Source organism: Camellia sinensis, chromosome 14 (genome assembly GCF_055761805.1).
Source record: "Camellia sinensis isolate YWXY chromosome 14, ASM5576180v1, whole genome shotgun sequence".
NCBI lineage: Eukaryota > Viridiplantae > Streptophyta > Magnoliopsida > Ericales > Theaceae > Camellia > Camellia sinensis.
The window spans coordinates 28,991,576-29,135,754 of record NC_138974.1 but is presented as its reverse complement, the minus strand read 5'-3'; the positions used below and the strand labels follow the sequence as shown (position 1 = coordinate 29,135,754).

The 144,179-nt window shown below is 38.1% G+C and overlaps 2 protein-coding genes and 1 pseudogene across 14 annotated transcripts; 1 reads left to right on the top strand and 2 right to left on the bottom strand.

Moving 5' to 3' along the window:
• Nucleotides 1-10,231: 10,231 nt before the first annotated feature.
• LOC114314030 (magnesium-chelatase subunit ChlD, chloroplastic-like) lies at nt 10,232-14,186 on the bottom strand (annotated as a pseudogene). The gene is made up of 10 exons (XR_014350266.1): nt 14,147-14,186; nt 13,995-14,035; nt 13,746-13,883; nt 13,407-13,607; nt 12,933-13,106; nt 12,170-12,275; nt 11,405-11,541; nt 10,875-11,036; nt 10,462-10,582; nt 10,232-10,380 (listed from the first exon to the last, which is right to left on the bottom strand). The product of XR_014350266.1 is annotated as a magnesium-chelatase subunit ChlD, chloroplastic-like (transcript).
• Nucleotides 14,187-93,468: 79,282 nt separating this feature from the next.
• On the bottom strand, nt 93,469-141,599 carry LOC145807733 (uncharacterized). 12 transcript variants are annotated; one of them, XM_082906473.1, is made up of 11 exons: nt 141,182-141,595; nt 140,325-140,463; nt 140,123-140,239; nt 138,862-138,944; nt 130,028-130,083; nt 115,481-115,709; nt 112,087-112,165; nt 111,898-112,007; nt 99,346-99,436; nt 94,257-94,487; nt 93,469-94,208 (listed from the first exon to the last, which is right to left on the bottom strand). In XM_082906473.1, exons 8-10 carry the CDS (start codon nt 111,957-111,959, stop codon nt 94,308-94,310), a joined length of 333 nt encoding a protein of 110 aa, XP_082762599.1. In that variant the 5' UTR covers nt 111,960-112,007; nt 112,087-112,165; nt 115,481-115,709; nt 130,028-130,083; nt 138,862-138,944; nt 140,123-140,239; nt 140,325-140,463; nt 141,182-141,595; the 3' UTR covers nt 93,469-94,208; nt 94,257-94,307. The 12 variants fall into 12 exon arrangements, 7 of the variants coding, with proteins under 7 accessions (XP_082762599.1, XP_082762596.1, XP_082762598.1 ...); XR_014351089.1 differs by lacking the exons at nt 99,346-99,436; nt 138,862-138,944 and adding an exon at nt 101,691-102,283 and having other exon boundaries at nt 141,182-141,591; XM_082906470.1 differs by lacking the exon at nt 99,346-99,436.
• Nucleotides 97,210-98,947, top strand: LOC114314029 (uncharacterized). Its single transcript, XM_082906455.1, has 2 exons — nt 97,210-98,054; nt 98,152-98,947. Exons 1-2 carry the CDS (start codon nt 97,310-97,312, stop codon nt 98,280-98,282), a joined length of 876 nt encoding a protein of 291 aa, XP_082762581.1. The 5' UTR covers nt 97,210-97,309; the 3' UTR covers nt 98,283-98,947.
• Nucleotides 141,600-144,179: the final 2,580 nt, after the last annotated feature.

Here is a 144,179-nt window from a genome sequence, read left to right as displayed (position 1 = left end):
AGAAGTTCAGTCAAATATTTTGAAACGACAATGCTACGTAGCTCAAATTTTGTGGCTCAAAAGTGGCTCAAATGGCCAAAACGACGTCGTTTTGAGTACAGAACAACATAAAAATGGCCAAAACGACGTCGTTTTGAGTACAGAACAACATAAAAATGGCCAAAACGACGTCGTTTTGGCCATTTGAGCCACTTTTGAGCCACAAAATTTGAGTTACGAGACATTTTTCATTTTGAAATAAGTTCTATATATATATATATATATTTTATGTTAGGAGTTGCGGATATGTTAAGAGCTGCTAGCGAGAGGGCTTAGCTTCTGCCTTTTTCTTCGACAATACTACGTAACTCAAATTTTGTGGCTCAAAAGTGGCTTAAATGGCCAAAACGACGTCGTTTTGGCCATTTGAGCCACTTTTGAGCCACAAAATTTGAGCTACAAGACATTTTCCCTTTTTCTTTGTATTTTGATGTATCGAAAAAAAGTCCATTTTTTAATTTATTTTTTTGTTTTTAATGATTTTTTTTTTAAATTATGTCAAAAAAATCCAAAAATAATAAATAAAAAAGCTAAAAACTTCACTATTTTTGTTTAGAAAAATGCCCCAGACCTCCACCACGCCTACTGTTTTTTGATTGGTCCATAACTTTTTTTTTTTGATTGGTCCATAACTTTTTTTTCTTCCCACTGGGGGTCCTCAGCATTGTTGTTTTGTTTATTTTCGTCTTTTTTGAAATCTTTTAAATTTTTTAAATTTTCTTGTTCTCCTTGTCAAATAGAATCTAAATTTCTAAATTTTTGAATTTTTTTTTAAAGTTAACTAAAAACAAAAATAAATCAACAAAAATGTCAAAAAAAAGCAAATCTTTAGGGGTGGTTTGGCAAATCGCATGTTTTAGTTAAAAAGTCATTAAAAATATGAAAAACTAATAAAATTCTAACTCGTACAAAAGAAGTTAAAAGATTCTTTCTCATTCACTCTATTTTTTTACATTTTTTTCGTAAAAAGTCAAAAAATATTTTTATACATATTATTATTTTTTTCACCTCATATTTTAATAAAAAAGTTACTAAAAAACAATTTTCCAAACGAGCTCTTACTTCACCGTTAAACTATTACCATTCAATATTACGAGTGTTTCCAATAAAAAAAAGAAAAATTACTCATAAATACCATTTGGAGAAAAGTTATTCCATTTAGTCTTAAAAGTTTTCTTTCAAACCAATTAGTTTTTTTTATTTTGGATATGTTGTATTTCCATGATTTGGGGGTTTGAAAGTTTACTTGTTTGTCTTTATGTGTGATTTTGTTTGAATTTTTTTCCTAATGTTGGGTGTGCGTGGGTAAGGTAAGTTTTTACGTTTCTATTTATTTATTATTATTATTATTATTTTTGTGGGGATTTAGTAGAGTGATTTATAGGTGGATGATGTTACCTCATTTGTGGTATTATTGGTGTGGTGTTCGTTCTTTTTTATGGTGTTCGTCCTTATTGTAACATTGACATTAATTAACATTCAAGCATAATACTAATGTAACACATAAAAGAACTCATTATTGTACTTTCCCAAACGTAACATTCTAATATAATACTAAAAAAAAAATTTCTTAGTATAACACTCTAAAGTAACACACAAAAAATTTCTTATTATTGCACTCTAATGAAAAACACAAAAAAATTCTTACTGTATTTTTTCCAAATGTAATACTTTAATATAACACACAAGAAAACTCCTTAATGTAACACTCTAAGCCTCCGTTTGGGAAATAGGTTGGCTTTTTGACTTTTTAACTTTTTTGACTATTTTAGCATGGGGCTAAAAAACCTAGTTTAGAAATGACTTTTTGACTTTTTTGACTTGTTGAATTTTTGGTGATGTGTCTTACTGTTAAATTACCAAACTACCCTTCATGTTCAACTTTTACCTGTGAGGCAATGAAAGTGGTCCTCCACCTCAAACTCCGTGGAGGACCGAATTTGGATAATTTTTTTTTTCTTTTTTTTATTTTGGGTTTGGATTTGGCCGATTTTGATTTTTTTTTTTTAAGAAATTTATGTTTTTGTTATTTTTATTTTTTTATACATTAATTAGTTCTTGTTATTTAATTTACGTTTTTTCCATCATTTATTTTTATTGGTATACAATAATTTCTTTTATTTTTCAAAAATGAGTTTTCATGTGTTTTATTTATTTGTAAATTACGTGGCGAATGGTAATTTAAGTTTTTATTTTTTATTTTTTGAAATGCTTTTGAATGAGGCATATTTTTGGATGAGTTTTTTTTTTTTTAATTTACGTTTTTGTCATTTTTTTATTTGTACACATTTATTTATTTATTTATTTATACATTAATTTATTACGTGGCAAATGCTAATTTCTTTTTTTTGGGTTTTTTTTTTCTTTTTTTTTGGATGAGACGTATTTTTGTCGTTCTTTTTTTTTTAATTTACGTTTCTGTAAAAAAAATTTATTTGTATACATTAATTTGTTTGACATTTTTTTTTTGTTTTTTTGTTTTTTTTGTGTGATGAGACTTTTTTTTGTTTTTTTTTTGGTGTGATGTGACTTATTTTTGTGGTTCTTTTTTTTTTCATTTACGCTTTACAAATTTTTTTTATTTGTATACATTAATTTATTTTTTGTTTTCAAAAATGGTTTTTCATGTGTTTTCATTATTTTTAAATTATGTGGCAACTGCTATTTTATGTTTTAAATTTTTTATTCTTTATTTTTTACTTTGTTTGGTTTTTTGGAAAAACGTTTTTTCATGTCATTTATTTAAAATGATGTCAAAAATCATATATTGCCGTGGCACATGATAAAAAAATGATATCTATTTTTTCATGCGTTTTTCTATTTTGATTTTTAAAATTAATTTTTTTTTTCATTTTCTGTGAAAGACGTGATAAAAAGTGAGCTTTTATTTTATTGTCCTGTGTACTTTAAATAATTTAATTTTAATTTAATTTTAAATTTACTTTTAATTTTATTTTAAATATTTAAATAATTTAAATAATCTAAAAAATTTAATAAGTAAAAAATTAAAATAAATTAAATCGTAAAAATTTAAATAATTTAAATATTCAAAAAATTATTTTAACAAAAAAATTTAAATAATTTAAATATTCAAAAAATTTAAATAATTTAAAATGTTAATATTTTAAATTTAAAAACAATTCTACACTCAAATCGTAACCAAACACATAAAATAAAACTGAATTAATAAATTATTTTTAAAACTCATAACCAAACACATAACTTGAAACTCCATACTACTTTCAGAACTCTACACTTCATAACCAAATACATAACAGAAAAATTAAAATATTTAAAACTATTTTTATAAAATAGAGTTTGAATTTATTTTTACAAAATATTTTAACAAAAAACAAAAAAAAAAAGTTAATTTTTTTCTTTCCAACTTTCTTTGTTTTTTCTGGGAGAAGGTGTTTTTTGGGAAAATGTTTTTTTTTTTAAAACTTTTTTGTGGGTGCTGACGCATGCCCTTCTTTCATGGGGGTAGTTTCGTAAATCTACTTTGGCATTGGCTATTGCCAAGACCATTTTCAGTTTTTGTCTGCATGTGGCTAGAAAAGCCTCTTTTGTCCACATGTGGCTAATTTAGCCTGAGATCTCCTTCCCAAACATGCTCTAATATAACACACAAAAAGTCCTTAGTGTAACACTCTAATGTAACATATAAAAAAAATTTCTTGATGTACTTTTTTCAAACATAACACTCTAATATAATTGTAGACACACCATTTTTTACCGACCTTAAGACTCAGACGTCACCAACCGAGCGCTCGGTGATGTTACATATTGTGCTCGTTCTGAGGTTGCGGAGTCTCGGCTGCGAGCCTTGCCTCCGGACTTTAGAGCTCTTTTGTGCTTTGCCTCGATTTGCGAACCAGGTTATGTTTTCTCTGTTTTCTCTTCCCGAAGGAAGGGAGAGGTCTCGTAGACCATCTCTCAGTGGCCGTAGGCTACGTTTCGTGGTCGTAGGCCATTTTTCCCGTTTGGAGCCCAGTTTTCGATTTTCGGAGCCGTCGGCCGTGTGCCTCGGTTCGGGATCGGTTAATTACCTCCGATTGCTCTGGTTTTTGGCACACCCCTTATTTCCTCCCTTTAGAGGGACACTGTGGCCCAGGAGACCATCTTCGTGGTCATACGCCACTTCCGGTGCCTAACAGCCTGTTTTCAGGGCCCCAGACTATGCGTTTTGGCCCCCGAACCTTCGTTTTGCATCCGTTTTGGTCCATTTTTGGTAGGAACCCTATTTTCATTGCTAGGGAGGTGGTAGGATGGTGGGAGGCCACCTTTTCCCCTGAAAAATCAGTTTTCTCATTTTCTCTCTCCAAAAGTCGATTTTTCTGACAAAAAGTTGGTTTTTCTCACTTTTGAGCCACAATTTCTGATTTTTCACACCATCATTGTGTTGTGCTCATCTGGGAGGCCACCAATATGGGTAGGCCGACCAGTAATTCTTCTTGACCCTTTTGAACCCCTCTAAAAAGTTGGTTTTTCTCTCTCCTAGGTCACATTTTCTGGTTTTTCACCACACAGCTGTATTCTACTCATCTGGGAGGCCACCTTCCTGGGGAGGCTGACCAGCTTTTTTGCTTGACCCTTTTGACCCCTGGTCGGCCGACCAGTTGGAGTGGCCGGCCGGCCACCCTAGCTGGTCAGCCAGCTTTCTGCTTTTTGCTCTTCTCAAGTGTGTTCCAGCTATGCCAGCTGTTTTGCACTTGACCCACTGTCCGAGGGTTTTGTCCTTGTTTTGGTCCTTAAAAGGGGGTTTTGACCCCTTTGCTTAGTTGGTAGAAGGAGTTTGACCCTTTTGGTCAAGCTTCTTTTAGAAGCTTTAAACCTCTCTCTTGGCTTCTCCAAGAAGCCTTACTTCTCTCCCTCTATATAACCAACCCTCCATCTCATTTTGCAAGGGTTAGACATTTTGGTTAAAGCATACCCACTCCATCCTCCATAGCCTTCTTCTCCAAGCTCCAAACCCTAATATTCTTGGCCATTTTACACTACACCTCATAGCCTACCACCCCCACCATCCATTCCAGCATCTTGGAGGTCATTTGCAGAGCTTGAAGAGTCACATTCTTGGCCCAGAAGCTGTTGGAGGTCGGCTCTACAAGGGTAAGTCTTCATTTCCCCCTTTTTAGCCTTATTTTGCTTCATTACTTAGCCCTATTTGCAAGCATTTCTGGGCCTCGACCTAAATTGTAAAGTGTCTTATTTCGAGCTCCTCTTCAACTTTGTTTAAGGGCACTTTACTGTTTGAGGTCATCTACTTCCCCTTACCCTCTATCTCTCTTTTAGGGCTTTTTTTGCATCATATTTTAGCCTTACTTGTGAACATTTTCGAGATTTGTCAGAAACTGAAAAAGATCTTGTTTTAATCTCCTCTTCAAGTTTGTTTAAGGTCTCTTTTCTATTTGGGGTCATCTTCCCCCTGTGCATGCTTCATCTCTTCATGATTAGGGCTATGCATTAGAGCACTTGCATTGGCCATGGTTTGGCCTCTTAGCCACTGAAATCCAGTGGATTTTCAGTGGCTTAGATGCATTTTTGAGAGCTAAAATCAGAGGGGAGTGACCCCCTCTCTCCTTGTCTTGTTTGGTGGTCTTGTTGGCCTTCCAAAGGGACCCCTTTTTGCATGCATTGAAGTCATGTTTCAGGCCTCATTCTGAGGGTTTTAAGGTCTGCCTAAGCTCTGTTAAGAGTCCATTTTTCCATATTTTATGTCTATGATGCATGTATAGAGCAATCCCATTCAAGGCCTTTCAAAGGGGCCTTTCAAAGGCATGTTTCCGAGACTGATTTCAGGGCCTATTTGATGGGTTTTAGGGCTGTCATAACTCATTTCCAGAGGTGGTTTTGCCATGTTACATATCTATCTTGTATGTGCTTAATAACCCCTTGTATGGCCCTCTAAAGGAGCTCATCATTTTTGCATGCATTGGTTGCATTTCAGTGGCTATTTGGGCATATTTTGACATATTTTATTCACTGTTTTTGGCTGGTTTGATGAGTTCTCATACGCTTCATATACATGCCATGTAAACCATGCTTGCTAGCCAATGTTGCATGCTATTTTAGTCCATCATGTTAGCACTTTTTGGCCATGCTTTAAACTAGAAATGTGCATGTTTTGGGACTGCCTTGGCTCTGTCTTTGTACTTCATGGCCAAATAATGCTTGCTTTGCATAGCTATAATTCAATACACGTGCATAGCTTTGAGTTTCGGGGCATATTTCATGCATCGGGTGCCATATTTCCATGTTTCGGGATCATTTAGCATCATGTTTCAGTGCTGGAGATTACATGTTTGTATGCCATCTTTCATCTCTTGCCATGTTTTGGTAGAGTGGCATTTTATGCCTTAGGTTCGGTCCTCGGTATACATGCACGTGTACACGCATTTCAGTTGTCTCTTTTTCATCTAATGGCCACTGATGTGAGTGTGGCTGAGGTCCATTCGTGTTGGTGTAAGTCCATCGTGCATTGTGTATGTCATTTCGGTCCATAGCATTGCGTATGCTAGATTGCATGTTAGAGCATCGTGTATGCCATGTCACATTGAGCATTGTGTATGCCATTTCATAGCATTGCGTATGCTAGGTTGTATGTTAATCGCATTGTGTATGCCATCTCATTTGCATCATGTTTGGGATAGGAGTTAGCCCAAGCACGGGAAACGAGGGACGTTTCGTACTCCGAGTGACGGAACGTGTCTCAATTCCCGGTCGCCGACACTCCGGATTACCCATGATGGAGTTTAGGTCTTTTCACATCGAGTCGTGCAATTCGACTCCTCGGCCATCATGCATTGAGATGCGTGATTGGTGGCACGAGAATCGAGGACTACACTCCCTGAAGAGTAGTCATGCATACATATGTGAAAATACTTTGCCATGCCCCTTTGTTGCTCTCTGTTGTAGTAAATCAGAAATCAACTGCCTTCTGGAGCGTTGCGCAATATTCCAAGAACAATTGCAAACAGAGGCAAACTGGGGCATCGTAATGGATTTCTGCGCAAGGCAACTCAAGCATGCATCATTCATCATTTGGAACAAAGCTGAGGCGGTCCATGGATTTGCGTGCTAATTTATCTGCTTTCCTAGATTAATTTGTTAATTAATTAGGATTTTGTATTTATTCGTACTGTACTATTTATTCGGACTGTATATTATTTATTTGGACCCTCCGAGCGAGGGCACAACTGTAATAAGTGTGCGTGCGTGTGATGTATGTCTTCCAACCCTACGTCTTTCTCCCTTTTATTTACCAGCTTATGATGGTTAGATTTGGGCATGTTTCAATTAACATACAGCATGATAGCATGTTTGCATTCATTTATCTGTTTTGCATGCACCGGGCTCGGCGCATCATACTAACTGCATTTGTATTTCAATTCCGAGTTGAATACTTGTTAGTTGTAGCATTTCACATGCCATCTTTAGAATAGCCGAGCCTATCTTAGTTGCATTTTGCATGTGTCGCATTAGGCATTTCTGTATAGTTAGGACCATGCATGGATTTCTAATTAGTTTCTGTTTTGGCTTGGAGTACTCGGTAAGTGGTTATGCTTTAGCATTCTTGCACGCGTGTGAGTGACTGCCATGATAGCATGCTTTACCATGAGGCTATTTACTTATATGATATAACTGCCCGAATGCCTGTGGGTGAAGGTTGGGTTATTTGAATTGGAATAATACATTGATTGTGAGTTTTAAGAACACGAGATAGTGGCAAAACCATCTTTTCTAAGCCCACCCGAGGGTGGCAAAATCTGCATTTCAAGCCTACTTGCGAGTAGCAAACCGCTTTCAAAAACCAAAATGAAATGTTTTGTTCCAATTTAGGCGATCCAGTCTATACTTGTATGCTGTGCGCATCACATAGTAAATCTAGGCTAATAACCGGAATAAGAACGCATATGTTTTCAAAACTAGATATCATGGTTAGTAGAGGCCGATCTTTGATCGGGCGAGCGGGGGTGCTCATGAAGTGACCTTTCCCAATCGTACCCAAGTTTCCGAGTCGAGGCAACTTTGGTGATGACGGACACGTGACCTTAGGCAACGAGTCAGGGTTTCCTAAATTCCTCCAAAATAAATATTTAGGTGGCGACTCTGTATCTGGCAAAGCAGTCCATGTTTGACAATTCTTTCTAAAAAAATCTGTTTTCCAAAACGATTTGCCGGATTTGGACTCTTTGATGAGTCATCGGTCTTGCATTGCACTCTGCGAGATTAGATACAGGACCGTGACACAAATTGAGTCCAAACTGTAGTGAGGCCGAGGGCGCGTCTATAATAATACTATAAAAAAATTCCTTAATGTAACACACAAAAACTTCTTAGTTTAACATTCTAATGTAACACACAAAAAAAAAAAAAAAACACTCATTAATGTACTTTTTCCAAACGTAACACTTCAATATAACATTTCAAAAAAAAAAAAAATCCTAGTGTAACAGTTTGATGTAATACACACAAAAAAAAAATTTTGGTGTAGTTTTCCCAAACGTAACGCTCCAATGTAACACTAAAAAAAAACTTCTTAGTATACTTTTCCTAAACGTAACACTCCAATGCAACACTAAAAAAAAATGTGAGATTCTTCAAACCATTCCGAAAAGAGTATAAATATTCCTTAGTAAGTTTTGAACAAATGTATAATTTCAAACTGTGAGTATTACGTTTGAAAAAAATACACTAAGGATTTTTTTTTAATTTTTTTGTGTTACATTGGAGTGTTACGTTTGGGATTACACTAAGTGAAGTATTACGTTTGGAAAAGTACACTAAGTATTTATTTATTTATTTTTATTTATTTTTACATTGGAGAGTTACGTTTAGGAAAAGTACACCAAATAAATTTTTTTTTTTTGAGTATTACGTTGTTACGTTTGGGAAAAGTACACCAAAGAGTTTTTTAGTATGTTACATTGAAGTTTTACATTATTGGAGTGTTACATTAGAGTTTAGGTTTCTGTTCGTAATGTGTGAAAATCTAAAACTTCTATAATACAAATTGCCCAAATGTGTAATTTTACATTTTGAGAAAATCACTTTTATCCCTAAAAAATTAAACTCAAACATGTAAGTGACTACTCTTTTATGTAATTTCCACTTTAATGAGGCTTTTGGTTTATAAGAAAAAAAGGAGGACTAAACCGTTCATAATATCATATTTTGAAATTTATTGGTGCTTCACCCATAAAAAAAAATAGGATTGTTTTAGTTTTAAAGTAAATCAAAAATTAAATCAATTTGTTATTAATTAAAAAAATTTAAAACTATAACTAAATCGTTAAATTTATGTAATTGGACTAAAATTGAATCATAAAATTCGATTCGATTCCAAGTTTTAAAAATTTTATATAACACGAAATATGGTAGATACTTTATAGGGTAAATTATAAACACCCCTTGAACTTTGTTTAAAATACAGATTACCCCTTGTGATTTGTGAAATTACAAATACCCCATTGTTAAAATTTTCTATATAACATAATTAACAGTAAAAATAAAATTTATAATTACTCTCCTATACAACAATAAAATTATCTGAATTGTCAATTGAAATATATTTTAATAAAATGGGCAATCCATAATTTATTATTTGAATTGCTGATTGAAATATATAAAAGTAACTACTCTTCTATACATTATTAAAAATTATTAATTGACTTGATAATTTATTAATAAATGGGTCATTTGTTATGCAATTATGAACTTAAAAAGGCCAAATATAATTTTTAAAATTACAAGGAACAATTCATATTTTAAATAAATCTCTGAAAATATATTTGAAATTTATCCCTATCATTTTTTTCTCCCTCATTTCAACTATAATGTTTTAGTATTTTTTTTTAGATATAATTTTTGAGTTTACACTTGAAAATTTGATCCATTCTATATGTACAGAATTAAAACATGACTCACACAACACTTAAAATAGATTCAATCACATATTATATTTTTTGTATTTTAGTTATGTTCAATTTTCATTTCTCGAAAAAATATCGACCATGTAAGGTAATTGAAAGATATATGAACCAATTAACTAGAACATATGTTAATGCAAGAAAATAGACACTGGAAACTAGAACTATCATTATTAATTACAAAGTTGAAGATACACATTTGTGAATTATACATTTACCACCCCCCCCCCCCCAAAAAAAAAAGGTACACAAAATGAACAATACACATAATTTTAGCCGCTTAGTTTCTCTCAAATTTTGGAGCTAACTATTAAAATTCAAAATCAAGAGTTCTTCAAAGCTGACTAAGCATCCTTTGTCGTAGTAGATATAACAGCATCTGAAGCATTTGGCAAATAGTAATATTTTCCTAAAAAACAATTTTGCAAAAAAATAGTTAGACATGAGAAACTCGTAATAGAAAATCAAAGGGCATTCCAAGCAATCAAACCTTGAGCAACTCTTGCAATCTCTTTGGCAAAGCCTGTGGAGACGAACTTATTTTCCGTGTCAATGACAAGAAGAGACATCCCTGCTTTGTATATTTTCCCAGCAACTTCAAGAATCTCATCCTTCAAAAGACAATACAACCGAAATAAAAAAAACAACGCCCAATTAATACACCTTAATGTGTGTTTGGGAGGGAAAAGATCCATTAATTATCGTGACATTCACACTTCAAATTTTTACCCTATTTCTTTGATGGTGAAATTTATGTGAAAAGGCATGTAATACCATCTGATTGTGATATTATTTAGCATTTAGCATTTGTACCTAAAGAAGCCCGCATATTATCAGGTCCTGCAATACTGTGATTGTGCTGCTTTTTATTTTTTATTTTTATTTCTTGATGCATAAATTTACCTTCAATTCTTGAGTAGAAGGTCTAGGAGCATCAGAAGCAGCAGTAGCTTCAGGATCAGTGGATCTTTTCGATGATATGTTGGCTCGACCATCAGTTATTGCAACAATCATTATGTGTCCAACATCACCACTTTTCCCCGCATTTAGCCCAACCCTGACAGCCTAAGGAGTTCAGGTTAATACAAATGTTAGAGACAATGTCAACAATCATAGTTACAAATTTCAGGTTTGTTTGTTTGTTTAAGAGCTGAGAATCATGATGCAGATGGAAGTGGTTCAAATAGAAATCCAACAAAGTAAAGGAGAGGAAAGAAAGCAATGCATACATACTAAAAACTAGAAAACAATTATTATTTTCAAATAGCTCAGGCAAAGATATACATATCTTCATGAAATACACGAATCAAATATTACACAACAGATCAGTCAATACAAATTAAAAAACTCTCACGTATTTCAGGTAATTTATATGCTTCTGACATTTTTAGCCAAGACCCTAGCAATTATAAGATTTAGATGAACTTGCATACTGTGGTACGACCGTGAGCTAGGGGGGAACCTCCTCCACAAGGAAGTCTCTCAAGACGTTTTCTTGCCATTGCAATTGACCTGGAAGGTGGCAACAGAACTTCTGCTGAATCTCCACGAAAAGAAATGATCGAAACCTATTTTAGGTTAACAGTAAACTAAATCAGATAGGTAGTCATAAAGGAATAAAAGACTTAACAAAAATTAATAAATGTGACCTTAAACAGTATATTTAAAAACGATACTCAGTAACTATTACAATAAAATAAGCTTAACAGAAATGAAAGTGACAAATGAGTAATATGTGGGCTTGGACAAAAGGCCTGCAAATCATGCCTTCCGTTTCCAACAATGAAACTTCCACCATATGATCTTTTCAATAGAAAGAGGCATGCTCCAGGTCATCAGCATATGATCAAGAATGACTTATACAAATTTTGACAATTTCGACAAATGAGCAGTACAAATGGGATTTCATTTAAACCCATCTTCAGAATAAACAAGCACGGCAATTGCACCTCAAGACCATTGTTTGTCATAAGAAATAACCTCTTATGTGAGACATTCATGCATAATTCCTCCATAAGCTTATCATTTAACTGGAATGCTGAAAACAGAATGCAATTGGGAGGAAAAATGAAAAGGATAGGAGTACTATACCGAAATTTAAATTTACCATTGAATTAATGATAGAAGTAACCAGAGAAATAGTAAAACGATATTTTCAGCTTGAACAGTCAATGTTATTAATGTCTTTAAACGCAACTGATCTCTGCTTGTATAACTCTCTGCCAGTAATTTAAGAGCAGTGCCTTTTACATTCTGCATACGGTTCAATGCCATGCTTCCACTAGCATCGACCACAAATATTACCTGCCATGGAAAAAATCCCAGAAATAAAATTAATCCTAAAGTTCACTAGTTGTTTTCTCACAACTCGGACACAAGTCCTGTGAGCCCACCAACATCCCCAAGTTAAACTGTTAAACTGGACATTCTAGGGTGAACCCCTCTGAAGTTGGATCAGAGGAATCCATGATCAACCCAAGTTAAACTGGATATTCTAGGGGGAAATCAACCATCAACAAAAGCAGTTTCAGGGTTTTGGAAAAAATTTAAAGCGATTGCACTCCATTTTGAATTTAGGAAATTTCCAAGAAGTTAAATGGATTTCACTTGTAATTTATGAAATTGTCAGATAATCATTGACATATTCCCATTACATTTCACAAACCCACCCCCAACCCCACCCCCACCCTCACCTCTCGGACGGTTTTCGGATAAGCAAGTGACTACGCTAAACAGAAAAATCAAAATCAAAAAGTCTTTCCTAGTGTGGTAATTAGTAGCAAATCCCATAGCTTTTTTTTTTTTTTTAAAAAAAAAAATTGTTAAAAAGATTTTAAAAAAATCCATCTAAGATCTACTACAGGGGAAAAAAAATACAAAATAGAACTGTGAAAACACTCCACAAATTTGATAACATAATGAACAGGAAAATTTGAAAAAGAAATTTGAGTGCTATGGTACCAGTGCTCCTGCTTTTCGTGCCATTCTTTTAGCCCTCTTGTCCATTTTCTCTACATACACTTTCCTATTCTTTTGAGTATCCTTCTCCCTTTGCAACTTCTGATATGGTGTAGCTGCCCTAAGAGTTGCATCAACAGCTAATCTCTTTACAGGACCCCGATTAAGATTGTGCAACTTGGTCAAGACAGAGAAAGTGCGGAAATAAACTTTTCCAAAGAAAACACAGTTCTAGATTCTTGAAATTCTCAAAAAAATCCATCAATTAACTTGACAGGTTCAAGAATGGCCAACTGAGAATGAAACCATGCATTTCTTTTAATTTCTATGCTATTTCTTTCGGTTTCTGAAAGTATCAGCAAAACACAAGTTCATAAAGGGCAGACGATCCATATCAAAGATTTTCTCTTCTTTTTTTCCCCTCTGAATTTCCATTTTCTTCTCTAACGTTGAGAGAAGCGAAGATGGGGAACTTACCTTCGGAAGCATTGGTTTAATATATCAGCCTCTATCCTCTGAAAGTATAACATTCTTTGCCCTCCCAGCCTTTCCTCGGCATCTCTGGGCTTCTTGTGCAAAGAAGAGAAGTTTCTCATCCACTAGACCCCCTTCTGCATTAAAGATAAACTCCTCAGGTAGTTGATCCTGTTGTTGCTCATTCTCTTCATCATTTTCATCCTGCTTACAAAGTGAACCTTCCATAATAAGCTCACAAGATTCACCAGAGAATTTTTTTTTTAATAGAAGATGACAGCTAAGAAATCAATCAAGGAGTATGACAAGAGGAAGTTGATAAGTTTTGAGCAATCAATAAACCTCTTGATCTTCCTCTTCATTCTGCTCCTCAGCAGAATCTTGATTTTGTTGAGGGGGCGGTGGAGGTGGAGGCTGCTGGTTTTGCTGTTCAGGGGGATTTTCATTGACGATTGAACGAGGAAGGATAACAAGTTCAACCTATATCAAATAAAATTTTCAGAAGAGGAATATTATGTTTGACTGCTCAAAAGAAGCCATTTATGATTTATAAGTCTCAAACTAAACTCATTACAACAAAAATACAAGTACTATCTTTGAATCAACGAACGGTAGATAACTCATTGAAAGAGCTGTAGAAGTTCACCAGTATTAACAAGAGCTCTTGTTCATTTTATGGATATGCTTGGAGATTATTCCATTTTGGGAACTCATAGCACACTCCCATAAAAAGGTTAATAAACTTGGGATTTCAGCTTCAAAATTTCCGTGGACAAATTCCATTTACAGTCTTACAGATGACCAAATTTAACCAGAGGTTAAACTTCAAACTTTGCATCATGTCCACTAAAATGCATTGCTGTTCAAAGAAATCACATCTACTTCAATTTGTTTATCATCATAATGATAAGATGACATGGGAGATTTATTGGCCGAAACAAGTTTTGGACAAATCTAAAGGATTGAAGGAATTACACCTATCTAACTGTGTGAGTGATTTTCCGATCACACTGCCCAACTCAGTATTCAGCTAGAGAACACTGGCAGAATAGATGACACCTGGCTAACCTGTAACAGAAAGAGAAGATTCCAGCGGTGGTTCGTCCACCCGGGGGCACTCCGACGATCAAGTCAGTATATCTCTCAAAGATAATCAAAAGTGCTTAACTCACTAGACAAAATATAAATTGCGTACCTTAGACCCATGGGGGTGCCTCTATTTTATAGTTATCTCAATGCTAATCCCAATAGAAGCCTGACTTCTATGGATTCCTGTTCAGTATTTACTTTGGACTCCTCAAGAGATAAAGATAAACTCCCTAAGAGCTTTATTCTTATCTTGGCTAAGTCTCTTCTTTATTCTAGGACTCTTGTTCCTTATCCCTTATCCGCTTACCTTAGATTCCGATATCTTCGAATATAACCTCGGCTTAACCGAGATGACCTCTACATAACGACCAGGACACGTGGCACCTCGGCTGACACGTCGGCGTCAACTTGCCACGTGTTGGTACTCAAAAATATATCCCCACAACTGCCCCTTAGATTCTATTACCTCGGTATTTTGAGGTGATGGAACCTATATCAGTACCTCATGGTAGTATATCGGTTTAATCCGAGATCATTTATCGTAGGCCGACATGTCTTCTTAGAGATTGAAAATTCCAATGAACTCCTTCACGCGTATGAGCTGTCATACACCACAATTCAATCGTTTCGGCTACGTGTCCTTTTCTTATTGGATCATACTTGGCACGTGCTTCATAATCGTCTCGCACATACGTGCGCCGTCTGACGCTCACGTTGTCCCAGGCGCATTAATTGCCCTCTTTTGCCGCCGTTTCAAGTTTTTGACAAAACTTGTTTCCCTCTTTTGTTTTTTTTTTTTTCACTTTTCATTCGATTCCATTGCTTCTTCTCTCTCTAGCCCTTGAATGCGCCATTGTTCCAGACCTCAAGCTCTGCAACTGCCTTCATTCCTCCTTCTGGTGAAGCTTCTGTCGTTCTGTTACTTCTGTAACCAGTGTCTGACTTCGGCGATCCTTACACCGGCTTCTTTTCTGCGGTGAGTTTACTGTTCCTTTCGTTTTCAATTCTTTGATGCTTTCTGTTACTTGCTGCCATTACTGCATTTGTTTAAACTTTTAACTTGTGAATCATATATTTGAATGTGTTTTTTCCACGATTTTGCCCTTGCCCATATCTTGAACACACGCACTGTTTCACCACTTCCCTGTACTTTTGCCACTGTTCTTGGCCTTATACTTCTTGTATTCTTTATGCTCTTGGTAGACCATCTCTGTTCTTGATTTTGAAACTCCGTTCTTGTTTTTTATTTTTTGTGTCTTTTCCAGATCTGTGCCTTCAATCTTTATTTTCATAGATTTAGGTTTGGGATTTGTCTGCAGAATCCATCCACTCTTAGGAAGAACTGAAACATCTCTTACAAATTTCTGCACCAGCTCAAACCTAGGTTTTTTGCCGAGGTCCCAATAACCCTTTTTGAAACATCTTCTTTCTGAAATCCAATACCTTTAGTTATCCCGATATTATGGGTATGTGAAAACATTGGGTAGACACCCCCTCTAAGCTAGAATTTTTTAGGCAAGAGTTTGAAATCCCAGCCGATGTCAATCTGAGGTTGGCTGGTTACGATGACTCCATCATGCCTACAGATAACTCCATGCCTTTCCCTGTGGTTGCCTTTATTGAGTGTGGACTCCAGTTTCCACTTGACCATTTTTTCCGTCAAATCCTTCACTTCTATAAGTTGAACCCAATGCAACTCGCCATCAATTCTTACCGAGTTATTACTGGTACCATAGCTTTTGTCAAACAAGAGAATGCCAGGATTACGCCTGCCGATTTCCAGTACTATTATACCATGTGTCGCCTTAGAAAAGACACGGACTATGTTTACTACCTCAAGCCGAGATCCACTGAATATAAAATCGTAGCCGACCTCTCAGACTCCAACAAGGGGGCTGGAGACGATTACTTCATCGTCTCGGGCAATTAGGAGTTTCAGCCAAACGATGATCTCCATCTTTATCCCTTAAGCCGAACAGTTTTCGGGGAAGGAGCTGGTAAGGGCCACCCTTCATAAGTTTTCTTATCTTCTTGCACAAAGTTTTCAATATTTTGTTCTAATGTCTGTGTTGTTCTATCTCTGCAGTTCTTCCTCAGCCTCCAAAGAACTTTTGCCAATCCTTCCTCCCCAGCAAGGATTTGAAGATGCTACTGAACCTTCCGGTTCACAAACGGAAGGCGCCTTTGCTTCTCAACTGTATCCCAACCTATAAGTCAGCTCTGCCCGACGTCCCTAAGAGGAAGAAAAAAAGCCTTTGTCCACTTTCTGCTACAACTCCACAGACTGTGTCCACATCTCGGACAGATCAAGGGTCAACTTCCGATCTAGCTGATCAGCCATCAACCTCGGCTCCATACTTGATTCCAATATCACAACGCCGCCGTCGACGCCGAACAATTTCTACTGCCGAGATGGGTCACCCAAAACCAATTGCAAAAGATCTTTTGGCCAGCATCCCTTCTAATGTTGATACACAACCAACACAAACCCTGCCTCTTCCAAAGCCAAAACGAATCAAGAAGGCTCAACCAAAGGCTAAGGTAACTCAGACTGAATCTGTGGATACTTTGCCGATCTCCAAGTTGGCTGAGATTGACAAATCTCAACCCTCTGCTGAGAAGAGGTGCTCTGAAGCCCAGCCATCAGAATCCCCAAAATCAAAAAAGCCGAGGTCATCTTCTGCAACCACCTCGGGGTCTAAAAAGAATGATGCCCCTTGGGCTTCAAAAATTACTCTGGAAGATAAGCCAGTCATGGCTAATGATAGTGCTGATGACATCAACATTGGCGTAGCCCTCAGTACTGCTCTGCTCCTCCCCGGCGATCTTAATTGAAATGCCGAGATGAGTGAGTACGAAAACTACGCTTTGATGCTTCAACGTTCTGTTCAAGTAAGTGTCTTTCATCTGGTACTTTTTTCCTTCTTTCTTATACTTAGAAAATTTCTTAGTAACTTTTGTTTTGTGTTTTTTTCAAGCTATCCAGCATGCCCATTCTTTCTCTATTCAATCTTTTGAAAATCGAGAGAATTTGGCCGAGATTAAGAGGGAGTTCTCTACTCTTCAAAAAGCCAACAAGAGTTTACAATCAAAGATGAAAAAGTTGGAGGACCAAGCTGAGGCTACAATCAAAGCCCAAACTGACGCCGAAGAGAAGGCTGAATCTGCCGAAGCCATCAGAAAGGTTTCTGAGTCCCAAAGAAAAGAGGTCGAGGAGAAGATGGCCCAAGCCAAAAAAGAGCTTTAAGAAGCCTTGGCCACCAAAGAGGCTGAAATTAAGGACGCCGATGAGAAGGCATATGCTCAAGGTATGGCCGACGTTACAGAGGCTTATGGAATTCAAGTGACGCAGGCATGCAACAAGGGTTTCACCCTTTGTTGGATGTCTCTTCTAAAGAAGCTTGAGGTCCCCGTGGACTTGCCACTTCGGAAAGCCGACGCCATTCCTCTTTCGTTCCCTCCAACTCCTCCACCAACTCAATCTGATGACGAATCTGAATCTGAAGACGAGACCCTGGTGAGAAGACCCAAGGAAGCAATTGGGGCCAAGTCTCCTCCTCAAAATGAGCAAGTCCTAGACTTGACTCAAGATGAGGAGGATGAGGAGGTTCGCAAAGAAGCTGCTCCTGAGAAAGCTTTATTCGATGTCCCCCTCGCCGACAAGAGTATTGATGAAACCTTGCAAGAGATTGATACTGAGCTTGTGGCGGAGAAGGTGGCCGAGGTGGCTTCTCAACAGTCTTCCGAGGTCCCAACCCAGCTTACTGCTGATGCTGAGGAATCTTAATTTTCATGTCTTTTTTCTTCTGTCTTTTGTACGTTTGTTTTCCTTCGTTTTCGAAACAATGTAAGCCCTCCGTATGGCCGATGTGCCCTCTTTTTGTTGAATGCTAATACAACTTTCCTTTACCGAGTGCTTGTACCTTTGTCTTCTTTTGACTATTTTCGCGTGATTCTATACTTAGAATATTATGCATGTCTTTAACATACTCTTCCTTTTTTGTGCAATCTTCTCGGGGTGACACACCTCGGATAGACAAACTTCTCGGTTTAACTTAACTTGTAAACTTTTAACGAGTGTTGGACATCATACTGGTTTAACTCAACTTGTAAATTGCTATAAATTTCAACAAGTGTTTAAACAATAATCTGGGTTTAACTTCGGCTTGTAAATTGCTATGAATTTCAACAAGTGTTAAACAATGATCTCGGTTTAATTTCAAATTGCAAATTGTCCACAAATTTCAACAAGTGTTCAACAATGATTTCGATTTAACTTAACTTGTAAATTGTCCACAAATTTCAACAAGTGTTAAACAATGATTTCGGTTTAACTTAACTTGTAAATTGTCCACAAATTTCAACAAGTGTTAAACAATGATTTCGGTTTAACTTCAACTTGTAAATTGTCTACAAATTTCAACAAGTGTTAAACAATGATTTCTGTTTAACTTAACTTGTAAATTGTCCACAAATTTCAACAAGTGTTAAACAATGATTTCGGTTTAACTTCAACTTGTAAATTGTCCACAAATTTCAACAAGTGTTAAACAATGATTTCGGTTTAATTTTAACTTGTAAATTGTCCACAAATTTCAACAAGTGTTAAACAATGATTTCGATTTAACTTCAACTTGTAAATTGTCCACAAATTTCAACAAGTGTTAAACAATGATTTCGATTTAATTTCAACTTGTAAATTGTCCACAAATTTCAACAAGTGTTAAACATCTTCGTCTTCTTTCTGTCCTCTAATGTGAACCTGAGTTCCACTTGGGTTCTCATTATTTATGCATTCTAGAAACAACATTATGTATCTTTATCAGTCACAAGTGTTGAAGAATCTTGCTAAAATTTTATTTATGACGTCGGCAAAAAATAAGTCAAATCTCAATGATAGAAAAGTTTCAGGTTACAAGTGTTCCAGGGTCTTGGCAACTCTTTGCCCTCATTATCTTCAAGCCGATATGCCCTATTGCCCAGCACCGAGATGATTTTGTAGGGTCCTTCCCAATTTGGGCCAAGTTTTCCCTCTCTGGGATCCTTCTTGTCGCCGACGACTTTTCTTAAGACGAGGTCACCAATCTGAAATTTCCTTAGGTTAACCTTTTTGTTATAAACTCTAGCAAGCTGTTGCAGGTATGCTGCGAGCTGAATTGCAGCTTTCTCTTTTTTTTTCTTCTAGAAGATCTAGATCTCAGGCTAAGAGTACATCATTAGTCCCGTTCTCTACCCCCTGGGTTCTGATCCCAAGGATGCCGACCTCCAGTGGAATGACTGCTTCTGTGCCATAAGCCATGGCAAAGGGGGATTCCCCTATTGATCTTCTCGGCGTAGTTCGATATGCCCAGAGTACATTGGGTAGTTCGTCTACCCACTTTCCTTTTGCTGCCTGCAGTCTCTTTTTTATTCTATCCAAAATTACTTTGTTGGATGCTTCTACTTGTCCATTGCTTTGTGGAAAGCTTCGGGTTGAAAGCAGTTCTTGATCTTGAACTTTGTACAGAAGTTCTTGATTAGTTTACTGTCAAATTAAGTTCCATTGTCTGCAATAATTGCTCTTAGAATCCCAAACCTGGTGATAATGTTTTTCCAAATGATGTTTTTCACGTCCACATCTCGGATCTTGGCAAGAGGTTCAGCTTCTATCCATTTTGTGAAGTAGTCCGTTGCTACCAGAAAGTACTTTCTTTGTCCAGTTACTTGGGGTAATTGCCCAATGAGATCCATGCCCCATTGGGCAAATGGCCAAGGACTGGATACATGGTTCAGGTCAGCAGCTGGCTGGTGTATCAAAGGTGCAAACCTTTGGCATTGTTCACACTTCTTCACGTAGGCTTCTGCATCTTTTTGCATGTAAGGCCACCAATACCCCTGGGTAATAGCCCTATGGGCGAGTGATCTGCCCCGACGTGGCTTCCACAAATTCCTTCATGAATTTCATATAAAAAATCTTCAACTTGTAAAGGATGTACGCACCTTAAAAGGGGTCCAGTGAGGAACCTTCTGTACAGATGTCCTTCTGTTGTCAGATTGAATCTTGCCGACTTCAATCTGATCTTGTGTGCCTCCTTGCGGTCATCTGGCAGCTTTCCTTCTTTTAGGAACGCAACAATTGCGTCCATCCAGCTTGGTCTCATGTCTATGCACATTGTTTCATGCTCTGTGGTTACTGGTTCAATGCTCGGGCCCGACAGGTAGTCAATCATTATTGTCCTTGCTTTTCCAGGCTGTACTGCACTAGCTAGGTTGGCCAATACATCGGCGTGGCTATTATCATCTCGGCTTACCTGAAGTAGTCGGCAGTTCTGAAACAAGGCTGACAGCCTGATGACCTCCTTTGCGTAGGCTGACATTCGTTCATCTCGAGCTGTAAACTCGCCTGTTGTCTGGTTAACTATTAGTTGTGAATCGCAAAAAACTATTACCTCATCTGCTTGCACTGCTGCTGCCAGCTTTAGTCCTGCAATGAGTGCTTCATACTCTGCTTCATTGTTTGAGGCCTTGAACCCCAAACGAATTGATTGTTCTAGTACCTGCCCATCTGGGGATATAAGCACTACTCCTGCCCCCGCTCCCTGTCGGTTTGAACTCCCATCAACGAACAGTCGAAAGGAGTCGCCGATGTAAATGCTGCAGGGTCTGAGTTTTTCTTTTTTTCTTTGTTCTTTCGCCTTTGATTGAGCTTCTTCTTGTTTGGTTGGACATCGTTCATCTTGGCTCAACGGAGCCCAATGTTTGATGGATTCTGGCGTGAACTCGGCCACGAAGTCGGCCAGAACCTGGCCTTTAATTGCTGTCCTTGGCCTGTACTCCAGGTCATACTAGCCTAGGGTGATTGCCCACCTGGCTATTCTTCCTGTCAGGTCTCCTTGTTGCAGTAAGGACTTCAAGGGGTGCTCTGTTAGCACCACAATTTTATGGGCTTGGAAGTAGTGATTCAACTTCTTTGAAGCCATTACTAAAGCTAGTGTCAATTTCTTTAAGGGTAGATACCTTATTTCTGCATCAGCTAGGGTTTTGCTTACATAGTAAACAGCCCTTTGCTCCATTTTTTCTTCTCGAATTAGTACTGCACTTATCGCATATTCTGAAACGGCTAAGTACAAGAACAACTCCACCCCAAGTTCTAGATTTGAAAGAACTGGAGCTGTGGTCAGGTATTTCTTCAGGTCGGCCAAAGCGACTTCACATTCTTCGGTCCACAAGAAGTCTGTGGCTTTTTTCACCAAGTTGAAGAAAGGTCTGCACTTATCTAAGCTTCTACTGATGAATCTATTCAGGGCTGCGGCCCTTCCAGTTAACATCTGCACCTGTTTTGCCGACGTCGGGCTCTTCAACTCTAGGATGGCGTTGATCTGGTTTGGTGTAGACACCCCATTTTTGACCGACCTTAAGACTCAGACGTCACTAACTGAGCGCTCGGTGATGTTGCATATTGTGCTCGTTCGGAGGTTGCGGAGTCTCGACTGCGAGCCTTGCCTCCGAATTTTGGAGCTCTTTTGTGCTTTGTCTCGGTTTGCGAATCAGGTCTTGTTTTCTCTGTTTTCTCTTCCCGAAGGGAGGGAGAGGTCTTGTAGACCATCTCTCAGTGGTTGTAGGCTACGTTTCGTGGTCGTAGGCCATTTTTCTCGTTTGGAGCCCAGTTTCCAGTTTTCGGAGCCGTCGGCCGTGTGCCTCGGTTTGGGACCGCTTAACTACCTCTGTTTGCTCCGGTTTTTGGCACACACCTTGCTTCCTCCCTTTTGAGGGACACTGTGGCCCAGGAGACCACCTTCGTGGTCATACGCCACTTCCAGTGCCTAACAGCCTATTTTCGGGGCCCCAAACCGCGTGTTTTGGCCCCCGAACCTTCGTTTTGCATCCGTTTTGGTCCATTTTTGGTAAAGATCCTATTTTCATTGTTAGGAAGATGGTAGGATGGTGGGAGGCCACCTTTTCCCCTGAAAAACCAGTTTTCTCATTTTCTCTCTCCAAAAGCCGGTTTTTCTGACAGAAGCTGGTTTTTCTCACTTTTGAGCCACAATTTCTGGCTTTTCACACCATCATTGTGTTGTGCTCATCTAGGAGGCCACCAATATGGGTAGGCCGACCAGTAATTCTTCTTGACCCTTTTGAACCCCTCTAAAAAGCTGGTTTTTCTCTCTCCTAGGTCACATTTTCTGGTTTTTCACCACACAGCTGTATTCTACTCATCTGGGAGGCCACATTTCTAGGGAGGCCGACCAGCTTTTTTGCTTGACCTTTTTGACCCCTGGTCGGCCAACCAGGGGGAGTGGCCGGCCGGCCACCTTAGCTGGTCGGCCAGCTTTCTGCTTTTTGCTCCTCTCAAGTGTGTTCCAGCTATGACAGTTGTTTTGCACTTGACCCACTATCCGAGGGTTTTGTCCTTGTTTTGGTCCTTAAAAGGGGGTTTTGACCCCTTTGCTTGGTTGGTAAGAGAAGTTTGACCCTTTTGGTCAAGCTTCTTGTAGAAGACTTGACCCTTTTGGTCTAACTTCCTCAAGAAGCTTGACCCCTTTAGTCAAGCTTCTTTTAGAAGCTTTGAACCTCTCTCTTGGCTTCTCCAAGAAGCCTTACTTCTCTCCCTCTATATAACCAACCCTCCATCTCATTTTTCAAGGGTTAGAAAATTTTGGTTAAGGCTTATACATTCCATCCTCCATAGCTCTCTTCTCCAAAGCTCAAAAGGCCATTATCCTTGGTCATTTACACTACAACTCATAGCCTACCACCTCCACCATCTATTCCAGCCCCTTGAAGCTGATTTTCAGAGGTTGAGAGCTCACAATCTTAGACCAAAAGTCGCTGCATTGCTATGCTACAAGGGTAAGTCTCAATTTCCCCTTTTCTCGCATTCTTTGCTCCATACCTTAGCGCCTTTTGCTTGCATTTTTGGACTTCAAGCTAAACTGGAAAAGATCTCATTTTGAGCCCCTCTTCAACTTTGTTTGAGAACACTATGTTGTTTGAGGTCATCTACTTCCTTGTTTGCTTAATCTCTCTTTTAAGGCTATTTTTGCATCATGTTTTAGCCTTACTTGTAAGAATTTTAGAGCTTCATCATAAACTGAAAAAGATCTTTTTTTGAGTTCCTCTTCATGTTTGTTTAAGAGTACTTTTCTGTTTAAGGTCTCCTACATCCTTGTTTGCTCAATCTCTCTTTTAAGGCTTATTTTGCTTCAAATCTTAGCCTTATTTGTGAGCATTTTTGGACTTCGACATAAACTAGAAAAAGTCTTGTTTTGATCTTCTAAAAATGTTTGTTTAAGGACTCTTTTCTGTTTGGAATCATCTTCTTCCTTGCATGCTTCATTTCTTCATGCTTTGAGCCATGCATGTGAGCATTTGCGTTGGCCTTGTTTTGGCCTCTTAGCCACTGAAATCCAGTGGATTTTCAGTGGTCTTGATGTGTCTTTGAGCTCCAAAATCATAGAGGGATGACCCTCTCACCCCTCATTCTCTTTACTAGCATTGCTAGCCTTCCAAAGGGACCCTATTTTGCATGCATTAAAGTCATGTTTCAGGCCTCATTCTGAGGGTTTTAAGGTCTTCCTAAGCTCTTTCAAGAGCCCATTTTTTCATATTTTATGTCTATGATGCATGTATAGAGCAATCCCATTCAAGGCCTTTCAAAGGGGCCTTTCTCTGCATGTTTTCGAGACTGATTTCAGGGCCTATTTGGTGGGTTTTAGGGCTGTCATCCAAAGGTGGTTTTTCCATGTTACATGTCTATCTTGTATGTGCTTAATAACCCCTTGTATGGCCCTCTAAAAGAGCTCATCATTTTTGCATGCATTGGTTGCATTTCAGTGGTTATTTGGGCATATTTTGACATGTTTTATTCATTGTTTTTGGCTGGTTTGATGAGTTCTCATACGTTTCATATACATGCCATGTAAACCATGCTTGCTAGCCGAATTCGCATGCTATTTTTGTTCATCATGTTAGCACTTTTTGGCCATGCTTTAAACTAGAAATGTGCATGTTTTGGGACTACCTTGGCTCTGTCTTATACTTCATGGCCAAATAATGCTTTCTTTGCATAGTTATAATTCAATACATGTGCCTAGCTTTGAGTTTCGGGGCTTATTTCATGCATCGGGTGCCATATTTCCATGTTTCGGGACCGTTTAGCATCATGTTTCAGTGCTGGAAATTACATGTTTGTAGGTCATCTTTCATCCCTTGCCATGCTTTGGTAGAGTGGCATTTTATATCTTAGGTTCGGTACTTGGAATTCGTGCATGTGTGCATGCATTTCGATTCTCTCATTTTCATCGTATGGCCACTGATGTGAGTGTGATTGAGGTCCACTCATGTTGGTGTAAGTCCGTCGTGCATTGTGTATGCCATTTCAATCCATAGCATTGCGTATGCTAGGTTGCATTTTAGAGCATTGTGTATGCCATGCTACATCACGCGCATTGTGTATGCCATTTTAGTACAGAGCATTGCGTATGCTAGGTTGCATGTTAGTCGCATTGTGCATGCTATTCCATTTGCATGGTGCTTGGAATAGGGTTTAGTCCAAGCACGGGAAGCGAGGGGCGTTTCGTACTCCAAGTGACGAAATGTGCCTCGATTCTCGGTCCCCGACGTTCTTGATTATCTATGATAGAATTGTTGGCTTCATATGTTCATACCTGCATTCATGTCATATTAAAACGTGCAATTCGGTCTCTCGGCCATCATGCATCGAGATGCGTGATTGGTGGCTCGAGAACCGAGGGCCACACTCCCTAGAGCTTGTGCAAGGATGGGGAGGAGTGGTCGCGCACACATATGTTGAAAATACATTGCTTTCTCTCTTTCTTGCCTTTGTTGTAGAAAAACCAGAGTCCAGGGGCAGAAAGTGGTCGGCCGACCAGGTTTTCTGGTAGGCCGACCACCTTTTTTGGTTTTCACCATGAGGGGTGGTCGGCAGGGGGTTTCCAAGCCAATACCTGGTCGGTGGCTTTCCCAAGGTGGAGTTTCAGCCTCCTGGAGCTTTGTGTAAGTTTCTGAAATCAGTTGCAAACAATGGCAAGACAAGGCATTGCGATGGAATTTACCGGCAAAGCGCATCGAGCATGCATGCATCCATTATCATCCAAAATAGAGCCGGGGCAGTCCATTTGCATGCCAGTTTATAGCTTACTTAGCTAATTTGTTAATTAGTTAGTGGTTGTGTAATAATTAGCTGTAATTCGTTATTCATTTTGGACTGTATATTATTTATTCGGACCCTCTGAGCGAGGGCGCAATTGTAATAAGTGTGTGTGCGTGTGATGTATGTCTTCCAACCCCACGTCTTTCTCCCTTTTATTTACCAGCTTATGATGGTTAGATTAGGGCATGTTTCAATTAGCATACTTATGCTTGCATGTTTGCATCATTCATCTGTCTTGCATGCACCAGGGCTCGGCGCATCATACTAACTGCATTTGTATTTCAATTCCAAATTGAATACGTGTTAGCTGTAGCATCATCATATGCCATCTTAGAATAGCCGAGCCTATTATAGTTGCATTTCTGCATGTGTTGCATTAGGCATTTCTGTATAGTTAGGATCATGCATTGATTTCTAACTAGTTTCTGTTTTATCTTGGAGTACTCAGTAAGTGTTTATGCTTTAGCATCCCCGCATGTGTGTGAGTGACTGCCATGATAGCATGCTTACCATGAGGCTAATTACTTATGTGATATACCTGCTTGAATGCCTGTGGGTGAAGGTTGGGTTATTTGATTGGAACAATTCATCAATTGTGAGTTTTAAGCCCACTTGAGAGTGGCAAATCATCATGTTTTCTAAGCCCACCTGAGGGTGGCAAATCCACATTTTAGCCTACTTGCAAGTAGCAAACCGTTTTCAAAACAAACATGAGATGTTTCGTTCCAATTCAGGTGACCCAGTCTATACTTGTATGCTGTGCGCATCACGTAGTAAATCTGGGCTAATAACCGGAATAAGAGCACATAATGTTTTCAAAACTAGATATCATGGTTAGTAGAGGCCAATCTTTGATCGGGCGAGCGGAGGTGCTCACGAAGTGACCTTCCCCAATCGTACCCAAGTTCCCGAGCTGAGGCAACTTTGGTGATGACGGACACGTGGCCTTAGGCAACGAGTCAGGGTTTCCTAAATTTCCCAAAATAAAATATTTAGGTGGCGACTCTGTATCTGGCAAAGCAGTCCATGTTTGGCACTTCTTTAAAAAAAAAAAAAATCTATTTTCAAAAATGATTTGCCGGATTTGGACTCTTTGATGATTCATCGGTCATGCATTGCACTCTGCGAGATTAGATACAGGACCGTGACTTTGAGTCCTGAACTGTAGTGAGCCCAATGAACAAAACGGGGGATTTCCCTCCCGGGGCGTTCGGGGACGTCTACAGTTTCTGGCGACTCTGCTGGGGACATTAGAGAACTTAACTCGAACTCATGATATCTGGTTTTGATTACGCTTATGTGTTTCTTTGCATTACATTTGCATTGGTGCGCCTAGGACACCGTGTTTGCCGTATGCTATTCCTGAACGGTTTGCCAAAGGCTCGCTTCGAGAAGCGTGCCATAAGGCTGACCGGTTACGGGCTTTGCCAGTACGGGAACAGAAACCCCGGTTTTACCGGGACACCTTTTTTGGCCATTCGACCTAGTGTATATTTGGAATCCATAGTGATCATTCCGAGCTAGGACAGGTTGCTTACCCGATCGTAGGTTGTTTGAAACCGCTGCGTGCGTAGTGAAACCCTAGTTCCTAACAAAATAAGATAGGGAAACCCTACCCCAACATAGGGGTGTTTTGGCTTTCACTTGTTTGATATATGCTTTTAGAGTACGTCTCTACAGGAATGCATGCATCAGTTTACAAATTTGGGCATCAGGCCTGCGGGCACCAGTTCAGTATTTTGGGAATCAGTTATATCTGCGGGTATCAGATTCAGTTTTAGGGGCACGTCTAATCCGTCAGTCACCAGTCACATCACCTCCGATCAGTTCAGCGAAGTGGTGACACTGAATTTAGACGAAATAGTGGTTATGGCAGCCATATTAAACCAGGGAATCACCATGTAGGGTGAGACCGATGTTGACATGCCACACCCGCCCAGGTCACCTGCCGCACATCCGATCTGGGAACCCCAACTATTTCCGGCCCGTGAGCCCACCACTTTTGAGTTGATGGGAATGATTGGCGATCTTCAGAGATCTATGGCTGATCTAGCCTACGGAATGTTGGCTCCGCCACTAACCACATCGTATGCCGGGAACTTCATGCCGGAAGAGCCCCCGTTACTGGGGCAAATTGTAATTGAGCTCAGCCAACCTAAAGCCATCCCAAATTCTGGCAGTGGCATGTCGACAACAACGGGGCTCCGCTCTGATGTAGCAACTCAAACCTTCTACCAAGCTGAGGTGAGTGGTAAGAACAAGGTGAAGGTGGACACCGATCCTTACGAACAACTCTTGTGGGCTGTTGAGGCTTTGAAAGCCGGAGGACTGAATAAACAGCAGGTGCTCGCTGTTGCTGTAAAAACTGTGGATGACACTTTCCCCACTCAGAGTGAGAGCAGTTCAAGCCAAGGGGAAAACCGAGGGAAGGGTCGTCGTACCAGAAACGATCCTTTGAGCTCTAATCCTGCGCTCGGAAGAGATCGGCAAACCAAGCCAGCACCTACTAACCCTTTCGTTAGTGCACCCAGCAAAAATCTACAAACCTCGAAGTACCCACCCTGAGGTCGCAGGGTCTTCCATGCCCTCTATATGCCTTTGTCTAAGACTCTTCAAATCCTTGTTGAGAAAGGCCACCTCAAACCTCTTGAGCCTCGCCCCCTCCCGAATCCCCTTCCAGCTAAGCATGATACTACCCAGTACTGTGCGTACCATCAACAAACCGGTCACAGCACCGACAATTGCTTCCGTCTTCGCCACGAAGTACAGGATTTGTTTGACAATGGGGTCGCCCTCCCACCAACCTCAGCAAAGTCTAGCGTCCCTGGATTAGTGAATCTGAAGGATAATGTAATGTGATCCGGGGTTGAACCCCCTGCGGGAGGCACTCAGTTTACTCCAGATGTGGCATATGGCACGCACTGTTTTGAGCATTTGTGAATGCTAGTTTTTGTGGTTTCTGACTTGGGTATTTAGGTCAGTTCAGTTGTGTTGTTTTGAGTCTGTCTCTTTGTTTTAGGTCAGTCTTTTGTTAGGGTCTGTCTTGTTGTATCGAGTCAGTCCTGTTGTATAGGAGTCGGGTGATTCCGGGGGTGTTACCTCAAGCATCACTGTCTTGTTTTGTGTTTGTCTTTTTTTCTACTTTCTTTTGAGTCTGTTTCTGCCTTGGGGCCAGTTATGCCAACAGATTTGAATGAACAGCACTGACTTTCACACTCTTTTGCTTGCTTCTGCCTTGTGCCAGAAGTTTGAATGAAACGACAGTACTTTTTGCCTACTTTTCTGTGCCTCGAACTCATTGCATTGACCTAAGTTTTTCAAAACTTTTCAAACACTGTGATGAAAACGAAGAGGGAGGAATTCCTCAGGTTTTGCAAAATTTGATCAATTGAGAGAAAGAGAGGCGTGCTAAGCCCTTAATGAATGAGATCATGTTTGTTAATGTGAGTACTGAGAAGGATCCTGGCTTGATCCATATTGGTTCCGCACTGTCTTCAGCGCGAGCGACTAGTCGCTTTCTTAAAAGATTTCAAAAAAAATGTTTTGCGCAGCCCTGCGAAGACTTGTGTGGAATCGCTCTTGAGATCGTGCAGCTTAGGATCGCTCCCAGCCCCGAGACTCAACCCCTCACTTTCAAACCTTGAATTTGAAATTCAGAATGTTCAAAGGTCAATCACAATGTGAGGCCTGTGTGCCCAGATTTGCAGCAACCCGTGAATCAAGGGCAGGGAAGTTAGATCAAGAAGATCAGATGTCGTCAAAAGAAGCTTGCAAAACTAGATCAGAAGCACACCTTGAACTAGGGGCAAAAGATGCCAGATTGTGCTCGAAGAGCCGAAGATGGATCATTCCACAAATCAATGAAGATTGGCAAGAATGCCAAACCCCAGAACGGAGGAAAGAAGAAAACATTGCTGAAGGACAACCGAGTTCCAATCCACAATACTAGGGTCAAATTCAGCCCCCATTGGATGGACTCCTACATAGTTAGCGAACAGTAGCCATTCTCTTGGATTCAGATGACTTTAGGATTTCAGAACCATTTGACATGGACAAGCTACACTTTTACCCTTGAGAGGCTCGCTGGGCCGAAAACCCCGAAGGGTGACCCAGGCAAAAGTTAGAGCAAGAAAAAGAAGAAAAGAGAAAAGAAAAGAAAAAATGCAAAGAATGAAAAGTAAAGAAAAGAAAAAAAAAAGATAAAAAAAAAAGAGAGAAAAAGAAAAGAAAAGAAATGAAATGAAAAGAATTGAAAAGAAAAGAAAAGGAAAACATAGATCGCAAGGTTGAAAACCCGGAAGGGTGGCCTTGGCAAAAGTTAGAGCGTAAAAGGAGAGGTTAATACCTGAGTGTACCTTAACCCCGAACTACGTAAGGCTTGATTCCCATCTTTGGGATAAGTAGGCAACTTCATTCCGAAATCCAGCCATAAAACATTTCAAATTCAACTATGTCCATGTAGTGGTTTTGATCATCTTTGCCTTCTCTGTATCCGAGGATTTGGTTATGTTCGACACTTTGAGGACTGATTACAATGCGTTGCGGCACCATTCAAGCAAGAGGCAACTTTCCGTTGCCATACAGTGCGCTGCAGTGCCATTCAGACAAGGGGCAACTTTCCGTTGCCATTCAGTGTGCTGCGGTGCCTTTTAAACAAGGGGCAACTTTCCGTTACCATTCAATGCGCCGCGGTGTCATTCAAACAAGGGGCAACTTTCCGTTGCCATGCAGCTCTCTTCAAGAAAAGGGCAATTTTCCTTCGGATCTGAGGTTGCGTATCTCAAAAGTAAGGTTCCATGCTCGTTGAGCAGTGGCCATTTGCAAAAATAGTTTTTGAGAATTTTTACCGAGGTTGACTAATTCCATTTTTCAAAACTGGACCATTTCTTGGATCCAAAAAAGGAAAACTTTCAGTGCTCATAACCTGACTTGCATGATTTCAAATCAGAAAATTGAACAAGTGTGTTAATCTAACTCTTATTTTGGTTAAAATAGTTTTTAGCAAAAGCAAAAAAAAAAACAAAAAATGGTCAAAATGATGAACTAGAGGCACAGTTGAGTCAGGTTTTCTATCTTTTCTCCTTTATCAATGCATTTGCCAGAAAGGACACCATACTTGCCAAGAAGGGCACTCTACCTCCCAGAAAAAGGCACAACTGAAGTTAACAGCAAAAGGGCTGAAAGCTCTCTCATCCTCCAAGCAGCGAGATATCAAGCCAAGTGCGAAGCACAAGATTGGAATGGATCAAGATACTCTATTCCCTCATCCGGCGCGTCGACAGATGTCACCGGAGGAAATAGCCGCGAGCTGATTTTGTTGGGCGTGAGCCCGCAACTTCTTGTTCATCCATCAACCACCCAGGGGAGGGATAAAAAAATGAGAGATTAAAGAATAGAGAAATGTGGGTTGAAAGAAAAAGTGAGAAAAAGGGCTTTTTCAGCAAAAGCAGAGCCCGAGGGCCGAGTGATGTGAGAATCACAAGAGAGGTCTCTCGCCTTGTAACACGTCTGTGTGTCGTGTCTTTTGTTTTGTTTGTCTCGATTCTCGCCTTGAGTCATTCCGAGCGTGTGTTTGTGTTTAGGTTGTTTACCTTTTGTTTTTCTTTGTTGAGTCATAGTGCGTTGTGTTCAGTCGTAGGCTCAATGCCCGGTTAAGAATTCATTTCTCAATTTCAAAATGAATCATTTTGTGCTTAAGAGTGCCGTGTCGTTCTCCACATTTGTACAAAACAAGATTTTGTTCTTTCAAAAAACTGCAGGGTTTGACCCAGGTCATGTGGGAACAGTAAAACCAAGACCTATCTGAAACTATATAGGGTCCAGACTTCAAAGCAAAAGAAAAAGGGAAAATGTCGGGCATCTGAGTTTGTTTCAACTTCTGCAAGTTCCGTCGTCACATCCTGAACATAAAGTATGAGCTGTGCGTTCAGAATTGAAATGTGTGAGCTACGTGTTCAACATGAGGTATATGAGCTGCGTGTTCAGAATTGAGGTATATGAGCTGTGCGTTCAGAATTGAAATGTGTGAGCTATGTGTTCAGAATTGAGGTATATGAGTTGTGCGTTCAGAATTAAAATGTGTGAGCTGCGTGTTCAACATGAGGTATATGAGCTGCATGTTTAGAATTGAGGTATATGAGCTATGCGTTCAGAATTGAAATGTGTGAGCTGTGTGTTCAACGTGAGGTATATGAGCTGCGTGTTCAGAATTGAGGTATATGAGCCGTGCGTTCAGAATTGAAGTGGATGAGCTGCGTGTTCAACATAAAGTGTGAGTTGTGCGTTCGGAATTGAAAAATGGGTTGCGTGTTCAACTTTCAACAAGTGTGTGCTGCGTGTTCACATTCAAAATATGGGCTGCGTGTTTAGAAATTCAAAAGTTTGGGCTGCGTGTTCGACTTTCAACAAGTGTGTGCTGCGTGTTCACATTCAAAATATGGGCTGCGTGTTCAGAAATTCAAGAGTTTGGGCTGCGTGTTCGACTTTCAACAAGTGTGTGCTGCGTGTTCACAATCAAAATGGGCTGCGTGTTCAGAAATTCAAAAGTTTGGGCTGCGTGTTCGACTTTCAACAAGTGTGTGTTGTGTGTTCACATTCAAAATATGAGCTGCGTGTTCAGAAATTCAAAAGTTTGGGATGCGTGTTCAACTTCTTTCAACAAGTGTGTGCTGCGTGTTCACATTCAAAATATGGGCTACGTGTTCAGAAATTCAAGAGTTTGGGCTGCGTGTTCGACTTTCAACAAGTGTGTGCTGCGTGTTCACAATCAAAATGGGCTGCGTGTTCAGAAATTCAAAAGTTTGGGCTGCGTGTTCGACTTTCAATAAGTGTGTGCTGCGTGTTCACATTCAAAATATGAGCTGCGTGTTCAGAAATTCAAAAGTTTGGGCTGCGTGTTCAACTTCTTTCAACAAGTGTGTGCTGCATGTTCACATTCAAAATATGAGCTGTGTGTTCAGAAATTCAAAAGTTTGGGCTGCGTGTTCAACTTCTTTCAAGCGTGTTCACAATCAATATCGGCTGCGTGTTCAAAAATTCAAGAGTTTGGGCTGTGTGTTCGACTTTCAGAAACAGTGGGCTGTGTGTTCACCTCAAGAGTTTGGGCTGTGTGTTCAACTTTCAGAAATAGTGGGCTGTGTGTTCACCTCAAGAGTTTGGGCCGTGTGTTCAACTTTCAAAACTGTGGGCTGTGTGTTCATCATCAAAAGTTTGGGCTGCGTGTTCAACTTTCAAAAACTGTGGGCTGTGTGTTCACCATCAAAATGTAGGTTGTGTGTTCACAACAAAAGGTTTGAGCTGTGTGTTCAGATTTCAAAAATTCAAGTGCTAGAGCTGTGTGTTCAAAATGCAAATAGAATGTTGTGTTATAGACTGAGTGTTCAGAACAAGCTGTGTGCCAACTCAACAGAATTCTGTGTTGCGAGCTGTGTGCCCGAAGAATGAGTTGTGTGCCCCGAAGAATGAGCTGTGTGCCTAAAGAACAAGCTGTGTGCCCGAAGAATGAGCGGTGTGCCCAAAAAAACGAGCCGTGTGCCCGAAAAATGAGCCGTGTGCCCAAAAATGAGTTGTGTGCCCCCAAACGAGCTGTGTGCCCGAGATCTGCCGTGTGCTCGAAAAATGAGCCGTGTGCCCAAAAATGAGCTGTGTGCCCAGATCAACAGAGTGTTGTGTGTCGAGCTGCGTGCCGAATGAACAAAATATTGTGTTGTGAGTCGCGTGCCAAACAAACAAAGTGTTGTGTTGTGAGCTACGCGCCAAATGAATGGAATGCTATGTTGTAAGCTATGTGCCAAGTCTTGCATTGTGCATGCATTTTATCACTCGCGCTTTCTTGCGCATTGCACTGTTTTGTGCAGTTTACACTCGCGTTGTTTAGCGTATCGCACTGTTTTGTGTAATTTACTTTCGCGCTTTCTTGCTCATCGCACTGTTTTGTGCACTCTACTTGCATTGTGCATGCATTTTATCGAACTATCTTACGTACCTTACATGCGCTTGTTAGTGCATTGCATCATTCGCGTTATTTTGCGCATCGCACTGTCCTGTGCATTACATTCATTCGCGCTATCTTGCGCACCTTATCTGTGTCGCACTGTTTTGTGCATCTGTTTAGCACTGTTTTGTACATTCACTCTGCATTGCACTGTCTTGTGCACCCTTTGGTCTAGGAGACCTTAAATCCTCTAAAGGTGCAATTCCTTTGGTGTTTGTCATGCCCGAACGACTTCCGGTGGTCTGGTATAGCCACCTGTCTGTGTTTGCGGTGAGTTCCTAGGAGACTAACTGAGACGGTGGAAACTAGAGTTCGAATGGCTCATGCCTAGAATGCAAAGGTTCGGGATTTCCGAGACTAAAGTCTGGTTTAAATACCCAGGGGCATATCCTCGACTTGAAATCTGTATGGCAGCTCCGTAGATTGAGATAGCATATGTATGCACCTCAATTCTGGATACTGAACCAACCTAGTCTGTTACCCTGTTAGAGAATAGGGAAAGCTGTGACCACAGTCAGGAAGAAAAGTAGTACCTGTGGTTCAACCGAAAAGAAAGGGGAGATTCCTACATCAGCATGAGGTAGGACATTGTTGAGGTAGGTCATTGCCAAATGCCCCTGTAAGGTACCTTCGCTTCCTAACTACTACATCGTCTAGTATGTCCATTACATTGCATATAGAATACATTGCATTATAGTTTGCATGCATTTACTGCATTATCCATCTATGGCTTGCGCCTTTCCATGTTGAGCTTGGTCTGGTATGTGCCCATACTTTTCACGTCGAAGCATGGTTCTACATGTGTACGAGCCTATCCCACTAATGGGATTGTGGTTTGAGGGTGACGGCACCATTTCCGTGTTAGATGTGGTTTGTTTGTGTCCATGCCTTTTCTAGGCAAGATACGGTTTGACCGCGCGCTTTATCCATTGCATTCATTGCATTGTAGTGTAGTGTGTTGCATCTAGCATTTAGGATCATGACCTTTGCTCAGCAGATCATTCCTCACTTATATCATGCCACCCAATTACTTGTATCTTGTGTTCCGTCTACACACACATGGTTCTGCATGTGTATGAGCCTATTCCACTGATGGGATTGTGGTTTGAGGGTGTCGGCACCTTTTCTATGGTAGACAGATTTTGCATCTCCATCATCTTTATGATATTTGTGTGATTTTATACTACTTGTGGTTTGATCATCTCAAATGCATTGCATATCATTTGCATTGTTTACTACATTGTTTTGTAATATCACATATCATTTTGCATTTTGCCCCCCGCCTGCGGGCATGCCTGCGGGCACATCTCTTTTGTCTTGCCTGTTTGTCTAAGTCTTCGGCCTTGTCAAACATGGGTCGTCTCTGGACTTTGACAATCACTCCCGTCGAGTTCTATCAAAGAGGGGCAACTGTAGACACTCCATTTTTGACCGACCTTAAGACTCAGACGTCACCAACTGAGCGCTCGGTGATGTTGCATATTGTGCTCGTTCGGAGGTTGCGGAGTCTCGGCTGTGAGCCTTGTCTCCGGACTTCGGAGCTCTTTTGTGCTTTGTCTCGGTTTGCGAACCAGATCCTGTTTTCTCTTTCTGAAGGGAGGGAGAGGTCTCGTAGACCATCTCTCAGTGGCTGTAGGCTACGTTTCGTGGTCGTAGGCCATTTTTCCCGTTTAGAGCCCAGTTTCTGATTTTCGTAGCCGTCGGTCGTGTGCCTTGGTTCGGGACCGCTTAACTACCTCCGTTTGCTCCGATTTTTGGCACACACCTTGCTTCCTCCCTTTTAAGGGACACTGTGGCTCGGGACACCACCTTCGTGGTCATACGCCACTTCCGGTGTCTAACAGCCTATTTTCGGGGCTCCGAACCGCGCATTTTGGCCCCCGAACCTTCGTTTTGCATCCGTTTTGGTCCATTTTTGGTAGAGACCCTATTTTCATTGTTAGGAAGATGGTAAGATGGTGGGAGGCCACCTTTTCCCCTGAAAAACCAGTTTTCTCATTTTCTCTCTCCAAAAGCCAGTTTTCTGACAGAAAGCTGGTTTTTCTCACTTTTGAGCCACAATTTCTGGCTTTTCACACCATCATTGTGTTGTGCTCATCTGGGAGGCCACCAATATGGGTAGGCCGACCAGTAATTCTTCTTGACCCTTTTGAACCCCTCTAAAAAGCTGGTTTTTCTCTCTCCTGGGTCACATTTTCTGGTTTTTCACCACACAGCTGTATTCTACTCACTGGGAGGCCACCTTTCTGGGGAGGCCGACCAGCTTTTTTCTTGACCCTTTTGACCCCTGGTCGGCCGGCCACCTTAGCTGGTCGGCCAGCTTTCTGCTTTTTGCTCTTCTCAAGTGTGTTCCAGCTGTGCCAGCTGTTTTGCACTTGACCCACTGTCCGAGGGTTTTGTCCTTGTTTTGGTCCTTAAAATGGGGTTTTGACCCCTTTGCTTGGTTGGTAGGAGGAGTTTGACCCTTTTGGTCAAGCTTCTTTTAGAAGCTTTGAACCTCTCTCTTGGCTTCTCCAAGAAGCCTTACTTCTCTCCCTCTATATAACCAACCCTCCATCTCATTTTGCAAGGGTTAGAAAATTTTGGTTAAGGCTTATACATTCCATCCTCTCTTCTCCAAATCTCAAAAGGCCATTATCCTTGGTCATTTACACTACAACTCATAGCCTACCACCTCCACCATCTATTCCAGCCCCTTGAAGCTGATTTTCAGAGGTTGAGAGCTCACAATCTTGGACTAAAAGTCGCTGTATTGCTGTGCTACAAGGGTAAGTCTTTATTTTCCCTTTTCTTGCATTCTTTTGCTCCATACCTTAGCCCCTTTTGCTTGCATTTTTGGACTTCGAGCTAAAATGGAAAAGATCTCATTTTGAGCCCCTTTTCAACTTTGTTTGAGAACACTTTGCTGTTTGAGGTCATCTACTTCCTTGTTTGCTCAATCTCTCTTTTAAGGCTATTTTTGCATCATGTTTTAGCCTTACTTGTAAGCATTTTAGAGCTTCATCATAAACTGAAAAAGATCTTGTTTTGAGCTCCTCTTCATGTTTGTTTAAGAGTACTTTTCTGTTTAAGGTCTCCTACATCCTTGTTTGCTCAATCTCTCTTTTAAGGCTTATTTTGCTTCAAATCTTAGCCCTATTTGTGAGCATTTTTGGACTTCGACATAAACTAGAAAAAGTCTTTTTTTGATCTTCTAAAAATTTTTGTTTAAGGACTCTTTTCTATTTGGAATCATCTTCTTCCTTGCATGCTTCATTTCTTCATGCTTTGAGCCATGCATGTGAGCATTTGCGTTGGCCTTGTTTTGGCCTTTTAGCCACTGAAATCCAGTAAATTTTTAGTGGCCTTGATGTGTCTTTGAGCTCCAAAATCATAGAGGGGTGACCCTCTCACCCCTCATTCTCTTTACTAGCATTGTTGGCCTTCCAAAGGGACCCTATTTTGCATGCATTAAAGTCATGTTTCAGGCCTCATTCTGAGGGTTTTAAGGTCTTCCTAAGCTCTTTCAAGAGCCCATTTTGCCATATTTTATGTCTATGATGCATGTATAGAGAAATTCCATTCAAGGCCTTTCAAAGGAGCCTTTCTCTGCATGTTTCCGAGACTGATTTCAGGGCCTATTTTGGTGGGTTTTAGGGTTGTCATAACTCATTTCCAAAGGTGGTTTTTCCATGTTACATGTCTATCTTGTATGTGCTTAATAACCCCTTGTATGGCCCTCTAAAGGAGCTCATCATTTTTGCATGCATTGGTTGCATTTCAGTGGTTATTTGAGCATATTTTGACATGTTTTATTCACTATTTTTGGCTGGTTTGATGAGTTCTCATACGCTTCATATACATTCCATGTAAACCATGCTTGTTAGCCGAATTTGCATGCTATTTTTGTCCATCATGTTAGCACTTTTTGGCCATGCTTTAAACTAGAAATGTGCATGTTTTGGGACTGCCTTGGCTCTGTCTTTATACTTCATGGACAAATAATGCTTTCTTTGCATAGTTATAATTCAATACATGTGCCTAGCTTTGAGTTTCAGGGCTTATTTCATGTATCGAGTGCCATATTTCTATGTTTCGGGACCGTTTAGCATCATGTTTCAGTGCTGGAAATTACATGTTTGTATGCCATCTTTCATCCCTTGCCATGCTTTGGTAGAGTGGCATTTTATGCCTTAGGTTCGGTACTTGGAATTCGTGCATGTGTGCATGCATTTCAATTCTCTCATTTTCATCGCATGGCCACTGATGTGAGTGTGGTTGAGGTCCATTCATGTTGGTGTAAGTCCGTCGTGCATTGTGTATGCCATTTCAATCCATAGCATTGCGTATGCTAGGTTGCATTTTAGAGCATTGTGTATGCCATGTTACATCACGCGCATTGTGTATGCCATTTTAGTACAGAGCATTGCGTATGCTAGGTTGCATGTTAGTCGCATTGTGCATGCCATTCCATTTGCATGGTGCTTGGAATAGGGTTTAGTCCAAGCACGGGAAGCGAGGGGTGTTTCGTACTCCAAGTGACAAAATGTGCCTCGATTCCTAGTCCCCGACGTTCTTGATTATCTAGGACAGAATTGCTGGCTTCATATGTTCATACTTGCCTTCATGTCATATTAAAATGTGCAATTCGGTCTCTCGGCCATCATGCATCGAGATGCGTGATTGGTGGCTCGAGAACCGAGGGCCACACTCCCTAGAGCTTGTGCAAGAACGAGGAGGAGTGGTCACGCACACATATGTTGAAAATACATTGCTGTCTCTCTTTCTTGCCTTTGTTGCAGAAAAACCAGAGTCCAGGGGCAGAAAGTGGGCCGACCACCTTTTTTGGTTTTCACCATGAGGGGTGGTCGGCAGGGGGTTTCCAAGCCAATACCTGGTCGGTGGCTTTCCCAAGGTGGAGTTTCAGCCTCCTGAAGCTTTGTGTAAGTTTTTGAAATCAGCTGCAAACAATGGCAAGACAAGGCACTGCGATGGAATTTACTGGCAAAGCGCATCGAGCATGCATGCATCCATTATCATCCAAAACAGAGCCAGGGCAGTCCATTTGCATGCCAGTTTATAGCTTACTTAGCTAATTTGTTAATTAGTTAGTGGTTGTGTAATAATTAGCTGTAATTCGTTATTCATTTCGGACTGTATATTATTTATTCGGACCCTCTGAGCGAGGGCGCAATTGTAATAAGTGTGTGTGCTTGTGATGTATGTCTTCCAACCCCACGTCTTTCTCCCTTTTATTTACCAGCTTATGATGGTTAGATTAGGGCATGTTTCAATTAGCATACTTATGCTTGCATGTTTACATCATTCATCTGTCTTGCATGCACCAGGGCTCGACGCATCATACTAACTGCATTTGTATTTCAATTCCAAATTGAATACGTGTTAGCTGTAGCATCATCATATGCCATCTTAGAATAGCCGAGCCTATTGTAGTTGCATTTCTGCATGTGTTGCATTAGGCATTTCTGTATAGTTAGGATCATGCATTGATTTCTAACTAGTTTCTGTTTTGGCTTGGAGTACTCAGTAAGTGTTTATGCTTTAGCATCCCCGCATGCGTGTGAGTGACTGCTATGATAGCATGCTTACCATGAGGCTAATTACTTATGTGATATATCTGCCTGAATGCCTGTGGGTGAAGGTTGGGTTATTTGGATTGGAACAATTCATCAATTGTGAGTTTTAAGCCCACTTGAGAGTAGCAAATCATCATGTTTTCTAAGCCCACCTGAGGGTGACAAATCCACATTTTAGCCTACTTGCGAGTAGCAAACTGTTTTCAAAACAAACATGAGGTGTTTCGTTCCAATTCAGGCGACCTAGTCTATACTTATATGTTGTGCGCATCACGTAGTAAATCTAGGCTAATAACCGAAATAAGAGTACATAATGTTTTCAAAACTAGATATCATGATTAGTAGAGGTCGATCTTTGATCGGGCGAGCGGGGGTGCTCACGAAGTGACCTTCTCCAATCGTACCCAAGTTCCCGAGCCGAGGCAACTTTGGTGATGACGGACACGTGGCCTTAGGCAACGAGTCAGGGTTTCCTAAATTTTCCAAAATAAAATATTTAGGTGGCGACTCTGTATTTGGCAAAGTAGTCCATGTTTGGCACTTCTTTAAAAAAATAACCTGTTTTCAAAAACGATTTACCGGATTTGGACTCTTTGATGATTCATCGGTCTTGCATTGCACTCTGCGAGATTAGATACAGGACCGTGACTTTGAGTCCTGAACTGTAGTGAGCCCAATGAACAAAACAGGGGATTTCCCTCCCGGGGCGTTCGGGGACGTCTACATCTGGGCTGGCCTCGATGCCCCTTCTGGTCACCAAGTATCCTGGAAACTTACCAGATCCAACTCCAAATGTACACTTCGATGCATTGAGTCAGAGCGGATATGTTTTGAGGATTTCAAAGACTGCTTTTAGATCGGAGAGATGACCCTCAGGCTCCTTGGTCTTAACGACCATGTCGTCGATGTAGACTTCTACTGTTCGGCCAATCAGGTGTTTGAACGTTTTGGTTACCAGCCTTTGGTGAGTTGCTCCTGCGTTTTTCAACCTAAAAGGCATTACTCTGTAACAGTACAGGCCTTTTGGGGTGATGAACGCGGTCTTCTCTTCATCTGGGGGGTACATGGCTATCTGGTGGTACCCCCTGTAGGCATCTAGAAAGCTCATTCTTCCATGCCCTGAAGTGGCATCGACTAGCTGGTCAATCTTGGGTAGAGGAAAGCTGTCTTTGGGACAGGCTTTGTTGAGGCTGGTGAAGTCTACGCAGACCCTCCATTTACCGTTCTTCTTCTTTACCACCACTGTATTGGATAGCCATGTTGGGTAGTGTACTTCTCTAATGGCCTTGGCCTCTAGAAGTCTGTCTACTTCTTCCTTTACTGCTTCGACGTGCATCAACATCGGTCTTCTAGCTCGTTGAATTACAGGTTTGGCCGACCTATCAACATTCAGTTTGTGGCAAGTGACCTCAGGGTCAATGCCAGGCATTTTGTAAGGTGTCTAAGCGAACACCTCAATATTTGTTCTCAAAAAAGCTTCCAATTCTTTTTCCTATTCTTCAGCTAAGCCCGAGCCGAGAAGAAAGAAGCGTTCTTCATCCCCATCTTGGACGAGGATTTTCTTCAGTGCCTCTTCGCTCTTCTCGGCTAGCTTCTTGCCGACGTCTTCTAGGACTTCCACGTCCTCATTTTCAGTTTCTGTCTTTTCTGGCTCTTGTATGCTGCAGGTAGATTTCATTGCTGCCACGGAGCAATTCTTCGCCTGCAGCTGATCGCCTCTGACTTCCTCTATCCCATGCTCTGTTGAGAATCGCAATAGTTGATACAATGTTGAGGGAACTGCCCCCATTGCATGCAACCATGGACTTCCCAAGATGATGTTGTAAGGGGAGGGTGTGTCAATGATGGTGAATTCTGTCTTGATCTTCCTGGTGCTAGCCTACACCTCCAAGCTTACTGTTCCCAGTGGCCATGTCGGCGTTCCATTGAACCCAACCATTGGGCCATTGGATTGTTCCATATCATCTGGGTGAAGGTCGAGCTCCTTGTAACATCGGACGTATATGATGTCACAGGAGCTGCCTTGGTCAATCAGGATGCGTTTCACTTGGCACTCCCCAACCTGGAGGGATACTACCAAGGCATCATTATGCGGATGTTGGACAATCTCTAGGTCGGCTTCAGTAAAGGTTATCATTGGTCCCTGGCACTCTTCTGCCCCATGTATTTTCTCCCCGACTTGGTAGACATGTTGTAGGTGTTTTACCTTCTGGGTCTCTCCTCGGATTTCATTTTCGTTGACCTTCGAATGGATTACGTTGATTACCCGAGGTCCTCCTGCCTGCGACTGCTGTGCTGGGGGAGGTGGGGCTGCTGGCGCCTGAGGCAACCTTGCCCGTTCTTCCCTTGTCCTGGTCTCATCGACAAGGTCTCTCAGATGCCCTTGTCTCACCAGGTCTTCCAAATGTGTTTTCAGGGCTCTACAAACCTGAGTTGTATGCCCATCTTCATTGTGGTAGGTACAATGTCTGCCAATGTTTCTTCCCATGAACTCTCCTGGAGTCCTCTCTGGCGTTCTGAAATAGGGCTGGTTCTGAATTTGATACAGGACTTTGTAAATCGGGATTCGGAACACAGTTGTTACTGCTTGTGTGGCCCTCAGTTCTGCTTCTTGTTTGCTCGATCCATTGTTACCTCGGCCTCGCTTCGGCGAACCGTTTCCTTTCTCTTGTTTTATCTCCTTAGCCCCCGACGTGTCTTCTTCGGCTCTGGCATACTTCTCGATTCTTGCCATGAGTTCTTCCATACTTTTTGGCAATGTCTTTGCTAAAGACTTTCGTACTGGACAGTTGTCTTTCAAGCCGTTCTTGAAAGATACGACTGCCACCTCTTGATTACATTCGGGTATTTGATTGAACACCTCATAGTATCTTTTTGCATAGGCCCTAAGGCCTTCATCCTTGCTGATCTTCAAAGCCATCAATGCGTCCACCCTTAATGGCTGTAGCTTGTTTGTCACAAACCTGGCCACAAACATCTCGGCCAGGCCTTTCCAAGTCTTCACGCTTCCCTTCGGTAGTTTGTGGAATCAATCTGATGCAATCTCCCCGAAGGATAAGGGGAACACTTTGCAGAGCAACGGCTCGTTCCCACTATACAATGCCATTGAGTTTAAATATAGTCTAACGTAGAAGTTGGGGTCTGACTTACCATCGTATATTTGAAACCTCGGCATATAGAATCTCTTCGGCGCCTCAAACCTGTCTAATTCCACCGAGAATGGTGTCCTCGGCTTATCTGGGGAGGTTACCTCGGCGTAGGCATTCTGTTGTTTCCTCTTGAGGTAATCTCTTAAGTCTTCTTTGCTCCGTCCAGGAGCTCAGCTATCTCCTGCTTTTAGTCTTTTTGGTGCACTACTTTCAGCTTCGTGGTGAGTCCTTTTCGACCCCTCTCCATGAGTTGTGTCGAAGCACAGTGCCTGCCCCTGAACATGCCGATGTCCTTTGGGGTCTACCTCTTTTGTGCGGTGCGTCCTTCGTGATTCTTCTCTTCTTGACTCTCTTCGTCCGACTTCCTTAGAAGGTCGATGAGAGTATCTTTCGCTCCCGTTGTGCCGAGGGGCTACGGGGATTGTTTTCTGCCCTCCCTTCTGGGCATTGGCCGCTGGGATCGGCGTATCCTGCAGCGGGAATGGTGGCTGCATGACGTTATTTTGTATCATGAAATTGACGATCGACTGTAGGTCTGCCAATTTGTTTGTCATCTCTTTTGCCTCTTCGTCCCTCCGTATGCACCTATCCTTCCAAACCTGGAGGTCGTCCTCGTTATAGTACCTGCTTTGATCAGGTTTCTTTGGTATGTCGCCAGTCTGGCCGACGTCTTTTACTCCGTGAGCTTGCTCATGAGTTTTCGCGTTGGACCTGTCTCCTTCGCTATCAAGGTCAATAGGTCTCCCACTCCCAGTAGGAGTGTCGTCCCCAATTTTTTCCTTCTGTCTGTTACTGGCCATCTATTCTACTTTCTTTCCCACAGACGGCGCCAAATTGTGTGAGTGATTTTCCGATCACACTGCCCAACTCAGTATTCAACTGGAGAACACTGACAAAATAGATGACACCTAGCTAACCTGTAATAGAAAGAGAAGATTCCGGCGGTAGTTTGTCCACCCGGGGGCACTCCGACAATCAAGTCAGTATATCTCTCAAAGATAATCAAAAGTGCTTAACTCACTAGACAGAATATAAATTGCGTACCTTAGACCCATAGGGGTGCCTCTCTTTTATAGTTACCTCAATCCGAATCCCAATAGAAGCCTGACTTCTATGGATTCCTATCCAGTATTTACTTTGGACTCCTCAAGAGATAAAGATAAACTCCCTAAGAGCTTTATTCTTATCTTGGCTAAGTCTCTTCTTTATTCTAGGACTCTTGACCCTTATCCCTTATCCGCTTACCTCGGATTCCGATATCTTCAGATATAACCTCGGCTTAACCGAGATGACCTCGGCATAACGACCAGGACACATGGCACCTCGGCTGACACGTCGGCGTCAACTTGCCATGTGTTGGTACTCAAAAATATATCCTCACACTATCCTAAAAAATCTAGAAATCTCCTAGATATTGATTTGTGATTATATATCAATTTTAACTAGTAAATAACAATCCTAATCAAACAATCAAGACAAATCGACACAATGATTTAACGTGGAAAAATAACAATTGAAGCGCCTTCAATTGTGATAAAAAAAACCATGGGCAAAAGCCACAAAACAATTCACTAAGAAGACATAAGGAAATTACACAAGTGTACTTTCAATTACCTAGAGAATATACGCCCGAATCGAACAGACCCCAATGTGTCTCTTCTACCACCGTCTTCACCTCAGAATTGTCTTGCCCAACGTTGAATCTACAACATTGATGTCGAATCCACGATGATGAGCCACTCCGGAATCCACCAAAGCTTCAGGCCCAAATTCCACGGAATCTACCGAAGAACAACTCTCTCTTTTCGAATAAAATAAAATAAACAAACCTTTTGATATAATCCACTCAATTCATGATTAAACTCTCACAAATATCAAAGGAAACAAGCAAAGAAACTCCAGATGAAAACACTAATACCCAAGAAGAAGATCTGGAAGCTATATCCTAAAATCGGATTGAAACACATATTTATAGAAAACAGATCCGCGATCTCCGCTCGAGCGGATCTATGCTCAAGCGCAGGAATTGCCGCTTGAGTGAAAAAAACAACTCCTAGTACTTTTACAGGCAAGTGAAATTTCTGAAAGGTCGCAATCTCCGCTCGAGTGGACCAACAACTTCGACTGTAATTTTTCCTTTTGCTTTAGGGGTGCTGCCCCTCGATCCCGCTCAATCGCAGGAATGGCTGCTCGAGCAGAAAAAAACAACTCTAAGTACTTTTGCAGGTGAGTGAAATTTCTGAAAGGTCGCGATCTCCGCTCGAGCGGACAAACAACTTCTACTGTATTTTTACTTTTTGCTTCGGGGGCGTTACCCCTCGACCCCGCTCGAGCGTAAGAATGGCCGTTCGAGCAGAAAAAAACAACTTCCAGTACTTTTCCAGGCGAGTGAAATTTCTGAAAGGTCGTGATCTCCGCTCTAGGGGAAAAAAACAACTCCCAGTACTTTTGCAGGCGAGTGAAATTTCTGAAAGGTCGCGATCTTCGCTTGAGCGCAAGAATGGTCGCTTGAGGGGATCTACGCTCAAGTGCAGGAATAGCCGCTCGAGCAGAAAAAATAACTCCTAGTACTTTTGCAGGCAAGTGAAATTTCTGAAAGGTTGCGATCTCTGCTCGAGCGCAAGAATAGCCGCTTGAGTGGACAAACAACTTTGATAATAATTTTGCTTTTTGCTTTAGGGGCGCTGCCCCTTGACCTTGCTCGAGCGCAGGAATGGCCGTTCAAGCGGAAAAAAAAAACTCTCAGTACTTTTGTAGGCGAGTGAAATTTCTTAAAGGTCACGATCTCCGCTCAAGCGCAAGAATGGTCACTCGAGCTCAGGATTAGCCGCTCAAGCAAAAAAAAATAACTCCCAGTACTTTTGCAGGCGAGTGAAATTTCTGAAAGGTCGCAATCTCTGCTCGAGCGCAAGAATGGTCGCTCGAGCGGATCTACGCTCGAGTGCAAGAATGGCCGTTCGAGCCGAAAAAAATAACTCCTAGTACTTTTGCAGACGAGTGAAACTTTTGAAAGGTCGTGATCTCTGCTTGAGCACAAGAATGGCCGCTCGAGTAGACAAATAACTTTGACTACAATTTTACTTTTTGCTTCGGGGGTGCTGCCCCTCGACCCCGCTCGGGTGTTGCCCCTCAACCCTTCTCGAGTGGAAAAAAAAAACTCCCAGTACTCTTGCAGGTGAGTGAAATTTCTGAAAGGTTGCGATCTTCGTTCGAGTGCAAGAATGGCCGCCGAGCGGATCTACGCTTGAGCGCAGGAATGGCTGCTCGAGCGGAAAAAATAACTTCCCCGTACTTTTGCAGGCGAGTGAAATTTCTAAAAGGTCGCGATCTCTGCTCGAGCGGATCTATGCTCGAGCGCAGGAATGGCCACTGGAGCGGAAAAAAACAACTCCCCATACTTTTGTAGGAAAGTGAAATTTCTGAAAGGTCACGATCTCTGCTCGAGTGGACAAACAACTTCAACTGTAATTTTTCTTTTTTGTTTGGGGGCGTTGCCCTGGACCCGCTAAAGGGCGCTGCCCCTTAGACCCCCGTGAGCTGACCGGGTAACTCGATCCCCGACATAGTCAGTGAAGTGGCAAACATGAAAGAATAGACATCACAAACTTCTCTACAAGGCACAATTTGGGTTGGATTCTCATCTAAAACTCATAGCCTCACTGAAATAAAAGATCGAATACAATTACAACTAAAAGGAGCTTTGTCAAATAGGATTGCGAAGAATAAAAACCTAACAAAAAGTTTATATGGCTTCTATCTATTTATTTGATTCACAATTATCTTGTGTTTATAATATTGCAAAATAAAGGCATCTGTTAATTAAAGAAACATACAATATTTAGGTATATGTTATTGTTACATATAATAGAGATTGAAGACCACCCACCATTGTAACTTTGACATTTATTGTTAGACCATATGCCTTATTGCATACCATTTAATTTATCTGAGATTGTACTAATGGATGCAGTATAATACTATCTGATAATATTATTGAAAAGATACTCTTGGTGTTAAATTTTTGCATACATCTGTTCATGACAGGGACACAGAGCTGAGTTATATAATGCCCGTGTTGCCAAATGCTTAGTTGCTTTAAAAGGACGTGAAAAAGTCAGTGTGGATGACCTGAAGAAAGCAATTAAGTTATTCTTTCTTCGTTCTTGTAAATAAATTTTGGTTATGTTAGGTTTTTATTCTTGGCAATCCTGTTTGACTATGAGTTTTAGATGCGAATCAAACCCGAATTGTGCCTTGCAGAGAATCAAACCCGTATTGTGCCTTGCAGAGAAGTTTGTGATGTCTATTCTTTCATGTTTGCCACTTTTTTTTCCGCTCGAGCAGCCATTCCTGCGCTCGAGCATAGATCCGCTCGAGCGTCCATTCTTGCTCTCGAGCATAGATCCACTCGAGCGTCCATTCTTGGCAATCCTGTTTGACAAAACTCTTTTTAGTTCTAATTGTATTCGATCTTTTATTTTAGTGAGGCTATGAGTTTTAGATGTGAATCAAACCCGAATTGTGCCTTGCAGAGAAGTTTGTGATGTCTATTTTTTCATGTTTGCCACTTTTTTTTCCGCTCGAGCGGCCATTCCTGCGCTCGAGCGGAGATCGCGACCTTTCAGAAATTTCACTCGCCTGCAAAAGTACTGGGAGTTGTTTTTTTCCGCTCGAGCGGGGTTAAGGGGCAGTGCCCCCGAAGTAAAAAAGAAAAATTACAGTCGAAGTTGTTTGTCCGCTCGAGCGACCATTCTTGCGCTCGAACGGAGATTGCGACCTTTCAGAAATTACACTCGCCTGCAAAAGCACTAGAAGTTGTTTTTTTCCGCTTGAGCGGCCTTTCTTGCGCTCGAGTGTAGATCTGCTCGAGCATCCATTCTTGTGCTCTAGTGAAGATCGAGACCTTTCAGAAATTTCACTCGCTTGTAAAAGTATTGGGAGTTTTTTTTTTCGCTCAAGCAGCCATTCCTGCGCTCGAGCGTAGATCCACTTGAGCGTCCATTCTTGCGCTCGAGCGAAGATTGTGACCTTTCAGAAATTTCACTCACCTGCAAAAGTACTGGGAGTTATTTTTTTCCGTTCAAGCGGTCATTCCTGCGCTCGAGTAGGGTTGAGGGGCAGCGCCCCTAAAGTAAAAAACAAAAATGCAGTTGAAGTTGCTTGTCTGCTCGAATGGCCGTTTGTGCGCTCGAGCGAAGAATGTTTGGTTCAAGAAATTTGACCTGGCTGCAAAAGTATTGGGAGTTGGGATTTTATGCTCAAGCGAAATTTGCTGCGCTTGAGTGAGGTTTGCTCCAGCGGTCATTCTTGCACTCGTGCGAAAAACGCGATTCAGTTTTCTATAAATATGTGTTTCAGTCAGATTTTAGGATACAGCTTGTAGATCTTCTTTGAAGGTTCTAGGGTTTTCCTCTGGGGCTATTTTGCTAGTTTTGTTTGATGTTTAATTGAGTATTTAACTCATGGTTTAAGAAGTATACATTAAAGGATTGTTTGTGTATTCTATACAAAAGAGAGAGTTGTTCCTCGGTGGATTCCGTGAAATTTGGGCCTGAAGCTTTGGTGGATTGTAGAGTGGCTCATCGTCGTGGATTCGACATCGGTGTTGTGGATTCAACGTTGGGTAAGACGATTCTGAGATGAAGACCGTGGTGGAAGAGGCATATAAGGGTCGGTTCAATTCAGGCGTAGATTCGCTAGGTACTTGAGAGTGAACTTGTGTAATTCCTTTTGTCTTCTTAGTGGATTGTTTTGTGGCTTTTACCCGTGGTTTTTTTATCACAATTGGAGGTGCTCTAATTGTGGTTTTCCACGTTAAAATCATTGTGTCGATTTGTCTTGATTGTTTAATTGGGATTGTTATTTACTTCTTAAAATTGATACATAATCACAAATTAATATCTAGGGGATTTCTAGATTTTTTTCACTTTTAACATAAACTAAGGAAGGGTTCTATAAATAAGAACCTGGCAACCACCTCGAAGTGTTTCCCAAACAAGATACTTCACTTGCTCCCTGCTGATCGTAACATCATTCAAATACTCTCTTGCCAATATAATCTAAAAGGTATGAAGAAATAAAATCAGTAATTAAATGACTCAAAGAGGCTGATTTCTGTGACTTGAACCCACACCACAACCTGGGAAATATAAAAAGAATGAAAAAGATGTTTTGGCTTACCTATGAATAAGGTAGAGCTACGTATATATAATGAAACAATATTACAAAATAGGAAACGAAACTATAAAGGCACTAAATTTGTGATTTACACAATTGTGGATTTTATACTCATTACTATAATTACAATATTGTTATTTCCTAAATTCAACGCTCCCCCTCAAGCTAGTGTGAAGATATTCAACAAACGTAACTTGCCAATAGATGACTGGAGTAATGATGGCCCTATAGACATGGTGAACATGTCTGCTAACTGCTGAGAAGAAGAGACAAAAAATGAACTTACAATACAGTCTGAGCCTTTTCTCGAATGACATGTATATCAACCTCTATATGCGTAGTACGCTCATATAGGACATAATCATAAGATAGCATAATAGCAGACTTGTTGTCACAAACAAAGAGGCAGAAGTTGTCTCCTCAAATCCCAACTCTGTTAGAATAGAACGAAGTCATAGAATCTCACATGTTCTCTGTGCCATAACCCGATACTCAGCTTTTGCAGAAGACCTAAAAATAATTGTCTGCTTCTTACTTTTCCATGATATAAGATGATCACCATAGAAAATACAAAAGCCATAAATAGAAACGATAGGTGCCCAAGATGCTGATGCCACACCCACAGGTCTTCCTTGGTGGTTGAAAACTTGAAGGAATGAAGTGCCAACTTATCCACCTGATCCAGAATATAGAGACTATGTTCCACTTTACCACTGTTAATAGTCTTCCTCGTGATAAGGTCATGAAACAAACAATGATCAAGAAAGAAAGTCACACTAATTTAGGTCATGACTAAGATGACTCAATGATAAAGGATCAGAGAAATTGGGAACATGCAAAACAGAAGATAATGGTAGAGAAAGAGTGGCGTGGATTAAACATTTCCCAGAAACAGAAGAAACAATACCATCAGCAATCCTAACTTTGTCCTGACCTGAAGATGGCTTATATTTTGAGAACAAATCAGAAGACCCAGACATATGATCTGAGGCACCAAAATCAATAATCCAAGGTAAAGACATCTGAGATAGAAAAGCACTTGGAGAAGCGGCTAAGTTACTTGAGTGGGCAAAAGACGAGGAGGATGTACCGGATGGAGTAGTAGAAAAGCAACGATCCAATAGGTAGAGCAAAGCATCATCTAACTCAAAAATATCACCACTAGGAGGAGCAACCGAAGAGGCGTCAGGAGTATCCACTGTATTGGTATGATGTGGACGTGGATTAAACCCGCGTCCTCGAGACTGTCTAGAGCGACCCCCACGATTACCAGAACGGTCACCACGACCACCAGAAGGAACCCTATGAAGCTTTCAAAAAGTCTCAGGGGTATGTCTCGACTGGCTACAATAATCACATAACAGTGTATCTTTCTTTGAAGGACTAGGGAAAGTACGAGGTAGACTAGTACCATCCCTAGGAAGAGCAGAAAGTAAGGCTAAGCGCTCTGTAGAGGTAGGTGGCAGCATAGCAGAACGACGACTCTCCTCATTCTGTATATAAGCAAAGGCCTCCTGAAGGGAGAGAAGAACATCCATACTAAGGCATGACTCCTAACAGGGTCAAGCTCTAAGTTGAGACCTTCCAAAAATTTGAAGACCCTTTCATGTTCAATAAATTCCGATAACCCACTGAATTAGCTGTGCAAATAGGCTTATAATCCTGTAGATAATCAGGACGTTTCCAGCCATTGTTAGGAAAAGTGAAGTATTGAAGGATAGTCATCTCCCCTTGTACTGAGTGCTCAATCGAACAGCGTAAATCAAAAGTCTGTGAGAAATTCCCCTTCGGAGAATAAGCAGTAACCACAGCATCCCAAATATTCTGGGCGGTATCCATAGACAAGTAGTCTTCCCCTATATTAGGTACCATGGAATGAATGAGCCATCTCATAATTAAAGAATTGGTAATCTCCCATTGGTCATAACTAGGATCAGTGATGCCTGGTGCCTTGATCCTCCCATCAACATAACCTATCTTCCCTCTACTCTTCAAGAAAAGTGTCAGACACTGTGACCAAGCAAGATAATTTTGACCATTAAACAAATAGGTGGTGATTTTTAGGCTAGGGTTTAGGTTTTCGGATGTAGTATTCATAATGGAACTCTCCCCTCTAGATGGCTGAGAAGTAGTGGGGGATTCACTAGTAAGGTCGGCCATTTATACTCTACAAACCAAATAACAACCTGCACTAATCACAAGTACTGGAAGAGGAAATAAAATCAACTGGACCAACCAATATCAATTACAAACCATTATAGAAGCATACCAATTAGTCAACGTTAGGTAATGGGACCATAAACTAAATAAACTAAATGAAAAAAAAAACCTCCAATCAAAACAAGGGCTAAACTATTCTCAAATAAGGCAAAACCTTGCTAGACTTAGGAATAGTGGTGGAGATGAACCAATCAAAACATGTAGTGGGTTAAAGAAGCTTCAGAATGGCCGTCGGCTGAAGTCGAAACAAGCTTGGAGCTTTTGGCTTGGGCTGAAAGAGGCCAAGGAGCTTGTGGCTTAAGCTGAACAACAAACATTGATTGTTGGCTGGTCCTGGGTGCTCACCAGTGACTATTGCAGGCCCTAGACAGAGCAGAGAGTGTCGAAACACAGTGGGCAACAGTTAGGTGGTGATAGGTGAAGGTGGAGAATGAGATGGTAACCCTAAAGCTCTGATACCATGTTTGTTTGAGAGAGAAAAACTTAGGGAATAATTAGACAATCATTCCCTTTTATATTGATAATAGGTAGCTTACAATGGAAGCCTTGGAGGCACAAATAAGGAAATACCAGCTAATAGAATAATAAATATACAATAACCAAAGATATTATTCTAACAAGATATTATTCTAACAGTTTCGGAGGGTCTAGGCTGCTTGGGTGGGGCTGTCGAGTGAAATAGAGCGTTATACCTACCATGATTTTAAGAACTGTGTGAGAGTATTGTGTTAGTTCTAACAACAAAGGTTCAACAAAGAGAGTATACAAATTTATAGTAGGCATGTAACCATTCAAAAGCTTGAAACATTTATGAGCATGCTGCTCTTATCATAAATATCTCCAGTCAAAGAAAAAAATAATGTAAAAAACTACATAAGAAAGTGATTCATCAAAAATATTTTTTATTAGTGGAAAACAAGACTTCAACTCAAGACATTCATTTCCCTCTTGGAATTTTGATTCTCTTGAAGAATAAAGAAGTTATTAATGAGCACTTGAGCAAGTACTACTTCAAAGAAAATGAACATATGCAATAAAGCCACATAACCTCTTCTTGAAGTAAATTAATAAAGACATTCATTAAAAAAAATCCAGCACATAATACTTATAGATTAAAGATGATATATGAAAAATAATTTTTTTTATTAACAATGAGAGAACATGAATTTACCTTTGAAACACAAGTAAATCACAGCCTATAGATGCCTCTTGAAAATTTACTTGGATCTACTCCTCTGGTATTTGGATCAAACTTGCTATTTCTTCAGCTATCATTCAATAAAATAGAACAATCAATAAAATCAAAAAAAAAAAAAAATAAAGTACTTAGAACGCAACCTAACAATGCAATCTAAATTATTTATAAGCAACATAAAAATCATGCTATAGATTTCTCATGAAATTTAAGACAATTTTGTGACATTCCGGCTAGGGCTAAGCAAAGGAACTGTGAAATCCACAAACCGAACCAATCTAGTCCAATTCGGTAGATTTTGTTTAGTTTTTTGAATCTGTGGTTCAGTTCTGGTTTGAAAATTTGAGAAACTATCCTCCGCGGATCTGTTTCGGATTGAAGCTCACAGATCTAGATTGGAATCGATCCGAACTGTATTTACTTAAATTGTATACATACTGTTAGGTTTTTGAAATTGGCAATCCCATTTACAAAACTTCTTTCAGTTGTAATTTTATTCTATCTTTTATTTTAGTAAGGCCTTGAGTATTTGGATGCAAATCCAATCCGAATTGTGCCTATGAAGAGGAGTTTGTGATCTTAATTCTTTCATGTTTGCCACTTTGCTGACTATGTCAAGGATCGAGCTGCCCGATCAGCTCCCGGGGGCCCAGGGGGCAGCACCCCATGGCGGGGTTCGAGGCAGCTTTTGTAACGCCCCCAAAATATTATTCCAAGGAAAGCTCATAAATACCTAACATTAAGATCATATTCAAATTCAATAACTCTCATTACCATAGTTGTACATAGAGTGTATATGAAATCTCATTTCTAAGAACATCATTAAATCTCTAAGTTTCGTATTCAATACATTCCGGAGATTTACATAGTATTTCCACATGCAATAATACATTCAACAATCTTAGGATATGAATCTATAGCATGTGGTATAGAATGAAATAAAATGTAATTCCCTCATGGGCTACAAGTTCCAAGGCTTATGCCCGGTTACCCAAAAATGATTATCAAACCAATACAAGTAAAGCCCTTGGCTTGTCAAAAGAACAATAAAAAAAAAAAGGAGCCATATGCCCTCAAACATTTCCACGCCTTAAACTTGGTGGAAACACTACATCATTTCCTGCACAAAACCCAGTAGAGCCATCTTAACAAAGTCTATACATTTTATACAATTTCTTGAGATGAACGCATATGCCATGTCATGCTCATAATGCATTTCTCAATCTTTTGGAAAAATTTGTGCATATTGCAATTTGAAAACACAATAATCCAACAACTTACCAATATATTTTCAAAGGGTGGTAAATACGACTCAGGTAAATCCCCAGGGCTAGTGTCTGCAAGTAGACGTATCAAGCACTATCAAATCCTACCTTACCGGCTACTAACCGGAGGGCTTAAGCACCCACATGCGCAAGTTTCTGATCTTACACCAAGGACACTCAGGCCAACTTAACCAATATCAATCTACACCCCCTATCCGGACTTACCAACGTATTTACCCCAAAACGATTCAAAATATTATTGCTTCACAAAACAATTTACTTTCTCAAAGCAATAGTTTTCAAATTTGCAATTCTAAATCATGATAACCAAATGAAATGGAATGCCAATGCCTCATGTATCACATGCATTAGAATAATTCCAATTTCAATTCTTCCAAACAATCTTCTATTGTGATCAAAATTTACATACCTCTTCACTAGGTAGTTTCATAATAAATCTCTTGAGAGGTGAGTGACAACACCTTATTACATGCATTTCTCACATGTTAATCAACATTTTGAGTTTTAATCTTTCCATGACAAATCAATAAAATACTATAAGTAAACTTAAAAAATTCAAACATTTCTTATCCTTCCAAAAAGTTCCTCATAAAATACAAACATGGTAATTCTCCACAAATTATTCACCATAACATTTTATCAAGCTTGGATTTCATAATATCTCAACATTTTTCCAAAATCCCCAATTTCTAGGGTTTTCCAACAAAACTAGGCTTTTTCCATTTTTAAATGATTTTTCAAAGAAAATAACATTCTCTTATAACAACATAGATCCTATTCTTAATAGTTTGAAAAGAAAGAGAGTTATTCTTTCAAATATAACATCTAGAGTTCAAGAAACTCAAATTCATGGTTCAAAACTGCAAGATAGGTTCCAAAAAATACATAAACTTGCAATATATATATACATAACTCAAAGAAAATCCCTACTTCAAGTTTTGGAGAAAAAGAGAGAAGAAACCCCTAAAATCATTGGTGTTGAAACCTGATCTCCACCGCACAAAACGTAGCCCTCGAAGAGTTCTCCAACTTTGATGAAGGGACTAGGATCAAAGCTTTAATGGATTTAAAGAAATCAACGGTTTAATGTAATTGGTAAGAGTAATTGTAGAGAGAAAGAAGAGAAAAGTGTTTTAGAGGGAGAGAGAGATGAGGAAAAAGTGAAGTGGGTGCTCAACCCAATGAAAGAAAAGGACCAGATTTTCGTACCCAGAGCTTTCCTGCATGTGCGCGCCTTCTTTCGCACGTGCGGCGCGTACCTGTTCACACGTGTAGCCCCTTCTCCTACACGTGTGCCTTGTTTCTTGCATGTGCCTCTGCACATGTAATTAAAGCAGTAGCCAAACAATGATGTCAATCCCTCACTGTAAGTGCGGCATTGCCTCCCGCATGTACGGGACCACTTACGCACGTGAAGCACCAGCCTCCGCACGTATGGTTTTGTCTTTCACACAAAAAAAGCACTAGCAAGACCGCAACACTCCGATTCCAATTTACGCTTTCTGAAATTAGCAAAAATTTTACTCTGGAACAAAATAAGAATGAGAATCTAAGAAAGGTTTTTAGGGACGTGAACCCAAATGGTCGACGAGACCTTAGGTTTATACCCGACACCCCCAACACAAATAAGATAAAGACATTAAAAGAAAACAAGACAGGTTACCTACTTGGGCATCGCAGCGCCACGGCGGGGTCAAGGGGCAACGCCTCTGAAGCAAAAAGCAAAAATACAGTCGAAGTTGTTTGACCTTCTCAAGTAGTTATTTGTGCGCTCGAGCTAAGAAAAAGATCATCCAGTATTTTTGCAGAGCGCCTGAACTTCTGAGAAGAAAGTTTTACTGCTTGAGCGGCGACAGTTGCGCTCGAGTGGTTAGCCTATATGTTTCGCACTGCTTTTAGTTATATTGCTTGAGCGGTCTGCGCTATCCGGTTTTCTATAAAGTGTGTTGTTCGTTGTTTCTAGGCCATTTATATTTTCAAAGAGGAACAAGATACAAAATTTTTTATATTGGAGGGTGTTTTCTGTGTGTTTCCTTGATGATTTAAGAGTAATTAATGGATCTGTGAACTTTATATCAGCATCATCAAGGGTTTATTTGTTTCGTTTGTTCACAAAAGAGAGTTTTTCTTCGGTGGATTTCGGGAAACTTGGGCCTGAAACTTTGGTGGATTCCGGAGTGACTCATCGTCATAGATTCCACATCATCGTTGTGGATTCAACGTTGGGCAAGACAATTCCAAGGTGAAGACGGTGGTGGAAGAGGCACATTGGGGTCAGTTCAATTTGGGCGTGGATTCGCTAGGTAATTGGGAGTACACTTGTGTAATTTCTTTTTGTCTTCTTAGTGGATTGTTTTGTGGCTTTGGCCCTTGGTTTTTTATCACAATTAGAGGCGCTCCAATTATAGTTTTTCTACGTTAAATCGTTGTGTCAATTTGTCTTTGATTATTTGATTGAGATTGTTATTTACTGGTTATAATTAATACATAATCACAAATTAATATCTCGGGGATTTTTAGATTTTTCAATTTGTATCAAAGTGGGTTGCTTTATTTTTATTTTTTCAAAACTATTGGAGTGAGATCTTATTTGATTTGTGATAATGGATTCAATTCGTGAGGGGAATTCTATGGTTCGACCACCCCTACTTGAAGGATCTAATTATGCTTTTTGGAAAGCTTGGACAAGAGCATTTTTAAAATCTATTGATGAAAAATTTTTGGCAATCCATCATGTGTGGGTGAACCGAATAGACTATTACCATTGATGAAGTAACTTTCCCCAAACCAATTGATAAGTGGGACACAATTGATTACCAAAATAGTAGCTGGAATAGTAAAGCTATCAATTCTCTCTTTTGCTCCATCACACTAGAAGAGTTTAGTCGTATTTGCAATTGTGAAGTAGCAAAAGAGACTTAGGATATCTTACAAACTATTTATGAGGGCACTCTTTCGATTAAACGCTCAAAACTTCAAAGGCTCAAGTCTAGTTTCGAAAACTTTTCAATGAAAAATGATGAGACCTTTGATGAATTTTATGCGAAGTTGAGTGTCATTATAAATTTCAACTTCAATTTAGGTGAAAAAATACCGGAATCCAAGATCTTGGGAAATTTTTGAGGTCCTTGCCCAATCAGTTCCAACCAAAAGTTATAGCTATTTAGGAGGCTCAAGATGTTGACAACCTTAAGTTGGATCATTTGGTTGAAAATCTCCAAACCTATGAGGCCTATATGACTTTCAAAAAGAAACAAAAAGATGATATTGCTTTTAGTAGTGCTCATAGAGTTGGAAAGGATTCTAATGAGAATTATGAGATTGATTCCAAGATTACGGATGCTTTGTAAAGCAATTTAAAAAGTCTTTTCTGAAAAAGAATCCTAATCTTTTTGAATCAACTCATAAATCCAAAGGTAAATATAAGCTCAAAATTGATTCTACAACCAAGAAGAAGAAAGGAAAAATAGAAGGGAACTCCGAAAGAGTCTAGTGCTATAAATGCCAAGGATTTGGTCACTTTGCTCAAGAATGCCCTAATCGTTTGCGGAAGAAGAAAGCATTTGCTATCACTTGGAATGATGAAATAGAGTCGGATATGGATGAAAGTGATGACGAGACTCAAGGCGAATAGGGGAGTCAACAATTTTTTTGCTTTCATAGCGGCTTCCGAAATTGAAGGACAAATGGAGTATTCGAAGAGGTCGGTTAAGAATGTCACTGATGATGAATCCTCGGGGAGTGATGATGAAGAGCTTCAGAAAACTTATGAAAAGTTGTATAAGGAATCTCTTAACTTATCTAAATTGAATGACAAACTCACTATCAAACTCAAAGCCTATGAAAGTGAGAATGTCAAATTAAAGAAGGAGATTTCCGAGGCTAGGAATGATGCCATCAAGATTTCTAGTGATCGACAAGCTCTTTGTGCAAAACTCTTGACTTGTGAGACAGAGAGAAATGAGCTATAGCAAATCTATGCAACATATGAAGAAAAGATTAAGGCCTTGTTTGGTTTGTGTTTCCCAAAAATTTTTGGAAAAAATTCTCTACAAATAAGTTTTCAAAAGTAATCAAACCAAACAAATTTTTCAAAAAAAATTTCTCAAAACTTGTTTGGTTTACAAGTTTTCCAAACAAATCTCTCTCTTATACACATCAAATCAATCACATTTTCCAAAACTCTCTCTCAAAATAATTTTCCAAAACATCTTTTGAAAAAAACCAAACCAAACAACTTTTCGTACTTTTTATCTCTAAAACTCATCTCCCAAACTCAAACCAAACATACCCTAAAACTCTCGAGATATCTCAAGTTACCTTGGAAGAGCTAGTAATCAAGAAACAGGAAGAGCTCAAGTGTGCTATGGCTACCATTAGACTTTGGAATAAAGGATCAAAGACTTTGGCCAATATCATTGGGTCTCAACAAATGTGTTGTGACAAGAGTAGCATTGGCTTTTGTGGTGTCAAAGAGCAAAAATGGAGTGCATCTACATCTCATGATACAAGAACTCAAGGAAAGGGGGAACAAAAAATTCAACATAAGGATGGACTTCTCAATCTTCCTAAAGTTGGTAAGGACAAAGAAAATAAGGCACACTATATTTTTATTTGTCATCATTGTGGTATGTATGGTCATATTCGCCCTTATTGTTATGAGTTGCACGAGAGAGTGTCTCATAGAGATGGAAGAAATTTTAATATCTCGTGGGGTAGGAGACACTCATTGGTTGTAATGAGGTTAAGGGTCATATTAGACCTCGCTATTTTGATTTGCTTGATATCAAACATGAACAGATGTTGTGTTTGCCTAGACATATGAATAGGAAGTTGAAAACCAAGTCGAGACGGTCTCCCATTGAAGAGGAAGGGAACCACAACGTCAAGACACCACCCAAGAACCGCAATTCTCACAACTTTGTTCATACTAAAACGGTTTGGATGAGAAAACTGACTTGTGTTAATTTGTTTATTCGTTTTAGTTTTTTTCTCTTTTTGTTTTTGGGTTTCTATTTGTTTTTTCTTTTTGAGTCGTTTTGTGTGTGCTTGTTCGTTTTCTATCTTTCTTTGTTTATATCTATAAAATAAAATAAAAAATAATAAAAAGATTTTCTTAGTATGGTTTTGTAAGCTTGACATTTCTGAGAAGTTCTTGGTACATATTGGAATTGACAAGAATATCCATTATGTGTTAATATATGTGTGCTCTCTGTGATCATTACTCATTTCGGAGTGTGTGTACTTTGATTAGTATGTCTCATTCTGTACATACTCTTGGATTAGCAAATATCTGACTCTTCTGTATAAGTGATCAGATTTCTCTATGGACTTCTAGCATTGTGCCTGTTGCATTTCTAGAGGAATTGACCTATACTAGCATATCATGGGTGATGTTGAATCTCTTAACCACCTTCTATCTTTTTGCATCTCCATGAGGAAAAGGCTACCTCAAAGTCACCAACCAGGCTATCCTTATTGTATCCATGCTTCTCTGGTTCGATTTCCATACTCTTGAGCATGAAAGCCGCCAATGAGTACGCAAAAGAAAGAAAGAAAGAAAACTTTAAAAAAAATATAAAAAAATTGATTCATCGATTGAGGGGGAGCCTCCGCATTTTCTCAACAAATACTCCTTGATTCCTATTGGTTTGACTTTCCTAAGTTGTGGTTAGATTCTCTTGTCGGAGGTCCAACTATCAGATTACTACTAGGATTTGAATTTAGTGTTTGTTGAACTCCAAGAGTCACACACACACTTTTATCATGGGATCTATGCTTTTCACATGCTGCATTACATTCTTTCATGAGGAATCTTCTAGAGCTTCTGTACATTGCGTTTTCAAGTAATTGTGTTTCTTGGATAATCCTATGTGTTTTAAGGTACAAATCTGAAATTCTTTGCTTGCTCCACCATATTATTTTTGTCTTTTTCTTCTTGTTCATTGTTTTCAGTGCTTGTGGTTGCTTTTAGTGAAGGGGAGTTTGGTAATCATTGTAAGGTTTTTTGTTTAGCATGAACTTACATTGATTGGTTTGGTAAGGGAGATTGGCATTAGTTGGTTTGCATGTTGCTATCCACTGCTTATTTATTGCTTACTTCTCGTAGGCTATTAATTTTTACATCATCTTGTCCGTGCTTGTGTGGTTTATGCTCTTGCTTTAGTTGATTGAGCTTCCTTTGACAATTCTTGACAAAGGGGGGGGGGGAGAAATTTTGAGGGAGAAATTTTGAGTGTCTTTGCATTTTTATCTAGTCATATTTCTATCTCATGCTTCAAGATAATCTTCTCATATGTCTATTGCTTTTTCATATACTCTTGTTACACTAATAGTTGTTTTGCAGATCATGACCTTGAGAAAAAAAGTTTGTTTTTGTTAGCTGTAATGGGTTAAGGTGATTAGGATTTCATTTGTTAGGTGTGTTTTGTCACAAAATTGACAAAGGGGGAGATTGTTAGGTTTTTGTAATTGGCAATCCCGTTTGACAAAACTCCTTGCAGTTGTAATTTATTCGATCTTTTATTTCAGTGAGGCCTTAAGTATTGGATGTGAATCCAACCCAAATTGTGCCTATGCAGAGGAGTTTGTAATCTTAATTCTTTCATATTTTCCACTTCACTGACTACGTTAAGGATCGAGTTACCCGGTTAGCTCGCAGGGGTCCAGGGGGCAGCACCCCCATAGCGAGTCCGAGGCAGCGTCCTTTGACCCTGTCGTGGCAAAAAAAAGGATCATCTAGTATTTTTGCAGAGCGCCTGAACTTCTGGGAAGAAAGTTTTACCACTCAAGCGGTGAAACTCAAGCGGTCAATCTATATGTTTCGCGCCGCCTTTAGTTACACCGTTTGAGCGGTGAAAAGTGCGCTCGAGTAGTCTGCGCAATCCTGTTTTCTATAAAGTGTGTTGTTCGATGTTTCCAGTGTTTGGGCCATCCAGATTTTCAGAGAGGAACAAGATACAAAGTGTTTTATATTAGACGGTGCTTTTTGTGTGTTTCCTTGATGATTTAAGAGTGATCAATGGGTCTGTGAACATCATATCAACATCATCAAGGGTTTGTTTGATTTTGTTTATTCACAAAAGAGAGAGTTATTCTTTGGTGGATTCTGAAAAACTTGGGCCTGAACTTTGGTGGATTCCGGAGTGGCTCATCGTCATGGATTCGACATGATCGTTGTGGATTCAACGTTGGGCAAGACAATTCCAAGGTGAAGACAGTGGTGGAAGAGGCACATTGGGGTTGGTTCAATTTGAGTGTGGATTTACTAGGTAATTGAGAGTACACTTGTGTAATTTCTTTTTGCCTTCTTAGTGGATTGTTTTGTGGCTTTGGCCCGTGATTTTTTTTTATCACAATTGGAGGCGCTCCAATTGTGGTTTTTCCACATTAAATCGTTGTGTTGATTTATCTTTGATTGTTTGATTGAGATTGTTATTTACTGGTTATAATTGATACATAATCACAAATCAATATCTCGGAGATTTTTAGATTTTTCACATACCATACACCCTGTGAAACAGTGTTGTTAGTGTTACTATTATTGTTGCTTTTTTTAATTATAGTTTTGTAATTGTTGTTGCCACAAACAAAATGTTTGTTTGATGAGAGTTTTATACATATTGATATGTTTATTTACTAGATATTATCTTTGTTTAAGTTAATGGTGGAACAATATGCATGTTTATGTTACAAAAAATCATGAGCAGATTAATATTGAAATAAAAATGTTATGTGATTTTTCTTTGTGAACATATTATGTGAAACTGTGGTGTGGTTCCAAACTGAGCCGAATCTTGTTTAAATGGATTGGTTCAAATTGATTCCATAATTTAAATGGATGAGTTTGATTTCAATTTTTATGCAACCGTAGGCAACAAATTGGTCTTGGTTTTACCCCAAATCGAACCATGCTCTCCCCTAATTCAAGCCATTTAAAATAGACCAGCATAATTTTTTCACACAAGTCTACCAATCATGACTTGTGATGGAAGAGGAAATCAAGTAATTCAAAAAGAAAAAGAAAACAAAGCACAAACAAAAAGCAAATCTTCCACAAGCATGATCAAATTCAACATCGATTCACTCCACCTAACCACCGTACGCCTTAGCTGGCCCAAAACACAACTGAAAATCAGCACAAAGGATGCAAAAAAATGACGATCTAAATAGAAAAAAGCTATTGGAACATTTTCATAATATATGTATATATTAAATACATAATTTAGTTATATAAATTATTATAGAGATGTGACTTTTAGGTTAACCACTAGATTTAAACCAAGAGGGTGTGATCTTTTGTAGCACTCTGAGTTTTTCCACTTCTCTCAAGCGAAGGTTGTTCACTCGAGCGATCTTTTGAATCGTCTAATACTTTATCTGTAGTCTAAGATTCTTAGAGGTGGTGATGTTCGCTCAAGCGCAAGTTGGTCCACTCGAGCGGTCTGTTTCTTGTACGGTCCCAGATTCTGGGAGTTTGAGTTCTACGCTCGAGTGGTCTTGTGTCTCTAATGTTTGAGCGCTTGTTTCACCAGTTGAGTTGTCTATTCGGGATGTGATCTTTAAAAAATCACTTTTGGTCAAATCTTTTACACTTTTCTCTCTATCTTCTCTCTCTTTTTTCCATTTTCGAAAATCCTAAACTTTCAAGCTTAGATTTCATCTACATTCACTAAGAAACTCACCCTAGTTTCATATACCAAAATGTAGAGCACGGCGAGAGCTTTCTTTTAATCCAAGTAGAGTGTGTTTCCATCGAAGTTGGATTTTCAGGCTTTCTTCTCTTCTTGCTCGATGGAGGGATTTCTTTGTTTCTCCTCAATAATTTCGTATAGATAGATGGGTCGTATTTTCCTATTGCATAAAACATCACATTAGAAGAGATTTTCTTGAAAAGCATATAGAGGAAAGTTAGGGTTTTGAAATAAAGAAGTTAAACTTATGGTTTGTAGTAGATCATGGAAGTTTTGAGCCATTGGAACATGTTTATGTGTCTGTTTGGTGCAGCTTAAAAGCTGCTTATTTCAGCTTTCAGCTTAATTTAAGTTATTTTGATGTGTTTGGTTTAGCTTAACAATGCATCTGATAGCTTTTTGTAAGTCAGAAATCAGCTTATTCTTTGAGTGAGGCAGGAGATGCTTAATTTATAAGTCAGAAATTAGCTTATGTTCATAGTTATAAGCTATAAGCTGTTAAGGCATAAGCTATAAGCACTTTCCCACAGCTCTACCAAACAGGGCCTATGTACTTTAAGGTAAAAAGCCCTAATTTTTATCCAAACCATAGTCTTGAACCTTACTCTAAAGATGAAGTTTGTTTCAATGGGGCCTTAAATCATGAAATTGGGTATGAATATTGGTTGCTAGCTATTGCGGGAAGAACTGTGGTGAAATTAGTTCATATCATGGAAATTGTTAATTACAATTGGCATCATAAACTATAAGAAGCGCATGATATTAAATGTGTTGATGTAATTTGAACAAAGGGAGTTGATATTGAAGCATGCAAATATTGTGAATAATCATATTCATTTATTGAGATGAATTTATATTATTATTATTATTAAATTTTTAAAGGTTTTGTCCTTGGCCATCAGTGGAGGATGGTATTGGTTGATTGTAGAATGAGTAATATGTGTAATGTGTTGTTGGTAATTCCGTAAATTGAAATGATGAATGATATGAGATATTGATGGATTAAAATGTTGGAAAGAGGATTCGTTTCCCTCCGACTTGTGACCGGTAAACCGTAGCGCTTGATAGAGGTTCCGCCTTCTTTCCGGAGTAGCTCTCGGTAAAGCATCTGGATTGTTGGGCTATATAGAGGTTCCTTTTTCCTTCCAGCCATTGGTAAAGCGTGGCGCTTGAGATAGGTTCCATATTTCGTTCTGGAGTAGCGCCCGATAAACTGTGTTGGAATGGCTTGATGAAGCTGATAGTTGGTATGTTGGTGTTCGTTGTTAGTCATGTGATTGTATAGTTATATGTGAACGTTATGATTTGTAGTTAGAGATTCGAAGTGTGTAATTGGAATACGTCTATCTAGATTTTCCAAAATATTTAGGTGGCCTTTGGCATGAGTCATGGGTTTCCTAGATTTTCTAAAATATTTAGGTGACGACTCTGTATTTGGCAAAGCAGTCCATTTTTGATAATTTGATTCAAAAGCGATTTTCCAAAAGATTTGCCGAATTTGGACTCTTTGGTGTTTATCAATTTCATATTACACTTCTGAGATTAGATTCAAAACCATGGGAGTCCTAACTGTAGGGCTTCTTTTCGAGTTTCTGAAAGGGGACGCGGAAAAAGGCGAGCTACACCTGCATATAAGTAACTTAAGTGTGTGAACTACATATATTTTCGTCATTTGCTTGGAAGGAAAAGTGCATTTTAATCCCCTGTGCTTTATTTCATATGTGATTTACCCCTTAAAATTTGAAAATGAGCATGTAACCTCCTCATGTCTACCACGTATTTCACACTTGCTGCTTTTTTTATTTATTATTATTTCACACTTGCTGTTAAGTTGGATGGAATGTTTAACAGTGCATTTTAGTTCACAAACCACGTGGGAGTTATGTGGTCATTTCTAAATGTTAGGGGAGTAAACTGCACATGGCCCAAACCATAAGGCGTTAAAGTGAAGTTTGTCCTTGTTTTAATTTTCATCTGTAAAAGTTCTTTAGTTTTTCATAAAAATTAAGTGGCGACTCTATTGATATGGGATAATGCATTGGTATAACATAGTGTGAAAACGTGCCTTAAACATCAAAAAGGACATGACGTCCACAATGACTAAAGTTGAATGTGAAAAGATGACACTTTAGTCGTCATGATGACAAAGCAATGTTATATGAACAGCATTGTCACTGAGATAAGATGTCATTGAGATAAGCAATGTCTAATAACCTCGATGTGTGAAAACACACAGTAACAAGGCACTGTAATAGATGACAGGTAACCAGGACCGGCCCTAATATCTTCAGGACCCAAGTAACTAGGGTCAGTCCTAAGATTTGTAGGGCCCAAGCAGTGGTGGTGTTTGGGAAGAATTTTAGTTGGGTTTTTTTCTCATTTTTTCCACTAAAAGACAAAAATTTTGCAAAACCAAAAAAAACACATCCAAATAAAATATCACATCCAGCCCCATAATCATTTCACTTTTTCTCTCACAAACATCACATCCAACCACAAAAAAAAATCAACTATCTTCCCAAACACAAAATTTGTTCTTCAATAATGTGCCTGTTTGGCAGAAATTATTTACAGCTTATTTCAGCTTTCAGCTTAATTTAAGCTATTTTAATGTGTTTGGTTTAGCTTATAGCTTATAGCTTATAGCTTTGTGGAAGTCAGAAATCAGCTTATTCTTTGAGTGGGGCAGGAGATGCTTTAAGAATAAGCTGGAAATCAGCTTAAGCTGAAAGTTATAAGCTATAAGCTATTTAGGCATAAGCTATAAGCACTTTCCCACAGTACTACCAAACAGGGCTAATATCCTACATCTCAAAAAACCTACATAAAAACTCACTTCCCAAACACTATCAGTGTCTAACAATCCCTTTTATACGTAAACTTGATTTCTAACTAGATATAACTAGAAAAGTGGAGGACATAGTAGCTAATCTGCTTAGAGATTGTAGTGCTCATTTTTATACTTTTCCTTTTTCCTTATTCCTTATTCCTTATTCATTCACATCAAAAAAAAATGCTCATTCTCATCAAAAAAATAAAAAAATTAATCAAGACTGTCTAACATAAACAAACAATATGTACAAAAAAAAATTCAAAATTTATATTTAGAAAACAATAAAATCATAAATATATATATTATATATATACACATATATATTGAAGAGCAACAAAGCAATTTTATTGAAATAAAAGATGAAAACAAGTGGAGGATAAGAAGTCCTCATACAAAAGCAAGAAAACAAAACTAAGAATCGGAAAAATGACTACTAAACCATATTACAATACACTATTAGGTGACAAACAGCTACCCAATCCCGAATAATCAAAGAAAGGGGTATATCCTTGAGGGAGGAGGAGACATACTATTAGATTTTATGGGAACAATCCAATCACATTCCGATCATCAACAAAATCTTTCTAAAAGATCTTATCGTCGTTGATTGATAAGGACCTATATTTCCCCTTCAATGGGAACTTGTACTTGAACTTCAATAGTTAGTTTTCCCATAATTGGCAACCTCAAGCACCATCATCTCCTTCAACTTGCCTAATGTTGTCGCCTTTTGCACATTATACAATTTCCTTTCTCTTCAATGTCATGGGACACATTCTTGGGGATCCCGCATAATATTTCCCCCCAATAGAACACAACATTCATAGCTATCATTAAGGGTGTTTAAAAATCCGAATCACTTGAAGATCCTACCCGACCCTGACTAACCCCACTATAATATGGGCGGTTTTATCAATCAAGCGGTCAGCTGCGTTTCAATTTTATATAAAAAAAAAATTCAACTTTTAGTCGAATATCGAGCTAAATAATTTAGAATTTTCCTTACTCGAACTGACCGAATTATGTACATACATATATTTATATTCTTTAATAATGATGTCAGGTTTATTCACCTAGATACCTGTAAATTCCTAATTTTAATTTTTTTTTTTTTAAGAAAATATATCTTCCCAATGTACAAGCTGACACTTCTCATTAATGAATAAATAAATAAAACAAATAATTTGACTACACAATAACTCTTTTGTCTCCTCAATCCTCTTGTTTCTCTATCTCTCTCATCTTCCTCTCACACATTCTTATCTCCATTTCTCTTTCATCCTTCCTATCAATAAATTAAAAAAAAAAAAAAAAACCTTTCCCAAGAGGAGAATTGACCCCTCACTAGGTCTCCTCAATCCTCTCATTTCTCTTTCTCCCTCAGACCGCTCTTCTTCCTCTCACCTGCACTTTCTCTTTCTTTATTTTTCTGTCAAACATTTCAAGCTTGTTTGGTTTGTATTTAAGAAACATGTTTTGAGATAAAAAGTACGAAAATTTGTTTGGTTTGATTTTTTTTCAAAAGATGTTTTGAAAAATTATTTTGAGAGAGAGTTTTGGAAAAAGTGATTGATTTGATGTGTATGAGAGAGAGATTTGTTTGGAAACCTTGTAAACCAAACAAGTTTTGAAAAAAAAATTTGAGAAAATTTGTTTGGTTTGATTACTTTTGAAAACTTATTTGTAGAGAATTTTTTCCAAAGTTTTTTGAGAAACACAAACCAAACAAGGCCTTCATTTCCCTCACCCTCACTCCGATCTCTCTACCCCCTTCCTCTTTCTCTCCCTCTCTACAATTTATTTAGCTTATTTTCTCCCTTATATCAGATCTACATCTCTCATGATTTACACTCTCTCAATATGTCATTCCTTTACTTTCCTTGCGACTGGAACTTCTCACTCTAAGACCATGACAGCAAACAGCCTGAGATTGTGGTGGAGGAAGGCAACGGTGCAAAAGCATGGCAGTGAAACCTTCAAATCTTCATCCTTTGAAAAATCTCTCCTCTTTCTCATACCCTCTGGTTTGAAATCTATTGTTCAAGCTTGATTATAGCACCGACCGTAGTTTCTCCAACACGAATTGAACGGTTTCGAACAATAACTTAGTTGGCATCAGATAATGCTTCTTTCAAACCGAAGTTGTTGGTTCGGGTGATAGTGAACAGCTAAACGGAGCCAATCCGACCCGTGAACAACCCTAGCTACCAGACCTAACCTTCACAATTGGCAACTCAAACATATAATCAATACACAATATGATTGGTCAAAAAATATGGACCTTATACTAAAAAAAGAAAAAAGATTGGTAGCTCGAAATGTGAGGCTCGAATTTGGCTCGACTTTTATACAACGTCGTTTTTCAAATTTTTTTGTTTATTTTATATCAGAAACAGGGGAGGGAGGGAGAGAGAGAGTGAGAGAAAGCGAGAGAAAAGAGAAGAAAGAGAGGGAGGGCGAACAGAGAGAGAGAGCTGGCGGTCGATGATGGCGACAAAGAGAGAGAGCTGGCGACGGTCGACGATGGACGATGAGGGATTGGATCTGTGTTTGTTTTTTTTTTTTGGATTTTGATTTTGAAAATTTGTGTTTGATTATGATGATGTTGTGTGTTGTTGTGGTTACAGTCGGTGGAAAAATTTGCTCTGTTTTCTGATGTACCAATCTGATAGGAAGATGTACCGATCTCTCTGTTTTCTCCTTGATATTGTATCACCGATCTGAATGTATCTCCTTGATAGGAAAATTTGCTCTTGATATTGTATCACCGATCTGAATGAAAAAAAAAAAAAAAAAAAATTGTTGATGTTGATGAAACTGTCCAGACACTGCTCCAGCTTCTTCTTCTCCTTCTTCACTTTCATCTTTTGCATCTTCAGGAAAAAATGAGAAAGAGAAAGAAAAGAAAAAAAAATCAAAACGTCGTCGTTTTTCGACTCGGGTCATTCGAGCCCCAAAAGTCTCGAGCTACCAATCGCGGTAGCTAAAAAAAAATATAATGACCCCACCTAAGTTAGTAAGCTTTAATGTTTTACACCAAGTAATATGTATATTGTTTCACATTGTTTTATCAGACTCACTACATTTTGTACATGTGACCTATATTTGGGAAAATGATTATATGTTATTTGTTTGTTTGTTTTTTTTAACCACATTACATGGAAAAATATTATTTACATTCATTAATTCTAAAATAATTATTTCAGAACGGGAACCAATCATGAGTATATATTTAGAAATGATATGATTTTATCTATATATTTCAATTTTAGCTTCATTTCATGAAATGATGAAACAATACTAGGTAATATTGGAGGCCTTGATAGAAAATAAACATAGTAAAAGAAAGACTGACATTCTACGTATCTACTCCTATAGAAATTCACGTAAAGAGCACATACATTTACTCAATAACAATAGAGGGTAAATTATAAATATATATTTTGAGATTTGATTAAAATACGAATTGTCCCTGTAATTTTGAAAATTACATTCTACTTCTTGAAATTTCTAATTTCATAACAAATCGCTTATTTTATTAATAAATCATCAAGTTAATTAACAGTTTTTAATGATATTAAAAATATGGTTCAATTAATAATTTAAGTAATTTTATTATTATATAGGAGAACAATTATGAATTTTATTTTTTTAGTTAATTCTGTTAAATAAAAAATTCTAATAAGGGGGTATTTGTAATTATTCAAATCACAAAGGACAATCTATATTTTAAGCAAATATCAGAGAGTGTATTTGTAATTTATCCTAAAATAAACTATCAGCCTTGATTTTCTGTTATAAAAAAATATACATATAAAAATATAATAAAAAAAAAACTCTTGTAAAAAGTTAACAACGCAAAAAGGTGAATGAAAAAGAATTCGCCCAATTGAAGTAAATAATAAATGTATACTACTATAGAAACTCACGTCAAGTCAAACATGACCTAGCCTTCGTTTGGGAAGTGGGTTGGCTTTTTGGCTTTTTAGCTATTTTAGCCTGGGGCTAAAAAGCCTGGTTTGGGAGGGACTTTTCGACTTTTTGGCTTTTTTGACTTTTTTTGTGAGAGAGGAGTGTAATGATTATGGGTTGGATTTGATATTTTGTTTTTTGTGGCTAAAATAGCCTATTTTATTTTTTGTGGCTATTTTAGCCCCTAACCCACCAAAACCAACTTCCCAAACTATGCCCTAGTAAAAAATCAAGTATAACATTTTACTGAACGGATGAAGCTCCTTTTCCGTCCTTTATCGGATTGGAAAGTATTATTAAACTAGTGAAGGCTTACACAGGTCCTGTTTTGATAATTTAAATCGTTGAAGTGCAGAAATCGTCCAGTACTATATGTATGTAAAAAATCATGTTGATTGGATATCGATAGCTATGTGATCAAATCAGTTTTGTATAGAAAAAAAAAATGGATCGTGAAAAATAAACGGCCGACAAAAATCTGATTTGATCATATAGCTATCAATATCTAATCAACGTGATTTTTTACAGGCAGATAGTACTCGACGAATTCGACATATTAAACAATTCAGATTATCAAAACGGAACCTGTGATGGACCCCCATAGGCCCAATAGGAGGGAAGCCTCATTCTTAGTGAACTTACCCATAAAAGTTAGATAAGCATTTTCTAAATGTGAACTAACCAAAAGGTGCCTAAAATTCTTTTATCATCCTATAGATGAATGCCTCAAATGAAATATATTTCTTGAATGGCATTTACAAGTATTCCTTCCCATTGAGTATTCCTTCCCATTGAGCAAAACTTTGATTGAAATTTCTCACTTTACAAGCATTCCTTAACATTGAGCAAACCTTGAATAACAATTTCTCTCAAACACACACTATCACTTTTTATGATTTCTTAAAATGTACCCCACCTATTCTTCTATTTTCAAATCCTAAAATCAATATGTCTAAGATTTGACACACGCACACACACACATAAAAAATCATCAACGAAGAAGTAGAAGTTAATAATTGGTTTGGTTGTGGCATTTTATTGAACTTTGCAAGTATACATAACAAATGTGTACGATTTGTAGAATTTATACTATTATCCTTATATAATTATATTAAAATATTGGGTCAAAAGATAATTATCTTAAATATCTATTAAGGATAAGAACGAATCTATATAATTAAGTATAGGATCTGTGAAATGATTTGGGACTCGGCCACGTGTTGGCTTGCTGGTGGCGTCTTCTTCCTATAAATAGGGCGGAATGAATCAGTGTGCAGAAAAGAAAAGGAAGAGAAAGGAAGAGAAGATGGAAAGGAAAGGAAAGGAAAGGAAGAAAATAGAGGAAGAAGGAAAAAAATAATAAAAGTTGAGAGAGTTTTTGATAGTAGAAAGAAAGGGTGAGGTATTAAAGTTAAGGTGACTTATATTATATCTTGAGTCACCAAAATATATTTTGGGTGATGATTGAGACCCCCTCCAATCACCACCCCCACCACCTCCACACACACGTGGCTGGTGGTGATTGGAGGAGAAGGAAAACAAAAGAAAAGAAAAAGAAAAAGGGACCAATCATGGGAAGAGGGGGTCAAGGGGGTGAGTAAAAAAGGGGGTCCAAGTCATTATTCAATGTATTTTACGTATGTTTTGACTTGCCAAAATCTGTTTTACACAAGTTATGTTTTATTAATATATTAATAAAAGTTATGTTTTATAAAAGTTTCAGTTACGTGGTTTTATTTCTGAACCCTATTTGCTCAAAAGAAAATCCATGGATATGTCTGTTTATATTTTAAAGAATATTTGACTATGACCTTATAAACAATTATGTTTTGTAAGTACCACCACGGGAGTCCCACGCCTTGAGGGACTTAAATAACCATTGGCCTCCGTTTGACCACTTTGTGGTCCTCTGTCTGTCATGGATCCATTGACCTCTGTTCTGTGCGGAGTAAAGTGCTGTGCGGAGCTAAGTGCTACACTATTGTGGGAGCCACCTCTAGAATCCATACGAGCCACCTCTTGAATCCGTACCTCTGTTCTGTGCGGACCAAAGTGTTGTGCGGAGCTAAGTGCTACACTATTGTGGGAGCCACCTCTAGAATCCGTACGAGCCACCTCTTAAATCCGTACCTCTGTTTTGACTGTCACTTCTGTGACTTCTGTTCTGTTCTGTTCTATACAATAGTTATGGTTATCTATGTATATAATATCTGTATTTCAGTTTCTACTACTCAAACGATTTATATACCAAACTGAGTTATATAAATGTTTTGGCCTAATTAATTGTCCATGGTTATTTCGTGTCACTTATACTCTTGGTATAATATTTCTCACTCTACCACGTGCTTATAGTTTTTTACTAATTTTCAGGAAACATGTAATTCAAAAATAACTTCTGGAAAGTCTTAGACGCAGGGCTGCGGAATAGACACACACAACACTTTTATGATATTTTTATATGTAAATATCGGCCTTTTTGGTCAATATATTTTGTAATAAAAATAGAAACTCCAATGATTATTTTGGTACACTTACTCAAATATTTCTTCCGCTTGCGTTTATTAATTTGTTTATGAATTGGCCGCAGGTAACTTTAGTTACTGGCCATCACGATACTTAACCCTTGGGTACGGGGAGCGGGGTCGTGACAAATGGTATCAGAGCAACGGTTTATATAAAAAAAAAAAATTCATCATTGGAGCATAAGACAAGTGCACATTTAAAAACTGGGATAACGGGTAATTAGTACCGAATTATTATATTTTGTTCGTCGATTTAATTATATTATAATTTTATATGATTATATATATATGTAATAAATTTTTTTTTAGTGTGCCTAATTTGTGAAGGATATTAGATATAATTTATATTTGTTAGAGTAAAAGAAGGACAAGAAAAGAAGGATGTCGGGCTCAAGCACCCACCAAAATTATAATATAATTAAATACATATAATTTTCAGTTCAGTATTAAAAAAAATTATTTTGATTCTTTTAAAATTGGGTTCAAATTATAAAGATACTAATTTTGAAACTATTTTCCATCAATGAAAAGTTCATCTCAAAATTTTCAATTATTGAATATAATTCTGTCATTGTGTTCTCATTTTTTTTTTTTTATCGTGAACAAAATGAGTGAAAAGTTTTTAAAGTCGCTCATTATTTCCTATTTTGGCCCAAAACAATTTTTGACAACAAGACAGCGAGTTATTTTTGGTAAATTTTTTTTTTTGAAGTAATATTTTCTATCAGATTAATCATCTATCATATATTTATCAAAGTGCGCAGCGGATAGCTTATGCATATGACAAATTTCGAGGACGAATTTTTAAAAGGAGGGAAGATTGTAACAATCCAGATTTTTAATTATTCTGTAGAATTTATACTAATATTATTTAATCTCAGCTCGGAAAATATATAATTTATTATATATTATTATGCGTAATTTTATAAAATAATATAATTATTTAAAAGTTTAAGGGTCAAAATATAAATAATAATAATATAGATAATATTAATAATAATAATAATAAGTGTGGTAGTAAAATAAATAATTAATTTTCTGTTGGTATACGATAAAGTATAATTTAATTAAAAATTAAATTATTTATATAATAATAATAAAAAATTAAGTCAAAAGGTAATTATCTTGAATATCTATTAAGGATAAGAACGAATCTATATAATTAATTATAGAATCTTTGAAATGATTTGGGACTCGACCACGTGTTGGCTTGCTGGTGGCGTCTTCTCCCTATAAATAGGGCGGAATGAATCAGTGTGCAGAAAAGAAAAGGAAGAGAAAGGAAGAGAAGATGGAAAGGAAAGGAAAGGAAAGGAAGAAAATAGAGGAAGAAGGAAAAAAATAATAAAAGTTGAGAGAGTTTTTGATAGTAGAAAGAAAGGGTCAGATATTAAAGTTAATGTGAGTTATATTATATCTTGAGTTATCAAAATGTATTTTACGTATGTTTTGACTTATCAAAATCTATTTTACACAAGTTATGTTTTATTAGTATATTAATAAAAGTTATATTTTATAAAGCTTTCAATTACGTGGTTTTATTTCTAAACCCTATTTGCTCAAAAAAAAACCCATGGATATGTCTATTTATATTTTAAAAAATATTTGACTATGACCTTATAAATAATTATGTTTTGTAAGTACCACCACGGGAGTCCCACGCCTTGGGGACTTAAATAACCATTGACCTCTGTTTGACCACTTTGCGGTCCTCTGTCTGTCATGGATCCATTGACTTCTGTTCTGTGCGGAGTAAAGTGTTGTGCGGAGCTAAGTGCTACACTATTGTGAGAGCCACCTCTAGAATCCGTACGAGCCACCTCTTGAATCCGTACCTCTGTTCTGTGCGGACCAAAGTGCTGTGCGGAGCTAAGTGCTACACTATTGTGGGAGCCACCTCTAGAACCCGTACGAGCCACCTCTTGAATTCGTACCTCTGTTCTAACTGTCACTTCTGTGACCTCTGTTCTGTTCTGTTCTGTTCTGTTCCGTACCATGGTTATGGTTATCTATTTATATAATATCTGTATTTCAGTTTCTGCTACTCAAACGATTTATGTACCAAACTGAGTTATATAAATGTTTTGGCCTAATTAATTGTCCATGGTTATTTCGTGTCTCTTATACTCTATACTCTTGGTATAATATTTCTCACCCTGCCATGTGCTTATAGTTTTTTACCAATTTTAAGGAAACGTGCAATTCAGAAATAGCTTCTGAAAAGTCTTATACGCGGGACTGCGGAATAAACACACACAACACTTTTATGATATTTTTATATGTAAATATCGACATTTTTTGTCAATATCTTTTGTAATAAAAATAGAAACTCCAATGATTATTTTGGTACCCTTACTCAAATATTTCTTCCGCTTGCGTTTATTAATTTGTTTATGAATTGGTCGTAGGTAACTTCAGTTACTGGCCATCACGATACTTAACCCTTGGGTACGGGGAGCGGGTCGTGACAAATGGTATCAGAGCAATGGTTTATATAAAAAAAAAAATCATCATTGGAGCATAGGACATGCCCACATTTAAGAACTGGGATAACGGGTAATTAGTACCGAATTATTATATTTTGTTCGTCGATTTAATTATATTATAATTTTATATGATTTTATATATATATAATAATTTTTTTTTTTAGTGTGCCTAATTTGTGAAAGATATTAGATATAATTTATATTTGTTATAGTAAAAGAATGACAAGAAAAGAAGGATGTCAAGCTCAAGCACCCACCAAAATTATAATATAATTAAATACATATAATTTTCAGTTCAGTATTCAAAAAAAAATTATTTTGATTCTTTTAAAATTGGGTTCAAATTATAAAGATACTAATTTTGAAATTATTTTCCATCAATGAAAAGGTCATCTCAAAATTTTCAAATATTAAATATAATTCTGTCATTGTGTTCTCATTTTTATTTATTTTTATCGTGAACAAAACAAGTGAAAAGTTTTTAAAGTCGCTCCTTATTTCTTATTTTGGCCCAAAACAATTTTTGACAACAAGACAGTGAGTTATTTTTGGTATTTTTTTTTTTTTTTGAGGTAATATTTTCTATCAGATTAATCATCTAACATATATTTATCAGAGTGCGCAGCGGATAGCTTATGCATATGACAAATTTCGAGGACGAAATTTTAAAAGGAGGGAAGATTGTAACAACTCAAATTTTTAATTATTTTGTAAAATTTATACTAATATTATTTAATCTCAGCTCAGAAAATATATAATTTATTATATATTGTTATGCGTAATTTTATAAAATAATATAATTTTTTAAAAGTTTAGGAGTCAAAAAATAAATAATAATAATATAGATAATATTAATAATAATAATAATAATGGGTGTGGTAGTAAAATAATTAATTAATTTTCTGTTGGTATACGATAAAGTATAATTTAATTAAAAATTAAATTATTTATATAATTATATTAAATATTGGGTTAAAAAATAATTATTTTAAATATCTATTAAGGATAAGAACGAATCTACATAATTAATTATAGAATCTGTGAAATGATTTGGGACTCGGCCACGTGTTGACCTGCTGGTGGCGCCTTCTCCCTATAAATAGGGAGGAATGAATCAGTCTGTAGAAAAGAAAAGGAAGAGAAAGGAAGAGAAGATGGAAAGGAAAGGAAAGGAAAGGAAATAGAGGAAGAAGGAAAAAAATAATGGTAATTGAGAAAGTTTTTGATAGTAAAAAGAAATGGTAAGGTATTAAAGTTAAGGTGAGTTATATCATATTTTGAGTTATCAAAATGTATTTTACGTATATTTTAACTTACCAAAATCTGTTTTACACAAGTTATGTTTTATTAGTATATTAATAAAAGTTATGTTTTATAAAGGTTTCAGTTACGTGGTTTTATTTCTGAACCCTATTTGCTCAAAAGAAAACCCATGGATATATCTGTTTATATTTTAAAGAATATTTGACTATGACCTTATAAACAATTATGTTTTGCAAGTACCACCACAGGAGTCCCACGCCTTCAGCGACTTAAATAACCATTGGCCTCCATTTGACCACTTTGTGGTTCTCTATCTGTCATGGATCCATTGACCTCTGTTCTGTGCGGAGCAAAGTGCTGTGCGGAGCTAAGTGCTACACTATTGTGGGAGCCACCTTTTGAATCCGTACCTCTGTTCTGTGCGCACCAAAGTGCTGTGCGGCGCTAAGTGCTACACTATTGTGGGAGCCACCTCTTGAATCCGTACCTCCGTTCTGACTGTCACCTCTGTGACCACTGTCCTGTTCTGTTCTGTTCTGTACCATGATTATGATTATCTATTTATATAATATCTGTATTTCAGTTTCTGCTACTCAAACGATTTATGTTCCAAACTGAGTTATATAAATGTTTTGGCCTAATTAATTGTCCGTGGTTATTTCGTGTCACTTATACTCTTTGTATAATATTTCTCACTCTGCCATGTGCTTATAGTTTTTTACCAATTTTCAGAAAACATGCAATTCAGAAATAACTTCTGGAAAGTCTTAGACGCGGGGCTGCGGAATAGACACACGCAACACTTTTATGATATTTTTATATGTAAATATCGGCCTTTTTGGTCAATATATTTTGTAATAAAAATAGAAGCTCCAATGATTATTTTGGTACCTTTACTCAAATATTTCTTCCGCTTGCGTTTATTAATTTGTTTATGAATTGGCCGTAGGTAACTTCAGTTACTGGCCATCACGATACTTAACTCTTGGGTACGGGAAGCGGGTCGTGACAAATGGTATCAAAGAAATAGTTTATAAAAAAATAAAAAATAAAAAAAAATCATCATTGGAGCATAGGACACGCGCACATTTAAGAACTGGGATAACAGGTAATTAGTACCGAATTATTATATTTTGTTCGTCGATTTAATTATATTATAATTTTATATGATTATATATATACAATAAAAAAATTTTTAGTGTGCCTAATTTGTGAAAGATATTAGATATAATTTATATTTGTTATAGTAAAAGAATGACAAGAAAAGAAGTATGTCGGGCTCGAGCACCTACCAAAATTATAATATAATTAAATACATATAATTTTCAATTCAGTATTCAAAAAAAAAATTATTTTGATTCTTTTAATATTGGGCTCAAATTATAAAGATACTAATTTTGAAACTATTTTACATCAATGAAAAGTTCATCTCAAAATTTTCAATTATTGAATATAATTCTGTCATTGTGTTCTCATTTTTATTTATTTTTATCGTGAACAAAATGAGTGAAAAGTTTTTAAAGTCGCTCCTTATTTCTTGTTTTGGCCCAAAACAATTTTTGACAACAAGACAGTGAGTTATTTTTGGTAAAAATTTTTTTTTGAGGTAATATTTTCTATCAGATTAATCATCTAATATATATTTATCAGAGTGCGCAGCGGATAGCTTATGCATATGACAAATTTCGATGACGAAATTTTAAAAAGTGGAAAGATTATAACAATCCAGATTTTTAATTATTTTGTAAAATTTATATTAATATTATTTAATCTCAACTCAGAAAATATATAATTTATTATATATTATTATGCGTAATTTTATAAAATAATATAATTATTTAAAAGTTTAGGGGTCAAAATATAAATAATAATAATATAGATAATAATAATAATAATAATAATAATAATAATAATAATAATAATAATGGATGTGGTAGTAAAATAAATAATTAATTTTCTGTTAGTATATGATAAAGTGTAATTTAATTAAAAATTAAATTACTTATATAATTATATTAAAATATTGAGTCAAAAGATAATTATCTTAAATATCTATTAAGGAAAAGAACGAATCTACGTAATTAATTATAAAATCTATGAAATGATTTGGGACTCGGCCACGTGTTGACCTGCGGGTGACGTCTTCTCCCTATAAATAGGGGGGGGAATGAATCAGTCTGTAGAAAAGAAAAGGAAAAGAAAGGATGAGAAGATGGAAAGGAAAGGACATGAAAGGAAAAGAAAGAAAGAAAATAGAGGAAGAAGAAGAAAAATAATGGAAATTAAGAAAATTTCTGATAGCAGAAAGAAATTGTGAGGTATTAAAGTTAAGGTAAGTTATATTATATCTTGAGTTATCAAAATGTATTTTACGTATATTTTGACTTACCAAAATCTGTTTTGTACAAATTATGTTTTATTAGTATATTAATAAAAGTTATGTTTTATAAAGGTTTCAGTTACGTGGTTTTATTTCTGAATCATATTTGCTCATAAGAAAACCCATGGATATATCTGTTTATATTTTAAAGAATATTTGACTATGACTTTATAAACAATTATGTTTTGTAAGTACCACCACGGGAGTCCCACGCCTTCGGGGACTTAAATAACCATTGGCCTCCGTTTGACCACTTTGTGGTTCTCTGTTTGTCATGGATCGATTGACCTCTGTTCTGTGCGGAGCAAAGTGCTGTGCAGAGTTAAGTGCTACACTATTATGGGAGCTACCTCTAGAATCCGTACGAGCCACCTCTTGAATCCGTACTTCTGTTCTGTGTGCACCAAAGTACTGTGCGGGGCTAAGTGCTACACTATTGTGGGAGTCACCTCTAAAATCCGTACGAGCCACCTCTTGAATTCGTACCTCTGTTATGACTGTCACTTCTGTGACTTCTGTTCTGTTCTGTTCTGTTCTGTACCATGGTTATGGTTATCTATTTATATAATATCTGTATTTCAGTTTCTGCTACTCAAACGATTTATGTACCAAACTGAGTTATATAAATGTTTTGGCCTAATTAATTGTCCATGGTTATTTCGTGTCTCTTATACTCTATACTCTTTGTATAATATTTCTCACTCTGCCATGTGCTTATAGTTTTTTACCAATTTTCAGGAAACATGCAATTCAAAAATAGATTCTGGAAAGTCTTAGACTCGGGGCTGCGGAATAGACACACACAACACTTTTATGATATTTTTATATGTAAATATCGGCCTTTTTGGTCAATATATTTTGTAATAAAAATAGAAACTCCAATGATTATTTTGGTACCCTTACTCAAATATTTCTTCCACTTGCGTTTATTAATTTGTTTATGAATTGGCCGTAGGTAACTTCAGTTACTGGCCATCACGATACTTAACCCTTGGGTACGGGGAGCGGGTCGTGACAAATGGTATCAGGGCAATGGTTTATAAAATAAAAATAAAAAATCATCATTGGAGCATAGAACACGCGCACATTTAAGAACTGGGATAACGGGTAATTAGTATCGAATTATTATATTTTGTTCGTCGATTTAATTATATTATAATTTTATATGATTATATACATATAATAAATTTTTTTTTGTATGTGCCTAATTTGTGAAGGATATTAGATATAATTTATGTACGGGGAGCAAATATTCCGGCGTGCCCGTATTCCTTTCTTCCGAGCTCCGTCGATGTCCGATCACCTGCGAGCAAGTAATGGTGAGCTACCCGGCGGTGTGTGGCCGGAAAAACCCTCCGACGGTCAAGTTAGCACACACCTTAGAGGGAATAGAGAGAAGGGAGAGAGTGTTTGAGTGTAAGAAATCCTTACAGATGTGTTCGTGTATTGCGTATGGGGGGCGCAGACATGCTTATATACCTTCTGAGCCCCATATCCACTCCCTGTCATCTCCTGACACGTGGCTCTGCTATCCCATCTGTCAGCATAAGCCATGCCATTCATCACCTGCCCTCAACTGCCTGTCAGCACAGCTGGAGCCCGGCAGCCGAGCTGCCCTACCTCGGTCGTACCATGCTTCATACCTTAAGCGCCTATCCGGATAAACAAACGGAGGACCGGGCTAAGTGGCATCCCGGCCGAGCCTAGCCCGGATACTTACTTTGATCGGCCTTCTTGCCGGTCAATCAACTACCTCGGCTGACCGCGCCTTTTCGGGCGCCGGTCTCTCAGCATGCCTGGCTTCGACCATCCTCGGACCGAACATCCCGGTCTGACCGGTCGCTTCCCGGCCGAGCAATTTCTGTACGGTCCGGGGTGGCACACGCTCGGTCCAAACTCTGCCCGGCCCAAGTTTTGGCTCCCCTTCTCTGGGCGAACAGTGGATCATCTCGGCCCAGTGCGTTGCTGGGCTCTCAACCTGATCGGTCAATATCTCGGCCCAACCCCAGATCATAAATTACCCTCTCAATTGCCCCTTAATTCCGTCCGCGGAAGCGTGACTGGGATTATTCACTTCGACCGAGATAACATCTCTCCGGTCGTCAAGACGCCAAGCCTTCACCGAGCTGATCTGCTATCCTTCCCCGGTCATGTTCCTCGGCTTACAGCCTTTTCGTCGAAAGTAGCTCGGCTGGCTCTTCGTCTCTTCATCCCGTCGCTTCAATCCTGACGTAGCCATAAATAGGGACACGTGGCGTGCTCCCATTGGTCATCGAGAAGCCAACCCGCCGTTCTTGTCAGATTTTGAATTTGGGCGGTCTCTTTCGCCTATACAAACTCCCCCCCATCGTTCCACTTTTTTTTCCTACTGCTGCCTCCATCTCTGACGATTCTGAAGCTCAAGCTCGACTGCCATTCTGCCATTCTTCGTATTGAGGAAGAACACCTTCAGCCCTTCACAGGTAAGATACTCAATCCCTCTTATGTTGCTATTTTCTTTTACTTTACACACATTAGGGCACAAAAACGTAGCATTTAGGGCAAAGGCCATGGAATCCGTCCCAAACGCCCCAACTGTTCTTGGTGTTCTTCGTCTTCCTGAAGAACACTGAAGAACTGGGGTGAACCGGGCTTTGGGCCTTCTTTTGATCCAAAAAACCGACCAAACCGGGATAACAACATGTTTGTTTCAACCAAGATGAAAACCGAGATAACAAAAGGACTTGGCCGTTCAACCGGGCTAACATCTGGTCCGCTTGGGAGACCGGGATCCTTAGATAGAATAGACAACCGAGGTGGTTTGGCACACTTAATGACAGAGCTAAATCCAGCACCTTCGCGCGACCGCGCTAACACTTGCCATCCTTTTCCTGCAGAGTCCAAGGGGACCACTGTCATTCCTGAGGCTCTCAGGACCGGGCAACATCCAATACCCAGAGCCAAACCCCTCAGCCGGGATACACTAAGCCGGCCAAAAATGGGGAAGTTCCGCTTCCTAGTGGATACTCCGGTTGCGCTGGCTACGTTCAGGGAGGACTACGGCGTCCCGGCCGATGTCCACCTGCAGCTCGCAGAAGAGGAGACCACACCTTGGGGTAGGGAGGAGTGCCCCTTCACCGTGCTATCCATCGTTGAAGGGGGTCTTCGTTTCCCGCTCAACCCTCTTATAACCGAGTTCCTCCGCCGCACCGGGCTAGCACCCACACAGGTGTCCACCAACACTTATAGAATAATCAACGGCGTTCACGAATTGAACCAACGGCTAGGCACCAACTTAGGCCTAGCCGAGATATTGAGGCAATACACAATGGGCCACACCGGTGACGGCCTAGCTTAAAAATACGACCGGGCAAGGAAAAAATCGTAACCGGCACCCCGAACAAAGATATGCACGACGATGATTTTTTTTGGGTGTCCGGCAATTACGAAACAGCCGAGGTGCCGGGCTGGTTCATAAGCAAGGACTTCGGTTCTTCATGTAAGCCACTCAAACTTGCTCGGTGAACTTAATTCTTTAGTTTAACTAACCGGTTTCCCTGTTTCTTTTGCAGCTATCCAAGCCTTGCAAGCCAACTACCAATTCCCCAACGTCAAGGCAATTCGGGCCGTGCTTAGGTACCGTCACCGAGACTGCAACGAGTTGCTCGGCTACACACCGACTTACAGATATTCTGCTCCGCGCCGGAGTAGAGTAACCGACTTCCTCAGAGCTCCTTCGCCTCCTCCAGATCCAACCCTACCAGACGTCCCATTAATCCGGTTAACCGACGAGCAAGAAATGGCCAAAAGATCTCGGATCAAAAACCTTCTAACCGCGACCTCAGCCGAGATACCGAGCGTAACCACCCGCTCCCCGGCTGCCGGTCAATCGAGTACAGCCGTGGTAGCCCTTGCTTCTCCAGTTCCAGCTGCCGGGCAATCTGCCAGAGAAGCGCGCCGGGCTGGAAAAAGACCAAGGGCAGATCCCTCCGCCGAGCTCGTCGCCGAGCTGACAACCGAACATCCAGCTGAAACCCCTGCTCCCGTGCCCGCTTGGCGTCCTCAGCTGAAGCACCGGGGACAGGACATCCCGGCGACTGCTTCGATCAAGGCTGACAAAGAACACTTGCTCGCCTTTGATCTCTCCAAAGCATTTCTCCTACCGGGCGACGTGGTAGGCAGTGACCACGTCCCTGACACCCGGCTGGTAAAATCTTCCGTGAAGTCCATGGCCAGGGTAAGTCGATGTTCTTTTTAACATTTCACAAGTGTTTGCTCGGTCCTTCTTGCTCGGTCCCCTTTCTGATGTACTTTGCTTCTTTGTGCAGGCCATTCAGAAACAACATTTGGTCTTGGAGCGCATCCACCGGCTTAGGCAGAAAGCCAATGACACTGCCAGCCAGGTTGAAAGCCTTCAAGCCGAGCTCGGCCGGGCTAAAGCTTCTCTCGAGATGGCCAACAATGATAATAACAGGCTGCTCGGTCAACTGAATGCAGCCGAGAAAAAACATAGCGAGCTCCAGGCCGAGGTTGACACTCTGAAGAAGGAGAAGAGGAAGGCTTGCCGGGCTGCCAACAACGCGGGTTTCAACGAGGCCGAGAAGAATTACCAGAAGCAAGTCTTTGCAACACAAGACATATACTTCAAGGCTGGCTGGAAATCCGCTTGCGAACAGCTCGGCCAGGGCTCTGACACCGACGTTTTTGCCAATCCTCCCAAAGCTTCACTACCGGTCTATCTCGTGCCATATGCCAACGATGTTTTCAGCGCTTTACAGACTGAGGCCGAGGAGGGACTTGAAGATGGGGACGGGGAGGCAGATTCTGAGGAAGAAGAGGCCGAAGTGTAAGAGCAGCCCGGCAATGAGGAGCCCGGTGAACAAGATACCGATCCAACCGTTGACCTTGAAGCCGGCGAGGACGAATTCACTCATCTATCCCCTCTAGTTTAATTTTCTTCTCTTTTGTATTTTTGCTTTCAACACTGCTGATGTAACCGGGCTTGGTCCCCACTTTTTGTAATGAATTTCTTATCAATGAAAATTCAAATTTTTGCAAGTGTATGCACGGTTGTAATCAGTTCTGTCTTCAGCAAAACATCTCGGTATAACTCATCGAACCGGAATACATAACACGGTCTAAGTAATTCAGCAGAACAAGACCAATTCATGAACCGAAATAGCCATCTCGGCTGTAACAAAGTTGAACAAATCAACACTTCCAACCGGAATACACCATCTCGGTTGGGAATCCAAAGTTGGACAAGACACCAACTCTTCCAACCGGAGTACATCATCTCGGTTGGGAATCCAAAGTTGGACAAAACACCAACTCTTCCAACCGGAGTACATCATCTCGGTTGGGAATCCAAAGTTGGGCAAAACACCAACTCTTCCAACCGGAGTACAACATCTCGGTTGGGCATCCAAAGTTGGGCAAGACACCAACTCTTCCAACCGGAGTACAACATCTCGGTTGGGCATCCAAAGTTGGGCAAGACACCAACTCTTCCAACCGGAGTACAACATCTCGGTTGGGAATCCAAAGTTGGGCAAGACACCAACTCTTCCAACCGGAGTACAACATCTCGGTTGGGCATCCAAAGTTGGGCAAGACACCAACTCTTCCAACCGGAGTACAACATCTCGGTTGGGAATCCAAAGTTGGGCAAGACACCAACTCTTCCAACCGGAGTACATCATCTCGGTTGGGAATCCAAAGTTGGGCAAGACACCAACTCTTCCAACCGGAGTACATCATCTCGGTCCGTAACATAAAAATAATAATCCAAGTGCTAATGCAAAATGACTTCTATAATTTGACAAAAAGAATTACATTCTGCTTTGCAAGCCAAAAAATTGCTTTACAAAAAGAGGAAAGTAAAAAGCTTAAAAATAATACAATTTCAAGTTAGCCGCATTCCATGGCCGGGGTATGGTTCTTCCCTCTAGATCCTCCAAGTGATAAGCCCCCTTGCCAGCCAGACCAGTGATCTTGTAGGGTCCTTCCCAATTTGCCCCTAGTTTGCCTTCTCCTGGCACCAGGGTGTTGCCCATAATCTTCCTCAAAACCCAATCCCCAACTTTGAACGGTCTGGGGTGCACTGTCTTGTTATACTTCTTGGAGAGCTCTTGTTGGTAGGCGGCCACATGGATGAGGGCTTTCTCCCGGCGCTCTTCCGCTAGGTCCAGCTCCAAGGCAATAGCCTCGGCATTTAGCTCGGGCTCAAAACTCTCGGTTCTGAGGGTAGGTATTTCAACTTCCAAGGGTATGACCGCCTCCATGCCGTAAGCCAAAGCAAATGGAGTTTCCCCGGTTGAACGTCGCGGGGTTGTTCGGTATGCCCAAAGTACACTGGGCAATTCCTCAGCCCACTTTCCCTTGGCCTTTTCCAGCCGTTTCTTCAACCCATCCAGGATAGTCTTGTTCGACGCTTCGGCTTGACCATTGGACTGCGGGTAGGCCGGGGTGGAGTTGTAGAATTCTATCTTCAGATCTTCACAAAATCCTCTGAATAGGCGACCGTCAAACTGGGTGCCGTTGTCAGAGATCAAAATTTTGGGGACGCCAAACCGCGTGACAACGTTTTGCCAGACAAATCGCTTCACGTCTTTCTCTTTGATGGTTGCCAAGGGCTCAGCTTCAACCCACTTTGTGAAGTAATCTGTGGCCGCGATGAAGAATTTCCGGTTGCCCGGTGCTGTTGGCAATGGTCCCACTATATCTAGCCCCCACATGGCGAAAGGCCAAGGACTGGTGAGGGGAAGAAGTTCCCTGGCAGGCTGGTGGATCTGATGGACGAATTTCTGGCATTTCTCGCATTTGCGGACATATTTTTGCGCGTCGGCCTGCATGCACGGCCACCAGTATCCCTGCGAAATAGCTCGGTAGGCCAAGGACCTGCCCCCGATGTGGCTGCCACAAATGCCTTCATGAATTTCAAACAAGAAGGCCTCCACACTGTTCGGGTGCACGCACTTGAGATACGGACCGGTGAAGGACTTCTTATATAACGCGCCTAATGGAGACAGCCAAAACCGCTCGGACTTCACCCGGATTTTGTGTGCTTCTTTCTTGTCTGTTGGAAGAGTCCGGTCTCTGAGGAACAAGATCAAGGGGTCCATCCATGAAGGACCTAGCTCGGCGCAGAGTACATCCGTCTGCCCGGCGTTTTCAATGCTCGGCCGCGGAAGAAAGTCAATCAACAGGGGGTTTGGAGACGTACTATCGACCATGGAAGCGAGGCCGGCGAGTTCATCAGCCCGGCTGTTTTCTTCTCGGCCAATCCGCTGGACTCTGATTGCCTCAAACTGCTTGATATGGTCTCTGACCAGAGCTTGGTACTTCGCCATCCTGTCGTCCTTCGCTTCATAAATCCCTGAAACTTGGTTAACCACAAGCTGGGAATCACTATATACCAGAAGCTCGGCAGCCTTCATTTGAATTGCGCTCTTGAGCCCAGCAAGAAGCGCCTCGTACTCAGCCTCGTTGTTAGACGCCGGGAAGCCGAGTGTGATAGAATGCTCAATGGTTAGGCCGTTCGGGGATATAAGAACGATACCTAGGCCGGCACCATGACGGTTGGACGCTCCATCAACAAAAAGCTTCCACATGTCCCCCACAAAAAGCTTCCAGCAGTCAGATGGGTCCTGAGAGTTGCGAAGGGCAATGGGATCACAACTGCTCGGCTGTGCGGTGTCAAGTTTGGTGTTGATCAGTTCAAATTCAGTGCCCCTTGGTGATTCGACACCGGACTCAGCAAGTTGGTCCGTAATGCCCAAGTCCGTAGGCGAATCACCAGGTTGCGGTGTGAAGCCGGCCGCAGGTTCTGAGCTGCCTGGAACCATTCCTTCCCCCCTTGGGGATTCGGCACCGGACTCAGCAAGTTGGTTCAGAATGCCCAAGTCCGTAGGCGAATCATCAAGTTCTGAACTGTGTGAAACCATTCCTTCCCCCCTTGGGGATGCGGTACCGGACAGAGTGGATGGGTTGGTGATACACAACTCCGTCATCGCAGCACCGGGAGGTATTACCGTGCAAACTGAGGGAATTTCGATGGTGCGCGCTAACTCCGCGGCGTGACCTTCTGCAGCTGGTAGTTCCTCGGTTGGCATTGTGGGCGTCTCATCATCTGCCTCGGCAATGTCGACCGGGCATACCGGATGAGTGCCAGGTGAGAACTCGGCAACAAAATCGGCCAAGGTTTGGGCTTTGATTGCGGTGCGCGGCTGGAACTTCACATCGAACTGTCCCAACTCGACCGCCCATTTTAATATTCGGCTTGAAAAGTCTGCGCGCTCAAACAAGGCCTTGAGGGGGAACTCGGTCAGTACGACGATGGTATGGGCGTGAAAATAATGTGCCAATTTCCTCGAAGCCATCATCAGTGCCAACGCAAGCTTTTCCAGCGGCAAGTACCTCGTCTCAGCCGGCAGCAAGGTCTTACTTACGTAAAAAATTAGGAGGTGCTTGATTCCTTCAGCCCGGACTAACACCGCATTTACTGTGTGCTGGGAGACGGCAAGGTAAAGGTAGAGTTCCTCACCGGGCTCTGGTGTAACCAATAGCGGCGGAGAAGACAAATAATCTTTGAGCTCGGCCAAAGCTCGGTCACACTCGTCATCCCATGAGAACTTTGACTTCAATGCTTGAAAGAAAGGGCGGCAGCGATCTGATGACCGGCTTATAAATCGATTAAGCGCGGCGGCCATCCCGGCCAGATGCTGCACGTCCTTAGCCGAGCTGGGTTGTTTCAATTCTTGCACGGCTCTGACCTGAGTAGGGTCTGCTTCGATGCCTCGGTTCGTGACTAAGAATCCCAAAAATTTCCCGGATCCCACGCCAAAGGCACACTTCGAGGCGTTCAAGCGCAGCTTGTGCTTCTTCAGAATGGCGAACATCTCGGCTAAGTCGGACAAATGGTGTGCCTCATGTCGGCTCTTTACCACCATATCATCGATGTAAGCCTCCATTGTCCGGCCGAGCAAAGGAGCGAACATTTTGGTCACCATCCTCTGAAAGGTTGCCCCGGCGTTTTTCAAACCAAAGGGCATAACTCGATAGCAGAAGAGTCCCCTTGGAGTCGTGAAAGAGGTGATCTCTTGGTCAGGCCCATGCATGGCAATCTGGTGATAGCCGCGGTACACATCCAAGAAACTGAGCCGATTGTGTCCAGCCGTCAAATCCACTAGCTGGTCAATGCGCGGCAAAGGGAAGCTGTCTTTCGGACAAGCTCGGTTGACTGTCTTGTAATCGACACAAACTCGCCACTTTCCATTTTTCTTGGGCACCACTACCGTGTTGGAAATCCACCGAGGGTAGTGCACTTCCTGTATTGCTCGTGCCTCAAGCAAGTTCTTTACCTCCTCTGCTACTACCTCGGCGTGATGCAGCGCCGATCTCCTTGTTCTCTGGATGACTGGCTTTGCTCCAGGGAAGACATTGAGGTGATGGCAGATAAAGCTTGGGTCAAGACCAGGCATGTCGTAGGGCGACCATGCAAAGACTTCGATGTTCGCCATCAAAAACTCAATCATCTCAGTTCTCTCCATGGCCGAGAGACTTGAACCGAGCAAGAAGAATCTGTCCGGCTGCTCGGCATCAATCCGCACCTCAACCAATTCTTCAACAGCCTTGTCTTCTGCTTTGGTGCCAACATCATCCAAGACACTCCGGTCCTCCGGTCCCTCGATCATTTGAACGAATCCTTTGGCTGCCCGGCTCCCGTTGACCGCCACGAAGCACTGCTTGGACATGACCTGATCACCCCAAATCTCCTCGATTGCCCCCATAGCCGAGAGGAATCTCATCACCTGGTGGTAGGTCGATGCTACGGCTTGCATGGCGTGAAGCCATCCTCTTCCAAGGATAAGGTTGTACGTTGAAGGCACTTGTAGCACCCAAAACTCCACTTGCTTGACCACGGATCCCGCTTTGACCGGCAGGATAATCTTTCCCAATGGCCACTCCGGCTGCGAGTTAAATCCAACCAGTGGCGAAGTGGCCGGAGCCAAGTCTGTCTCACGGAGTTTGAGCTGTTTGAACGCATCATAATACATGATCTCGACCGAGCTTCCCTGATCGATCAAGATCCGTCTAACATCAAATTCTTTGACGCGTAATGTTACTACAAGAGCATCGTTGTGCGGCGTCTGGATACGCTCTAAATCCCTTGAGGTGAAACTAATCACATCTTTCTCCTCTGTCTTTCCCCTTTTGATGGCAGGCTGTACTGACAAAACTTCCCTCATATGCTCTGCCTTCTTGATCATGCCCCGGAGTTCGCAAACGCGCTCCGGTTCCACGATGCCGTGGATGACATTAATAACTCCTTGTGGTGGTGCATCTCGGTCATCCTGTCCCCTGGGATCGACCGGAGCCTGATTTGGTTTCACGCCGCCATCAATGTAAAGGTCTAGATGCCCGGCCGCAACCAATTCTTCCAAATATTGTCGCAAAGGCAAACAATCCTCAGTCCGGTGGCCCCTCTCCCGGTGAAACGTACAACGATACCGCGGATTGTACCCCTTTTGTCCATCGCCCAACTTAGCAGGAAACCGGACATACTCCTCGTCTCGGATTTCGCTAAGTATGCGATAGATTGGAATCTTGAAGACCGTGGTTATGCCAGTCCTTGCCTTCATTCTCCTGTTTGCGTCCTCAACGTCATCACGGGGGTAGTCATCCCGGTCATTCCGACGTCCTCTACCCCGGTTTTTATGATTTGAACCTCGGTCTGATTCCTCTGTTCGGTCATTTGAGCGGCTGGACTCTTGCCCAACTGCGTGCACTTTGCCTGCTGTCTTCTTGTCTGTTCCGACCGGAGTGGCCTTCACGGTGGAAGCTGACGCATCATCCTCTACTCGGATGTGCTCATTGATGCGCTGCATGAGCTAGCCCATGGAGGTCGGTTGGTGCATGGTAAGCGAGTCCCGCAGTCTATGTCCGACCAGGAGACCACGCTTATATTGCGTGATGGCAAGGTTGACCGGGCAATCCAGGATCTCGTTGAAGGTCTCCCAATACCTTGAATTGTATGCCTTCAGTGCGTCGCACGGTTCCATCTTGACACTCAGCAAGTGATCGACTTCCTTTGGCGTTTTTGTGTTAGTTTTGAAGCGCGTAACAAACGCTTCGGCCAACTGATGCCACCGTTGTATACTCCCTTCCGGCAACCTCTCAAACCACTTTAAGCCTAGCTCACCTAAACTGGACGGGAAGATTAGGCACATAAGTCCGTCATTGCGCCGATGTCCGGCCATAACCTGTCGGAAGTGGCTCACATGCATGTACGGATCGGTTTTTCCGTCGTAAAGTGTGAACTTAGGCTGATGGAAGCCTGCTGGAAGCGGCGTTGTTTCTATTTCCAGGGAAAAAGGAGTGGCACTCAACCTTGCCAAGTCTGTATCTTCGAATATTGGCATTGCCTGGCGGGGTGGAGGCATTCCGACCTCCTCGCTGGCATGAACCCCGTAGGAGAGCCGCTGGAAAGCTGGGATTCTCTGAGCTTCGCGCCGGCGAGCCCGCTCCCTTAACACTGCCCGTAGGTCCTCTGACTGAGCAGAATAAGAGTACCTCGACGTCGTCGCCGGACGTGAGGGTTTGTAGGTACTGTCTTGCGCGCTAGACTTTTCTGCATGCACGTCGGAATCACCAACCTGGTAACTCCTGGTGATGGAAATGGACTGAGTACGTCGCTGACTCTGATCGCCTGACCGGCGGGACGGAGTGCGCTCACTGTGGTCTCCCACTTCAGCTACACCTTTCCCTTTGACATGCCGCTTAAGATCCTCCATCTCCGCCGCCATCCGCCTGATAACAGCGTCTTGGTCCTTTAACTTGCTCTCCAGTCGCCTGGCGTGTGAGTCTCTCCGCCGGTGACCGTCTGGACTCCGTGAACGCCCATGACTCCTTCCGCGCTTATCCCGCGCGTCTCCTGACTGTCCTCCAGTGGGCGTCCCCAAGTCAGCCATTGGATGGACGGCAGGAGGTCCCTCTCTCCTTCGGGTATACTCCGGGGTGGCTCCATCGATGGCGGACAACGGGAACTCGTCGTTGTTCGCCATGGACGGCGATCAGATGAACCTGGAAGACAAGGTTTTGTCTGAAAACTTCCCACAGACGGCGCCAATTGTACGGGGAGCAAATATTCCGGCGTGCCCGTATTCCTTTCTTCCGAGCTTCGTCGATGTCCGATCACCTGCGAGCAAGTAATGGTGAGCTACCCGGCGGTGTGTGGCCGGAAAAACCCTCCGACGGTCAAGTTAGCACACACCTTAGAGGGAATAGAGAGAAGGGAGAGAGTGTTTGAGTGTAAGAAATCCTTACAGATGTGTTCGTGTATTGCGTATGGGGGGCGCAGACATGCTTATATACCTTCTGAGCCCCATATCCACTCCCTGTCATCTCCTGACACGTGGCTCTGCTATCCCATCTGTCAGCATAAGCCATGCCATTCATCACCTGCCCTCAACTGCCTGTCAGCACAGCTGGAGCCCGGCAGCCGAGTTGCCCTACCTCGGTCGTACCATGCTTCATACCTTAAGCGCCTATCCGGATAAACAAACGGAGGACCGGGCTAAGTGGCATCCCGGCCGAGCCTAGCCTGGATACTTACTTTGATCGGCCTTCTTGCCGGTCAATCAACTACCTCGGCTGACCGCGCCTTTTCGGGCGCCGGTCTCTCAGCATGCCTGGCTTGGACCATCCTCGGACCGAACATCCCGGTCTGACCGGTCGCTTCCCGGCCGAGCAATTTCTGTACGGTCCGGGGTGGCACACGCTCGGTCCAAACTCTGCCCGGCCCAAGTTTTGGCTCCCCTTCTCTGGGCGAACAGTGGATCATCTCGGCCCAGTGCGTTGCTGGGCTCTCAACCTGATCGGTCAATATCTCGGCCCAACCCCAGATCATAAATTACCCTCTCAATTTATATTTGTTATAGTAAAAGAATGACAAGAAAAGAAGGATGTCAGGCTCAAGCACCTACCAAAATTATAATATAATTAAATACATATAACTTTCAGTGCAGTATTCAAAAAAAAAATTATTTTGATTCTTTTAAAATTGGGTTCAAATTATAAAGATACTAATTTTGAAACTATTTTCCATCAATGAAAAGTTCATCTCAAAATTTTCAATTATTGAATATAATTCTGTCATTGTGTTCTCATTTTTATTTATTTTTATCGTGAACAAAACGAGTAAAAAGTTTTTAAAGTCGCTCATTATCTCTTATTTTGGCCCAAAATAATTTTTGACAACAAGACAGTGAGTTATTTTTGGTTTTTTTTTTTTGAGATAATATTTTCTATTAGATTAATTATCTAACATATATTTATCAGAGTGCGCAGCGGATAGCTTATGCATATGACAAATTTCGAGGACGAAATTTTAAAAGGAGGGAAGATTGTAACAACCCAGATTTTTAATTATTCTGTAGAAATTATACTAATATTATTTAATCTCAGCTCGAAAAATATATAATTTATTATATATTATTATGCGTAATTTTATAAAATAATATAATTATTTAAAAGTTTAGGGGTCAAAATATAAATAATAATAATAATGGGTGTGGTAATAAAATAAATAATTAATTTTTTGTTAATATACAATAAAATGTAATTTAATTAAAAATTAAATTATTTATATAATTATATTAAAATATTGAATCAAAAGATAATTATCTTAAATATTTATTAAGGGTAAAAATAAATCTATATAATTAATTATAGAATTTGTGGAATGATTTGGGACTCGGCCACGTGTTGGCCTGCTGGTGGCGTCTTCTCCCTATAAATAGGGAGGAATGAATCAGTCTGTAGAAAAGAACAGGAAGAGAAGATGGAAAGGAAAGAAAAGAAAAGAAAATAGAGGAAGAAGGAAACAAATAATGAAAATTGAGAGTCTTTGATGGTAGAAAGAAAGGGTAAGGTATTAAAATTAAGGTGACTTATATTATATCTTGAGTCATCAAAATATAGTTTACGTATATTTTGACTTACCAAAATCTGTTTTACATAGGTTATGTTTTATTAGTATATTAATAAAAGTTATGTTTTATAAAGGTTTTAGTTACGTGGTTTTATTTTTGAACCATATTTGCTCAAAAGAGAATCCATGAATATGTCTGTTTATATTTTAAAAAATATTTAACTATGACCTTATAAACAATTATGTTTTGTAAGTACCACCACGGGAGTCCCACGCCTTGGGGGATTTAAATAACCATTGGCCTCCGTTTGACCACTTTGTGGTCCTCTGTCTGTCATGGATCCATTAACCTCTGTTCTGTGCGGAGTAAAGTGCTGTGCGGAGCTAAGTGCTACACTATTGTGGGAGCCACCTCTAGAATTCGTACGAGCCACCTCTTGAATCCGTACCTCTGTTCTGTGCGGACCAAAGTGTTGTGCGGAGCGGGAGCCACCTCTAGAATCCGTACGAGCTACCTCTTGAATCCGTTCCTCTGTTCTGACTGTCACTTCTGTGACTTTTGTTCTGTTCTGTACCATGGTTATGGTTATCTATTTATATAATATCTGTATTTCAGTTTCTACTACTCAAACGATTTATGTACCAAACTGAGTTATATAAATGTTTTGGCCTAATTAATTGTCCATGGTTATTTCGTGTCTCTTATACTCTATACTCTTTGTATAATATTTCTCACTCTGCCATGTGCTTATAGTTTTTTACCAATTTTCAAGAAACATGCAATTCATAAATAGCTTCTGGAAAGTCTTAGACGCAGGGCTGCGGAATAGACACACGCAACACTTTTATGATATTTTTATATATAAATATTGGCTTTTTTAGTCAATATATTTTGTAATAAAAATAGAAACTCCAATTATTATTTTGGTACCCTTACTCAAATATTTCTTCCGCTTGCGTTTATTAATTTGTTTATGAATTGGCCGTAGGTAACTTCAGTTACTGGCCATCAAAATATTTAACTCTTGGATACGGGGAGCTGGTCGTGACACGATTACAGTATCCTAAACATATACGAGCTAAAAAAAAAAGAAAAGAAAAAGAAAAAAAAACAAAGGGGAGTGTGGGATATATAAAAATATGTTATTAAGAAAGTTTTTCATATAAATGACTTGGATAAAACTTTTTTTTTTTTTATTAAAAAGGAACTTTTTTAGTAAGGACATTTTTTTTTATATAAATGAATAAAATTTTACTTTTAAATACGCTTTTAGTCAGGAAAACAAATTAGTAACCACTGATAATTAAATTAAAAAATGTGTTTTTTTAATAATAAAATAATATTATTTTAATACTACAAAAAAGTTATAAGACTTTGGTAGAAATCACGTTTTTCTTTGTTTTTTTTTTTTTTTTTTTTTTTTTTTTGAAAAACTTAGTTAAGAATCGCATTTTACCCTAATACTGAAATAAATTAAAAATCTACCCTATTTAAAAAATTAATGACTGATTTATCTTGTACAGGAAAATGCGCCTTCAACACCACACAACCACCACAGTGCATAGCCCCTCCACCAACATACACTCCCACTCTCTTTCCCTATTCTGTGCAAATTGAACTTTGATAAATTTTTTTTTTTTTTTTTTTCCCCCGATTCAGAACTGTTATAAGTGATTGCATTTGCTTGCACATATTTGTTGATATTTCCAACTTAAATAAAGTATGAAGTGATCCTATTTGCACACCACTTTGTCTCAAAACATTCTATTTGTGCCGTTTGAATATTAATTTTTGAATAAAATAAAAATGTTCAGATATCAACTATTGAACAAGATTTTTGTTCGAACAATTGAATTTTATTTAGAATTTGATATTCGAGCATTTTGTTTCTATTTGAAAATTGATATCTAAATGGTATAAACGATGTGTATTGAAACAAAATATGGTCTAAAATATGAAATGCTAACAGACATGTCCAAAATTAGTAACTACAATTTCCATATTTGTAACAAACTGACTGGGAAAAAAAATCGAAGGAAAAATGTTGACACAAAAGATAAGATCCAAGCTCAATTTAAACCTTTATTTTTTTATTTTTTTATTTTTTTTTGGGGTACAACTACTTAAAGCTTTAGTTCACAAAATCAAAACAGAAACACAACCAAATGCTTCAACCCACAAATTGTTGAACAACACAATGTAATACAAATTTTGTCATCTTGTCTTTGTTAATTTTCTAGACTTCCAGACAAACACCACAAACAGTGAGTGACCGTATACTAACAACATTTCATACTCTCCGAGAAACCAAAGAAGAAAAGAGGAAAAAAAAAAGAAAACGAAATTATACCAAGAAAAAGAGACAAAACACAAGTTCTGTTTGGACAAAGTGCTTCCAGGCAGGCCTCTCTGGGAAAAATGCATTCTTTTGTCATTAGGAACGTCCCAACTGAAATTAGTCAAACAGTCAAGGCCACCAATCTTTCTCAATGCGATGAATTCATGTACACATTGCTGGTACATATAACATACTCTTGTCAGTTGCATCCACACATTCATTGTTTCTCTGTACACATTGCCAATCCATACGCAGAGCTCCTCCTCTCCCTGTCATGTGAATCTATTTTACATTGACCTCTCTTCTTTTTTTCTTTTTTTCTTTCTTTTTTCATTTTTTTTTAAACATTTCAAAAATGATGTTTTTTCAGTCACTAGAATCCTCACTCTCAAACCTCCATCTATCTGCACACGATCTATTCTTGAAGAGCGGCATGAAGTCCTTGTCCATAAGCTGAACCTCTCACAGAAGCTAAACATGAAATGTAGCTTATTGGCCAAAATAATCATCCAACTAGGCATCAATCAGATGGTTATGATCTAAAATCGCCAAGATTTTTCTGGGAGACCTAGCCAGATGGTTATGATCTAAAATCGCCAAGATTTTTCTGGGAGACCTAGCCAACAGTTATCATGAGAATCTGCTCCATCGAGTTGTTTCTGAGCCTCTAGGTTGGGTTGGGAATGTCCATGTGATCTCCAGACCTCTCACCATTGCTGCCTGTTGCTGCTGCTTCTCTCAAATGGATAATTCTGGGCATCTGTATGCATTTTTGATGAGCTGCCTCCACTGCCTCCACTGCCTCTCTTTGAGCGTTACACATCTCCTCTTCTAGATCATACCGTGACTGCTACAAACAGACAGCAATTGACCAAATTAAAAACACAGTTAAGGACATATATGTATATATTAAGAGGATAGTAATTTGCATATATATAAATATATATCAGCATTAACAGGATAGCAACTGGTGAAGAATGTGCATGGAAAGGAGTGATCCAAAAGAGTCTAAATATAAACGGATTTTGCTAACGTATGCCACATGTTAAGATGCTTAGAAAGATTATACATTATGCATAAAGTGGGTGCGATAAAGAATGTATAATATTTTTCTTTCTTAGCATGTGCCCTAAGGACACACGTTAACATGACCCAAGCGGGGTCGGCTACATAAGTCTTTTTTCGCCATTTTATTCTGTTAAAATTGGGTGGAGTTAGGAGCAGTGTTGTCAAAGGCGCGCCTAGGCGCAGGGCGAGTCGAGGCGCACCATCTGCGCCTGTCGAGGTACCAGGCGAGGCGACTTCATCCAGGCGAGCGCTTTAGACGCGACTGGATCAAGGCGCGAGAGACGCAAGGCGATTGCCTATGCGCGACTGAGTGTTCAAGTCGTTGATCCCATCTAACGACTCAGATGAACCTAATCGACCTAATCGAAGGCCTCGTAATCATAGAGGATTACGACTCATGGACCATATGAGCCAAATAGGGCTCAGATAACCCTAATCGAAGTCGCCTCTTCCTGTCTTCCTCTTCCTCTGCGACTACGATCAACTTCGATCAACTTCGCAGGTTCGATTAGGGTTCGTAGGTTCAATTCGCAGGTTCTACTTCGATCAACTTCGCAGGTTTCAACTTCGATCGACTTCAGCTCTGTGATCCGGAGGTTCGACTCTCTCCCCTTCCCCTTCTTCTTCGTCTTCACTCTCTGATTTAATTTTTTTTTTCTTTTATTTTTTTTTTGAACTGTTTTGCTTTTATTTATTTATTTTTTTTCTTTTATTTTTTTTTTCAACTGTTTTGCTTTAATTTTTTATTTTTTTATTTTTTTTTCAATTATTTGAGTTGAGTCTGAAAAAAAATAGGAAGCCTAAAATTGATTATGATAAATAAATTAATTAATTAATTAATTCATAAATAAATAAATAAATAAATTGATTATGATAAATTAATTAATTCATAAATAAATTAATTAATTAATTGATTATGATAAATAAATAAATAATTTTTTTTTCAATTATTTGACTTTCATAACCCTGATTATTACATAAACAAATAAATAAATTAATTAATTCATACATAAATACATAAATAAAAAAATAGATATATTACATTCATTATGATTATACTGAAATTGATTCATCATTATACTGAAATTAATTAATTCACCTTTAATTAAAAAAATAGAAAATTGATTCATAACATTAATTAATTCATACATTACATACATTACATACATTACAAGAAAATTAAATGTAACATCAGAATGCATGTAATGGAATGTAATGTACATTAATTAATTCATCATTAATTAAAAAAATAGAAAATTGATTCATACATTACATACATTAATTAATTCATCACATAACATGCATTACATTCATTATATTGAAATTATTTTTTTGTTATTTATTTTTTGTGTTGTGTAGCAAGTACTAAGTAAAAAATGACATCGGAAAGTAATAGAAAAGATCCGGCGTGGCAATATGCCCATTTGGTGAAGGAGAATAATTTAAACAAGTTTGAGTGTAATTTTTGTGGTAAAGTATCAAATGGAGGTGTTTATCGGGTGAAACAACACCTTGCGGGAGGTTATAAGAATGTCACTGCTTGCCCGAAGTGTCCTTCTCATGTAAGAGAAGAGATTAGAGAGTTCATGTCCAAAAAAAAGACACAAAAAGAAGAAATGAACATGTTGCCTGATTTCGATGACATGGACATGGAAGATGAAGATGAAGATGATGATGTCGTTGAGATCAATGTCAATCAACACCGCAAGTTGACAGCGATGACATGGACATGGAAGATGAAGATGAAGATGATGATGTCGTTGAGATCAATGTCAATCAACACCGCAAGTTGACAAGTAGTAGCCAAGGTTCATCCAAATCCAAATCAAAATCAAAAACACCAAAGAGAAAAGGGCCTATGGATGTTTACTTCACACCCAATCCTGAATCAGTGGTGAAAAATCGAAAAGACCAAGCAAAAGGGAAACAAACCAAAATTGATGCAAATGACCCTTATAAAAAAGAAATGAGAGCTCGGGCACTACAAAAATTTGCAAGGTGGATGTATGATGCTGGCATCCCTTTTAATGCAGTAAATTATGAGAGTTTTGGACCAATGATTGAAGCCATTGGCCAATATGGTCCTGGTATGAAGCCACCGACATACCATGAAGTGCGGGTTACTCAACTCAAAAAAGAAGTGAAACATACTGAAGATTTGATGAAGTATCATAAAGAGGATTGTGCAAAATACGGGTGTTCCATAATGGCAGATGGTTGGACTGATAAGAGAGGAAGGACATTGATTAACTTTTTAGTTAATTGTCCAAGAGGAACCATGTTTGTTGAGTCGGTTGATACTTCTAGCTATTCAAAGGATGGGCAAAAGCTATTTGAATTACTAGACAAGTTTGTGGAGAAAGTTGGAAAAGAGAATGTGGTGCAAGTTATCACTGATAGTGCTGCAGCTAATGTGTTGGCGAGTAAGAATATTTCCTCATTCCTTACATCAAAATTGTTTACTCATAGTTTGTTTTGTATTTAAAATTTAAAAACTTGAAAATAATAATTCTTCATTATTGTTACATTATAGGGAGGTTTTTGGAAGCTAAGTATGAACACTTGTATTGAACACCATGTGCTGCTCATTGTTTGAACTTGATGTTAGAAGACATTTTCAAGATACCTAGACTAAAAAAGACATTTGAAAGGGGTATTGCAGTACATGGCTACATTTACAATCGGCCTACGTTGCTAAACATGATGAGGCGCTTTACAAATTTGAAGAATTTGATCAAGCCTGCAAAAACTAGATTTGCAACCGCCTTTTTGACTTTGTCTAGGATGCATCAACAAAAAAACAATTTGAGAAAGATGGTCACCTCCGAAGACTGGACCTCAAGCAAATGGGCAAAAGAGCCACAAGGTAAAAGAATGACACAAACTTTGTTGATGCCTTCATTTTGGAATACTGTTGTGTTTGCCCTTAAGGTCTCGAGTCCTCTTGTCAAAGTGCTTAGATTGGTTGATACCGAGAAGAAACCTCCTATGGGATACATTTATGAGGCAATGGATAGGGCAAAAGAATGCATTGCAAGTTCATTTGATCATAAAGAAGAGAAGTATAATGAAATTTTCGAAATCATTGACAAAAGATGGGATGTTCAATTGCATCGACCTTTACATGTAGCTGCACATTTTCTTAACCCAGAATTCTTTTACCCAAAAGCGTTAGAGGTGCAAAGAGATCATGAAGTGATGAATGGGTTTTATGAATGCATGCAAAGGTTGGTCTCGGATGTCACTGTTCAAGATTTGATCACTAATGAGATGAGTATTTATATGAAGGCTGAGAGTCTTTTTGGCAAATCTGTTGCGATTAGGCAAAGAAATACAAGAGCACCAGGTAATATATTATAGACTCATAGAGTTTATTTTTAGTAATACTTTTAGTAAAACTCAATACTTGGTAACAATTATTTCTAACTAGTGGATTATCGCAGCTGATTGGTGGGCATCATATGGTTCTTATACTCCAAACTTGCAAACTTTTGCCATAAAAGTCATTAGCCTAACATGTAGTTCATCGGGTTGTGAACGAAATTGGAGTGTATTCGAACATGAGAGTATTTAACATTCTAACTAATTTTTTGTTCAATTCAAATATTTTTTATTCTCATTATATAGAATTTAATATCTTTTTAATAATTGCAGCTTCATAGCAAGAAAAGAAATAGATTGGAACAACAACGTCTCAATGATTTAGTGTATGTCAAATACAATAGAACATTGAGATTTAGATATGACATGCGCAACACTCTTGATCCCATATCTTTGCAAAATATTGATGAAAGCAATGAGTGGTTGCTTGGGAGGATGGATGGAGAATCAGATGAAGATAATGAGCCTGTGTTTGATGATGATGATGGCTTGACGTGGGCCACTGTTGCTAGAGCTTCTGGAGTAGAAGAAAGTAGCCATGCAAGTAGAGCAACAAGTTCACGCTCAAAGGCACAACCGAGGATATCTAAATCATCAACATTGACTCCACTTCAATTAATAGATGAAGAGGAAGCGGGCTCAGATGACACAGAGGATGAAGATGTTGAGGGATACAAATCAACTGATGGAGAAGATGATAGTTTGCTTGCCATTGATGTTGAGGATGATGATTGACTGACACCGACCTAACCTACCCTTTCTTTTGATATTGATGTTTTTAAGTGTTAAGACATATATTAGTATTTGTTGGATATTTATGTTTTAGATGTTTAGTGTTTATGTTTTTATTTTATTGAATGTGGATTATTTGATCTTTGAAAATTGAAATGTTATGTAATATGCACTTTCATGACTTTGAGAATTATTCTATATTTTGTCTTGAATCTTGATTACTTTTTATTTTTAAAAAAATTGTAATAGTACTATGAATGATTAGTCTATATTAATTTTTCTATTTTTTACGAATACTGTGCGCCTTACTTCAATAAAGCCCGCGCCTCGCCTTGCGCCTAGGCTCCAAGAGACCTTCGGCGCCTTAGTGCGCCTTGAGCCTTTAAAAACACTGGTTAGGAGGGTGGATTGGATACAAATCTTATTACTAGTTTTATTTACACAAAACGGCTCCCCAAAAATTAAGTGAATCACAGAAATATCAAAAACTATAATCTTTGAACACCTGGAGTAAAAATACCTACATGGTGAGTAAGATTATAGGATTCACATAGCTGATAGCAGGCTACCAGCAAGTTTCCCGGCCAATTAAATGAGGGCTTCACCGACATTTCTCTACATGGCAGAAAAGATGTAATATGTTAGCCACAAAACAAGGTTCTCTTTCCCGCCTCCCCCTCTTCTGAGTTTGTGTGCAACGCATTACTTGAAATGAAATGACTTCATAAACTAAAGGGCATAATTAGCAGTTTGAAACTGCTTCAAGGGGTGTCTCTATTTACACACCACCTTTCATCTCAAGGCACACCTTTAGTAATTTGATAAATAAGAAATTTGCTCAATACACACCACAATCTTCCATCTTTACCCTTACTCCACACCCCACCCACAATCTTCAACCTTCCATATTCCACACCTCCACTTCAAAAACACACACAACGTCCCCCTCCATTCTCTGTTTCATTGTCATCCCAGAGGTTTGGAAACCAGTCTAAACCGGTCTCCATTCGTGCTGAAGACGACTTCACTCCATTCTCCTCTGATTCACGACCCCCTCCATTATTTGTATCATCAAAGAAGTCGATGATGATCGTTGTTATCATCATGGTTGGAAACAACTCCACATTGGAGATACGTGAAAATTCTCATTTGCCTTAGATTTTAGGGTTTTATGTATGTTTTTCCGTTGCCATGCGCATTGTATTGGAAAATTTCATTTTGCAAACCATTCGACACTGGTCTTTTGAACGTTAACCTTTTGTCCGGTGTGTTTATGTTGAACACTTTTAATATGTTTGACACTAGAAAATCGAACAATTAGAACTTGTTCGATTGTAGATAGTCGAACATGAGTACATTGTTCGAATTTGGATATCCGAACGAATACAAACAGTTTACCACACAACAAGTACACCAAAAAAAAATAAATAAATGAAAAACTAACCTTTTCCTTGCTCTATTGTTCCAAATCAATATTGCCAGATGCATCCATCATTCAGTCCAATCAAAATCTTCAATAATACGTATATTTTTGGTTGTTTGTTTAAGGGTTTTTGGTTTTTGTTTCAGGATTTTTTGGTTTTTGAGAGAGAAGATACGTAAGTAACGTTTGGTGTGCATTGTATTTTATTGTCTTTTATGGTAATTTTACGTAAGGTGTGTATCATAGCCCTTTGTCCTTTGTGGTCATTTTACATTAGGTTAATATTGTAATAAAAAAATAAGCTAATTAATGCCTTGAGATGAAAGGTGGTGTGTAAATAGAGGCACCTTGCTTCAAGAGAGCTAAATTTTTGGTACATGAAAGTCAGAAGTGGTAAGCTTTTTTCCTTTCATTCACCTCTTAAGAATAGATGCAAGCAATTGCAACGCTAAGAAGTCAACATACCTCTCATTGTATACATACAGAAAAGTCGCCAAAATATCTAGCAGAATCATGACACAGGTTACGAGACCCAAGAAATTCAGAGAGCTAGGATGGTTAGTGTTGGTCCTACTGGGTAAGCATAGGACACAATCACTGCAGGTGACCTCCATTATCCTAGAAGAAGACGACAATCGTGTGGAAAAGGAACTTATGTCACCCACACACTACATTTGTCTTTGCTCATCTCAAGGCAATTTGCAGTATATGTCAATGGCATTAAAACAAATTTAGTAACCAAAATTTTTGTGGAACAATTTCATCAATTTGCAGTATTTGTGGAGACTAAAAAATTATATAAAATTTAAGAAATATATGTACATAGCTAAAATAATTCAACACATTAACGGGATGGCACAACCATCAAATCTAATCTTCCAACTTTTTATCTTCTACTTTCAATTCACTCACCTTCCTAAGAGCATCTCCAATGGTGTGCCATTGGTGTGCCATTGGAGTTGCTATTGCCAAATTATGGCAACAGTTGATAGAAAGGCACCTCCAATGGTAAGTTTTAGCAGCTGTTATCTTTGGCAAATGCCAAAGCTGCGAAGTCAACTTCAACCAACTATTTCCTCCCTCCTTCCCTTTTTCATCATCCTTTCCAAACACATAAGCAATATTCACCCAAAAATCATACAAATTTCAAACATATCAAATTTCAAAACATAGAATCAATTTCCAAACACAGAAGCAAGCTAGAAAATAAACAATTTAAAAATTTAAAACACAGAATCATCAAGTACCAAATTTCCAAACACAGAGTCAACAATCAATTTCCTTTCAAAACACAATGATTTAAAACCACAAAATCAATTTAGAAAATCAACAATCATCATCCTTTCAAAACACAAAATCAATTTCCAATTTTCAATTTCAGCAATTTTGAAGCAAAAAAAAATTTAAAAAATTAGAAAATCAATACAGTGAAATCAAAAAACATACCTGATAGAAATAGGTTGATCTTCTTTGTGTTCTTTGGATGATCTTCTTTGTGTTCATTAGGGTTTCAATCTTCTTCGTGATCTTGTCTAACATCGCTGATCCATTCTAGGAGTGAGAGAGAGACAGAGACAGAGAGAGAGAAATGAGAGAAAGAGGGATGGGGGTAGACGGCGGCGCTTGGGGGAGAGGGAGAGGGAGACTGAGAGTGAGCGAGAGGGATAGAGTGAGAGGGAGAGGGAGAGAGAGAGGGAGGAAAGGTTGTCTTTGGCAATTGGGGGTAGACACCGTGTGACGCCCTCAAAATAAACCCATTATATGTATATCATTGACATGCATTATTTAAAGAAAACAATTTATTCATTCATTCATCAGAGTATTACTAAATAAAAACATTACATGTAACATCAAATTAAATGCCCTATGGGCTTACATCTTTCCAAGCCATCACTTGGACACAAAATATGAGTTCTAACTCAAATACAAATAAAGCCCTAGGCTTGATTATTCATCAAATAAAAGCAAACAACTAAAGCTAGTCTTCAAAATCCAAATCCTTCCAAGCTAAGTCCTGGGAGGTAGCTTATCACCTGGACCTGAAAATGAAGTTCCCATAAGGGTGAGCCACAGCCCAGTAGAAATATACTAAACCAAATATAAGCATTGAATAAAGCATTAGTATTTAATAGATGGTTAACCAAGATAATCAATTACATTACTATCCAGTCTCATGACACTAATGTCTGAAACACGTTTTACTTTCCAACATTATCAATCTGGCTCAGAACCTGGCCAAACTTACAACAGTGAACTATATATATCATATTCACATTCTTCCAATGTCAACAAACAATTGAGACTCAGGCTCAAATCAAAACACTTCATACTTCCAGTTTGATACACATTTTAGTGCTGTATCAATTAAACACTTCAATAAAAATAAGCACACATAAAAGTGATGCTAATGGAGTCCATCCCCTATCTCCTCCCAAACAAAATCCGGTTTAGAGGTCCATCCCCTATCTTCCCCTAAACCGTGGAGTACATCCCCTATCTCCTCCCACACAAAACAATGTATACATACACATAACATATACAACACACAATCAATACACATAATGTCTGTATTAATTCGGCAGTCAATATTGATGACTTAATCAATGATTAGTTTCAGTTATCCCTAATCCACATGCAGTGTCTACAACAAGCATGACTATCCTCCACCGATAGCCCACAACAGTTATTTCTAGATTTGGAAATAAATATACCATCAATTCAATAGGCGAGTAATTTACATTATCCAATTACACCATTTAACCAATAACTTTCCCAATTTCATGAATTAAACCAACTTCCCCAATTCCCTTAAATTAATTATACAAATTAATTAATTAACACAACTAGGGTTTCTCCCAAAATTATCAAAGTAACCCCAACATATCAAAAACCAAAACTTAGAACAAAACTTATAGAATGGAGTAGGAAATCCCTACCTTGAAGATCACAACTAAAATAGAGAAGATGGAGATGGTGACCCAAAATCCAAAGTGCTCCAAATCCTCTCTTTTTCAGATTAAAAGAAAGATCTCGCGAAGCTCTACCTTTCTTCCAAAGGAACTAGGGTAGAAGACCACAAGGAATAGATCAAATCTTGGAGAGAAGGTAAGAGTAGAGAGAGAAACTCTCAAGGGACGGTTTTTTTTAAAAGTTAAGAGATGAAAAGTAGGTCAAAAAGTGATCAGAAAAGTGAAATCACGGACTGATGTAGTCGACTCTACGCTCGAGCGTAGAAAGCCCCGCTCGAGCGTAAGACACAGAATCATGCTCGAGCGTGAAGAAAGCCGCTCGAGCGTCGATTGCACCCTTCCAGAAGTTTTGCAGGCGCTGCACCCGCTCGAGCGTAAAACTCCCCGCCCGAGCGGAGGAGCAAAACAAGGGATCACGCTCGAGCGTAAAAACTACCGCTCGAGCGGAAGAACTGCAGAGCAAAATACAGGGAGATGGAAAATCCCGCTCGAGCGTCAAAACTCCCGCTCGAGCGGAGAAGCAACAACGAAGGGCCCGCTCGAGCGTTAAAACCTCCGCTCGAGCGTGAAGGGCAAAATCTGGGCATCACCTATTGGCATCAAAATTCAACCAACCTGTACCAGACCCGTCCAACACAACCTATACTTCAAATACAAAGAGATTAAAGGACAACAACAACCAATAAACAATGACAGGATCTACGGAGCCTAAGTCCGGATACAATAATCTAAAGAGAAAAGACCGGGGTCGCTATACACCGTCACCGATCGAAGAGAGAGAGAGGAGAGAGTGAGAGGGAGAGGGATAGAGTGAGAGTGAGAGGGAGATAGAGGTTGCTGTTGGTCTTCGGCGATTGAGGGTCGACACCATCGCCACTCGAACAGAGAGAGAAGAGAGATGATATCTGAGAATGAGAGAAAGCGGGAGACTGAGAGGGTGAGGGAGGACAAAAAGGTTAGAGAGAGAGTGAGAGGGAGAGGAAAAAGGTTGGATGATTCTACACAAATCATCTCAACCGTTGATGGTTTGTACGTGGACAGTGGTGACGAAAGAAATAGAGTTGTTGTGCTCTGTTTGGCTAATAAAAACCAAAAAAAAAAAATGGAAGGTATGAAGCCGTTGTGCTTAGTTAAAAAAAATATATATATATTTTTTTTTGTAATGGTATGAATTTTGGTACAATGAATTATATTTAATTTTTTTTTCCTTCAATTTTTCAATTTTTTTTCATTTTTTATATTTGTCTAATCGGGAATAATGTAAATATATAGTTTTTTTTAGAAACAGTTAAAAAAATGTCACTAAAGACAAAAAAGAAATCACTAAAAAACTTATATCCAAACAACACCTATAAACTTGGAGGAAAAGTTAGTTGAGATTTGCCAAAATAGTATGTGACCATTGGAGCACCATTGCTAAATTATAGCAATGGCAATGTTATTTTAGCAAACACCATTGGAGATGCTCTAACCAATTGTTCAATCTGTTCATGGCTCAAACTACCTCCCTTATCAGTAATGCATGAAAACTTCTCGCAATTACAAGTAGATTTGCCTACTTTCATCAATATTAAAAAGTCATTATCATCAAATTCAACATAGAACTCCATCCCCCTTACATTGCTAATAAACAATACCCTGTCCATCTTTTTTACCTCTACCTCATCGTTGACTGTCATTGAACAAAAGACCCCCATCCTCTAGAGATTAAACATAGCTAGAGAAAGACATGAATCTGTAGATATCGTCGCCTTCTCTTCACACCTCTCAGAAATAGAGCTATTCAAATCTGCTATTTACATCCCAACTACAAGATTCATCTTACCCTTACCATCATTTCCCCCTCAACTTGACTTCATCCCCTCCCTCCTTTAAACAACCAGTCGCACATCTGGACCAGAGCTATGAAGAGAAAGCCCCATACCCTTGTTTGAATCCATTTAATTCCCATACTCCACCCACCTAGTTTGTTTCAGAATTGATGTTGATGAAGTAATTTTGCACTTGGTATGATGATTGGCAATAACCTCATAATCCTATTATTCAAGTGATAACAACACCACAGAGAAAGAGAAAGATTACCAAGTAATTGACATTCTAAAAGAAACATGTGTGATGACGACTAGACTGACATGGGGAAGGGTCAATCCTTAGTTGCACGAAGCGAGAGTGGGGGCGGGAGGGAAGCGTGAGCCGATAGAAGTTTCTTAGATTGGGAGCGCCTCGGGAAGCGGTAATATATATATATTTTTAATAGTTATTTTAAGAATATATTTATTACATAAAGGTGAGTTAAATAGTTATTTTTAAATATATTTATTATTTTTATCTTAGGTATTATTTTTATTTTTAATTGATATATATTATAAATAAAAAATATAACAAGGAATAATAAAATATGTTAAATAAATAAAAAATAAAAATTGAGTGATTTATTTTATAGATTTTATTTGATTTTTTTTATTATATTTGATTTAATTAGATTTATATTTGTTTTAATTAGATTTATTATTATATAACAAATTATATTATTTATTATATGTTAAAAATGGGAGGGGACAGAACAGAACACAAATCGATGAGAGAGAGAGAGTGAGAGAAGAAGAAAAAGGTGAGCAGATCGAAGGCGCAATGGCGAAGGCGATGTCGAGAAGATCGAAGGCGAGAGCAATCGCGAGCAAATCGCGAGAGCAGATCGAAGGCGAAGTCGACGTCGAAGGGCGAAGTCGACGTCGAAGGACGATGTCGAAGGTCCAGGCGATGTCGAAGGAGAAGGCGACAGCGAGACCAGGTTTCTCTCTCTCTCTCTAACCCCTTTACGATCCCATCTTGGACTGAATCACGTTTCTCTCTCTACAGAAATGCGATTCTTACACGTTTCTTTCTAGGAAATGCGGAATCGCGATTCTTACTCAGAATCGCCACCTGGTTGCACGATTCCTGCAACTAAGGGTCAATCTACTCCCGATCATGCTTCACAGCCACTTATTCGTCCTGACCAAATAGTAGAATCTATCTCTCAGCAATTCTTTTCTCTGCGAATCAACCCTTCCCAACCAGCCCGCTCAATCGATCTTGTAAAATCAACTAATTCAAAGGGATTAGTCTGGTCCGAAGTTGTCAAAACGAATCGTTTGCTTTATCGAACAAAGTGTTATTAGGGGTCTTGGATTTTCAACCATTACAGTTGGCATCAACCAACTTTGCAATGCGGACGGATCAATAGATCCCAAAGAAAAGCTTTTGATAATTAGAGAACTAAAAAGGAAACACTTTATTTCGACGTGACATGATATAATACTTGTAATTGGAGTGGTTTCACGTATGGGTGTCCACGGGTCGATTCGGGTCGGGTGCACCCTTAGCCCACCAACGAATATATTGATTTAGAAAAATTGCCTCTCTACCGACTGAGAATACATTCAAAATCGACTACAACCCACCATTCGGATTGGCGGTCAGTGAAATACATATGCAACTCAAATCTACTCCCCATTTTCTCTCATGTTGTGATTCAAACATGTATAAATGGAGTAGAAGAGATAGATCTAAGAATATTGAATATGAAAACAGATTTGAGAGTAAAGACTGAACTTCGCCTTAGATCTCAACATCATCATCATTGTTAATTAACACCATTGCCACCAGCAGAGAGAGATTAAGAAAAGAAAAAAGGTTTCAAATGAGAGAGACTATATCACTATGAGAGGGAGGCGGGTTTCTCAGAGAGGGATACATAATGAGAGGGAGACAATGGCGAGAGATGAATTGAAAAGGCGGGAGGAGATAATGCTTTTTGCAAAGATAAATGTAAGGTTAAGAGGAAGGGAGATAAAAGGGTGAGAGAGAACGAGACTAGAGGGAGGGAGGAAGGGAGGGAAATGAGATAAGATGAGATGAGAAGGTTGAAAGAGAAGGGGGAGACCAGAGGGTTAGAGAAAGGAATGAAGCTAAAAAAGTAAAAATAAAAGTCTATCTTGGGAAGGGGATAAGACTTTGTCATTAAAAGCATAGTTGTCAAGCATAGTTGTCAAATCGTGAATTGAATCGTTAATCGAAATGACCTTGTACTGAATCGCGAATAAAAAATGTTATTTTAAATGATGATAATGCGGTCTAATATGTACAAAGTTAACACAGTTTCCCGTGTAAGATCACCATATTATATTTTTCCTTTTTTAGATATTGCTTATCAACCATTCTTAATAAAGAAAGTAAACAGAGACACTCTCAATTTTCAAGTAACAATAACTTAACAATGATGTTGATATTTCATAAGCATATATACCTTTACAAGTAACAATGACCTAATAATAAAGAACTTGCAGAACCATTAGATTTAACTGAGCTCACCCATGTAATATTGAAGTATGTTTATTTTAATAAAATAGCAATAAATGATTTATATTGTAAGTTACTTTAACCTTAAACATCTTTAGAATATACATTATGATTTTTTTAACCTTAAACATCTTTAGAATATACATTATGATTTTTTTAAGAGAATAAATGAGAAGAAATGGTTAAAAATGTGTTGGGTTTGACTGAATTTGAATGGATCCTATTAAAAACTTCATGATCTCTAAAATAACAACAAATCATGTATATATATTGGTAATTTTCTTACTAAACACTACTATAAATTGTATTATGTCATTTTAACTAAAAAATGGAAGAAAAAAATAATCAAAATATGTCGGACATGATAGTTTCAAGAATTGCATGAATCCTAAAAAGTGAATCGAATCGTGAATCAATTGTAAATCATAATTGTAAATCAGGCGAGTTAGTAAAGATTCATTTCCAAAATAGATTCACTTATAGATTCATGTCGATTGCGAATCAAATTGCGAATTATAAGATTCTGATAACAAATATTAAAAGCAATTAGATTAATTGAACAAGGTGATAAGACTTCTTGGTGGGTCAGGTCGGACAGTTTGGATCAGATTTTCGGGTAGTTCGGATCCTTGAACACCCCTAGTTCCACACTAAGCTCGAAATAACAACAGTGGGATGTTGTTTGTAAAAATTTTAAGATACCTCAAAAATGCACCAGAAGAGGTTTGGTGCTTAGACAATCCAATTCTTTTCACATTGTAGGAAATTCAATTGCTATTGGAGATCACTTGGATCAATGCTCAATACCTGGTTAACAATTGATGTCATTGATGTTAATTTGGTTACATGAAATGTTGTAACAAGATTAAGTGCAGAATGAGGCAAAGAACAGAGCGATGCCCAATGCAAAATGTGCGATCACAACGGTAGCTTCATTGCTAGAAAAGATGGGGTTTAGAACTAACGGGCCTATGTAAGTATTTTGCAATAACCAATAATTACAAATAATAAAGTGTTTCATAAGTGAACAAAGCAAATTATAGTTGTCAATTTATTTGAGATATGGTCATGAGATGGTCATGAGGGAGTGGATTAGTACAAGCGATGTTAGGTATGAAGTTCAATTGGAGATGTGTTTGTTGGAAACTTGATATGCATTGTTGGGTCCCTTTCCTAACAGATTAAGCTTCGGGACTAGTGGTGATTTAACATGCTATTAGATCTCAAGTAATGAGAGATCTTGGGTTCAAGTCTGTCACGCCCTCAAAATAAACCTATAATATATATATCACTGACATGCAATATTAAAAGAAAGCAATTCATTATCTCATTCATCAGAGTACTACTATATGAAAACATTACATGTAACATCAAATTAAATGCCCTATAGGCTTACATCTTTCCAAGCCAACACTTGGACACAAAAATATGAGTTCTAACTCAAATACAAATAAAGCCCTAGGCTTGAATGTTTATCAAATAAAAACAAATAACTAAAGATAGTCTTCTTCAAATCCAAAAGCCAAATCCTTCCAAGCTAGTCCTTGGAGGTAGCTTATCACCTGAACTTGAAAATGATGTTCCCATAAAGGGTGAGCCACAGCTCAGTAGAAAAATACTAAACCAAACATAAGCATTGAATAAAGCTATAGCATTCAATAGATGGTTAACCAAGATAATCAATTACATCATTATACAGTCTCATGACACTAATGTCTAAGACACATTTTACTTTCCGACATTATCAATATGGCTCAGAACCTGGCCAAACTTACAACAGTGAACTATATATATATCATATTCACATTCTTCCAATGTCAACAAACAAATGAGACTCAGGCTCAAATCAAAACACTTCATACTTCCAGTTTGATACACATTTTAGTGCTGTATCAATAAAAACACTTCAATATAAATAAGCACACATAAAAGTGATGCTAATGGAGTCCATCCCCTATCTCCTCCCAAACAAAATCCGATTTAGAGGTCCATCTCCTATCTCCTCCCACACAAAACAATGTATGTAAACACATAACATATACAACACACAATCAATACACATAATGTCTGTATTAATTCAACAGTCAAAATTGATGACTTAATCAATGATTAGTTTCAGTTATCCCTAATCCACATGCAGTGTCTACAACAATCACGACTATCCTCCACCGATAGCCCAAAACAGTTATTTCTAGACTTGGAAATAAATATATCAACAATTCAATAGGCGAGTGATTTAAATTATCCAACTACACCATTTAATCAATAAATTCCCCAATTTCATGAATTTAACCAAATTCCCCAATTCCCTTAAATTAATTATACAAATTAATTAATTAATACAACTAGGGTTTTTTCCAAAATTATCAAAGTAACCCCAACATATCAATATACCAAAACTTAGAACAAAACTTATAAAATGGAGTAGGAAATCCCTACCTCGAAGAAACTAACCCGAATGGAGAAGACAGAGATGAATACCCAAATTCCAATGTGCTCCAAATCACCAAATGTTCAGATTAAATGGAAGCCCTCGACTCACACACTCTTTTTAATGAAGGATCTAAGGTAGAAACACACCCTAAGTGGATCAAATCTAAGAGAGAATGTGAGCAGGGTGAGAGAGAAGTCGGACCTTAGGGTTTGGAATCTAAAAAGAGGATGAAAAACTTATTAAAAACCCGCTGCTGTCTAATTAAACTGGTCAGGCTCGCTCGAGCGAAGACTTGGTCGCTCGAGCGACCAGACACAAGAAATCCTCGCTCAAGCGAAGAAAAGCTCGCTCGAGCCAAGAATGCAATGCTACAGGTCTATATTAGACGCAATCGCTCGCTCGAGCTAAGAAAATCTGGCTCGAGCCACCAAACACAAAATAAAACCCTCGCTCGAGCGACCAAGTACTCGCTCGAGCGACCAACCCAAAAACTGGACAGCAACACTTGGTTTCCGAACCCAACCAACCTGAAACAAACCTGCCCAACACATCCTATAACTCCAAATGAGAAAATAAAGAACGACAACAACAATTATACAATGACAGAATCTACGGAACCTAAGTCCGGATACAATAATCAAATGGGAAAAGACCGGGGTCGCTATAAAGTCTCTTTATTTACATTTGTTTCTACGCTTATATTATATTTCTCTACATATTTTACATGTGAGGAAAGGTGTTAGAGAGCTTGATATGCATTGTTTGGCCCTTTCCTAAGCTTTTGGGACTAGTTATGTACACCAAGGCTATGGGGAAGGTTCATTAATTTATTTGATATGCTCCGGCTGGAGGGGGAATGTTAGTATGAGTATTAAGAATAAGGGTACGTCAGTCCTTTCACTTTAAGTAATAAGATTAAAGTGGTGAGGCAAAGACAGGGCCGCAATTTCTCTTGTTGTCCTTGCCTTATTTCTCTCACTTGTTATTTTGTCCACTTGTATGTCTTACAATCTCTAGAGTTAACTATCTCAACAATATAAGGTTTTATTCTGAGTTTCATTTCTAAATTATCAAGTCTATTTTCTTTATGCTGTGTTTAGATCATGGATTTTGGTAGAAATTTAGAAAGGGAAAGGAAAAAGGTGGATGAAATATAACTACATTTTACACACTTTTTCACTTTCCCTTTCCACATATGTATCCAAATCCATGATCCAAACACAGCCTTAATGGTTTCAACTGACTGGTTCCTCTTGTTGTCTGCAAATGTACTGCATTTAAAATCTAGCAAAAAACCGAAACTGCTATATGTATCTTCTGAATAAGAAAACAGCAGCCACATTCACCAAGTACTCTCTCTTGTTCTCTTTCTCCTTATTTTCTATGCTTGCTTGTCAAACAATCTCTAGAGTATCTATCTCAGCAATAAGCAATATAAGGTCTTATTCTAAGTTTCATTTCTCCCTATTTTATTTGCTCTCAGCTGACTGGTTTCACTTGTTGACTTCAAATTTATGCATTTCAGATTTTCTATTGTAAAATTAAAAATTAAAAATAAAAACCTTGCAAAAGCCAAAAGTACTACATGTATCTTCAGGGTAAGAAAACACCAGCCACCTGCACCATGTACAGAACACTAAAGAGATGCCTCATCATCTTGCATGTATGTTGGGGGCTGAAAGAAAAAAATGCTCGTTTTGCATTGAATTTAGTTGTAATGTCTCAAAAAGAATCTTTTAGGGGATTATTACAGGCTTGTAAGTGAGCAGTTAAACAGTGATTGGGGAAAGATTTTATAGAAAAGATTGAAACTTGTTGAGCAGCCCTTTTAATTGCAGTACTAATACTGTACAGACAGAGAGACAGAGAGAGAGTTAACAAATTATGTAAGACAATACAAGAACAATACCTTGGTAGGATCTGAAAGTACTGCATATCAGCATCTTTGTGAATGTTGTCCACTACGTCCATCTAAAGCCCATCATCTCCATTCTCACTTCTAGTCAAGCACTGACCAGCCTACATCAGTAAAATACTATTAGAGAGGGTAAATGATAGTAGCCTCCAAGTATAGCAGAAGATAGTAAAAGTCTGAAACCTTGTCAGGATGATGTCGGAGTGCAGCTTTCCATTAGGCCTTCTTAATTTCTGATGCTGTTACAGCTGGATCAACACCCCTAGCAATGAAACGCAAAAATGGTGACACATTTGAAAAGAATAATGACATTTTCCAGTATGCGAATGAGATCATTCGCCATGCCAGTCTCATGGACAATAAGGCGTTGACACCTCGTGAGTTACATGCCAATTTTTTGACTAATGGTATTCCTATTGATGATCCTGCTTTGTATAGAGAGTTGGTTGGTTGTTTAGTTTATCTTACTATGAGTTGATTGGATATTGCCTTGGTTGATAGTTTGGTTTATCTTACTATGACTTGACATGATATTGCCTCTGCAGTTCATGTGGTTAGTTAGTGTGTTTCTACACTTCGCACTACTCATTGGGAAGCTTTGTTGTGGATTTTACATTATGTTCGTGGTATCATCTTTCAAAGTTTAGTGTAGTATTTTTGCTTCCACTTTAACTCTTCAGGCTTAAGCCAATTATGGTTGGGCTCAATCACAAGTCCACTACCAGTTTTTAAAGTTTTTCTTGGTAACTCTCTTATCTCTTGGAAAAATAAGAAACAATACTGCTGGTTTTCTGCCCATGGCTTCAGGGGTATTCATGTTTGGCATATGCCTGCTAATAACCGAACAGATATTGAACTTAAAATATAAAGCTAAATTTATTTAATTCGAAATGTTCTAATATATAGAAGGAATCCATTATTTCGATTTGTTGATTGTTTTATTAACGAACTGATTGGATTTCCGCATGCATAAACAACGACCATGTATCAAATGAAAACTTCATTCTCGATTCTACAAGAATTATAGTTCAAATCATATTATTAATGAGTGTTCTATATCAAGCCCGTGAAAACTTTATTTTCTTAGATTGCTTGATGTTGAATATCATGCTATGGCCCATGCTACAGCTGAAGTTGTTTGGCTTCCTTGGCTCCTTTCTAATTTAGGTGTCTGGCTATCCTCTCTTACTCCTCTCTATTGTGATAACAAGAATGCTATCCAGATAGCTCCCTCCATATTCCACAAGCACATGCTATCTCTTACTGCTCTCTACTGTGATAATAGAAGAAAGGTTCGGAAAACCGCACCCTTGTCATCATATGGTTTATTTGGCAAGAAAGAAATCACACGTTGCCTATGGTTTTACAGCTTCTGATCCATTGTTCAAAGAGAATTCTCCCGTTTCACTATATTTTTGGATGGAGTCTTTTTCTTCTTAATTCTTTTATTGACTTTCTGGGAACTTGTACAGGCTTCACCTATACTTTTGAGTGTACAGGGTTTGTGCCCTCTCTATTGGTGCCTTCTCTTAATATAGGGAAAATTACAACATATAGGGGAAATTACAACATTCTCCCCACCGGTCCTTTAGTATTGAAAAATTACACCAACCTCCACTAATAGACTTAAAACGTTAATAGAGTCAACAAACATAATAAAATGACGAAAATAACCCAATTATTTACAGCCATTACTATCAACCGCGACCCTAACTCTAACCCACCTCTCCATCTCTTCTCCTTCCTCTTCCTCTAGCACCCTTTACCCATCACCACTTGCACACCCCTCTACCACCCCTTTCACCACTGCCACCCTTCACTTTCCCTCTCTCATTTCACCTCTAGTACCACCCTTAACGTCCTCTCCCCCATCTTACCTCCTCCTCCACCCATCACCTCCACAGCCATCCCCTTATCCCCACTGCCACCCATTACCACCGCCCTTTGCCTGCTCTCCCTTATCCCAACTCCATCGCCAACTGCTCATCTTACCAGAAATCAAGGCAAAAACCAAACATCAAAGCCTAGGTCGCCATTGTCAACATGAACGTCTCCCATTCTCCCTTTATATCACCTTCTCTCCTTAAAATCCCAATCACATTAGCCCAGCACAAGAATCACATGTGACCTCCTCCTTGATCTCTAGCCACTCCACAGCCTCACATTCAAACCACATCACCTCTATTCATCAAGCTTAGGGACCACCATTATTTGAGTAATGAAAAAATTCAAATCCCAAATCAATAATCAAAACATAATTCCCATTTGATGCATCGTCAATCTATAAGATGAAGCATTTGTGCTCTATCTTGAAATCCTTGTCACAAGTCACAAAACCCAAAACCCTAACCCCTAACCTCTATTTGTTGCCCAAAGCCCTGATCTCAAAATCCCTTGAATTGAATTGGAGGCGGAGGGAGGGGTTGATAGCAAGCGAAGGCTGGTGGTGTCAATCGCTATGGGGTTTGGTGGTGGGGGAGGACATTGGTGGAAGTAATGCAGTGCGGTATGGTTACCGGGGGGGTAGTGGGTAACGACATGGGACTAAAAATGAGTATATTATTAGAGAAAACTTTCCAGCGACCTCCCTTGAAAATTGCCCAAATTACAGTTGGCCCCATTAGTATTGAAAAATTACACTAGCCTTCCCTGATATTGTTGCATTTCACTGAATCCCTCGCCGTTTGGTGAAAAATGCCCTTTAATATGTACTCATTTTTAACTAAAATGGAAACAAAATCCTTCCAGCCATATATCATGAAATAATGAATCTTCCCCCCTTGGGGTAAATAGTGATTCCGAACATGAATAAACAATACAGCTCTGTCCAACAATAATGCAATTAGCTTCTTTAACCGGGTACTGAATCAAAGAATTACCAACATTATAGGCAACCGACCAAATGTCCAAAATTTAGAACTGAGATTGGAAAATGAAGATAGCACACAAGTTTTTCTTGCATCAATAAGGTCCATAACAATGCAGCTCGCTTCTTTCCTATTTCATGTTTTTGCATGTTTTTTCTTTAGTTTTTCATCTCTAATTCCACAATCTTAACCCTTTCCAACCATTTCAATTTAACACTCTAAATCCTTGCTGCCTAGTATTTAAGCAACTAATTTTGAAAATCCAGTAAGCCATCACTTCCAAAACTAATGACCCTTTCTAATCCACAACCTTATATATTGAATTATTTCTTGCATAAGTACCCTTTGTTTCAAATCATAGGGTTTTAGGTAGAACAAAGGTTCTTTTGCATTCTATTGAAGGCTATAGAAGTTAAAGGGCCTTTATTCCACCTTTTAAAATCCTAAACCTGCAACATTTGCCTAACCTTCATCCATCATAATCAAAATTAGCAGCATACACCCAGATTTCTAGCACTCTCCTACATGATCCTAGTAAAGACTTAAAACTAATCCAACCAAAGCATACTGATCAATGTACAAGTTACTTCTTCATGCATTAGGAGGACACATTCATGCATGCAATTGTTGAAATTTTTACGTGACACCACAGTATAACATAAGATAACAAATTCACATAGTTAATATCATAAACTGAAGGGAAAACTTACAAAATGAGGTACATATTCAAGTGAATTTCCTTTCTCGCTTCTTCCATTATAGAAACCATTGTTCAGCTTGTCTTAACTCATTCACACTGCTCATTCTATCAGATGCACCAGACTGATTGGCCTTATCCTCCACTTGCTTCATGAGAAGAGACACTAGTCTTTGAAGATCCATTGTTGCTTGTTCATAATCTCTAATCATCTCAAACAAAGTGGATCACCTAGAAATTGCCTGCAAAAGTATGAGCACGATAAACAACTGTTTACAAACAAACTGACGAGCCAAAAAAAGTAAATAACATAATTTTTGCGAAGGCGTCCTCTTGTTGGTCTGTTTATCGTTGCGAAGGCGTCCTCATTGTATAGTTTTTGTTTTATTATTATATCTTAATTCTTATAAATTTGTATAGTTTTTGTTTTATTATTATATCTTAAATTGTTTTGTTCAAATTTATAATTAGTTTCACATGTCTAATCGATAGACACGCGTGTTTAAGCAATGGACACGTATTCTCCAAGTGTCCAAAGAGTGTCCGGATCTTTAAAAAAAATTTAAAAATAGAACACGTTTTGAAGAGTGACGGACACATGTCCTAAGAGTGTCCAAAGAGTGTCTGTGTCCAACACGAACACGACATGGATATGTTACCTTCTTAGAAGTTTCGTGCTTCTTAGACGAACACCTTGGGGCTTGATGAGGTGGTCGCTACTCTCAAATCCCGTAGACAGGACTTTGGGAAAGAGAGAGAGTGTTCATGCTTCTTAGCATGGAAGGCATATTGATAATTTTGACACTAAGAGGTAATTTAGCCATAAGGAAAAATCAGTAATGTAACTTATAAGGGCATTTTGGTAAAATTTGACAAAATATGAGAGATTGAAATAAATAAATAAATAACTGAGTATAAGCCCAGTGGCTTTCAAAATTACGTCCGGCCACATGAGAGTTAATATCATATTACAATTTTCCCCCTCTATTGGTCAATCATTAGGTCAACTAACATAATCGTAAGATGTCAACAAGTTTATTTTTCAAAGTACCCATTTTGCCCATAACCATGTCTCTTCCTGTTATTCCCTCTTTACAATTCTCTCTTCCATTAAATCTCACAAGCGATTGCATGGTATTCAGACCCCATCAAAGATCGAGCTCTCGAAACAATGATGATTAAGTGGCGGTCTTGTTGGCTCCATCAATGAACATGTCAAACTTGTTGACTAGGCAAGAGGTCTTGATTGTTGGGTTAGGGTTCAGTGATTGTGTATGGATTTGCCGATATGTGGAGAGAGAGAGAGAGAGAGAGAGAGAGAGAGAGAGAGAGAGAGATATGAGGTGGGGACAAACAAAGGGGTGGTGGGATTTGGATTTTTGGTGATGAAGGAGGAGGTGGGAGATGTTTGTGGTAGTTTGATTTACATGAAATTGAGGGAAATTGATAAAGAAGATATTCTCGATGGCTAATGATGGGAGGAAAAAGGTGGTGGTTGTGGGGGGTAAGAGGGAAAACGTGATGGTGGTGAATTGAGGATGGCTATGGAGGTGGAGGTGGAGGTGGAGGTGGAGGAGGGGGTTGGGAGGGGGAAGGTGACCCTATCGAAAATGTTGTACAAGATGTGGTCCTGCCTATATAGTAACCCAAGCAACAAAATCCAGTATATTATACTTATTTTTCCTTATCTCCAATTAGTGAATTTGCCTTTGCCTCCAAAATTGTAATTTTTTTGCTGCAATCTGTCCTAATGTCCAATTGGAACTATAGACACAACGCAACTATCTAAATGCTTCAAGGTTATGATTCAATAACCTTTATGATGTAGGATTTAGTAGAGAGGATTTGAAGACTCTGTTAGGGAGAGAAAATTTCAAAAATTTTTATTATTATACATATAAGAGTAAAGGGCATTTTGTCATTTTATAGTCACAATTAAAAAATCTATATTTGTTAGGTTTGTTTGTAATTTACCAATATATAATATAGAATAAAATAAACAAAGAATCAGTATTTGAAAATTACAAAGTTTTTTAAATAGCCCAATTTGACAAAACTAAAAAAGTAAATTAAGAGACTTTTTTTAATTGCAGGGATCACAAATTACATACAAACGTTTTCAAGAAAATAATCTCACTATCAGGGTACACTTAGAAATATATCGTTTCGAATTAAGTAAACTTTCGGCAATTACGTTTATCGTATTAGAGAGAGAGAGAGAATAAGCAATGCTCTAAAAAGACTCGTGTTCGTTCGGATTATTACCACGTGAAACAAGTTTAAAAATAGTTATACTTGTTTAATTAGAACAGGTCTTGTACGCGATGTAAAAGATAACCAAACAAGCAAATATAACAATTGCATTCAGCATTTGCAAAAAAATTTGCACCAAATTATATTTTGAATAATCTAGTCATTCACAAAAACATAATCCAAAGAGATGCATTGTACACAACTGTAAAGGCAAACATAACCTAATTATTTTGAATAATAGTTATTCATAAAAATATAATATAAAGAGAATGCATTGTACCAGTTTGACAGTGTCGACCAAAGTATTAAGCTTAGCATTTGCTAAGCTCAATTGGGAAAAAGCCAAAATACTTAAAATTATGCTCAATGTTGTAGTCTCTTTCGCAAGTTTCAGCATATCTCTTCTCTTTTTCAATTTTTGACTATCTTTTCTAAGATACTCAAATAGAAATGCAATAACGCCAATCCACGCTGCGCCCACAGTGGTGAGCGCAGCTTAGTGTTTGATGATAGCGTCATCCTCGAGCCAATCTATTTTAGTTTTACAGACAAAGAAAACAATTAAAATAAAAACAGAATTTCTTGAACACATGGAAACGAAACACAAACAAAATACAAAAAAGATAACCTTTTGCTTTCCGAAAATAAGCAAGCCAACTTTTGAAGAATTTAGCTCCATGACTTGCAGGAATTACAAACAAAGGAATAATTTCATCACACATGAAAACTAAAATACAAAAAAGATTACAAAATCAACATTTTGCTTTCCGAAAATAAGCAAGCCTACTTTTGGAGAATTCAGCTCCATCACCCATAAGAAATACAAACAAAGGAACAATTTCAACACACATATTGCCTCATGTTTCCTCAAACTTATTACCTAGTTGTATAAGAACTTTCTGAAACCTAAGGATGTGAAACAAACACCTAGATCAATCAACTTTTACAAAATACTCTCAATAAATACCAGAATCTAGACATTGATTTTAGAACAAGTGCTCGTTAAGGAGTTAGGTAACACAAGGCATATGATATTACTGATAAATGACCTACATTATGAAATCAATGATCATGTAAAAGTTCTCTAACAGATGGACATCAAGTAATAAGACTATATTGCTTCTGTTTGTCAGCTGCGTGTCTGTGAGACAGCTACAACAGAAATGCTGAATGATTGCTAAGAACAAAACCAATATGCTTACATAATTCTCATAGGCCAAACATGAGATTTGATGTATAGCTTCTTATGAAGAATAATCATCATTACCCATAGGAATCAAACATACTATGCAAATTCTCTCGCTAAGACTAACACACAAAGTTAGTACATTGTAGTATGGCAAGATCTGAAGATCATAGAGGAATGAAAAACTGATGGCGGCAACTAGGTCGATGCACATGGGAATAGTGAGCAAAAAATTCAATATGCAATAAGAAGGAATTTTAGAATTTGATAGCAACAACTGATAGGTTCGGTTCATTGCTTCACAGATATCTAATTTGCAATGGCAGATAAAAAAATCCTTGCAAATTGCAACTTGGTGCATTCAACTAAAATGAATAATCATATAAATGTGAAGGGGAAAATGGGAAATATCACCTAAAATGAATAATCAATTACCACTTTCTCCAAAGATGGAGTTTTTGCGTCTTCAAAAACATAACAAAAATGTTAAAGACATACCAATAGAATGCAAAGATGTTACAAAGATTCCATCACGCATCTTTCCTCATGTTTTCTCAAACTTATTGCCTAGTTGTATAATAACTTTCTGACATCCAAGAATGTGAAACCAACACCTAGATCAATCAACTTCTACAAAATACTCTCAATAAATACCAGAATCTAGACATTGATTTCAGAACAGGAATTCGTTAATGAGTTAGATAACACAACGCATACGATATCACTAGTAAAGGACGCACATTCTGTGAGCAATGATCATGTAGGAGTTCTACAACAGATGGACATCAAGAAATAAGACTATATTGCTTCTTTTTGCAAGCTGCATGTTTGTGAGATAGCTACAGCAGAAATGCAGAACGATTGCTAAGAACAAAACAAGTATGCTTACAGAATTCTCATAGGCCAAACATGAGATTTGATATATAGCTTCTTATGAAGAATAATCATCATTATCTAAGGGAATCAAACACACTACGCAAATTCTCACTAAAACTTGAAGTTAGTACATTGCAGTATGGAAAGATCTGAAAATCATAGATGAATGAAAAAGTGATGGCGACAACTTGGTCGATCCACATGGAAATAGTGAACAAAAGGTTCAATATGCAACAAGAAGGAATTTTAGAATTTGATAGCACCAATTAAATAAGTTCAGTTCATTGCTTCACACATATCTAATTTGCAATGATAGATAGATTAATCCTTGCAAATTGTAACAAGGCAAGGTGCATTCAATGGCAACTACACTAAAATGTAGAATCATATAGATGTGAAGTGGGAAACGGAAAATATCACCTAAAACGAATAATCAATTACCTTTAAGAGCCTCCTTTAGAAGACCCTCTTTCTCCAGAGTTTTTGCATCTGCAAAAACATAACAAAAATGTAAAAGACATACTGATATAATACAAAGATTTTACAAAGAATTCATCACACATATTGCCTCATGTTTCCTCAAACTTATTACCTAGTTGTATAATAACTTTCTTACACCAAAGGATGTGAAACTAACACCTAGATCAATCAACTTTTACTAAATACCCCCAATAAATACTAGAATCTAGATTGATTTTAGAACAAGAGCTCGTTAAGGAGTAAAGGTAACACAAGGCATATGAGCTTCCCGAGTCATACCAACATGGCCGCCGAATTGTCTGAATCATTGGTAAAGGACCCACATTATCAGATCATGTAGAAGTTCTACAATGTTTAGAATGATCTAAATAATTGTACTTTTTGGTAGGAAAAAAAAAATGTATGTTTGGGATAACTTTTTAACTTTTTACAAAAAAATGTGATACAAAATATTGGAATAAATAGCAAAATTAGATTTTTACCCTTGAAATTGTAATTTTGCAATTTGTTACAAAATTTTATAACACATTTTTCGTAAAAAGTTAAAAACTTATCCCATACATACATCTTTTTTTTTCCACACATTTAGCAAAAAAAAATCAAAAAGTGCACTTATTTAGATCATCTCAAACATATGTGGGTCCTTTACCAATAATTCAAACGATTTGGCAGCCAAGCTGGTCCGACTTAGGAAGCTCATATGCCATGTGTTACCTAACTCCTGAACAAGCTCTTGTTCTAAAATCAAAGTCTAGATTATAGTATTTATTGAAAGTATATTGTAAAAGTTGATTGATCTAGGTGTTAGTTTCACATCATTGGGTGTTAGAAAGCTATTATATAACTAAGCAATAAGTTTGAAGAAACATGAGGCAATATGTGATGAAATCTTTGTAAAATCTTTGTATTATATTAGTATGTCTTTAAAATTTTTGTAATGTTTTTGCAGATGCAAAAACACCTTCTTTGGAGAAAGAGGGTCTTCTAAAGGAGGCTCTTAAAGGTAATTGATTATTTATTTTAAGTGATATTTCCCATTTCCACTTCACATCAATATGATTATACATTTTAGTGTAGTTGCCATTGAATGCACCTTGTTGCAATTTGCAAGGATTTTTTCTATAAGTCATTGCAAATTAGATATTTGTGAAGCAATGAACTGAACTTATTAGTTGATGCTATTAAATTCTAAAATTCCTTGTTGCTACATATTAAACCTTTTGCTCACTATTTCTATGTAGATCGACCTAGTTACCGCCATCACTTTTTCATTTGTTTATGATCTTAAAATTTTTCCATTCAAGTGTCATTCTTAGTGAGAGAATTTGCATAGTGTGTTTGATTCCCTTAGATAATAATGATTATTCTTCATAAGAAGCTGTACATCAAATCTCATGTTTGGCCAATGAGAATTCTATAAACATACTTGTTTTGTTCTTAGCAATTATTCTGCATTTCTATTGTAGCTATCTCACAAACATGCAGCTTGCAAAAAGAAGCAATATAGTCTTATTTACTTGATGCTCATCTGTAGTAGAACTTCTACATGATCATTGATCACAGAATGTGGTTACTACTGATATCATATGCCTTGTGTTACCTAATTGCTTAACGAATTCCTATTCTGAAATCAATGTCTAGATTCTGGTATTTATTGAGAGTATTTTGTAGAAGTTGATTAATCTAGGAGTTAGTTCCACATCCTTGGATGTCAGAAAGTTCTTATACAACTAGGCAACAAGTTTGAGTAAACATGAGGAAAGATGTGTGATGGAATCTTTGTAACATCTTTGTATTATATCGGTATGTCTTTAACATTTTTGTTATGTTTATGCAAACGCAAAAACTCCATCTTTGGAGAAAGAGGGTCTTCTAAAGGAGGTGATATTTCCCATTTCCCCCTTCACATCTATATGATTATTCATTTTAGTGTAATTGCAATTGAATGCACCTAGTTGCAATTTGCAAGGATTTTTTTATCTGCCATTGCAAATTAGATATCTATGAAACAATGAACTGAACTTATTAGTTGGTGCTATCAAATTCTAAAATTCCTTCTTGTTGCATATTGAACTTTTTGCTACTATTCTCATGTGCATCGACCTAGTTGCCGCCATCAGTTTTTCATTCCTCTATGATCTTCAGATCTTTCCATGCTACAATGTACTAACTTTGAGTGTTAGTCTTAGTGAGAGAATTTGCATAGTATGTTTGATTCCCCTAGATAATAATGATTATTCTTCATAAGAAATTATACATCAAATCTCATGTTTGGCCTATGAGAATTCTGTAAGCATACCTATTTTGTTCTTAGCAATCATTCTGCATTTCTGGTGTAGCTATCTCACAGACGTGCAGCTTACAAAACGAAGCAATCTAGTCTTATTTACTTGATGTCCATCTGTTGGAGAACTTCTACATGATAATTGATCACATAATGTGGGTCATTTACCAGTGATATCATATGTCTTGTGTTACGTAACTCCTTAACGAGCACCTGTTCTAAAATCAATGTATAGATTCTGGTATTTATTGAGAGTATTTTGTAAAAATTGATTTATCTAAATGTTAGTTTCACATTCTTGGGTGTCAAAAAGTTATTATACAACTAGGTAATAAGTTTGAATAAACATGAGACAATATGTGTAATGAAATTATTCCTTTCTTTGTATTTCTTGTAGGTGATGGAGCTGAATTCTACAAAAGTTGGCTTGCTTATTTTCGGAAAGCAAAATGTTGATTTTGTAATCTCTTTTGTATTTTAGTTTTCATGTGTGATGAAATTATTCCTTTTTTGTAATTCCTATAGGTGATGGAGCTGAATTCTACAAAATTTGGCTTGCTTATTTTCGAAAGGCAAAAGGTTGATTTTTTAATCTCTTTTGTATTTTGTTTTTGTTTCATTTCCATGTGTTAAACAAATTCTATTTTTATTTTATTTGTTTTCTTTGTCTAAAAAGCTAAAATAGATTGGCTCGAAGATAATGGTATCATCAAACACCAAGTTGCGCTCACCATTGTGGGCGCAACGTGGATTGGCATTATTGCATTTCTATTTGAGTATCTAATAAAAGATTGTAAAAAATTGAAAAAGAGAAAAGATATGCTGAAACTTGAGGAAGAGGCTACAGCATCGAGCACGTTTTTAAGCATTTTGGCTTTTTCCCAATTGAGCTTAGCAAATGCTAAGCTCAATACTTTGGTCGGCACTGTCAAACTGGTACAATGCATTCTCTTTATATTATATTTTTACGCATAACTATTATTCAAAATAACTAGATTATGTTTGCCTTTACAGCTGTGTACAATGCATTCTTTTTGGATTATGTTTTTGTGAATGACTAGATTATTTGAAATATCATTTGGTGCAAATTTTTTTGTAGATACTGAACGCAATTGTTATATTTGTTTGTTTGGTTATCTTTTATATCACGTACAAGACCTATTTTAATTAAACAGGTATAACTATTTTTAAACTTGTTTTACGTGGCAATAATCCAAACAAACACGAGTCTTTTTAGAGCATTCCACCGAAGGGCACTGCTTATTCTCTCTCTCTCTAATACGATAAACATAATTGCCGAAAGTTTACTTAATTCAAATCGATGTATTTCCAACCGCTGCCAGCAAAGTTTTGAGATGTTTTGTATGCTTGGTTGAATTCTTTGCCCACAACTGTTCATCACTTGTAGTTGTTGGAATTTGACGAGTCCAAGACTGCATCCGAAGATGGTGATGATAAATCAAGCAAGAATGTGGAGTGAGTGATTTGAAGTGCCATTACAAAGAAAAACCATTGCGACTTGGTTAAGAAATACAGTTATTTCAGTCAAGGACCCAAAAAGCCTTAAAAAGCTCAGTCTTGTGCGACAACACTAACGAGGTTGTAACAGAGTTTTGAATTGAGAGTTTAATAAAAATAGATGACCAGTTCAGATTTATATGTTTCTCTCTGGTATTGATAGCCTCATCCAATTTTGAACTTGTTATTTTTCATTTCATTTTTTTCCTCCTTTCCTTTGTATTAAAAGTATTTAGGACTTTCAAAGTTTACCCTAATAGTGAAATTATTTTCTCGAAAACGTTTGTATTTAATTTGTGCATCTAGAATTGTAATTAAAAAAAAGTCTATTAATTTGCTTTCTTAGTTTTTCAAATTGGGCTATTTAAAAAACTCTCTTCGTTAATCCTCATTCCACCATATTGCCACTGCCTTTTCCCCTACCCCAACAACACCAAGTCAACGCATCCCTTAACCCCTCCCTACCGCCACCCTTATACCTCCATTACCCCAACACCAGGTCATCGCATGCCCAAACCCCTACCATTACCCCCAATACCCTTTTACCTCACAATGGTATTTCCTTTCCTCTTACCTCTACGACACTATCATCCCTCTAAACATTTTTTCTCTCCAAGCGCAATTGTGACGTCTCCTTTGAACTAGATCACGACGTGGCTACCCCTCCTAGCACGATCTCACCTCTACTAACACCATCTTCTCAAATTGGTGCTCCGTGATTGACAACATTCTGTTTTTTTTCTCTCCATCTCTGTTTTATTTGTTGTTGATTTTTGGGTTTGGTGGTTTGGTGGTTTGGGTTGAATTGGTGATTGTAATGGATAAGGAATGGTGGTATTGGGGTTGGGGTTAAGGTTTTAATGATGAGGGTTAGGATTTCAACAATAGGGTTTGATTTTGATGGTAATTTCGTGTGATTTGAGTTTCGATATTGTTATATTAGGTTTAGGGATTTGATGGTGGTGGTGGTGTTGTGTGGTTTGGTTTGGTTTTCGAGTGATTTGTAAACCGGTCTGATCTAGATCAAATAACATGTTTGGTTTGATTTTCTCAATGCATGGTTCGATCTTAGTTCTAAAAATAGGTGAACCGTACTTTCTGGTTCGGTTTCGTAATTTTATAGTTATGGTTCAAGTTTAGAATCTAACCGGACCGTTTAATTGCTAATAATTTGCCTACAAGTGTGTTCTATAATAGTAAAACTAGTTTTAAATGATTCACCCACCCAAAAAAAAAAAAGTTTTAAATGATCATTTGAACAATTTTGTTTGTAAATGATAATTATACTTCTTGATCTTTGAGCAAATTGTCATTATATTGTGAATGATTTCACAATTCATGACAATCGTAGTTCCAAACTGAACAATTTTTTTTTTTTTTTTTTTTGGTTTGGTTCAATTTGATTTTAAGATTTTTCATTGTTTGGTTTGCTTTCAAATTTTATGAAATCATAAATAATGGTTTGATCGTTGTTTACTTCAAAACCAAACTAGACCAAATTATACTTCTAATTGGTGGGATTTTGATCCACATTATTTGTAATAAATCTAAATGTTTTCTCAATTACACATTATAATCACGTTCTTATATTAAAGTATTTTATAATATGCATTTTATAATATGCATAAAAAATTTTACTTTTATTTCTCTTCATAAAATCGTTTAACATCAATTTTTTGACCATTTATCATATTCACAAGATATTTTTAATATCTAAATACATAGGTCTATTTTACTATGGAAAATGGGATAGAAGGTGTGCCGTGCGCAAAGCACAGCAGTCACTGTTGTGCGCTCTTTGAAATTCATTCTAGATCTTACTTTGATAATATGAGCCGTTCACCTTTTATGGTACGTCGAGTAGAATATTCATGCAAAAATTAAGTTGATTGGATATTAGTAAGCCTATGATCAAATCTCATTTGTATGAATATTTGTACTCAAAATCACATCAGCTTTTTTTTTTTTTCTTTCTCTGTTGCAAATACAAATTTAATTTAATTATGGGGCTACCTATACCCGATCAACTTAATTATGGGGTACCTCTACTCGATGAACTCTACAAAGTGAACGGTTCATATAATCGAAATAAGATACGAAACAAGCCCCATTGCACACAACAATGGTAGTTGTGCATGGGGCACAATAGCCACTCCAAATCCTATCCAATAAACTTGATTATCTACAAGAATATTCTACTTGATGTACCCTAAAGTGAATGGTTTGGATCATTAAAGTAAAGACCTAGAATGAACCCCAACACATACAGAACGGAGACTATTGTGCTTTGCACACAACAACTACCTTCTATCCTGGAAAATGTTAGTAAAATATGTTTTCATAATCTGACCTACAATAATGTGACATGTTAGGTGTCAACATTTAATTTGTAATGCACTCAATTATATTATTGTAAAATAAACTTTAAAAGTCTATAATGTGAATCTCTTGTTGGAATTAGAATTAATTATAATCAATTAAGTCTTATTTTATGGCCATTGTTTCGGCCTTAATTTTGTTTCCTTTTAAATTATTTCCTATCTTGTAAATCTCTATTAGTATATAAACAAGCTAATCTCCATTCTAGACTAAGCCATTCAATTCTACCATTCTTCTTGGTATCAAAGCAAAACCCAGCCACCAACTTCTCTCATTCACTCGATAGCCCCACCTATTACACCAATAGCCTCTCTCTCCTACCCATCTACTTGATACCCTTTATTCTCCTTCTACCCCTAGCCGACAACCACCTTCCTCCCTACATAGCCACTCGGCAGCCCCTTAAAACTTATGCCATCAGTCTTTTAGGTGCCGACTACGACCCCTTTGGCTTGGGTCCAGTGCGGCTGGTCTTCTCAAGTAGTTTTACCCCTTTTTTACCCTTCTAAGGTTCTTGTGTTGATGTGGTAAACATATTTTCTTCATTATTTTTGTTGGTGGGCTATCAGATTGTTCGGTAGCACTTGTTGGATTAGTTACACCGTGTGTCCGGTGTATTCTATGATTTGTGTATCATTCTATATTGTTAACTATACGCATCACCTGTTTTTCTAGCCACCATGACAGTCTTCATCTGATGTTTCTACTGTGGTACCAGTTACTTCAGATAACTCTCTCACATCATATTATTGTTCATTGTACCACGAGGTTGGTACTGAATTGGAAAAATTTTCACTGCCTGGAGTCGTTCCCTTAAACTCTATTTAAGGAGAAAGGGAAAAGCTCATTAGCTTTCATCTACCACTACTCAGCCAGACGCCACAGATTCTATACGTGGTCAATGGATAATTGCACTATTTTGGGATGGATGTTCAATTCCATGGAGGACCAAATTTATCATATGTTCCTGTATTATGATACCGTTCCTGGTTTATGGCGCACCTTATCTTAGATGTATGCTCGTGCTCATAATGATGTTTGCATCTTGGAGCTCTATCAAGATATTACTCATGCTTCTCAATCTTCTTTGTGTATCTCTGTAGCTGAATTCTTTAGGTATCTTCAAGCATGTTGGGAAGAGTTGGCTCAATATGAGCCTTTGAATAATCTTCCAACCGAAGCAGCTTCTCTTGTGACCAAGCATCTTGTTCAGCAACATACATACCAGTTCTTGATGGGTTTAAACTCCAAGTTCGAGCCTCTTCACATTTAGATTTTAAACATATCTCCTCAGCCTTCCCTCTATGAGGCCTTTGCTATTATTGATAATAATGAGCACCGCCGCCGGTTGGTTCAACCTGTTTCTACTCCAGTTCCTGAGCCTCATGTCTCCTCTGATCAGATGGCTCCGTCTAGGTCTCATCTTTCTGCTGGGAAGGTAATTTGTCATCATTGTGAAGAACCAGGTCATGTCAAGGTTCACTATTTCAAACTCTATCCTGAGTTGCGACAACTAGGGAGGGTTTGACCTGCCTAGCGGGGACCTGCTCATACCCAATGTAAATGGGGTGGATATTACCCGATCCATTGAAGAGAAGGGGCAGGGGCGGGTGTTTTTTCCCTCACCCAAAGCGGGGTCAGGGCAAGGGACGGGGAATGCACTATCCAATTGGAACTCGACCGTATATAAATAATATATATTATATTATATTATATATAAATTAATATATAAAATATTGCATATGTAACGAGTGTAGAAGATTCTGAGACTTTTCATCTACTTATTGGGAGTCTAAAAGACTAAAGACTTTTAAATTATTTATGATAAAACAAGTCTCAAAATCTCATAATAATAACCTATAGGTTGTACACGTTGGTAGCTGTTTGGGACTTTTCCTTTTCTTAATAAAATCCTGTTAATCTATTATATTTCTCTCTCTCTCTCTATCCCTCCATATATATCAAACTTTTCACTATTACATTTACTTGTCTCTCTACCTTACAAGAAAGAAACTCATTTTCTTACTCGTACTTTCATTGTTGTTCTGATTTGATTTGTTTATCTACCTCGGGTCAACAATGTACGTAAATCTCTCCATTAATGTATTTTTCTGTCTCTTATATTTTTTTAATTTAATTTTGTATGATTGAGATGTTTTGTTTTGATCTGTATTTTTTAATTTGTAATTCGTAGTTCTATTTCTTAGATGTTATCTAATCTGAATGTTTTTATTTCCCCAATTTAATATATTCTAGACATTTAAATACAAGTAACATATACACATATACAGTGATAATAATTTATAATGTTAACAAGTCCTATTTCTTTGTAGATGGAAGATGAGTCTGTCTCAGTCCCACCATTGGCCACCACAACTCCATCCTTTCAATCTACAGTGTTGATAAATGACACAAATACAAACAAGGGCAGTGTCCCTACTGACAATCCAATTGTAATTTCATCGGAAGATACTAAAAGAAAGACACCATCACCTGTTTGGAATCATTTTAAGAAACGGAAAGTTGATGGAAAAGACAAGGAAGAATGCAATTATTGTAATAAATTGTTTTTAGGGGATAGCAAACAAGGGACTAGCCATTTGCGTGGTCACTTCAACCGATGTAAGAGGCGAAAGTTTAAAGATATTAGAGATTTGAGGCAATAAATGATGTGGAATATAAACAGCTCAAAGAAGATTAAATTTAAAGAAGCGGCGATATTTGGAAATTGGAATGGTTTCAAAGAGAAATCGATAGAAACCATACATAATCATATTTCTAATATTATCATAGTTTTATTTTATGATTATTTAGATGCGGAATCTAAACAGCTCAAAGACGAGTAAATTTAAAGAAGCGGCGATATTTGAAAATTGGAATGATTTCAAAGAGAAATCGATAGGAACCATACATAATCATATTTCTAATATTATTATAGTTTTATTTTATGATTATTTTTATGTTTCTAGGATTTTTATACGAGGGGTATTTTGGTAATTTTATATTTGCCTACATGAGCTGTTGGGGTCGCCTATGGGTCGTCTTGTGAGTCAAGTTATTTAATTAGTCTTTGTTTTTTTTCTTATTTAGTCTTAAATTATTTCTGGAAGTCAAAGATATTTTGGTAGTTTCCTATTTTAGTTCTAGTTGGTTTAGGAAGTCTCCTAGTCCTATATAAAAATGTAATACTTATAATTGATTTTTTATACAAAGTTGAGAGCTTTGACCCTTCTTTAGGGTTTATGTGATGCAACCCAACCCTAGGTAAGGAAATCTAGGTGCAATGCCTAGACCTTTTTTCTTCTGTTATGTTAATAGAGTTGATATTTTATACAAAGTTGAGAACTTTGAAACTTCTTTAGGGTTTTGTGATGCAACCCAACTGCCTAAGGGAATCTAGGTGCGATGCCTAGACCTTTTTTCTTCTTTTATGTTTCAATTTGCTATTCTCGGATTACTATTTACAGCCCTCTAAAAGTGCATTTTTCAACCTCAAAACTCCATCCAATCACCCTCAAATCAACCCTAATCCCTTCCCCTACCTATTAGCCTTCAATTTGCTCTTGAAACCACAAATTACTCACTGTTTAGGCCATCAAATAACCTCTGTTTTGAAAATCCAGCGCTGTCCCTATTCATCCTGCATCAACAAATTTTAATAAAAGAACAAAATAAGCCAAATAGAGAAGTGAGTCTTAACAATTATCATTTCGACCAAGATGTAGCAAGAAGGGATCTTGCTAACATGGTCATCTTACATGAGTACCCTCTTGCAATGGTTGAACACATTGGGTTTAAAAAAAATTCATGATTTCTAGAAGCACCTTAAAGAGGGACATTTTGAAAATTTATGACCAAGAAAAGGAGAAGACTTTGATTAAGGTGGAGAAGAGTTCAAGCAGAATTGCAATCACAACTGACATGTGAACTTCAAGTAATAAAAAGAGAGGATTCATGGTTGTCACAGCACACTATATTGATGACTCTTGGACTTTGGAAAGTCGGATTATGAGGTAATTTTTTTTAAGTGAATAATTTTTCTATCGATAATTTATTGGTTAAATTATGTTGTAATCATTTAATTTAGGATAAATTACAAATACACCCCCTGACGTTTGCTTAAAATACAAATTGCCCCCTGTGGTTTGAAAAATTACAAATACCTCATTGTCAGAATTTTTTATTTAACAGAATTAATTAAAAAAGTGAAATTTCTAACTATTCACCTATACAATAATATAATTATCTAAATTATTAATTGAAATAAAATTTTAACATTATTAAATACTATTAATTAACTTGATGATTTATTAATAAAAGGACCTATTTGTTATGAAATTAAAAACCTTAAAGGACATAATGTAATTTCTAGAACCACAAAGGGTAATTGTAATTTAAGTAAACCTCAGGGAGTGTGTTTGTAATTTACCCTTTAATTTATTGTTTTAGGTTCATTTATGTACCTTCTCCACATACAAAGGAAGTCCTTTCCGATGTTCTTCTAGATTGCATGTTAGAGGGGAATGTTGATAGGAAGTTATCTACTGTGACTCTAGATAATTGTATTACAAATGATGCCATTATAAAAATTCTATTGGACAAGCTCCAAGTCAGTTCACTTATTTTAGGTGGATCAATGTTGCATATGCGTTGTGCTGCTCAAATCATTAATTTGATTGTTCAAGATGGTTTACCTGTTATTGGTGAAGGTATTGAGAAGGTTTGTGATAGTGTAGTGTTTTGGACTGCATCACCAAAGAGAAAGCAAAAGTTTGAGGAAACAACAAGACAACTACGTGTTTCAAGCGATAAAGAATTGGGTTCTTGATTGTAAGACTCGTTGGAACTCTACATACTTGATGCTTTCAACTGCTTTAGTTTATAAAGATGTCTTTTTTTGCTTGAGACAACGTGATTCATCTTATAATAGCATGCCAAGTGAGAATGATTGGGAGGTAGCTAAAGATATTTGTGGGAGGTTAGACCTATTCTATAAATGTGATTGAATTTTTTTCTAGTACTACCTACCCTACAGTTAACATGTATTTTCCTAAGGTTTGTGAATTGAAAATTGGTTTGTGTATTGAAAATTGCTTTGTGTGAATGGATCAAGTGTCCAAATGAATTGATTAAGAAGATGGCATCCAGTATGTTAGACAAATTTGAAAATGACTGGAATGTGGCTCATGGTATTATGAGTGTTGCTGCTGTTTTGGATCCAAGATATAAGATGAAGTTGTTGGAGTGGTTTTCCCCCACAATTTATGGTGCCTGGTCTTAGGAAGAAATCGACCAGATAAAAGAAAATTGCTATGACTTGCTTGATGAGTATCATTGTAGGAAAATGGATGAAGAAACAAATTATGAAATTTCTTCATCTTGTGTGACTAAGAGCTCTCAATCTAGGATCCAAGACCCGCAGTCCAACTTTGATTTGATTGTTAATAGTAATAATAATAGAAAGAGTAGGAATGTCAAATTGGAGTTGGATCATTACATCGAGGATGGAGTGTTACAAAGAACCTCGGATTTTGATATTTTGTCTTGGTGGAGAACTAACGGTCTCAAGTATCCTACTTTGCAACGCATTGCAAGGGATATTTTGGCTATTCCCATGTCAATAGTTGCTTCAGAATCTGCTTTTAGCACTAGTGAGAGATTGTTGAGTCCACACCGTAGTTGGCTTCATCCAAAGACGTTGGAGGCGTTGATGTGTGCTCAAAATTGGTTATGGAGTGAAATCAAAGGTAAAAAAACTACAATTTATTATTTTATGAAATTAAGATTTTTTTAAAAAATTTATGGGGTTTAATTTGTTTTATATTATTTGCTTTTGTTTGTAGGTTCTTCGTCTATGCCGAAAGATAGCACAATACAAACAATTCTTGATGATTATGATGATCATGAAGAGGAAAGTGTTGTCACCGAGCTAGATAAGTAGCAGGGGTTTATTGTTGTTTTGTTTACTCAAAAGGTGTTTCGTCTTGGTCAATTAGATGGTTTTTAAACTTAGTTTGTAATTTTTGCAACTGTCTTGGTTATTTAACATTTGAGACTTTATGAATTTGAGATGGCATGGATTTAGTTTTTTTTTTTTTTTTTTTTTAAGTTAATGAACTCTTTGTTTGATATATTATTTATTCTGTTTTTACATAAATAGGTTATTTTACCTATTTTATTATCAAGTTTTCTTTTACAGGTTCCATATCAAATTTTATGAGTTTTGTTTAACAGGTTCTCTTTTATAATGAGTGAGTTTTATAAATTGGATTTTGTCTTGTGAGCAAAAAAAATTAACTCTCTCTTAAACCACTAATCTTCACTTTTATTCTAGTAGAATGAAGCAACAAGTTTGGTTTACTTAGTCAGGTTAACCAGGGGGGTTCGGATGCCCAATGTGCGGGGGCAAGAAAAAAAACTCCGCCCCGTAACAAGGACGGGGCGGGGGACGAAGTAGAGGGGGTGGAGGCCAGTATTAACAAATCTAGCAAAAATCCACCCCATGACCATACCTAGCGACAACGTTTCTCCTGTGCTCGTCCATCTGGCTCCTCCCGCACTGTTGCTGTTGTGGAGACCGTCCCGTGTTCTACTACTCTAGAATTGCATCTCCCTCAGACTTAGATTGGTTAGCTTCTGGCTCAGCTTGATTCTATGATATCTTCCAGACCATCATCCTCTACTATCACTTTGGCTATAGGTACTCCTACTTTCCATGTTTGCTCTGCACATCCTACTTGGGTTCTGGATTCTAAGGCAAATGACCACATGGCGGGTGAGCTTTCCTACCTTTCTTCTCCAGTTCTTGCTACAGCCCAAACTGTTTGTCTTGCTGATGGTTCTACTACCTCCGTTCGTCATCGGGTGGTGTTACTCTATCTCCTAATATTACTCTTTCCTTTGTCCTACATGTCCCTAATTTTGCATAAAATCTTGTTTGTGAGTAGGCTTGCGAAGGCCTTTCATTGTGTTGTCATTTTCTTACCCAATTCTAGCTTGTTATAGGACCCAAGTTCGAAGAAGATTTTTTGTAGGGGATATGAGCGTGACAGTTCATACTACTTCGGAGATCCACCAGATCAGCCGCCTCTTTCTAGTTTTTCCACTTCTATGTTACTTGAGGATTTATCCTACTATGTTTTTTCTTTTAAGACTTTAACATTGTGTCATGCTCGTCTGGGTCATGCAAATTTCCAGTATTTATGTTTATTGTTTCCAAATTTTAATAAAGCTTGTAAGACTCATTAGTTTCAATGTGACGTGTGTGTGTGTCAGCTAAACATGCACGTACTACTTATATTCCTCGTATGCATCGTGCTTCTTCTGTGTTTGATCTTATTTATTCTGATATTTAGGGTCCTTCACATGTTGCTGCCTTGTCCAACCATAAATATTATGTGACCTTTATAGATGACCAACTCGTTGTACTTGGGTTTATCTTGCTAACGTAAATCTAATGCCTTTCCTATGTTTGTTTAGTTTCTTCAGATAGTTAAAACCCAGTTTTACACTGTTGTTAGAAATATCCAATCTTATAATGGTGGGGAATACATCTCTGATATTTTTCGTTCCCATCTTAGCTATACTTCAACAACTTACTTGTCCTAATACTCTTGAACAAAATGGGAATGATGAATGAAAAAAAGGTCAAATTATGTCTGTGATTTGTTGTCTTCTCAAGGGAACAAATGTACCTAAGTTTTACTGGCATAACGCTATTTTTACCGCAATTTATCTTATTAATCGCACTCCTAGTCGTGTCTTACATGGTCTTGACCCTCTAGGCCTTACCCTACAAGGACTCTCTTTCCTCTCCTACCTCGGGTTTTTGGGTGCACTTGTTCTATTAAGAATCTGAGTCCTACTCGCACTAAGTTAGATGATAAAGCTATTAGATATATCTTGGTAGGGTATTCTACTATATCCAAAGGGTATCGGTGTTATGACCCTAGCACTCGTAGGTACTATCATTCTTGTGATGTGACATTAAGATTCCCTTTTTTGGTACTCACTCTTCTGTGCATGATTCCTCTCTCTCTTGTCCCATTTCTGGCCTCTAATGTTTGGCCTCTTCCCATTTTTCATGGGATTGAAGCTGTCTCTCCCGAGATTGAAGCTGAGGCTCCTCTTCCTTCTTCTCCTCCTCCACCTCCTCCTCCATTGCAGGTATATTCTCGTCGTCCTCGTCCCCTGCCAACAACCTCTTCGATACATGGGTCAGCTAATTCTTCTGCTTTGGTTATTGTTCCTCGTCGCAACCCTCCTCATAATAGACATCCACCTAATCGTTTTGGATATCATAGCAGTACTAATCATCATATTTCCCAGTATCTTTATTATAAATGTGTCTCTCTTGCTTATCATTCCTTCCTTGGCACGCTCAAGTTGAAAACTATTCCTCGTTCTGTATCAGAAACTCTTTCGAATCCCAAGTGGGGGTGGCCGCTATGCAAACAGAGATGGCAACTTTGGAACAAAATTAGACCTGGCAGTGTAGCATCTCGGGTTTAAAACTTGACTTGAAAACCACATGTATGGATGCCCTGACGTATTCTCGGGCTTGCAAATTAATGGACCAGGTTGATATTTGATTAGTTAAATTGTCATTACAATTGTTTAACACGTAACACGTAACACTTTTGTTAAACTTGTTTCGAGCATTTGGGAGAACCAACGAACCTCAAAATTGAATTAGGAGCAAGAGCCTACCCAGGAATGGGCCGCTCCAGCAGTGAATTATTGGGCGCACGAGCAGCAGAAACGGGCGCTCAAGCCACGACCAAGCAAAATGGTCTAAGGTAGGCACCGCTCGAGTGGCCATGCTAAAATGGACTAATGTGGCTACACCTCCACCTAGCATTTTTGAACCACTTTTTAGATATTTCTGAACCTAAAACCCACTCTGCACATTACACTCTTAACTCTCTCTCTCTATCTTCCTTTACTTTTCTCTCCCATGGTTTTGAGCACGTTATACTCATGTAGAACATCATGATCATGCACATGTGTCAATGCATATTATCCTTTGAAATGTTATCCTACTGGACTATATGTTCACCCTACGTGGCTAAAATCTTTTTCAAGTGTTGGTGGCGTGCCCCGACCTTGGTATGAGGCGGTGGAATATATGCGCAAACTAGAAAAGCTCTCTTGATTTGTAGGCATTAAGCCATCTTTTATAGGCCAAGTGCCAATTTTTTTTATTTTTTTTAAGGGTTGAACCCTATTGTTGATGTAAGCCTAAGGGCACTTTACTTATTTACTATAATACTATTTTGCTTTACATACTATATATTCACTCCATCTAGATGATGAATATAAGATGCATGTAATTGGACAAATCTCATGAAATGTATGACGTTATAACCATCTATATTAGAGACTTCGTTTTTATTTAAATTATTTTCTTCTCTTTTATTATTTATACTTAAATTTCCGTGAGTCGAATCTTGGAAATCCAGGGTGTAACAAGCAGTTTGTATCTCTTTTCAATCTGGTGAAAAGATTGTTGGCCGCAAATGGGTGTTCAATATTAAGTATCTTTGTAGATGGCATTGTGGACCACCACAAAGCACAGCTGGTTGCCAAGGGCTTTACTCAGGTTCCTAGCAAGGATTTTGGGGCTACCTTTGCACCAGTCGCCAAGCTTACCTCTGTTAGGCTCCTTATCTCTCTTGTTGCCTCACATTCTTGGCCTCTACATCAACTGGATGTCAAGAATGCCTTTCTGCATGGGGACTTACTTGAGACTATTTATATGGATTCTCCACCTGGTTTTCGAGCTGAGGGGGAGTATGCAGGGATAGTGTATTGACTATGCAAGTCCTTATATGGGCTTAAATAGTTTCCTCACGCCTGGTTCAGTCGCTTTAGCTCTATTATTTTATCCACAGGATTTGTTCAGTGCCACTCAGTTCATACTTGCTTTATTCGCAAGACTTCCATTGGTCAGTGTATTATTTTGCTTGTATATATTGATGATATCATTCTTACAGGTGATGATTCAGTTGGCATGGTTCAAGTAAAGAGAGATTTGAGTCAAGCATTTGACATTAAGGATCTAGGTCCTCTCAAATACTTTCTGGGTATTGAGGTTGCTCGCTCGCATCGGGAGATTTCGTTGTCCCAAAGGAAATATGCTCTTGATCTTCTTCACGACACTGGAATGCTAGGGTGTAAGCCAGTTTTTACTCCTATAGATCCAAACCTCAAACTTACATTAGATTCTGGCAAGTTACTAAAGGATTCAGGCATGAATCAATGCTTTCGTTAGCCGTCTCATATAACACTACACCCAACTTAACTTTTGCAGTTAGTGTTGTAAGTCAATTTATGCATACACCTCATACAGAGCATCTTGATGTTTATCATATTTTGCGGTATTTGAAGACTTCTCCTAGTTTGGAATTATTTTTCACAACTGGTCATCAATCAGTGCGGACTATGCAAGATCTAGAACTGATAGACAGTCCACATCTGGTTTCTATACTTTTTATGGTGATCACCTTATACCATAGAAAAGTAAGAAACGTGCTATTGTTTCTAGGTCTTTTGTTGAAGCTGAGTATCAAGCAATAGCACAGGGTACATGTATGTGAAGTTTTATGGCTTCACTCCATTCTTGCAGAGTTAGGATTTACTGAGGGCGTTTCATCTCTTTTGTTTTGTAACAACAAATAAGCTATTATGTTATCCTCTGATTCAGTACTTCATGAGCGGACGAAACACATTGAGGTTGACATACATTTCATTTGAGAAAAGGTTCGTACTAGTATTATGAGTCCATCCTTTGTCTATTCTTCTGAGTCCATCCTTCGTCAAGCTGAGTTTGTTGAATGTCTTCGCACCAGCTTGAGGGGGGAGTGCTGGAATTAGAATTAATTAGGTCTTATTATATGGCCATTGTTTAGGCCTTGATTTTGTTTCTTTTTACGTTATTTCCTATCTTGTAAATCTTTATCAGTATATATACACAAACTAATGTCCATTCTAGACTAAGCCATTCAATTATATTATTCTTCTTCTCCAGCATTTCCCATTTTCTTATGTACTGAGTATTTTTAAAAAAGTATTTGAATATCTACGATTAACGATTTGATATTTATAAAATATCTTTTGATTCACAATCCAATACAGTCAGTTCGATAACCATTTCAGACACAAGCCTCTAAATGCCGTACCCCCACCTTTATACCACTAAACAAACGAGTTCTCATGATATACAAATGAGAAATTCTTTAGTGTGCACCCTCTTAGGGGTGCATATCACAAGTTGCGCAAGTTCATTACAAAATTTCGTAACATCAGCTACAAAATGCATAATCTCATCACAACTTAGCATAACAAAATGTCCAAAATTTTGTGGTTGATGTTACAAAAGTTTGTGACTTGGTTACTACGGCCTTGTTTGGTTTGTGTTTCTCAAAAAATTTTGAGAAAAATTCTCTACAAATAAGTTTTCAAAAGTAATCAAACCAAACAAATTTTCTCAAAATTTTTTTCCAAAACTTGTTTGGTTTACAAGTTTTCCAAACAAATCTCTCTCTCATACACATCAAATCAATCACTTTTTCCAAAACTCTCTCTCAAAATAATTTTTCAAAACATCTTTTGAAAAAAAACCAAACCAAACAAATTTTCGTACTTTTTATCTCAAAACATGTTTCTCAAATACAAACCAAACACGCCCACATTTTTTGTTAAGTCAATTTGAGGGAAGGTTACGCATTTTGTGGTTAATAGTATGAAATTTTGTGATAAAATTACGCCAATTTATGATAGGATGCATATGGTGTGCCCCCCTTATAGGATTTTCCACGTATTAAATATGAGACCTATGGTATATTAAAAACATATATATATGTATATATATGAGACCTATGGTATTAAATCTCCCTAAAAAAAACCAATATATGTTTCTGAATACAGAGCATTAAAATTAGTCATACAACTATACGGACAATATAAATCAAGTTATGCATACTGCAGAACAACGTTGTAAAGATAACACCAAGTCAGAGGTAAAAGATAATAACGAATGTCCCTGACAAAGTGTTATGGTAAAAATGAAATTCATTTAACTTATGATACATAGATGGAATCCGGCTCTTATTATTAGTAATTAATGTTGATCACCATTTGATATCTTAGAAACTTGAGCCTATTGCATCTTTTTAGCCAAGTCAAACTGCTTGCTTCATGGAAAAGTATACATTGAAATACTTATCAGTAATATTGTACAAGTATTTGACACACACGAGTATATGATACACAGAAAACTTCATAGGGGGTTCACCCAACTACATGCAAGGGTATATTTAAGTATTCATTTCTCCCAATGAAAATTTTATCATGAATCTTGGGGAAATCATATCCCATTATCATCAAGTACATTTAGGGGGAAATTGTGTCTTTATACCTCAACTCAATTTTTACCCATAAATTTTTCGCCGCAAATATACAGTGCTTCGAGAAAAATGAAACATTACCACAAAAGCCGATCTGTCACAAGTATCACACAATTCAAGCAAAACAATAAGAACCTATCAATAATTTTTTTTCATAGGGGCCCATAAGCTCACCTAAAATACGAACATAGCACATTTTCTTCTTTTTTTTGGTTGGTCCAACATAATTAAATGGCATTCATACAAATATTACATTTAGTTGTTTTCACAATAACAAAAAAAAATATTCTATGCAATTTGGATGATAAAAGCAAGGGGCCCCCTTGTGGTTTGGCCCTATGTTACCTGGAGTACGGATCATTTCGATACGTGAAACGGGAATGGAAATGTGGTACGCCACATGCTCCAAAATGTGAAGGGTAAACTTATATATATTGCACTTGAGAATTTAAAGTATATTTAGAGTAATTTTCTTTTAACTATTAGGCATCCAATAAAATATATATATATATATATATATTCATTTTTGATGTTTTTGTCTTGTCAAAACTTAAGCCACCTTAGATTTTAGTTCATCATATTTGATTTTTTTTCCTCCAAAGATAACATTTAAGGAAATATATTAGAAAAAACTTTTGAAATCACTTCGGATCACTAAATTTACCGTTTTGGAACGAAAGTGTACCATATTTTGGAACATACGTACAAATACATAATTCGCTAGATTATTAGCGTTTTCTGATAGTACATGGCCAATGTGCACATAACCCCCATTGGTTTGTGGACTAAATTGTACAATCAAACCTGTTAACGGCTTGAGCAAAAAGACTAAAATACCCTTGTACACAAGTAACCTCATTGTGCAAAGATATTTTCATCATTTTTTTTTTATTTTGAAGCAAAATTCATGTTAACCCCATGTGCTTTACTCCATGTGCAATTTACCTTTGACATTTGAAAATGAGCACATAAACTTATGTCCTGGCACCTGTTTCACACTTACTATTAATCACAAGGGGTTATGTGATTGTTTTCAAATAAGGGTAATCCACACATGGGACAAACGGGTTTCAATGAAATTTTCCCTAAAAACAAACCAATTTCGAAAGCTAGCAACAAAAGATCATACGGTTAACACACAAACAAACATGTATAGGCATAGGGAAAAAAGAAAAGTGAAGTGGCAAGAAAAGATTTTATAATTAATAGCAATACAGAAACAAGTAGAAAATGTGCGGTTGTAAGGAGAAAAGGTGAGAGAATAGATCATACAGAGTTGATAACAATAATGGATTCATGAAAGGCTTGGCGTTCCCTCCCACCATCACAGGTGATGAAGAATCCCTGCACTCCAGGACGTAATGGGTACGAACCCTTCTTCACACTTGTCTGAAAAATTAAAAAGAAATTGGATTTTAGCATCGGAAAATCAAATACATATATATAGGAATAGAGAGAGAGAGAGAGAGCTGACGTTGAAAGGGAAATATCTTTGCTTCCTCTTTGTGGTGTTCTTATTGGTATTGGTATTGTTGCTGGACTTGGATTTGCTTTCAGAGGCCATTTGAGGGTTCACTGAGTATCTGCTACAGCTACTGCCAAGCCAGTTTGCACTGCGAAGAGAGAGAGAGTTACAACTTACAATACTACAAAGGGAACCGAGTTTATACAAAGCAATGTTTTGAAAAATGGCCCGGTGAGCCAAATGGAAAAGGGACCGGTCGACGGTTACCTGTTCAACAACGGGATTAAAGTGGTCGAACATGATGTCATAATTACATCATAAAATATATTTAAAATATATATATTAAAGATATAAGTATAAAAATGAAAAAAAAAAATTGAATTCAACAGAATAATCAGCATGCTCAAAAACACAAATTATACTTTTTTTTTATTTTTCATGTTTTTTTATTTTTACTGAATTTTTTTAATATTTTGAGCAATTTTTTTAATTTTTAGACATACCTAACATATATATATACCTAAAAAATAAAAATAAAAAAAATAAAAACCTTTTAAAAATTCACTAAATACCAAAAATACAAAAAAAAAAAAAAAAAAAAAAATCAGTAATTTTTTATATTTTTATGTATTTATTAATTTTTAAAAATAATTTTTTACAAAATTTTTACTTTTTATGCATCTAAATAAATAAAAAAATTGTTTAAAATTTTAAAAACATTCGCTAATAACATTTAACTCAATAGAATTTTCATATATTATCATGTATTAACTACAGCTACGAGATCATAAATTTATTATCAAAAATAACATCTGGGATGCCGGCGGTTCGACGAAAGAGAGAAAAGGAGAGAGAGAATGCCAGACCTGAGAGGTGACGCCGGCGACCGAAATGCTAGATCTTTGAGATGCTGGATCAGACCTCAGCTCCTCCTCAGATAGACCACCGAAATTGACACATCTGGGATGCCGGCGGTTCGACGATGAGTATGGCGACGGTGACTACGGAGAGGTTGAAAAATCTTTGAGAAGCGGCGACGCTGGGGATGAAGAGAGAGAGATCTCGTCACTTTGACAGCGATCTCGTTGCTGAGATCGACGGCGATCCGAAGGCCTATCGCCGGCGCACAACAGGTCAAAAGCACTAGGGTTGGGATCCAGAAGCACTAGGGTTTTTAGAGAGAGAAAACTAGAGGGACTGAGAGTGATAGTGAGAGTGAGTGTTCTTGGGGGGGGGGGGGGGGGGGGGGGGGGGAGATGCTGTTTTGGAAAATGTATACAACGTGAGTTGCTATTTCAATAGATTATTTAAGTTGTTATTTTAATAAATTATTTTAATTTTTAGTTATTTTAATAAGTTAAAATTTTTGTATTTAAAAAGATAATTATTATGCTTGGTTGTATTTATTTGAATTTTTTTTTGAAAAAGTGATTTGAAAACTCTTTTTTGAAAAAAAATTCTTGTTTGGTTCTTCAAAAAATACATCATTACAATTTCAAATTTCCTTCCAAGTTAATGATTGAAACAATTAAAAAAATACAAAAAATTCATATCAAAACATTCTTTCAAGGACATTATATATATACATGCTTGGTTTTATAAAAACATAATATAGCATGTATCCATTTATGAGTATGTGCCTGTTTGGCAGAAATTATTTACAGCTTATTTCAACTTTCAGCTTAATTTAAGCTATTTTGATGTGTTTGGTTTAGCTTATAACTTATAGCTTATAGGTTTGTGGAAGTCAGAAATCAGCTTATTCTTTGAGTGGGGCAGGAGATGCTTTAAGAATAAGCTGGAAATCAGCTTAAGCTGAAAGTTATAAGCTATAAGCTGTTTAGACATAAGCTATAAGTACTTTCCCACAGCTCTACCAAACAGGGCTTATATATCTTATCATTAACTGTGTCACTTTTTTATAAAATTTCTACTCATTGCAACCATAGAAAACGTAAATTTTTTTTTTCTAAATTGGCATTAAAAAATTTATTTCATATAATCTAATTTTCATAAATATTATGCACAAAATGAAATCATAAATTTGTATTCACAAGATCGTACACTTGGCAAAGTTATGTAAAAAATTTCAATATAACCAAAATTTATTTACAAATTTGCAAAAATGGTAAATTTATACAAATTTCCAAAAAACATAAATTTATACAAGTTTCCAAAAAAGACTGAATTTATGTACAAATTTTCGTAAATCGTAATTTCAGAAAAACGCCCAATTATTTCAAATTGGCATTAAAAAAAATGTGAATCGATGTGTAAATTTATTTATGAAATCATAAATTTTTTTACAAATTTACGATTTAAAATATCATATATTTATGTTTATTTTTATTTTCAAAATCGTAAAATTTCCATGAAATTTAAATAAATAGTCAAACTGAAAAATAGTTTTGGTTGTTTGTGTAAATAATAAAAAAAGAAAAATGTATCTATATGTACCATAGGCTAAAGCCTAGGCTATGAAGAAGAGTACAGGTAGATTGAACTAAAGGCAAGGCCATTCCCATTACTTGAATAATTAGATCTTACATATTTTTTTTTGAAAACATAACTCATTTTTTAGAATAACCAAACAAGTTGTATAAAATTCTCAAAAAATCATAGATTTTTTTATAGTTGGATGTGATATTTATGAGAGAAAAAATGAAATAATTATAAATTTAATGTAATACTTTGTCTTATTAACTATTTTAATTTTGTCTTTTAATACTATTTTAACATAAAAAAGCCAAAAAGCTTTCTTCCCAAACACTCTCATATTAGTGCCGTTTTTGCAACACACCAAAAACGCAGCTTTTTGTGTGTGTGTTGCCAAAAACACCAGGTTGCCCAAAACGCCCCAAATCCCATTTGGGAAGACCAAAAACGCAACACCCAAATTTACCAAACTACCCTCTAGAAAATTTTAATTGATTAATTCAAAAATCAAAAAGTAAGGATATTTTAGTCATTTTGGAGTGATGTGACACTTTTAAAAAATATTAAATCAAAAATCAAAAAAGTCAGCTTTTTACCAACTTCCCAAATCACTTCTAAAAAAGCCAAAAAGCTTGATAAAAAGCCAAAAACTAATTTTTTACCAACTTTTCAAAATACCCCTTAGTTTGTAATGACCCGTGTAAGTACGGGTTATTATTGTAAGTATTATTAGTAATATATTTATATTTTATATTTTAATAATTTTTTAAAAATTAAATTGTAATGACCCGCGTAAGTACGGTTTATTGTTAGTAGTATATTTAAGTTTTGTATTTTAATAATTTTTTAAAAATTAAAATATTATTATATAAAATTAAATATAATAAATAAATTATTAAAAATATGATAAAATTATATAATATGATATATATCATTTTTTAATTTGTTATATGCCTAATGATATAGATTCTAATTCTAACCATATAATTTTAGGTGAATTTATGAAACTTTAATATTTCTTCTAAATTCATAAAGAAAAATGAGTTAGACCCCCTTTTGTGGAGGACCCCCACAACCCCCTCACTAATCTACACCATTCATGATGTGTGGGGTCCACTCATGTATGTGTGGGGTCCACATCATGAATGGTGTGGATCACAAAGGGGGTTGCGGGGTCCTCCACAAAGGGGGTCCCTATCATTACTGATTCATAAAAAAAAAATTATGGTGTACAATTTTTCTCAACACATAAATATAAAATAAATACTAAAATAATTTTCTTATCTAAAAAAAATATTAAGATAATTCATTGAACTAATAAAGAAGCATAATAAAATATATATATATAAATGGCTAATTTTATTAATACATAAATCATACTCGCATAACAAATAATCAATTTTATTAAGAAGTAAATCATTAAGTAAA

What these genes read in the sequence shown, in the direction of transcription:
- LOC114314029 (XM_082906455.1), top strand. Translation starts at nt 97,310, where the DNA reads ATGTTAGAAGACATTTTCAAGATACCTAGACTAAAAAAGACATTTGAA. An exon ending in AAGAAATACAAGAGCACCAG is followed by an intron (nt 98,055 to 98,151) that starts GTAATATATTAT and finishes GGATTATCGCAG; the next exon opens with CTGATTGGTGGGCATCATAT.
- LOC145807733 (XM_082906470.1), bottom strand. Translation starts at nt 140,414, where the DNA reads ATGGCCTCTGAAAGCAAATCCAAGTCCAGCAACAATACCAATACCAAT. An exon ending in AAAGATATTTCCCTTTCAAC is followed by an intron (nt 140,240 to 140,324) that starts GTCAGCTCTCTC and finishes TTAATTTTTCAG; the next exon opens with ACAAGTGTGAAGAAGGGTTC. An exon ending in TGGGTAAAAATTGAGTTGAG is followed by an intron (nt 130,084 to 138,861) that starts GTATAAAGACAC and finishes TTGTTGATGCAG; the next exon opens with GATGAATAGGGACAGCGCTG.